We start from the raw sequence: 121,896 nt of genomic DNA, 5'->3' as shown, positions 1-121,896 counted from the left end.
TGCGCCACCACGCCCGGCTATTTTTTATTTTGAAATAGGGCCTCATTAAGTTGCTGAGGCTGGTATGACCTGTGATCCTCCTGTCTCAGCCCCCCAAGAACAGGGATTACAAATGTGCAGCACCATGCCAAAGTTTATTCTTTTTACAAACAAGATGTCCTTCCAACCCTCTTCCTGCTCAGTGGAGGGCAGCATGGGACCCATGAAGTGACCAAACAGCTGCCGGTCTCATTAATTTTGAATATTGCCCACAACCCTTAAACAGACCTTGTTAGAGTCCTCAACCCATCAACTCCTACAATGAGTTGTGACGCACATCATCTCAAGCTTCCCGAGGTCACTTCTACGAAGGTCACATAAACACACAGGACCCAAGTAATCCAAATGGTTTTCCTTCTATAATTTTTGATGAGTGACTTGAGCATGGCTCATTCCAAAGGGAACTGATGACTGCTGGAGGCGATCTGAGGGGAATTCCTGAGGGAAAAGAAAGGGAAGAGACACAGCTGGAGGACCCTCTGCCGTGAACTCTGCTACCGCGTACGGAAACCCCCGATCTGGAGGGCGCCTCCATAATTCTCGCCAATAATCCCAGCACGGCGGGAAGACTAAGATGGAGGGTAGTGCTTCTGGGCACCCGGAGTTGCCAGTGTCCTGGCCTTTCCCATAGTCAAGTCTGACGCCGATGTTCCTCGGCCGGGCTAGTGGGACCGCCCGGGAGTTAGCGGTCGCTGGTTCCCCCAGACTTGGGACAAGGTTCTAGCTTCGACAGCCCAGTATTCCTAGATACCGGAGGCCGAAGCCCGCCCTACTTCACAGCAGCATTGGCCATGGAAGCCAGCCCAGAGCCCGCCCGCTGGTGCTAACCCCGCTCTCTTTCTTTAGCCCCGCCCTTCACCTCTTAGCATTGGGTCTTCCCCGAGATGTCCCGCCCACCCCACACCATCATTGGATCATCCCCTGGAGGCTCCGCCCCTCCATGGCCCCGCCCCGCCCCATATCGGCGTTTGGTCCGCCTCCCCCAAGCCCCGCCCCACCTCTTGCCCTGCCTCGGCACGCCCCCTCCCGGCATTGGCTCCTTCCTTGACAGGCCCCGCCCCACCTTTGGTCCCGCCTCGGCCTGCGCCTTCCCGGCATTGGCTTCTTCTACGATAGACCCCGCCCCGCCTTTGGTCCCGCCTCGGCCTGCGCCCTCCCGGCGTCGGGCCGGCTCCCGTCAGGCCCCGCCCAGGCCCCGCCTCCAGGCCCCGCCCCGACCGGAAGAAGCGGCTGCGCCCGGCGCTTATAGGGCCGGGGATGGGGCTGCCGCCGCCGCCGCCTAGTCAGCTCTACGTCCGCCGAGGCTCGGCCGCCACCGCGCTGTCGTCGCGGCGCCCCAGCCCAGTCCTCCGCCCGCACCGCTCCCGGAGCCGGCCGGCCGGGCCCGCAGTCAGGGCCCAGTCCCCGCCATGCCGGCCCGGCCGCCGCCGCCGCCGCTGCTGCTGCTGCTGCTGGCGCTGCTTCTGCCGGGACCCGCGGTGAGTGACCCGAGCGCGGCGCGAGGGCAGCCCGCGGGGCTCTTCGTGGCCGGCGGAGGTCGCGGTCGCCGGGCTTTGGCCCGAGGCCGGGCGGGGAGGCGGCGCCGGCCGCGGCTGCCTTCCCGGCCTGCGGGCCACGCCGAGGCGTCCGCCCCCGGGCCCTCCGGGCCAGCGCGGCTGTCATCATCGGCAGCGGCCCCGCGGGCTCCGGAGAACTTGGCGGCGCCTCCGACAGGCCCGGGCCGCGGCCGGCTGCCCACCTGCCGGGCCCTCCCCACAGGTGGGCGCCGGCTCTGCCCCGCCGGCCGAAAGCGCCAGGGGCTGGCTTGAGTTTTCAGCCCTTGTTCGAACTTTAAGAAATGCGACTTTGGGAAGCGGATACAGCGGGGAATGGGTACGCATTTTTACCCAGGGGCTAGATTCTGCTTACCTGTCTTGATATTCCGAGGCAGGGGGCTTCCTTTTGTGCGCCAAGGTTTCCAAAAGCCAGTCAGGCTGCGGAATCGGGACTCTTAAGACACCCCTATGGGTCAGAGGTGAAGCCACTTCAAAACTTGGTATGAAAAACTGTCCTCTCACTCGAGAGCACTGTGAGTCCGTCAGAAAACGTCTATCTTTTTCTGCATAAGAATGGTAGAGCCCGGTTTACATTTATTTAACTATTCACGACTTTCACTGGGAATTTTGGCATAGTGGCTGGCGAGGACATTTTGCCTGCAGACTTGGCTGTCTCCTAGTTGGAAGAAGGGAGTGCTTTTTTAAAAAAAACGTAATGTTCAGGTTGTGGGCATAGCACATTTGTACAGGTTCTGTTTAATGACCTCTTTGAAGGTACCGTGTACCCTTTAATATGGCATATCAGGTACCAGGTGTCCAGGCGAAGAATTGACATGTGTGGACCTGCGGGCCAGCCCCTGTGAACTCTTCGAACTCTTATGCATTTTAAGTAAATAATTGTGTCCATGGAGTAACAAGAATTTGGAAACTGCCTAAGTAATAAATAAGGTCAACTTTTTCAAACTCAGGGTTTCTTTTTGTGTGTGTGTGTGGTACTGAGGGTGGAACCTAGGGGCTTTTCTACATCCAGGCTATACTCCCAGACCTATTTTTATACTTTATTTGGAAACTGTCTCACTAAGTTGCTGAGACCCCCGCCCGCTAAGTAGCTGAGGCCGGCTTCAAACCTGTGCCATCCTCCTGTCTCAGCCTCCCAAGCTGGGATGGGGTGGGTGGGGAAGTGGGGGGGGGGTTACAAGCACAAGCCACTACAACCGGCCAGGGTTTCTTTTTTAACAAGAAAATTTGTATATGTTAGCTTCATAATAGAACTTAGATAAGTTTTTCTTCTAATTAAAAACAAATCTACTTTCACAACTAGGCTCACGCTTTGAACTTGAACACTTCACCTTAGATTGGTTAACTGCTGCCTGGCATCTGTTTTCAAATAAGAGTATAAACAGGATGATCAAGTTTTTTTTTTTCTTGCAGTAATGGAGATCGAACCCAGGGACATTCTACCTCCGAGCTATACCCCCAGCCCTATTTTTTATTTTTTATTTTGTAAAAGGGTCTCACTGAGTTGTGGAGGGCCTCGCTAAGTAGCGGAGGCTGGCCAGGAACCTGCATCCTCCTGCCTCAGCCTCTTTCAAGTGTGAGCCACCACGCCTCGTGTGACCAAACATTTAACATGGAAATTGATCATTTCAAATGGTCAGGGCCTGGGTATAAATGGTTTCCTTTCCCACAGCTTTGCATTTGCTATTCTTTTACTGGATTCTAGTGTTTTAGTTATTGAGTAACTTAGGCGAAAGAGCCAAAAATAACTATTTAGCTTTAGTTGGGACTATAGTTTCAGTTCATGTAAATATTTCCTAATTGCATTTAGAAATCCAAACTTCTCAGAGTTCATGGTAGAAGAGTCCATGCCCTTATCAAAAGGTTAGGTTTCACTGTAAGTACTTAGGTGAAAGGTCAGAATTTACTCCCAGAATTTTATCCTGGTAGAAGTATTGACCCCCCCCCCCCGCCCAAACACAGTAAAAATTATTCTAAAATTCTAAGTGAAATTTATAGCACTTAAACCAGGTAGCAGCGCTCTAGACACAGCACGGCGGCTCTAAACACAGACTCGCCAGACTGTTCAAAACAGACAACCTGTGCTGGGGCACACCTGTAATCCCTGCGACTCTGGAGGCTGCAGGCGGGAGGATTGCAAGTTCAGGCCAGCCTGGGCAATTTAGTGAGACCCTATTTCAAGAGAAAACATAAAAAGAGCCGAGGGTATAGCTCAGTGTTAGAGCACCCTGGGTTCAGTCCTCAGTACTGGAAAAACAAAACTCAAAAATCCAGGCCGACCTGAGTTCTAACTGGGCACTTGCTAGCCGTACCCTCAGGCAAGTAATTTTATTTTTTTCGGGACTCTATTTCCTGACATGTGAAATAGGAACAGCCAACAAGTGTGAAGGAAGGTGCCTTGTACATTAAAGATTATAAATGTAAGTTCTCTTTACCTCCCCACCAAAGTGCCTTTTAAACTCGAAGCAACACTTTTTGATTGTTATACTATGCTTCTGCAGGGAATATTTTTTTTGATGCTATCTTTTTTTGTGTATGTGTGTGGGTCTGGGGATGGAACCCAAGGGCATTCGAGCTTCGAGCTACACCCCCTATTTTTTTATTTTTGAAACTGGGTCTTACTGAGTTGTAGAGGGCCTCACTAAGTAGTTGAGGCTGTGCATGGACCACGATCCTCCAGTCTCAGCCTCCTGAATGCTGGGATTACAAGCGTGCACCACCATGCCCAGCCGATGGTTTGATTAAAGAAATAATCAGGGCATTATACTATGCCTCTGCAGGGAATATTCTTTTGATGATCTTTCTTTTTTTTTTTCCTTTTTCTTTTTTTTTTTTCCCCGCGGGTCTGGAGATGGAACCCAGGGGCATTCAACCTCTGAGTTACACCCCCTGCCCTATTTTTATTCTTTATTTTTTGAAACAGGGTCTCCCTAAGTTACAGAGGGCCTCACTAAGTAGCTGAGGCTGTCTGCGAACCGCGATCCTTGTCTCGGCCTCCCAAGTGCTGGGATTACAAGCGTGCACCACCGCGCCCGGCTGATGATCTTTCTTTTTGATTAAAGAAGTGACTAGCATTGGAGGCAATACTGTGATTTTCTTCCAGCGTGTGTCTAATCAAGTAGGCATTGACTCACTGTTGGGTGAGACTCGAGGCTACCAAATCCAAAATGCAGTAATATCATCTTCTGCTATTTCCCTCAATTACCAAAAAGATCAGTAGCATGTAAGGCTGAATGCTTTTTTAGCTAAAATATACCAACTTTATTTAGCCAGTTTTTTTTTTTTTCTTGTTTTGTGGTATTGGGGATTGAACCCAGAAGCATACTACCACTGAGCTACACTCTTGGCCCTTTTTTTGTTTTTTATTTTGAAACAGGGTCTGAGTTAATGAGACTGACCTCAAACCTGCAGTCCTCCTGTCTCAGCCCCCCAAGTACTAGAATTACAGGTATATGCCACCTGCTCAGATGGTATTTTGGTTTGATGGAGGAGTAAAAAAAAAAAAAACCCACCGGGCGTGGTGGCGCACGCTTGTAATCCCCACTCTTGGGAGGCGGAGACAGGAAGATCGCGCAGGTTCGAAGCCAGCCGCGCTGGCTTAAGAGACCGCGTTTCCAAAAATAAAAATAGGTCTGGGAGTGTAGCCCGGAGGTAGAAGGGCTTCCAGGAACCCCAGTACCACACACACACAAAAAAAACCCACCAAGAACTGAAGGTCATGTGTGTACATATTGTACATCTAAGAGATGAATATTAATGAGGAATGTCCTTTCTTATCATTTGTTCTGATAATTATCACCAGCACAAATTATCCTAATAGGAGATGCTGACTTATTTATACTGTGGCCGTGAATAGACTGTTTCATTTAATTTATGTGATCAGGACTGTTGATCGTGAAATTGAACTGTAGTTGAGCATGTGTGTATGCTTCTGAGTTTTGCCTGCCCTGAGTTTCCTGCAGTGGTATATCTTTTCAGAGTACAAGAGAAAATGTGCATGAGAGTTATTCTGGAGAAAGTTCAGTGTTAAAACTTATTCCATAATATAAATCCAGTGAGCTGCATAATGATTTCTTCACGTCGTTTGCATAGAATAGTGCCACCTTCCCGGGCCTAGGGACTGTAGTTATTTGCTGGCCTTAGGTTTTTCAGTCCATCTTTTAGGTTGAAGAATCATTGGATAACTGTTTTCATGAGAAGCCTCTTTGGTTTCAAGATCCAAAATATGTCCAATATTCTGTGTGTTTGCTAATGATCAAACATTCTCCCTAAAGAAATGATACAGGGGAGAAAAGCCTGGCATGTCATTTTAATGGATTCAGTTTTTATTATTTTCAAATAACTCAGGGGCCTATAACCTAGCAGTATGATTAGAGTATGATGCTGGTTTAAAAAATAGGGCTGGTGAATCATGGTCTGTGAATAATAAACATGCCAGTTGGATATACTCTCCAGAAGTTGAGAACCGTTTCTTGTCTTTATCTTTACCCATATTTCTTGTTTGATTTCAGACTTCCCTGCTTTATTTAGAGTAACAGATTGCAGATACTCAAATGAGTACAACAGGCCAGATGCAGACTTGGAAAAGTAGATCTTAAAACAATAATAATCATAAAGTCCTCGATGTATTCCTTTAAAAATTTAAGTTGCTGGGGATGGTGGGGGCATGACTCTAATCCCAGTACTTGGGAGGCAGAGACAGGAGGATTGTAGGTTCGAGGCCAGTCTCAGCAACATAGTGAATCTCTCAGCAACCTTGCCAGACCCTGTTTTAAGACACACACACACACACACACACACACACAGCTGGGCGTGGTGGTGCATGCTTGTAATTCCAGCATTTGGGAGGCTGAGATGGGAGGATCGGGGTTTGGGACAGCCTCAGCTACTTAATGAGAACCTTTGCATCTCAGTGAGACCTTATTTCCACATAAAGAATAAAAAATAGGGCTGCTGGGGTATAGCTTGAAGGTAGACTGACCTTGGGTTCCACCCCCAGTACCACAAGAAAAAAAAAATAAGCTGTTTTAACACTGAATTTTAAATTGTGCAAAATGGAATGTTAATATTTGTTTATATAGATACATGTACATGCACATTTTTTATTTTTTGCAGTACTGGAGATTGTACCTGGGGTCTCAGTCATGATAAGCAAGCACTCTACCATGAAGCTACATATATAGCTCTTTTTTTTTTGGGGTGTGTGTGTGTGTGTGTGTGTGTGTGTGTGTGTGTGTGTTTTACTGAGGATGGAACCCAGGGGCTAACCTCTACACCCCCTTTTTTTTTGGTACTGGGATTGGAATCCAGGGATATTCTACCTTCAAGCTATACCCCCAGCCCTCTTTTTTATTCTTTATTTTGAAACAGGGTCTCACTGAGTTCACAAAGGGCCTCACTAAGTAGCTGAGGCTGTCGAGGAACAGCGATCCTCCTGTCTCAGCCTCCCGAATACTGGGATGACAAGCATGCGCCACACCTGGCTCCCAGCCCTATTTTGTTCTTTTATTTTGAAACAGGGTCTTACTAAGTTGCCCAGGTGCCACTATGTTCAGCTACAGCTCTTTCTTTTAAATTTTATTTTGAGACAGGGCCTTACTAAGCTGCCCAGCCTGGCCTCAAACTTGTGATCCTTCTGCCTTGACCTCCGCAGTAGCTAGGATTGCAGCCCTGGGCCATGGCACCCAGCTAGATTTTGTTAGTATTTTTTAAATGTAGAATCAGGTGTGGTGATGTATGCCTGTAATCCCAGTACTTGGAGGCCGAGACAGGAGTATCACAGGTTCGAGGCCAGCCTCAGCAACTTAGTGAGGCTCTTAGCAAATCAGGGAGACCTTGTTTCCAAATAAAAAATAGGGTTGAGGGCATAGCCTGGTGGTAGAATGCCCCTGGGTTCCATCCCCAGACCCACAAAAAAGAAAAGAAAGAGAGAAAGAGAGAAAGAAAGAAAGAAAGAAAGAAAGAAAGGAAGGAAGGTGGAAAATAGCCATAACAATTTAGTGAAGCTCTCAGCAACCTAGCAAGATCCTGTTTCCAAATAAGAAATAAAAATCAGGATGAGAGTATAGTTTGCAGGTAGAATGGTTCTGGGTTCAATCCCAGTACCTCCCCCTACAAAATAAATAAAATGAAGGCCCTCCTCAAATGAGCAGGGCTTTCTACCACTTAGAAGCTTCGAAAGAATATTATTTAAAGGGAGTCTCCAGAACATTCCAGAAATGTTGTGAGCCATAGTAGCATATGTGAATACATGTATAGCCTCCCGGGGCTGCTGGATGAGAGTATAGTGGGCTGCTGGTTGGGTCTGGACCATCTAGCCAGAGTCTCAGTTTTTCCCCACCCAGCTGCACAAAAGGAACACAACACGCATCCCTCAGTGCCCGTGCGGTGCGCGTTAGAGCCTTGGAGAGTGGAGTGTGGGGCGCGGCACTCCCTCTCGGCGTGACCCTCCCCTCTGAACAGCCAGAGCAAACAAGAGGCCAAGGCCAGAGGGGCCAGGGCCCTTCCCAGGTCACAGGTGAGCAGCAAGCACGAACTTTGAACTTAGTCCTCCTGTTCCCACAGTGCTTCAGTTCTGGTCATTTGTTGGAACAAGTCAGCACAGCCCCCCAGTCGTGGGGGAGCTGCCGTAGGCCAGGAGCCTGGAGGAGGACCGTCCCGCAGGCTCGCTCCGAAGCTCCCCAGAAGATGCACAGATGGAGCCTGGCCTCCTCTCACGCCGCGCCGGGTGCGCAGAGACCCACTCTGAGGAGGGAGCCTCCCCAGAGGATCCATCGCCCGCAAGGGCTGTTAGTGCTGTGGGCTGGCTCTGCGGAGAGTGCAGACTCAGGCTGCTAAACCCACTTCACGCTTTAAGCTCCTTGGTCTGTTTGAAGTCTAATAATATCCATGCAGGTTTTTTTTTTCTTTTTTTGGTGGTGGTACTGGGGATTGAACCCAGGAGTGTTCTGCCTCTGAGTTATTCTGCCACCCCTATTTTCTTTTGAAGCAGGGTCTTGCTGAGTTGCTGAGGCTGGCCTTGAACCTGTGATGCTCCTGTCTCAGCCTCCCGAGTACTGGACTTATAGTTGCGCACCCCCACGCCCACCTGCAGGTGCATATTTTCAGTAATGTCTTGTCTAGTAATATGTCTGAAATAGCAAAACTGAAAGTTCATGTCTTGAAGCCTTTCTCCAAAGTTGCTCTTTCGTAGTTTAGTCACAGACTTCACCAAGAAATCCTAAAAAGATAGAATTTCCAGCCAGGCATGGTGGCGCACACCTGTAATCTCAGTACTTGGAGGGAGGCTAAGATGAGAGGATTGTAGGTTCAAGGACAGCCTCAGCAACTGAGTGAGTCCCTGTTCCTGTATGTGAAGGGCTGGGGGATAGCTTGGAGATAGGATGTCCCTGGGTTCAAGAAAGAAAAAGAAAAACAGCAACCAGACAGAACTCTAATCATGAGGCTGGTTCTGGGTGTCTGGCTTTGCAGGGCCCCACCTCCCAGCAGTCCCTGCACCAGGGAGCAGCCCGTGATGACAGGAGAGCGAGGTGACCCCGGCCCTGGCCTGGCCCACAGTGCAGGGGCTCAGGCTGGCGTAGGTGGTGAGGGCAGTGCAGGAGGGAGGAGGGCCGGGAACGCGCCCGGGCGTGCACGCGCGCGCATCCCAAGGGCTTCGCTTATCTTTTCCTCCTCTGTGACATCTTGCATGTGTGCTGGCCAGGCCACTGCAGCGAGCACTTGGCAAATATTGATTGACTAACTCTTTAAGGCTCATTGAAGCCAATAAAACCTGAGGTGGTTTTATCATCAAGCAAGCAGGTTGTGGATTTTCAGGGCAGTATAAGGAGAGGAGCTCATTCAGCTGTCTGTTACACACGCACACACAAATATTTTATGGTACTGGGGATGGAACCCAGGGTGCTCTACCACTGAGCTACATCCCCAGCCCTTTTCACTTTATTTTGAGGCAGGATCTCACTAGATTGCCCGGGTTGGCTTCAAGCTCTGAGCCTCTTGCCTCTGCCCCTACTTGCGGGGATGACAGGTGTGTGCCACCCCGCTCAGCAGTACTGTGTATTCTTTAACAGGGTCTTACCAGTAATGTTTCTAGAGAATTAAAGAGACTTCCAGGGTACCTGCTTGGGCGGACACAACTCGAGAGTGTCCTCATGTCATAATGAGACTGATTTTTCTGTCGCCAAACCCTCTGAGATAAGTGATTTGTGATTATTCCACGCCTGTTTCACTTTTCATCCAGCATGATGTTTCTCTATTAAAGATGAACCTTGACCCAGGGTCATCCTCTTATGTATTAAACATGATTTCCTCAGTTAGTAGACTAATTTATAATTATAATTCAAACCATCTCACTCTCCAGTGGGTTATTTTCCCCTCCTTTATTTCAGACAAGGGAATAATTGTTTGTCTAGGCCTCGGGACTGTTTGTCATGGAAACCAAATTTTTTCATACATTTTCTGAACACATCGTGCTGTCGGATCCCTAGGACCTGACATTGTCGCTGACCTCTGGTTGAGTTGGAGGGGTTTGTTGACTAAGGTAAGTTAGAGCTCTTTTCTCTCAAAGCAAATGGCCCATGACTCCCAGGGGCCACAGGAGCGAGAGAAGCATCTGCCAGGACGGCCTCAGCTGCAGCGGGAGGCGGTGCTCGGGCAGTGTTCCCCAGCTTGACCAGCCACCCCGGGTCACCTGGGAGGCTCTGACTAACCCTGGGCCCGGCACGCCCGGCAAGCGAGGGGCGTCAGGACCACTGTGCATGGAGTCTGGCAGCGTTAGTTATTTATTATTATTATTTTGTGTGGTGCTGGGCATTGAGCCCAGGGATACTCTACCACTGAGCTACATCTCCAGCACTTTTTTTTTTTTTTGTGCGTCTGGGGATGGAGCCCAGGGGCATTCGACTTTCGAGCTACACCCCCTGCCCTATTTTTTTATTCTTTATTTTGAAACAGGGTCTCACTAAGTTGCAGAGGGCCTCACTAAGTAGCTGAGGCTGTCTAGGAACCGTGATCCTCCGATCCTCCGGTCTCAGCCTCCCACATGCTAGATTACAAGCATGTGCCTCCACGCCCGGGTTTCAGCACTTTTTATTTATTTTGAAACAGGGTCTCGCTAAGTTGCTGAGCTCATGGCCTCAAACCTGTGATCCTCCTGTCTCAGCCTCCCACATACTGGGATTGCAGGCACATGTCACCGTCCCCAGCCTGGCTAAGGCTTTGATTTATTTTACTTTAAGCCCCAGGTCTCGCTAGTGGATAGCCATGTTATACATTACAAGTAATTCCTGTACCTTAATTGTGGAAAGAGCAAGTGCATCTGTGTGTGCACGGATGTCGAGCACTGGCTGGCCAGGGCTGTTGTCGCTCTTTGGTAGAGAGGTTAGGGCTGGTGCCTTCTGCTACTCAGTGGCAGAACTGGAAATAGAGAACCTAGCTGGATGCAGGGCACACACCTGGAGTCACAGTGACACGGGAGGCTGAGGAATAGAATTGCAACTTTGAGTCCAGATTGGGCAGTTTAGTGAGACCCTCTCTCAAGATAAAATATAAAAAAGGGATATAATACACACACACACACACACACACACACACACACACACACACACATATACATATATATATATATATATTTCTTTTTCTTTTTGCAGTACTGAGGATGGAACCCAGGGGCATTCTACCTTTGAGCTACACCCCAGCCCTATTTTTTATTCTTTTTTTTTTTTTTTTTGCAGTACTGGGGATGGAACCAGGGACATTCTACCTCTAACCTATACCCCCAGACCTATTTTTTATTCTTTATTTTGAAACAGGGCCTCACTGAGTTGCAAAGGGCCTCACTAAGTAGCTGAGGCTGTCCACAAATCGCAGTCCTCCTATCTCAGCCTCCCATTTAATTAATTAATTAATTAATTAATTATTTATTTTTGCAGTACTGGGGATGGAACCCAGAGGATGGAACCTGCGAGCAACACCCCCAGCATATATTTTTAGTGTTTATATTTTTTGAAACATGCTCTCACTGAGTTGAAGAGGTCCTCGCTAAGTGGCTGAGGCTATCTGTGAACCCCAATCCTCTTGTTTCAGACTCCCAAATGCTGGGATTACAAGTGTGCACCACCACGCCCGGCTAATAATGAACTTTTGTCACTTATGATAATATGAATAGAACCGGAGGATGATATTATTATTATTATCATTATCATTATTATTATTATTATTTTGTGATACTGGGGATGGAACCCAGAGACATTCTACCTGTGAGCTACACTCCCAGCCCTATTTTTTATGCTTTATTTTGAAACATCTCACTGAGTTGCAGAGGACCTCACTAAGTAGCTGAGGCTGTCCATGAACCGCGATCCTCCATCTCAGCCTCCTGAATGCTGGGATTACAAGCATGCACCACCACGCCCGGCTCACCCCTCCCTTTTCATGTGAGACCTGGTGTCTGTGTGTTCATCAGCCAGGTGAGTGAAGGGGGACAGCCGCCCTGAAGGGTTTCCAGCAGGTGCAGAGTTGAAAGGCCTGACCGATGAATGTGGCAGACGTCCCATCTGTTGTCTTGGGGGCTGGACGGGCGTCAGTTGCCGCACAAAGAACCCTATTCGCTGGTTTAGCAACAAGAGGAAACTCATTTCTAAGTACCACATTGATCTGGATGGATCTAAATCTAAAGTTCTGCTGGAGCCAGGTTGGCAAAAACAGAATTTGAGGGCACTCTTTGAAGACATCCTTGGGACAGGCTCAGCCTCTGCCCTGGGGGAGCTGTGTAAACCCAGCTGTTCTGGTTGAACTTCATACTGCCGGGAAGGCCTAGCTGGCAGCTCTGGTTCTGCACTCCTTGTGTGGATGGATCGGCATGGATGATTGTTTTAGCCGTTTTTAAATGGAACTTGTAGGCACAGCCACTTGTTTGCATACGCAGTTCGGCCCACACGATGGTGGTATGTTTTTCCCATGACGAGGAGTCAGCGTGAAAGTCCTGTGCTAGCTGGCCATGTGACTTTGGGCAGATGAACCCCTTTTCCCATCTGTCAAGTAAGGCAGCAGCACTAGACAAATCTCCTTGGTGGGCCTATTTCCAAAAGTCTTCTCGAATCAGGAGCACCGTTTAGGTTAAAGCCAAGGGCCGGAGCCACCTGGCTTTCTGTGCAGTATCAAACTCTCACCTGGGGGTGGAGGGTGGGAGCACGGCCCTGCTCTAAGCCCTGGCTTCCAGGCTCATGACTGCAATGGACGCCATGTCGTCTCTTCATTCCTTCTGTTGTTGGCTAGTTCACTCACTGATTTCTTTGTGGGTTTTCTGAGTATCCCTGGATGGGCTCCAACTTACTCATTTTTAATACGTATATATATGTGTGTATTATATATTTTTAATACATATATATTTTAATACATATATATAATATATATATATATATATATATATATATATATATATATAAATATGCCAAGCATGGATACACATTAATGAACTAAACTGCCACTCCACCTCTCATGGAACTTCTGTGTGCTTGGTAGAAACAGTCAAGAAACAATAGAATGATGAATACAAAGAAAACATTGAAGCAGGGTGTGGTGGTGCACACCTGTAATCCCAGTACTTAGGAGGCTGAGACAGGAGGGTTGCAGCTCCAAGGTCAGCCTCAGAAACTTATCAAAACCCTGTTTCAGAAATAATAATAATAATACTAATAATAACAATAATAATAATAATAATAATGATTTTTTAAAAAACCTGAGTGTAGTGTGGTGGTAGAGTCCCCTGGGTTGAGTCCCCAGTACCTAAATAAGTAAATAACCCGAGTTCGCACGTCTCCCTCTCAGCTCTGCTCCTTTAACAAAGCAACAGAATAAGACCTTCACTTAGAGCATTTGAGTTTTTATTTTTCTCTTGTCTTTTTGTTGTATAAGCATAGAATGAATCTAATAAAGATCAGAGACGGAGTGGTGAGTTGCGCAGTGGGCGAGCTTTCACGGCTGTGCGGGCCTGCCCTGTGGGGCGGTGAGTGCGAGTGCGGCCTTCCCGGCCACTGCGCTCTCCTACACCGAGCGCTTCCTGCACTCCAGGCCCGCCGGCCACTTGGTGTCAGGGCGAACACACGGGTCTGTCCTCCAGTTTGCATCTCGTCTTTTGGAGGACTAGTGTTGACAGCTCTCGGGTGTGTCTGGAAGTCTTGAGCAAATGTGAGTCATTGAATGCGACTCTTGCTGCCTTTCAATGATAACTTGACAAGAAAAAGCTTAAAATTCTGTCAGGAAAACACCAGAAGCCCCTACCAGTCAGGGACGGAGCCAGCAATTCTTTGGTGTTTTGTTTTATTTTGTTTTGTTTTGTTAATGTTGTAATGGCTCTGCTCCCAAATGGCCATGTAGTGTATATTTTTTACATCAAACAAAATTAAATTGTTTTCTCCATTGTACAACTTTTTGTAACATCTCCAGGTAAATTGAAATACTGTAAGAAAGTTGTAAGACCAGATCTGGAGACTCTCTGACCTGGAAGGTACTACTTGCTCTGAATGGTCCAGTGATCTTATCCTCTCGTTCTGTTAGGGTTTGTTATCCACCTATCAGGGTCTGATCACACAAGAAAGAAAATGGCTTCCTTTATACATAGAGATGAATAAGTTTATCGGTAATTTTGGTACTCAACTGACAGGGGACCAAGCCACAGTTGCTTCTAAAACCAACCCCAAGTCATCCTGATCTGATAGTGGAGTACTTGGAAATCTCCGTGGTTGCTGAACTTGGCAAAATTCAGTTGTTTATCTGATCTGTGGTTTGGAGAGAAATAGGGATCTCCCTTTCAGTTTAGGACCCACAGGTTCCCAGAGTGGGTGATAGCCATCCCTAGGTTAGAGGTGGGGGGCATAAACAGAAAGGAATGCAAGTATGCCACTGTGCCCTTCTGTTTATTTGCTTACAGAGGTAGATTTCAGCACACACCTGTATTCCCAGTACCTGGAGGAGGACTGCAGGTTCAAGAACAACTTCAGCAACCTAGCAAGACCTTGTTTCAAAATAAAAAAGGGCTAAGCCGGGCGCGGTGGCGCACGCTTGTAATCCCCGCGCTTGGGAGGCTGAGGCAGGAGGATCGCGCAGGTTCGAAGCCAGCCTCAGCTACTTAGTGAGGCTCTCAGCAACTTAGTGAGACCCTGTTTCCAAAAATATATATAAAGTGGGTCTGGGAGTATAGCCTGGAGGTAGAAAGCTCTGGGTTCACCCCCAGTACCACAAAAAAAAAAAAATTAAAAAATAATAAAAAAGGGCTGAGGGTGTAGCTCAGAGATACAATGCATTTGGGTTCAATCCCTAGTATAAAAGAAGGAGAAGGAGGAAGAAAAAGAAGGAGGAAGAAGGAGAAGAAGGAAAAGAGGAGGAAGAAGGGGAGGAGGAGGAGGAGAAAAAGAAAGCAGATTTCCAGGTGGTGCTGAGTAATTTTTTTCCTGAAAAGGTGGCAGTAAACCCATAAGTTTGGAAACTTCTGGAACTTGAGGCTCTGTGGGTTTCAGAGTCTGCGCATGTCTGTGTGCTGGGCATCTGCCGTCTAGTAGTCCCACATAACAGTAGTTGCTTTCTGTGGTATTCTTCCCACCCTGAACCTTCAAGTGATTCAGATTATTACTAATATCTAATGTTGCAATGTTCTGAGATAAGCGGAAATACTGGGATGTTGTAAGATCAGGATTGGAAATGCCTGTGTTCAGAGGCAGCAGAACTTCTAAACTGGCTCAGATTCTTCTGTGGATCTTGGGCATGTTCTGATTGGTTGGGGCTAGAAGGATCTACTGTAGCCTGGGGGAGATGAAGGCCGGGTAAGATGCAGGGGAACTGACACTGGGAGGGGGGAGGGAGTGTGAGTGAGTGTGTGTGTGTGTGTGTGTGTGTGTGTGTGTGTGTCACTGGGGATTGAACCTGGGCTAGTCTACCTCTGAGTTATACCCCCCAGCCCTATTTTTTTTGTGTGTGTGATACTTCGGGATGGAAACAAGGGACATTCTACCTCTGAGATACACCCCTATTTATTTATTTATTTATTTATTTATTTATTTATTGGTGGTACTGGGATGGAACCCAGGGACCTTCTACCTCCGGGCTACACTCCCAGACCTATTTTATATTTTATTTGGAAATAGGGTCTCTTAAGCCAGGTGAGGCTGGCTTCAAACCTGCACGATCCTCCTGTCTCAGCCTCCCAAGTGTGGGGGTGGGTGGATTACAAGTGTGTGCCACCTGCTCCAGGTTTATTCTTTATTTTGAAACAGTGTCTCACTGAGTTGCAGAGGGCCTCACTAAGTAGCAGAGGCTGTGCAGCAAACTGATCCTCCTGTCTCAGCCTCCCAAATGCTGGGATTACAAGCATGTGCCACCATGCCCAGCTCCTATTTTTAAAATTTTCATTTTGAAATAGTCTCTCGAGGTTAATGAGAGTCTCACTACTTGCTGAGGCTGGCCTAGAACATGTGATCTCCTGTCTTAGCCTCTCAAGTACTGGGATTACAAGCGTGCGCCACCATGCCTGGCTTGAAAAATTTAACGACTAACCCACAGCCCAAGCCAGGGCACACAGGTCTCACCTTTTTTCACCTTCATTCCCCCAAAAAAAATCCAAAAAGCGTACACCAGGCTCATGGGGAGAGCCAAAAACTTTGGTTTTTTTGAGCTTGGAGTTTCAAGGGGATAATTAACAGGTTTGGGGTAGCACGGACCTGAGCTGGGTGGCGAAGCAGGGCCCTGGGGCTCAGAAGCCGGGTTGCTCTGGGCAGAGCCGGGGCTTGGGGAGGGTGTTTCCAGCTCAGCTGTCGAGATGCTCGGTGGGGAACTTGCTGTCCTTATTCTTGTCTTACGTGTTTCTTCTGCTGCATGGTCAACCCCTTGAGGGCAAAGGTTTTGTAGGCCTTGGGGCTCCAGGGCCTTGTGTATAATAGGACCCTTCTTGATATACTTAGGAGAAAAGGGAGAGTCCAGTCTGCGGCTGGAGTTGAAATAAGTGAATTATCAGGTAAGAATTAGAAACCGGAGAGTCAGCCACAGAAAGACACAAAACAGGGAGTGGCTGGGAGAGATTGATGAATCCTTCCGACTAGAGTAATTCCAGGCCATGATTCAGAGTCTTACCTGTCCTGTAAGATTAGCACCCCCAGCGTTTCTGCCTGCTGTAGTAAAAACAGCCCTGGAAGGACTGCGGTGTTGTGGAGACAGCACACCGGGGAGATTAGAGGGCCGAGGGCAGGTCTAACCCTCCGCCTTCAGAGGGAGCCTTGCCACCTCCCAGATGCTGGCCAGAGGACACCCTCAGACACGGAGCCTCAGGAAGCCCCAGGCCTCGGGTTGGGGGTTTGTCCTGAAAGCCACATTTAAACTTTCCCATGACGTTTTGGAGTGCCAGCCGTATATTCTGCTGCAAACCAGCTAAGCAACCTTAGGCTAGAGTTAGTGTTAAATTAAACTCAGCTGGGACAGGCACACAGCTCCTCTGTGGCTGGCGCATCCCGCGCCTCGCTGTAGTGGAGGGAGGAGGAAGGTGTCTGCCAGGTCTGCTTTATGACCTACGAACAGCGTGCCTTCCTGCTCTTGCTGTAGGCCGCACAGGTAACAAATCAGAAGAGAAGATCCTGGTTTGCGTGGAACACTCTGCATTAGTGTAGACCTGGGCGTCTGCCTCCTCCCCAGCCGTCCTTGTCCTCCCCTCCTCTGTGGTCTTTCTCCAGTCCCTGTGCTTCTTCAAATCCTTAAAACCAGTCAATTTGCTTCAAGCTCAGGGCGGTTGCAACAGTTATTCCTGTGCCTGCGAAATCACTCACTCTCTCTCTCTCTCTCACACACACACACACACACACACTATCTCTATCTATCTCTGAGCTGTACCCCAGCTCTTTTTTTTTTTTTTTTTTGGTGGTACTGGGGTTCCTAGAAGCCCTTCTACCTCCAGGCTACACTCCCAGACCTATTTTATACTTTTTTATTTTTGGAAACAGGGTCTCTTAAGCCAGTGGGGCTGGCTTCGAACCAGCGCGATCCGCCTGTCTCCACCTCCCAAGCGCACCAGGGATTACAAGCGTGCGCCACCACGCCCGGCAATTTTGATTTTTTAAAAATAATTGTGAAGCCAGGCATGGTGGCGCACTTGTAATCCCAGTACTTGGGAGGCTGAGACAGGAGGATTGCGCAGGTTCGCGGCCAGCCTCAGCTACTTAGTGAGGCCCTCCGCAACTTAGTGAGACCCTGTTTCAAGATAAATAATAAAAAATTGTGCTGGGAGTTGTAGCTCAGAGGTAGCATTCCCCTGGGTTCAATCCCCAGCACCACAAAATTTGTGTGTGTGTGTGTGTGTGTGGTACTAGGAATTAAACTCAGGGGCATTTTACCTTTGAGCTATACCCTCAGCCTTTTTTATTTTTTGTTTTCTAAGAAGGTCTCACTAGGTTGCTGTGAATCTCACTGCATTGCTGAGGCTGTCCTCGAACCTGTGATTTTCCTGTTTTAGCCTTTTAAGTATTAGGACTACCAGCATGCCCCACGATGCCTGGTCCCTTCCTATCCATCTTAATTCAAATATTACTTTTTATTTTTATTTTATTTTATTTGCAGTGCTGGGAATGGAACCCAGGGGCATTCTATCTGCAAGCTATACCTCAGCTCTCTTTTTTATTTTTTATTTTGAAATAGGGTCTCATTAAGTTGCAGTTGCAGAAGGCCTCACTAAGTAGCTGAGTCTGCCTCAAACCTGCAATCCTCTGAGCCTGGGATCCTCTGGTCTCAGCCTCCCAAGTCCTGGGATTATAAGTGTGTGCCACAATGCCTGGATTTTTTTTTCCCCCTGAGGTAATGGGATGGAACCCAGGGGCATTCTACCTCTGAGCTACACCCCCATCCCTATTTTTTAGTCTTTTTGAAATAGGGTCTCACTGAGTTGCAAAGGGCCTCACTAAGTAACTGAGGCTGTCCTTGAACCATACTGGGATTACAAATGTGAGCCAGCACACCTGGCTTTTTTTTTTTTTTTAAATGTGGTACCATGAACTAAACCCAGAGGCATTTCACCTCTCAGCTATACACCAGCCCTTTATATTTTTTACTTGGAAACAGGGTCTTGCTAAGTTGCTAAATGTCTCACTAAGTTGCAGAGGCTGGTCTCAAACCCTTGATCCTTCTGTCTCAGCCTCTCAAGTACTGAGATTACAAGTATATACACCACTCCTGGCTTATTACTTACTCGTTAACACAGTGATCCTCCAAACTCCCACATGTCACAGCACCCGATAGATAATCTGTTGTACGCTCTTGATTCCCAATATATGTCTCTTCCATAGCCCTGACAGCACCTGGCCATCCTTAGCGTGTGATGATTTGACTGCTGTGATTCCTGTTAGATTATTAGATGACTTGCTCTTTGAGGGCAGGAATCATATCTTTCATGATTAGATTGTGGGGTCTTACATAATTCTCTCTCTCTCTCTTTTTTTTTTTTTTTTTTTTCAGTACTGGGGGTTGAACTCAGGGGCATTCTACCTCCGAGCTACACCCTCAGCCCTTTTTTATTCTTTATTTTGAAACAGGGTCTCACTGAGTTGTGGAGGGCCCCACTAAGTAGCTGAGGCTGGCTGGGAACCTGTGATCCTCCTGTCTCAGCCTCCCAAGTACTGGGATTACAAGCGAGTGCCACCACGCCTGACTCTAAATAGATTTTATTGTTATTCCCCTCCCCTTTTTAAATTTTTTGTATCATACTGGGATTGAACCCTGGGGCCTTCTACCTCTGAGCTACACCCCCAGCCCTGTTTTATTTTTTATTTTGAAACAGGGCCTCACTTAAAATGCTGAGGCTGGCCATGAACTTGCAATATATACCCATGTCATGGGTGAGAAAACCAAGGCACAGTGGCTGCCAAGGTGACTTGGCTCAGGAGCTGTCCTTTTGTGTGTGTGTGCGGTACTGGGGGTGGAACCAGGGGCTTCCTACCTCTAGGCTACACTCCCAGACCTATTTCATATTTTATTTGGAGACAGGGGCTCATTAAGTTGCTGAGGCTGGCTTCGAACCTGTGCGATCCTCTTGTCTCAGCCTCCCAAGAACCAAGCACGGGTATTACAAGCTGCGCCACCACGCCTGGCTAGAAGCTGGATTTTTAACAACTGTATTAACCTCCCAGGCACTACATTGGACTTAATAAATATTTGTTGAATTGTTTAGCATCATCAGAAAATCATGTGCTACTATGTCAACTTCCAGATGATCAACATACAATCCCAGAAATTAAAATGTAGCAACATTTAGTGGAAGCCTTTTCAGCAGTTATATTCTCCTTCCTTCTTAAACACCACAAGGCAAAGGAGTATTTTCACCTTTTCTTAATCATCCCAGCTTTCCTGTTGTCTTTGTCGGGATCAGCTATTGTTAAGTGCCTGGTCAGGGACAGGGAACAACCGAGGCTTGAGACAGAGTGGATAATCAGGTTTTGGAGTTTTGTTTACTTTCAGATGATATCTTTGGCTCCCACCAATTCTTTTATTAAGTAATCTTCCTTACTATTTATATAACTCTTGATTTTGAAATTCTTAATATTTATTTTGCTTCCTTAGCATTTAGAGTGATGTTGCTTTTTTTTTTTTTTTTTTTTTGGTGGTACTGAAGGTAGAACCCAGAGGCTTTCTACCTCCGGACTATACTCCCAGACCTATTTTATATTTTATTTAGAAACAGGGTCTCACTAAGTTGCTGAGAGCCTCACTAAGTAGCTGAGGCTGGCTTTGAACCTGTGTGATCCTCCTGTCTCAGCCTCCCAAGCACAGGAATTACAAGCCTGCACCACCACGCCCTGCTTGTGATGTTGCTATTCCTCAGTTTTCAGAAGAAAAAAAAATTTGAAAGCTTAGCCACCTTGTCCCATGATCCAGATGCCCATGTAATCTACTACCTGGAACCAGATAAGTTGACAAAATTGAATGACCTTCAGAGTAGACAGAGTCTAACCAGGATGGTGGCATTAAGGAGAGGTTCTTGGGAAAGTTGAGCCTGTTGACAGCAGAGTAGTACATCCTCTAAAGTAGGTCCCCTCCCCCATCCTGCCCTAAACAGCCATTTTTCCTTTTTCAGGAGCAAGTCTGTGCCTTGATGTCTAGAAAGGCTCTTTCTTGAGCCTAAAGGTTTGCTATCTCCTCTTGGTAATTCTCTCCTGCTTCTGTTTCCTGCCAACCACTTGATAAGGGAGAGGGAAGTGGTGTTTGATCTTAGCCAGTTTCTCTTGCTTTGCTCCCGCTTCTCAGAGGCCACCATTTGCAAGCCCAGGCTCTGCATCTGGTCGTGCCAACGCAATCCTCCAAGTAGTTTGAGTTTGTTATGCTTTCCTATCTCTGTCCAAATATGTGAAAACTGCACAAACATTGCCTCTTAGATGAGCCCAGAAAGTAGAAACATATGCTGAAATTACGAAGCTCCAATAGGAAGAGATTGTTTTCACGTGGAAGAAAATCTTTTCTTGTGAGCATCTCATTCCTTCTGAGTGAGGCAGGCATAGCTTACTTTGTGCGGCCCGTCAGTTCACGGTTGGTCATTAAGCAGTCCTTGCTATTCAGTGGGTTTGTCCTATGCTAAACTATGTGTTTCCTTGGCACCGACATTAAAAACAAAAGACTGGCTTCATCATAGCAATTGCCAGTGGCTGCATCATCATCATCTTCTCCGTGGAAGAGCACCTTTTAGACCATTCAATCTGGGCTGTTGAGAAGAACTATTGTACCTGATGACTATAATCAATAAGAATGTATTTTATACTTGTAAATTTCTAAGAGTATAGATTTGTTTTGTTTTTGAGACTAGAGTTAAACCCCAGGAGCTTTTTGCCTCCAAGCTACACCCTCATCTCTTTTTATTTTTTGAAATAGGGTTTTACTTAGCCAAGTGTGGTGGCGCACGCTTGTAATCCCAGTCTTGGGAGGCTGAGACAGGAGGATTGCAGGCTCAAAGCTAGCCTTAGCAATTTAGTGAGCGTCTCAGCAATCTAGTGAGGCCCTGCTTCTAAATAAGAAATAAAATCAGGCTGGGGTATAGCTTGGAAGAATATGCCTCTGGGTTCAATCTCTAGTACCAAAAAGTGGGGAGGTCACCAAGTTGTGAGGCTATCCTTAAACCTGTGATCCTCCTGTCTCAGCCTCCCAAGTACTGGGGTTACAGTCCTGTGTCACCATGCCCGATGAGAGTAGATTTTAAATGTTCTCAACACACACACACACACACGCGCACACACACACACACACACACACACACACAACTGTAATGGGTTTGTTAGTTTGATTTAGCCACTCCACAATGTATAGGTGGTGCACAAGCCTGCACCACCATGCCCAGCTGTAATCTTTGTGTCAATCAAAAAACAGAAGGTCGGACATGGTGACGCACACTTGTAATCCCAGTACTTGGGAGGCTGAGACAGGAGAATTGCAGGTTCGCAGCCAGCCTCAGCTACTTAGTGAGGCCCTCTCCAACTTAGTGACACTCTGTTTCAAAATAAGGAATTAAAAACAGGCCTGGGGGTGTAACTTGGAGGTAGAATTCCCCTGGGTTCAATTCCTAGTACTGCCAAAAAAAAAAAAAAAAAAAAAAAAAGAATAAAGACAGGCAAGATGGTGCATGTCTGTAATCCCAGTACTTGGGAGGCTAAGACTGGAGGGTCTCAGGTTCGAAGACAGACTTAGCAACTTAGTGAGATTCTCAGTAACCTAGTAAGACACTGTTTCCAAATAAAAAATAAAATAGGGCTGGGTTTCTGAGAGAGAATGCCCCTGGGTTCAAATCCCAGGAACATATACATACATACATACATACATACATACATGGGGTTAGGGGTGTAGCTTGGAGGCAGAACGCCTTGGGGTTCAATCCATAACCCCAAAAGGTTAAAAACTAAAAAAGAAATGGACTGGATGAATATGTATTATAGGAATTTTTAATGGGGGATAAGGCCGCAGCCTTGAACTCTTTATGGTGTTATTCCAGTGGGATCTGAGGAGTTTTCATCCACAATAGATGATAGACCTCACCCTGTAGAATTTGCTGTTTGGTAGATTGGATGTCTTTAATGGATCTATCAATTACATTTCAGTCTCTTCCAAGAGATCCAACTCTCCTATCAGAGCAGAGTGCTCATCTTCATCTGCCCCAGCAGGACTCAAAGGCAAGCTCCAGGCCTAAGATAATTTAAGCTTATAGCTTCAGAGAACCATGATTTAAAGCCTGAAATAACAGTATGTGGTAATGGGCAAAGAACGGGAAGGCGGAGACAGAGACGGTGAGCCTGTCTACACTAGCTGTCTGTGGTGCATTGGCAGGTCGCTTCACCTCTCTGGGCCTGAGAGGAGAGGGTTGGGTAAAGGTCTCTTCAGCCCTTTTCCTATCAAGAGTTACCATCCTAGAAGAAGTAAACAGGCCTGCTGTTGGGTGTGCGCCGTGTGGAGCCACACGCACTTGGTGAGTAAGCAGCTCATTGGACCGAGGGAGGAGGCCTGGCCGCTTGGCTGGGAGAGAAGTGAGTAGCCCTCCTGCGTACTTGGAACAGTGAGGTTCTGCCTGGGGAGTCAGGCTGGCCAGGTGTCTCAACTGGAGGTATATTTCATGACACTTAACTTTTATCCTGAAGCTTGATAACATCTGGCAAGTGCAGGTGGCAATTATGTCATAAATACAGTTGTTTGTAGGTAATTTTAATTTAACTAGAGCACGTATCCACTTTCCACCCTGCCCCTCCCCTTCTCACCCTCCAAAGAAATCTCTAAGTGTAAAGAGCAAACGTGACCGTTTCAGATTAGTTGCTATTATCAGGACAGAAAATGTTGATATTTAATGAAAACTTATTTTTCCCTTGGGGTTTCCACATGAGGTCTTCTTCTAAATGTAATTTTGTATTAGGTGTGTGTGTGTGTGTGTGTGTGTGTGTGTGTGGTACTGGGGGTGGAACCCAGGGGCTTTCTACCTCCGGGCTATACTCCCAGACCTATTTTATGTTTTATTTGGAAACAGGGTCTCACTAGGTTGCTGAGAGCCTCACTAAGTAGCTGAGGCTGGCTTCGAACCTGTGCGATCCTCCTGTCTCAGCCTCCCAAGTACTGGGATTATTAAGATTTATTAATTGTACAAAATGACTTCATGGTGACATTTCCATATACACTCATTTTTATTGATCATGTCACATGAGAACATATTACTAATATAGGTGTAATTGAGCCTGATGTGGCAGCACATGCCTATAATTTTAGTACTTGGGAGGCTGAGACAGGAAGATTGCAGGTCCAAGGACAGCCTCAGCAAGACCCTGTTTCAAAATAAAAGGGTCTGGAATGTAGCTTAGCGGTAGAATGTCCCTGGGTTCAATCCCTAGTACCACAAAAATAAATAAATATATAAAATAGTATATGTGTAGTTATACACATGAGGATCCATACTTGGATGAATCAAGTTTGGCTTTTATTTATTTATTTTTCTTCAGTACTCAGGATAGAACCCAGGGGCATGCTACCTACAAGCTACACCCCAGCCCTTTTTATTTTGAAACAGGGTCTCAGTAAGTTGCAGGGGACCTCACTAAGTAGCTGGGGCTGGCCCTAAACTGCAATCCTCCTGTCTCAGCTTCCCAAGTACTGGGATTACTATGGTGGGCACCACACCTGGCTTTGAAATGCAGGATTTGGCCTAGTTCCCTAAGGATCCTGAGGAACCATAGGGATCTGACACCACCCTGTGAACAAGGGCTAATTTTCTTGCCCATGATGCCTAATATATGGTTATGGGGTTCCGGAGGCCTTCAGTGCCCAGGGGTGTTTCTTTCTTCCATGGTGGCAGAGAGATCATGAGGACAAACAGAACTGCAGCTGGTTGGACTTAGACACTTAGCCTAGGGCCCAAAACCAGGGTGGGGAAAACATACTCACGTCTAATGAAATTAGCTTCCTTTATGCTGAGGAAGAAAGTAGACTGGTGCATCAGTCCTACTAGAGAGAGGAGTAGCCTGAACGGAGATTATAACTGTCTCCAGTGGTGGTTAATTACACCACACCCCAGATTGCCACAAATACTAGTTTAGCTCTCTGAGCTGCTTAGTTTGGAAACCACATGGCACTGTTCAGTTAGGCCTTGCCCTTTTACTGCATCTCAGCTAGACATTTGACTCCCATCCAAAGCAAATGTCATGGTTACCTTTATTGACATAGTATCAGGAAGCAACAGCCTGCAGACTGGTGAGGAGGAACTGTATGGTTGATGGATTATTGCTGACCTGAACACAGCTATGTGAAGTATAACAGGACTTGGAACCTCTTAGAAGTAGTCTGAAATCCTTAAAACATAGACACAAGTAACTAGAAGAGTCTCTTACTGCCCCCAGAGTGCTAGTTCTTTTCTTAGATTCTATTCCAATTCCGTAGACTAGAGACTAAAGGCAGCAGATCCCTGTCACAGTGTGAAGGTGGCTTTAGAGAAGTCTCCATATTTGGAGATCAGTATTTTGCTGTTGGATCTAATGTATAAATGGTATGGGGTTGGGGATCAGAGTTTGATTAGAATAAAAACTTCTTTTTCCCTTCATCTGCCTAGTCAGGACTTTACTTGAGTACCTTTAAGCCAGGCACAGTGGTGTGTGCCTGTTGTCTCAGCACTTGGAGGCTAAGGCAGGAGGACCCCTTGAATCTAGGAGTTTGAAACTAGCCTGAGCATAACAAGACTCCATCTCAAAAAAAAAAAGCCTGGCGTGGTGGCACAGGCTTGTAATCCCCGCCCTTGGGAGGCGGAGACAGGAGGATGCGCTGGCTTAAGAGACCCTGTTTCCAAATTAAAAAATATAAAATAGGTCTGCCGGGCGTGGTGGCGCACGCTTGTAATCCCCGCGCTTGGGAGGCGGAGACAGGAGGATCGCGCAGGTTCGAAGCCAGCCGTGCTGGCGTAAGAGACCCTGTTTCAAAAATATAAAATAGGTCTGGGAGTGTAGCCCGGAGGAAGAAGGGCTTCAAAACAAAACAAAACAAAAATATATATAAAATAGGTCTGGGAGTGTAGCCCGGAGGTAGAAGGGCTCCAGGAACCCCAGTACCACCAAAAAAAGATAGCTTCAAGGATAGCCTTTTGCTTGCTGGGGGTTGAGCTCTCCTGGTTTGGTTATTTCTATTTATTTTTTTCTTTTGCAATATTGGGGATTGAACTGAGGGGCATTTCTTTTATTTTAGGTCTCCCTAAGTTGCCCGTGCTAGCCTTGGACTTGCTGTCTTCCTGCCTCAGCCTCCCAAGTGGCTGGGATTACAGACATGTGCCACTGTGCCTGGCTTTGGTGAATTCTTGGTGGTTTGGGCCCTCAGTGGGCAGAGTTTCCTCCCATGTGATCAAGTGGCAGAATGATAGCGCTCAGCTGGATACCTTTGTAAAGCAACCAGATTCGCCAGTAGCGAGGCTTTGTTTGAGTTTATAGTCTGAAATAGATAGTGTTGTTATAAATAGAATTGTAGACACAGGTGTCCTTTTTTTTTTTTTCTTTTAGTATTACTTAATGCCTGCCAAGGGTCTCTGTGATACAACACTGTTCTGAGCTGCTTCCTTTTCTTTCTTTCTTTCTTTCTTTCTTTCTTTCTTTCTTTCTTTCTTTCTTTCTTTCTTTCTTTCTTTCTTTGTGGTCTGGAGATTGATCCCAGGAACCGTATTCTACCTTGGAACTACACTCCTAGCCCTTTTTATATTTATTTATTTATTTATTTATTTATTTTTGTGGTGCTGGGGATGGAACCCAGGGGCTTTCTACTGCTGGGCTATACTCTCAGACCTATTTTAAAAAATATTTTGTTTGGAAATAGGGTCTCACTAGATTGCTGAAAGCCTCACTAAGTAGCTGAGGCTGGTTTCGAACCTGCACGATCCTCCTGTCTCAGCCTCCCAAGCACTGGGATTACAGGCATGTACTACCACACCAGCTCTGATATTTCTTAAAATCAGCTGATCCACTCTGGATTTCCACCAATTAGAGCCAGCAGGATAATCCAGTCTATTTGCCATTAACTGTACTGACCTCTGCTTCATTCCCTCAGACACCATCCCCTGCCACCACATCTCCACAGGTGCATGTGCTGCCCTACCTGTCTCCTAGGTCCTCTGGCACAGCTGTATCCTCTGTGGAGATAACCTTCCCATCTCCAAGCCTCATTACTATGGTTAATAATTATAAGCTCTGATTTTCTAGCATATTGTAATGGGCTTGAAACTTACTACGCTGTATTTGGTGACATGCACCTTTTATTCTTCCCAAGATTTCATGTATCCTAGGACTGGGTGGTAAAAGGAAGTGCCACGGGGCCAGGCATGGTGGCACACACCTATAATCCCATTACTGAGAGGTTGAGACAGGAGGATCCTAGGTTGGAAGTCGGCTTAAGCAACTTAGCAAGGCTCTCAGCGACTTAGTGAGACTGTATCCAAATAAAAAACAAAAAGGGCTGGGGGTATAGCTCAGAGGCAGAATGCCTCTAGGTTCAATCCTCAGTACCAAGAATAAAAAGAAAAAGAAAATACCTTTGGAATCTTTCTCGTCTAGTCCTTTCCTCCCTTGTTGCCTACCTGCTTCAAGTCTAACCTGCAATGCTGTAATGTGTATTCATTGGTCAAACAGAATGGGCCAGTCAGCCTCGCTTCACCTCTGGGGCCAGCCAGCCAGTGGGTTGGAGCCTTGGCAAGGAACCCCTTCACTGCAAAAGGCAGCCTCCTTGTTGACGGCAGGTCGGAGGTCTAGCACACACGATATTGTACTCTTTGGAAACACAAGCCAGAATCCTTGTCAACGTTAATACAAGAATTGTGTTTTTTATTATTATTATTATTATTATTATTATTATTAATTATTATTTGTGGTACTGGGGTGGAACCCAGGGGCTTTTCTACCTCCGGGCTATATTCCCAGATCAGTTTTCATACTTTATTTGGAAACAGGTCTCACTAAGTTGCTGAGAGCCTCATTAAGTGGCTGAGGCTGGCTTCGAACCTGTGCGATCCTCCTGTCTCAGCCTCCCAAGCGCGGGGATTACAAGCGTGCGCCACCATGGCCAATGTGTTTTTTATTTAAAGGACTGGTTTCCTTAACCTTAAATAAAATGAAAGTTAGGATTATGCAACTGAACATTTTCCAATGACCGTAAAGGAATATTAGTTAAAACAAGAATAACACAAACATACACATGAGAAAAAAATCCAGCTTCTGAACACATTCTAGAAGTCAATGTGATACTCTCAAGAGAAAAGCAAATTTTTATTAACCAGATTATTGTATTCTAATATACAGTAGTCTGTTGGGGTGGAAGTAGAGAGAGTCATAGAAAAGACTTATGTTAACTCCTATCCTACTAACCTAGCCTACAGCTTTCCGTGTGCATTTGACTTTTAGAGGCGTGCATTGGGCTTGGTGCGTGTGCATGCTGCCAGGCATGCATGTGGCTGTCTGTTCACAGTGGCGGGTCTCCTGCATGTATGTGTGCATGTCCTTCCTATGGGTGTTTTGTAAGTGGAACAGGGGCTCCAGCCCTGTTATTATGCTCCCGTTTTGTAAATGGGACATAGAGCACAGTCCTCACCACGCGTAGACGCCTTGGAAAACCGTGGGCAGGCGCTGCAGCAGTGCCAGTGCTGCTTCCCCTGCCTTAGCCATGAGAGCGCAGTGCCCTCCTTTACCTTGCTTCTGACCTTCGTTATTAGACAGTGATGAACCTGGAAGCTGCTTTGGAACTATGTGCCTGCAGCTCAGGAATTGTATTTCTTTGGAGAATGCGGCATTTGTGAACACCCCGGTAAGGAGCAGCCAGCCGTCCTGTGTTCTGATTCAGAGAAGCTCTCCAGTGGAGTGGAGGCAAGCCGCAATTTAGTGATAGACAGGCAGGACCCCAGGCAGGCTGGTTGCTCTTCGTCACAGGCAAGCCACCTCCTTGCCTGGCTGATCCCAAATATCGGCCTAGAAGTTGGTGAGATTTTGTTAAAGGTTGTTTTATTTATTTTTGTGCTATTTAAACACCTACCTGCTGCTTGAGTTCATAATTCTCTTTACTGAAGATGTTTCCTAAACAAAGTTATTTCGGAGGGCACTTTAGAACAAACGTTTTTCTTACCTGAAACATAAAGGACGTTAATTATTGCAAGAGCAGCTAATGACTAGCTGAGTTCAGGATGTTGAGAATAACCCGCTGTCAGTGACTTGCCTTGTACTCACTCGGCCTTAGCGGCTGGAGTTGCTTCCATGGTTCTGAAGTGCAGGGCTGGGGTGCTTCATGACATGGTGGAGCTGCTGGACTTTGAGAAACACGGCTTCACCATCAGGATGTTGGGTAGCAGGCCCAGCCTGGCTTGCATTTGTTTTCATGGGGGAGAGGAGGCCTGTTGACGTCCTCCCTGAGCAGCGCTGCAGGGAGGACTCTTCTGCCACCCATCCCATGAAGTGAAGCCTTTGGTTTTATTAGCAGCCACTGTCCCAACATCATCTGCCTCAGTAGCCAGGCTTCACGGTCCTCAGGCTGGCTGTTTCCAAAATGATCTGGTCACCCCCTATGGGAAGGCGTATGTGGACAGAGCCTGACATCTGTGGGGGCCCATTAGCCAATGGATGTCCAGTTTCAGGGTTGTCTAGAGGACCCCTCTACAGTGTTGTTGCTGATTACTTCCTAGCAGCCATTGTCAAGCCACTACTTTTATTTTTTTTTTTTATTTTTTTTTATTATTATTATTATTATTATTATTTTTGGTGGTACTGGGGTTCCTGGAAGCCCTTCTACCTTCGGGCTACACTCCCAGACCTATTTTTACATTTTTATTTGGAAACAGGGTCTCCTAAGCCAGCGCGCGCGGCTGGCTTCGAACCTGCGCGATCCTTCTGTCTCTGTCTCCCAAGCGCGGGGATTACAAGCGTGCGCCACCACGCCCGGCTTAAGCCACTACTTTTAAACCCAAGTCAGATTCCAGACAGTCAGTGTGAAGCAGATCTGTAGAACTGGCCTTTCTGTGTACAGGCTTCCTGGGAACTAGCGCGTGTGGCCTCAGGCCCTGTTACTATTTCCTCCACTGTAGAGAAGAGTAATACAAGTTGAAGAAGGCCTTCTGGGCGAGGGTGATGGCCGAGTTCACTGTCGTGATGCGTTGTTTGTGATGTTCAAGTACAAGTGGTTCTCAGCTGTGCTCAGTATCACAAAAGGCATCTAGAAGCATATTTAATCCATGTCACTATGGCACCTGTATTAGAAGGCAGGCATTTTCACATTTTAAAAAATGCTGGAGGTTCCAGGCTAACCTCAGCAATTTAGCGAGACCTTGTTTCAAAATAAAAAATAAAGTAGGACTGGAAGTACCTCAGAGGTAGACTGCTCCTGGGTTCAATCTCTAGTACTAAAAAACAAAAACAAAATGTTGGAGGTTCCAGGCCAGCCTCAGCAATTTAGTGAGACCTTGTTTCAAAATAAAAAATAAGCCGGGCGTGCTGGTGCATGCTTGTAATCCCCACTCTTGGGAGGCTGAGACAGGAGGGTCGTGCAGGTTTGAAGCCAGCCTCAGCTACTTAGTGAGGCTCTCAGCAACTTAGTGAGACCCTGTTTCCAAATAAAGTATAAAATAGGTCTGGGAGTATAGCCCGGAGGTAGAAAGCCTCTGGGTTCCACACCTAGTACCACAAAAATAAATAAATAAATAAATAAATAAATAAATAAATAAATAAATAAAGTAGGGCTGAAAGTACCTCAGAGGTAGACTGCTCCTGGGTTCAATCTCTAGTACTAAAAAAAAAAAAAATGTTGGGGGGGAAAGCTAGAAAATTTGTAATGCTTACTTGTCTTCTGAGAACATGAGATTATTCAGTGCAGTTCCCCAGCATCCTGCTTTGAAATAGTCAAGAACCTCAAAAGAGAAGCCCCCCCACACCAGTGTGAGGGCGCTGTGGACATTGTGATCAACTGTCAGAGCTCTCAGTTGCTAAATTCAGCTTCCTCCTAACCTTATGCTGTTGAGATTTTTGAAGACTACATTAGTTGTGTGATTAGTGTTTTATTTTGATTCACTAACCAACCATAGATAATTGCCCTTCCTGTGGTTTCTAGATGCACAGACAAGGCAGGTGGCTTCTGTCTCCACACTAGTAGAGAAGGAGCCTAGTATGAGTATTAATTTTGTGATAGGATATATTTGGAGGCATTTAGTTTGTTATTGTTACACTGCAAGTTTTAATAACAATATAAACCTTTTGTTCTTGGATGTACTTTATCTCATTGGGAGACCTCTGTGTTTTTAAATTTTACTCCCCCCTCCCTTTTTTTTTTTTTTTTCTTGTAATGGGGATTGAACCCAGAGGCATTCTATCCCAGCCCTTTTTTTTTTTTTCCCCCAGAACTGGGGATGGAACCCAAGGGCATTCTACCTCCAAGCTACACCCCCAGCCCTACTTTTTTATTCTTTATTTTGAAAGAGGGTCACACCAAGTTGCAAAGGGCCTCACTAAGTAGCTGAGGCTGCCGTGAACCATAATCCTCCTGTCTCAGCTTCCCAAATGCTGGGATTACAAATGTGCACCACCATGCCCAGCTCCCAGCCCTTTTTACTTTGAAACAAGGGTCTTGCTAAGTTGCTGAGGGTGGCCTTGAACCTGTGATCTCCTGTCTCAGACTCCCAAGTACTGGGATTACAGGTGTGTACCACCACACCCAGGCTTTTGTGCCTTTTTGGTGGGTATTCATGCTCGAAGGTAATCAGGTTGCCCAATACTGTGAGTGGGAAAGCGCTTCGCCTGGAACTCAGGTGCTTGTGGAAGCTCCTTCAGATTCCAGCTCCTCTTCCACCTACTAACTCTCTATGAAGATTCATTGAAAACTCAGAAAATAGAGGAGAAAAGACTATTATTGTAATTTTGTAATATTTTCTTCATCTTATCTGTATTTTTTAAAAGAGGAGCGTGGGAGGTAGACTATTTCCGTTGCAAATGACAGAAACCTAATTCTAATGAGTGTAAGCCAAGAGGGGTGTCTCTAGGCAGGGTGGGAGAGCTGGAGGAGGCTGGGGGCCTGAGCCGGGGCGCCCGGTCCCAGCATGAGCCCACCCCTCGCTCCTCACAGTTTCTGTGTTTATGTTTCTGACATCCAGCTTTTTCCACGCAGCAGAAAACATAGTCATAGAATCTTTCTTTCTCTTTCTTTCGTCTGTTCTTTCTTTACTTCCTTCTTTCCTTTCTTCTTCAGCCACTCAGAGTCCCACTCAGTTTTTATGTGGATTCTAACAATTATTATACAAAATGGTTATTCCTGCTAACTGTCTGGCACATGATCCTTTTCATTGACTCAGCCTCTGACTGCCCCACAGCCTGATCCAGCCACCCCACCGCAAGCAGCAGACCCATCCCCTTGTCAGTGGGAGCGGTCCTGCCCCAGCGACCCGTGCGGCTTCTTCATCCCCGGGGAGCAGGTCCAGATGTGGCAGGTCACCCTCTTAACGCCTGTGGGCTAAAGGAATTTTCACTCCCAAAACAGCAGGCATTACCCTTGAGGTTTCTGTTTTCCGAGCCTTTCCAACTCAGATCTGTTTCCCGAGATTCCTTCCACAGGTAGAATTAAAGCAGACTTCTTCCTCCAACTCTTTCCTTGCACAGAAAACAGAGCCCGCAGGCAGCAGTAGACTTGCTTCTGGCCTTTCAGGGAGTAGACGGGGCTCAGCCTCTCTCCCACCAGGCCTTGGCTGATCTAACTCCCCTCCCCCTTCTCCAGTGGGTCTCCCCCATGGAAAAGGAATGCCAAGACTGGAGTGTTGTCCCCACACCTCAGCTGCCCTGGAGAGACCCATGGGGCCTTCCCTTTGAAGGGATTAACTGGGCATCATCCTGGTTCTTAACAGACAGTGACCAGGTGTTCCGGGGTCAGACTCCCGCACACAGGTTCCACTCCAGAACTTTTGTGCTAGATGCTTAAAGCCAGCCATAGTCTTGTATTTTAAGAGTAGCATTTATGACAAAATTCGAACAGCTGTAGTATACAAGTTGCACTAGCCGTTTAACTCAAGACCCACACACGGAACCAGCCAATTTGCAGGACAGTACAGTGGAAGAGAAAATCTCATTACAAGGTGGCTGGCTGGGCCCATCTCAATAGGGAAAACTTACCTCGGAAGCCTTACCAGCAGTGTCAGGCCCTTCTCCTGCATGCGGGACTGCTTCAGGGGGACCGCGTGGTGTGGGAGCCCTTCCCAGCAGAGCCAGAAGAAAGGCAGACACAAACCTGGCCAGTACAGTTATAATCATGGTGGTATAATTACTTTGGATTCTATAATTTTCACTTGATAACATATAGCCATTTTTTCTGTATTTTAGATTTTTTTCTAAGTTCTGTTAATGCTGTGTAACATTTTATTGAGTGTGTTCATTATTTTAACTTATTATTGAAAATTTGATTCTCTCTGTTTCGTTATTGTTGATTTGTTTATAAATAGGATGTAATGAGTATCTTTGTGCCCAGAACCTTTCCCATATATGAAATTATTTCTTTAGAGCATAAAAGTAGAATTACAAGATCTTCCAGGCATGGTAGTACATACCTAAAATCTCAGTACTTGGGAGGCTGAGACAGGAAGATCACAGATTCAAGGCCAACCTCAGTAACTTAGTGAGACCCTGTTTCAAAATAAAAAATAAAAAAGGCTGAGGGTGTAGCTCAGATATAGGATGCCCCTAGACTGAATCCCCAGTAACACACACACACACACACACACACACACACACACACACACAGAGAATTGTAGGATCCGAAAGTATGAGTATTTTTATGCTGAAAGATTATAAGAGTATACTAATGTATAATTTTAAATATTACTATCAATATATAAAAAAGAAAATTTCACAGCATTTAGCTCTTTTTTGGACTAGGGATTGAACTCAGGGGTAATTTCTACCTTTGAGCTACACCCACAGCACTTTTTTGATTGTGAAATAGGGTCTAAGTAATTTGCTGAGGCTAGTCTCAAACCTGTACTCCTCCTATCCCAGCCTCCCAAGTACTGGCATTGCAGGTGTGTGCCACCATACCCAGCTTAATTTTTTATTTTGAGACAAGGTATCTCTTAAGTTTCCCAGGTTGTACTTAAACATTAGATCCACCTGCCTCAAGACTCCCAGTAGCTGGGATTACAGGCATGTGCTACCTTGCCTAGTTTATTAATTTCTTTTTGCAGCATGTTACTATTGGACTCTTGAGGTTTTATTATGTAAATTATTCATCTCATGAAACGTTCCCTATTTTTTTTTTCAGTACTAGGGATGGAACCCAGGGACATTCTACCTCTGAGCTATACCCCCACCACTTTATTTTATTTTTTATTTTGAAACAGGGTCTCACTGAGTTGCAAAGGGCCGCACTGAGTAGCTGAGGGAACCGCCATCCTCCTGTCTCAGCCTCCCAAATGCTGGGATTACAAGCGTGCACCACCACGCCCGGCTCCCTATTTTGTTTTAAACACTTTCCTTTAATTCTTTGCTATTTAAAAGTTCATGTGTGTATGTGTTGCTATTCTTTTTTTTTATCATGGGGGTCTTACGAGATGATCAGGTTTTTAAGGAGTAAAATAAATCTGAAAGAAGGATGTCAGAAGGTTGAGCACATGTTGGGTGTGGTGGTGCACACCTGTTATTCCAGCACTTGGGAGGCTAAGATAGGAGGGTCACAGGTTTGAGGAGAGCCTCCGCAAGTAGTGAGACTCATCAACTAGCAAGACCCTGTTACAAAATAAAAAACAAAGTAGGACTGGGGGTATAGTTCAGAGGTAGAATGCACCTGGATTCAATCCCAGTACCACGAAGGAGGAGGAGGAGGAGGGTGAGCACATGTCTCCCTCCTCCCCCCCCATGTCAGCGGAGGCTCTGCAGGGAGGGATCGGTTCCGAATTCCTGTCCTTGTTGTGTGAGGTCATTTCTTTCTCTTTGCAGGTAGGTTCGTAGGTAGAGCCAGGTGACCTGGTCTAGCCCCGACCAGAGTGTGGTCCTGACGTGTGTCTTTGATGGAATTGTGGGGCCATGGCTCACTTCCTTCACCAGTAAGATGTAGGAGCCTGTGAAAGATGGCTCTGGGGTGGGTCTGTGACGGCACGCCCACGGTGAAGAAGCACACTGAGATTCTTCCACGCCCTGTTGCAGGTGTTTGGAAGCACAAGCACAGTGACACTGCCCGAAACCTTGCTGTTTGTTTCAACCCTGGACGGAAGCTTGCATGCAGTCAGCAAGAGGACGGGCTCCATCAAATGGACATTGAAGGAAGGTAACCCGGATTTGGTGCTTGGGTGATGGGGACATTTGCTCCACTGCTTCCGGGTAAACATATTTCAGAGAAAGAAAACATAGTTACCTGCTACTTGGTAAAACAAGAAGGGCAAATGGGATAAAGAGAGGAAAAGGAATTCCATTCGAAGGGCATATTTGTAGCTCAGATTATTGTGATTCTCCACTGAGCACATCAGTGGAAGAAAGACAGCTTTTGCATTAATGAAGACATGCTGCATTAGGTACGTTAGGTTCTGAAGATTAGAATCTCGTTGTCATAATTACAAGAGGGCATCTTCTTAACTCTTCCAATTACTCATTTGTTTTTATAGAGCTTGAACTAGCCTCGAGCTGCAGGATTGGGCATCATCCAGGCTAACCACTTCATTGGGCTGCTGCGGGGAGGGGAGTGAGACCGGCTTGTTTCTCATTTAATTGCTCACGAGTCTTTCTCATGATCTTGTCTTCCTGGTGATAGTGGAGTGGGGCCATACAGTGGAGATATTAACTGTATTTATTTATGCATTTGAGGGTACTGGGGGTTGAACCCAGCCAGGAACATTCTGCCTCTGAGATATACTCCCAGCCCTTTTTATTTTTTATTTTGAAACAGGGCCTCACTAAGTTCCTGAGGCTGGCCTCGAATCTGCAATCCTCCTGTGTCAGCCTTCCAGGTACGGGGATTTGAGGTGTGTGCCGCCTTGCCTGGCCCTGTTCAGCAGGAGCTTGGGGTCGTATTCAAGGTAGAGGGCAGGGGGGCCTCGTGGGTTGACTAGGAGCTGAGAGTAATGGGTGTGCTTGAGTGAGTGAGCGACTCAGCCCTGCTCTGCTTGCAGATGAATCCAGCAGCAAGGGGTGTATGGATGCCTAGAGACGGGGGTGGCCTGGGGCAGGATGGGAAGGAGGAGAGGCGGGCCAGGGGTGAAAGCAGTAGAATCCAGACACTGATCATCAGGCAGGGGAGCGGGGAAGACAGTCACACTTAACAAATTAAAGCAGCCTGGTGCCGCTGTAATCCCAGCTACTTGGGAGGCTGAGGCAGAAAGACCGCAAATTTGAGGCCAGCCTGGGCAACTCTGTGAGACCCTATCTCGAAATAAAAAGGTCTGTGGATGAAGATCAGTGGTAGGACTTCTCTGGGCTCAACCCCAGTGCGACAAAAGAAAACCAAAGGATGAGAGAAGTCTAATTAAAGGCCTATGATTTCAAGCAGTGTCCATTAGGTTCTAGGTCTTACTGCTTTGCCAGGAGTAAACTGGCTTTCTAAAGTCAAGCCCAGCTCTTTATACCAGTATCCTCAGTTTACATTTCTATACACAGGCCGAAGAAAGATGGCACTGCATGGATACTCTGAGTTGGAGATTTAATTTTAATCTTGAGGTTTTTACTCAGGATTTCAAAATGGGAATTGCTAAACCAGTAATATGTAGATGGATTATGAAGGTATTCAGATACTGCTCCAGTCCCTGAGGATACAACAAGGATCAAAACAGGAGAGAGAGGGAGAGAGAGAAAGAGGAGGGGGAGGGAAGGAGAAGAGGAGGAAGAGGAGGAGGAGGAGGAGGAGGAGAGGAAGTGAGGGAGCGAGGAAGGAAACTTCCCTTGCCTACAAACCATTCATTTTAGTGGGAAAAAAGACAGGAAAGAAATGTGAAAGGGCTGTGGAGAAAAATGGAGTGGGAGCCGGGCGTGGTGGCGCACGCTTGTAATCCCAGCACTCGGGAGGCTGAGACCCGGAGGATGGCGGTTCGTGGCCAGCCTCAGCTACTTAGTGAGGCCCTCTGCAACTCAGTGAGACCTGGTTTCAAAATAAAGAATAAAAAATAGGGCAGGGGGTGTAGCTCGGAGGAGGTCAAATGCCCCTGGGTTCTATCCCCAGACCCTCAAAAAAAAAAAATATATATATATATATATATATATAAAGAAAAATGGAGCGGGGTAGTGGAGCAAGCAGTGCCAGGATGGGTGCTGCAGTTTTAAAGAGGGAGACCCCCCAAGATATCTTTTTTTTTGTTAGACCTCAGTGAAGCAGGGTGTGGTTTAGAGGGAGGCCTAGCGGGGCACAGTTGGGGTGTCCTCGGCTATTGGGCTAGGAAGTGGATGTGGCTGCATAGCAGGAGGTGAGGTGAGCTGAGCTGGGAGAGGTTACCGGCCAGTCAGAGAGGGCAGGAGGGACCCGGTGCTTACTTCACATAGTTTATTATAAAGGCACCCTTTATTGTCCTGAAACACAATTTATATCAGTGACCTGCAATAAACACAGTTTCACAAAGACATATATTGCCCAACTGGTAATCTAAAACTGAAACAATAAAAAAGTAATTTTCAATCATATATCTGGAATTTAACATGTAAACGCACAGGCGCACTGGCACTCCACCTGTCGGGAATGCTGAGTCTGTCCATGCAGATGGTCAGATGCAGGTGAAGGTACCACCACGCCTTGCAGAGCATCTCCCCAGGTGACTTTCTTGGTAATGTTCCATCTGAAAGAAGTGCAGTCTTACCATACCTATACAGCAGTTACAGCCTGAGAAAATCCAGAGTATAAAATCCTGCCCAAAGTGCTTTGGTACTTCTGTGTAAGCAGATTGCAAGCTTGGGTAATGAGAACAGAGTTTGGGCCCAGGTGAGCGTCTGGCCCAGGTGAGCGCCTGGCAGGGCATCGCAGAGGTGCACAGATGCAGCAGGCGCCCTGCTCGGGCCAGTATATCCCCCAGTCCCTGTGGCCATCAGGAAATGCCCTCATGGATTTCCCAATAACTCCCACTGAGCTGTGCCTTCCTCTAGAGACCACAAGCAGAGGGCCTGGTGGCCAGTGTAAGGACATTGGCCTTTTCCCAGCCATTGGAAAACCTGAGCAGAGTCCACTTTCTGGTGTCAGCAGGAACCGGGTGGACTGAACTGAGGGGCCAGCAAGAAGCTGGGAGACCAGGCAGGTCTCCATCCAGATGCGGGAGGACGCTGAGTCACAGCAGCAGAAGTGGGAGAAACTCACCAAATGGGGTTTCTCCAGGAGAGCTATCATGACTCCATTTTACGGTTTCCTAACTGGTGGCGTTTTTCAGGAGTCAACAAATTGTGAGTGGTTTTTGTGTTTTTCCCCCCTTTCCACAGTGGTTTTGGCAGGTGCTTTTGTTTTTCAACCAAACATGTGTTCCTGTTCCCAGAAAAGGAGATTTCTTGCCCCAGAGCAAATTCTACCTAGTTGAGAAAAAGAATCTTGTTTGTCCTCTTAAACTAAGGAGGTTTGTGGCATTGCACTTTAGGCGTGATTTTCCTCAGGCTGATTTTCCGTGCTTTTGTGATGTTAGCAACATCCCATCTATCTCTGAATTTCTCCATTGAGTAAGATTGAGTGGTACTGGGGGTGGAACCCAGGGCTTTTCTACCCCCGGGCTGTACTCCCAGACCTATTTTATACTTTATTTGGAAATGGTCTCACTAAGTTGCTGAGAGCCTCACCAAGTAGCTGAGGCTGGCTTCGAACCTGTGCGATCCTCCTGTCTCAGCCTCCCAAGAGCTGGGATTACAAGTGTGCGCCACCACACCCAGCTCATTTTGTTTTAAATTAACTTTACAGAGCTTGCTCTGGCCCATTGGACTGTCTTCAGTATTTCCAGGGTAGTCAAGGGCTTCTTGCAGTTATTATAAAATACTAGTTAGTAGCCGGGCGTGGTGGCACACGCTTGTAATCCCCACGCTTGGGAGGCTGAGACAGGAGGATCGCACGGGTTTGAAGCCAGCCTCAGCTACTTAGGCTCTCAGCAACTTAGTGAGACCCTGTTTCCAAATAAAATATAAAAAAGGTCTGGGAGTATAGCCTGGAGGTAGAAAGCCTCTGGGTTCCACCCCCAGTACCACCAAAAAAAAAAAAAAAAAAAAAATACAGTAAAGTACTAGTTAATGCTGGGCTTTGACCCTTAAATCTTTGTCCGATTGGCTATTCTCTAGTAATCCTTTTGCTTGTCCTTCTGTCCCCTTTCTAATAATGATGGGCACCAAGGACCAGATCTCATTTAGAACCATTCTTTACTAATCTAAAAATAAGCTAAGTACTAGTGTGGCTGCTTTCCAACCCAGACTCCTGAGGAGCCCTTGAGCGGTTAGTACTGGGGGTTTCTCAGGAAGGAAGGGTGAGAATAAAATTAGTTACTTGAGATTCAAAGACGGTCTCAGTCCCACGTGGGCTCCCTCTCTCTGCGTGTGCCTCCGGCCATGCTCCTCCCTGTGCCAGCAGAGCCACAGCCCTCCAGGCCTACTGCTCCCCAGCGTCCAGTTGGCCAACAAGTCCTGCCGTGTAGACTTAGGAAGTCCCTCCCTGACCAGACTCTTGCTCTGAGCCTGGCTCATGGCATCTGCCTCCAGATGAACACGGCAGCATCCCGCCTGCTCTTGCTGTTCCCTACCGTCCCTCCGCCTGCCACAGTCTCCCATCCGCCCAGCAGCCATCAGCACACCTCCACACAGACCAGCTGGACCGCACTGCACCTCCTCTCAGCTGCCCTGCAGCTACCTGGACATTCACCTCCTGGCCCCTCGCCACAGCTGGCCTGGGAAGCGCTGTCTGGGGGTCGAGTCTGGTCTCCTCTGGCAGCCCCTGTGGACACCCTGCTCAATCCCTGCCCTACCCTTCCAGCCTCTGACCTCTCCAGCTCGGCCTCTGCCTTGCTCATGGTGTTGGACAAAGAGCCCACCGAGCCCTTCCTCCCCAGGTCTGAAGGCTCGCCTTGGGCCTCCAGCTTGAACAGGCGTTCGCCTTCACCTGCCTTCCTGATGGGGCCTCGGGGCAGCCGGGCACACAGTGCTGACGTGGCTCCCAGGACCCTTCTGACGGCAGCTCTGGGGAGGCCTAGAGGCAGGCGGGACCTGCCTTGGCCTGGCGATGCATCGCCGTCGCTTGGACTGCGTGCTGGCAGCCTCCAGTCCCAGCTTCTGGCCTTGAGTTTCAGAGTTGGCCACAGACTTTGCAGCTGGGCTCTCGTTTCCTCAGCGTAGTGTGCATTTCCCCCTGGAAGAGCCGAGAGCCATCTTCAGAGGGGCGACATGGACGTGGTGATGTTTTGTTAATTCTAACCTGTTTTCCCTTAAGGAATTTTAGGGCTTAAGTTATACATCATCTGTTTTTCCACCTCACTGCTCAGACACAAGAAGGTGTTTGCGCCCTCCCTTCCTGGGGAGGGTTGACATTAAGTCTCGTGAGAGGTGATGTGACAGAAGCCTGATTTTGCTTTGAGTATCTTGAAATGTGTTGGGTTCTATCTCTCTCTCTGTTTTCCTTTTACATGGGTGGTTTTAAACATTTCCCAACGTAGAGATACATAGTGTATCTATGTACATACCTCTGTGCCCATCTTCAATTCCCGTCCAGTCTTACTCTTGTCCCCCCCATGGTGGGCTTGTGCCCCCAAGTGCTGCTGCCCACGTTTCGGGGGGTCTCTCGGCAGCGGGCCCTCATGCGGTAGCAGAGGTTCCGCCTTAATGGGTATTCTAACGGCACTGACTGCTGTGTATTGGAACATAGTTGAGATTGTGGAAGGACGTGGATAAAGTACCTTTTTGACTGTGGCTTAGTTACTCTGTCCTTTTACATACCCTTGGGTGTCTGGGTGGTTTTCTGTATTTCAGGACCCACTGTCTGAAAGTGAATCCTCTGAGGTTAAGGCACCCTGAGAGACACTTGGACATGTGTCTTTGTTTTCAATTCCTTCATTATTATGATTAGCAGTAGTAGTACTGGGGGTTGAACTTGGGGCATTCTATTCTGAGCTACACCCCCAGCCTTTATGTGTGCGTGCGTGTGTGTGTGTGTGTGTGTGTGTGTGTTTGTTTGTTTGTTTGTTTATTTATTTATTTATGTTTGCAGGTCTGGGGATAGAACCCAGGGACGTTCTACCTCTGAACTATACCCCCTGCCCTATTTTTTATTCTTTATTTTGAAACAGGATCTTGCTAAGTTGCGTGGAGCTCAAGTAGCTGAGGCTGTCTGCGAGCCGTGATCCTCTAGTCTCAGCCTCTCGAATGCTGGGATTACAAGTGTGCGCCACCAGTCCTGGTTTTCTTCATTATTGATTATATCATTTCATGTGCATTATTTTGGACCTGAGTTATTTCTGCCAAGGTGAAGCTGAGTAAAAAACATAGTAGAATTTGGTTGTTACAGGAATGGGCAGTTTTCCTCAGCACTTTGTTATTTCTAAATAATCACCTTTGTAAAACACAACATTGTATGAGTTATGGAGGTTACCCCTGAAGAAAATGTGCTTCCCCAGTTCTGATGAGATTGAAACTTTGAGGAGCTTTTGACTAGATGTCTGTTTAAAATGCTTTCCTGGTGAAAGCTGGACTTGAAGGAATGTTTGAGACTTTCTACCTTCAATTGGGACCTACCAGCCTTAATGGGATTTTAGACTTAGATTAACCAAGTACCTTTCCTCAGGAGAGAAGAAATAAGCTGCCACTGGGGAGAAATAGTCCCTAATTGGGCCATTTGAATGCATGAAACATATTTGGGAGACAACTTTTTAGTTAAAGAAAGGTGAATGACTTTATTTCTACCAATATATATATGAATATGGGAGAAAGATTTTTCCTAATGTACATGATATACATTCAGAAACATCAAAGTCAATCACTAACCCAAACATGAGGGGGGGGATAGGGTGGGACCAGGGAAGGGCTAAATGCGTGATGTGTGCATGTATGCCTCTGCCATCTTCTACTCCACTAAGATGTATGACTACAATGTACCAGTAACATTTTTTAAAAATTGAGAAAACAAAGCCGGGCGTGGTGGCGCATGCTTGTAATCCCAGCATTCGGGAGGCTGAGACCGGAGGATTGTGGTTCGTGGACAGCCTCAGCTACTTAGTGAGGCCCTCTGCAACTCAGTGAGACCCTGTTTCAAAATAAAGAATTACAAATAGGGCACGGAGTGTAGCTAGGAGGTCAAATGCCCCTGGGTTCCATCCCCAGACCCGCAAAAAAAAAAAAAAAAAAAATTGAGAAAACAGTACTAGATGATCTTGAGGAAATGGCCGCTGTTCACCTCGTTCAGACGGTCAGCCAGGATTGAGATCGCCTCCACCTTTCCTCCTTGCTTTCTTTCCCTTGTTGTCTGGCTCAGGCCCGCCCACCCTTCCTCCGCCTCTGTGATTCCTTCTTCCCCCTTTCTCCCTCACTCCTGCCCCATGGCTCCTGTCCAGCCCGCACTTGGCTGGCACTTGGCTGGCCGTATCACATTGCTCTTTTTCATAGAAGCCTCCTGTTGGGCCCTGGTGCCCCCAAACCCCATCACAAAGACGTTCAAACTTTCTCCTCGCCGGCCCTGCCTGCAGCCAGCTGTGTGCGCTGTGCCTCGGTGGGAACGCGCTGTCCAGGCCCGCGTCCTCGTCGTCCCCACGCCCTGGCAGCCACCCGTGCAGAGCTCTGTGCTGAGGATTCACCACCTGAGAGCTCCGCGGCGCACCCTGGGCTGCGGCAGTTCTGCGCTGCTTCCGTACGTCCATCTCATAAGCCAGCTGTGCTCCCTGCTTTGTCCCCCACCGCCCTGGAGAGCCGAGCTGATGACAGACGCCTGACTTTTGTTTTTGAGATGTGTGTGATAATCTCAACAGATAATTACTAGTAGTTGGCGGTCCTCCTCCTGAGAGAGAAAGGGAGGGAGGGCAAAGCAGCTGGGGCTTCCTCCTGGTCTCTTGGTCCTCTGAGAACTTCTAGAAAGGCCAACCCAGATCATTATTTTGCATCACTGCTGACAGGACAGAGACTTGTTCACTGCACTGTGATGTCTTGGTTGTTACAGGGAAATCTGGTCAGAGAGGCAGCTGGCTTTAAATGTCAGATGGGGGTCAGGAGGGGTTAGGAGGGCAGAACAGCCAGAGCTTATTAGGAGCGGCACGTTCCAGAACATCAGTGCACATCTAGGGAAGGAAGAGGACAATCTCGCAAGGTTCCCTCAACCATGGTCAAGGGAGCAACCTGTTCTCATGGCTTCTGTAGTCAAAGGCTTGCATTCCTTCCTCATGAAGGAAGTCTGTCTAAGCCGCCTCCAGAGATTGGCCATTTGTTCCGAGCTCTGGTTTGAACCAGTTCTTTAACTCCTGGCTGACTTCCTCCAGGGCATTTTGTTTAGCCCACTTGTCACCACACAGTCCCCCTGCGCTTGCGAACACCGGCTCTGGCTGGGCCGCCGGGCCAGATGGTGCAGAGGGGCCTCAGGCGTGTGGGCCTCCCTCCCAGCTGTGCACCTGGGAAGCCGGGCACAGGCTGGGGTGGCCCGTGGCCGGAGCAGACAGGCCTTTCTTCCCAGCGGTTGGAAAGGGTTACCAGAAATAGCTTCTTCTGTAAACTTCTGTCCTTTTTAACTTTTCATTTTAGAAACGCTCTTTACATACGCAAAACTAAAGAGAACAGCGTCACAAAAGCTTCATGCCCGGCTGCAGTAATGACCATCATATGACAGCCCCTCTGTTATTTTAGTGCAGATGCCACAGTACTTTATCCATAAATTTAATATTTAAATGTGAGTGAATAAATAGTACTATGCCTGGGCAGCTGTTTGTAGATTTAATTATGTCAGTTTCTATGTGGAGATGTCCTTTCATTAGGAAAAGTCTGAGTGGCTGCATCCCACATGCAGTGCTGACGTCTCAGGTGACTGATCTCCCTTCAGTCTGCAGTGTTCACTCTGCCCACGCCGTCGGAGGGCCAGGGCCTGGGCAGCAGCCTCCCTGGAGCTCATCCTGACTGCTGACGAAGCCGTGCAGTGAGCTTTCTGCACTTCCCTGTGTACATTTCACAATAAACAAAATAAGCCCTGCTCCCAGAGGGCATGACATTCAATGCGGCCTTCAGATATTTGAGAACCAGAGAAGCCACATGAAGTACCTCTCCCTCAAGAAAGTGGCGAGAGCCTCCTACGTACACAGCAAGGCCGTGAGCGGCGCATTTCTGGTTTCCTGGAGAACTTGGCGTTTGACTGGAGTCTGAAAGATGAGGACAGAGCAGGGAGGAGAGCTCAGAGGCCAGCACGAAAGCGCAGGGCGGGTCTGGGGAGGAGATGTTGCGGGAAGGTATCGTGGAAAAGAATTTGGCCCATGTTTTGGGGGGCCTTGAAGCTGAGGCCTGCGGTTTCTACACCATGTGCCTCGAGGTCCTGAGACGCCACAGGGAGCTCACTGGAGCACGGAAGCTTTTTTTTAATGTTTTGAGAGAAACGCAGCGATGCTTGACAGGCGTCAGATGTCATGCCCGAGAGTTCCTGGTGTCCACTTTAGATGGTGCCGCATTCCCTTCAGTGATGTTGCATCTTGTAAAGCTGAATTTTTGGTCTGGTTACAGTCTCACACACTTCACTTTGGAGACTGAGACAAGAGGATTGCAGGTTCGAGGGCAGTCTCAGCACTTAGCAAGAGCCTGTTTCAAAATTAAAAAAATAAAATAAAATGGACTAGGGGTATAGTTCTGAAGTAGAATTCCCCCGGGTTCAATCCCTAGTACCAAAAAAAAAAAAAAAAGTTGAATTTTTGGCAGTTCATATGCTATTTGAACTTGTCACAGGTGCTATCTGACAAGTTCAGATTGCACATGGAATTCTGTATGAACTAGTAATGAGGGTGGTAGTATCTAGACTCTCACAGGTTGGGAAGCTGTACAGCACCCAGCAGGTATACACATCCCATTAGTATGGTTAAGAATGAAATAAAACTTTTCTTTCAATTTTCATGTCTTTTTTCTCACATGGCTTTTCAGTTGCTAGACCCTAAATACTTACTTCTTAAGTTATTTGAACTGTTAGGCATTTCATTCATTTTGTGTGTGTGTGTGTGTGTGTGTGTGTGTTTTACTGGGGATCTAACCCAGGTTCTCCACATGCTAGACAAGTGCTCTACCACTGAGCTGCTACGTCCCCAGGTGACAGGTATTTCTTTTGGCCTAGGTCCTGGGAAGAAATTACTGAGACATAAGGGTGCATGCTGTGAACCAGAAAGTTTGGGAGCCTCTGACTTAAGTCATGGAAATAACAGGTATTGGTAGGCAAAGAGGAGCCAGGGTGGACAAAGATTTGCCTTTGTCAAGCCCGCCTGGGCAACAAGTGGAGAGTGCGGCGGCTGAGGCACACACCAGAGGGGCATGGCGACTCACAGAGCCACCCTGCACCTCCTACAGAAGAAGATGCATGCCTCTCCTGCGGCATCGGCATCCTGGGGAAGGACCCGGGAACCTGCATTTTAAACCTCCAGAGGCGGCTTTTAGACAGTGCTGACGGGATGTGAAATGGCACCAGCGTTTAGAGACTGTTTGGCATTTTCTTAACAGGTCAAATGTAAACAGTACGGCTCAGCTATTCTACTCCCTAGCCTGTTTTCCCAAGAGAAATGAAAATAGGTTCAAGTAAAGACTTGTACATAGTGCTTATAGTGGCTTCACAATAGCCAAGAGCGAAACCAGAGGTAACCCAAATGTTTAGCAATGGTAGAGCACTATACAGGCATGAAAAAGGAGGGAGCTATGATATACACAATGGGGAAGAGTCAAAAACCTTATGCAGACTGGGCGTGGTGGTGTGCACTTGTCATCCCAGCCTTTGGGAGGCTGAGACAGGAGGATCACGGTTTGCAGACAGCCTCAGCTACTTAGTGAGGCCCTCTGGAACTTAGTGTGACCCTGTTTCAAAATAAAGAATAAAAAATAGGGCTGGGGGTGTAGCTTGGAGGTTCCATCCCCAGTACTACAAAAAACAAAACAAATACGTTATGCAGACAGAAAGAAGCCAGACACAAAAGAATACCTACTGTGTGCTCTCCATTTGTGGAATTTTAGAATAAAAGAAAGCTCTAAGTTGTCTGGGCTGTGAGTACTGAAAGCATAGGGTTATGAGAAAATGTTTGGGTGATAGACATGTTAAGTATCTTAACATTGAGGGTAGTTACTTGTGTGTATATGTTTTGCAAGATTATTTGAAGCCAGACATGGTGGCAAACACTTGTGTTCCCGGTACGTGGGAGGCTGAGACAAGGGGGATCATGGATTCATAGGTTTGAGGACAGTTTTAGCAATATAACAAGACTCCTACAACTTTAAAAAGGCTGGGTGTAACTCAGGGGTAGAATGCCCCTGGGTTTAATCCCCAGTACCAAAAAATAAAAAAAACAGAAGGAAGGAAAGGAGAAAAAGATAATTTAAATTGTGCACTTAAAATTGATGCATTCAGAAGAGAAAGGAGATGTACGTGCAGAAAAAGGGTCGGGGAGATTTTATAGGCTGAGGGGAAGGAGCTGTTCAGCCCAAGAGAAGAGCTGGAGATTCTTGGAGACAGGAAATTCCCTAGGGGTTTCAGATGGGCGTATAAACTACCTGAGTGTGAAGTTAAAACATTGTCCTTTTATTGAGTGAAGGAACGAGTGGAATTGGACAAACCCAGAAGGTGGAGGGTGGGGAGTCCAGGGAGCTCGTGCGGGCCTCCTAGTTCCCCGTGAATCAGGAGGCAGTTATTTGTAGAGAGAAAAGGGCCTTGAAGCAAGAAATAAAGGTCTGAAAATGGGGAACAGAGGCCAACCAGGAAGTAGATAAGTAAATGTAGTGACCTGGGGCCCAGTCGGCCGTAGGTGTAGGTGTCATGGTATCTCCACAGGTGACTGCAGTGTTTCTTCAGCGCTGCGCAGAGCCTGGTGCGGGCAAGGGGAGTGCTAGGTAGAGCCTCGGCTGACAGTTGATAGGGCATCTGCCAGCCAGTTAGAAATGGTCAGTGATGGAAACAGGCTGCATAGGAAGTAGGAAGGAAATTAGCCATTAATTGCTCCATTCAGCATACGTGGGACACTTCCACCGTGCCAGGCACCGTTCTTGATGCTAGGAATATGCCAGACAACACAGGATAAACCAGCTTTTAAGGAGCTTCCTGGGGCTAGTGTGAGACGTTGACCAAGTCAGTGATAAAATGTAAAGAACTTTAGAGATGGTGAGTATCATGGGGAAAAGTTAGGTAGAGGCAGGATGGGAAATCCTGGAGGAGGAGGCGGTCCTGAAGACCTCTCTGAGGTAGTGACACTGGGCAGAGACAGGCAGCAGGACCAGCAAACTCAAAGGCCCTGAGCAGGGGCAGGCCTAGCAAGGTTTGGGGAATAGATGGAGGCCGGCATGGCTGAAGTGGAATAAGGAGGAAACAGAAGAAGGTTGTTGGAAGAAGACAGGGAAGCCGGGCGTGGCAGCGCACGCTTGTCAGCCCAGCATTTGGGAGGCTGAGACAGGAAGATTGTGGTTTGAGGACAGCCTCAGCTGCTTAGCTCATTGAAGCCTTTTGCAACTCAGTGAGACCCTGTTTCAAAATAAAAATAAGCCAGGCATGGTGGCACACACTTATAATCCCAGCATTTGGGAGGCTGAGACAGGAGGATCTTATTTTGCAGACAGTCTCAACTACTTAGTGAGGCCCTTTGCAACTCAGTGAGACCCTGGTTCAAAATTAAAAAAAGAATAAAAAGTAGGGCTGGGGGTGTAGCTCAGAGGTAGAATGCCCCTGGGATCCACCCCCAGTAAAAAAAAAAAAAAAAAAAAAAGAATAAAAAGTAGGGCTGGGATGTAGCTCGGAGGTAGAATGCCCAGTACCACACACACACACACACCAAAAAAAAAAAAAAAAAAAAAAAAAGGCAAGAGGGCGGGATGTGCGGGGTCTGCGGGCCGCTGTGTGGACACTGACCTCGTGAGTAGGGTGGGGGGAACAGAGGGTTTGCACGGTGGCAGAAGCGTAGTGTGGCTTAGGTCTTAGGAGAGTTCTTCTTCTCTTTGTCAGGGCACTGACTTAAAGTTTTAACAAACGTTTAAACCTTATTTAATTCACACATGATGCCCCATGAAATCGACGTTGTCCCCCCCACATTTATTTATTATTTATTATTAAATATTTTGGTACTGAGGATTGAACCCTGGGGCATTCTACCTCTGAGCTATACCCCTGGCTCTACTTTTATTTTTTTTATTTTGAAACAGGGTCTCATAGGTGGCTGAGAGTCTTGTTACTTGCAAACCTGTGATCCTCCCAGCTCAGCCTCCCAGGTACTGCGGTTGCAGGCATGTGTCAGCACACCCAATTTATTTTCCTCCCTTTATGATGAGAAAATTCAAGTCAAGGGAGATTGAATGACTTTGCCAGAGTCACTCAGATAGATGGTTATCGGGAGAGCCATGATTTAAGCCTATGTATGTCTGATTCCCAAGGCCACATACATTAGGAGGAAAGGGGGCTTGGAAGACAAAGGATTCTGGTGATGCTGAAGGGACACTAGGACAGGAAAGAAAATAATGGCCACTGTAGAGACAGCACAAAACTGGGCAACTGATGTGTAAGGAGAAATAGGTGTCAGGAGTGTGGGTAAGTCTTGCTTGTCCTCAGGTGAACGGTGGCTCTGCTAACAAAATATGGTGGTCAAGAGAAGAAGCCGGTCTGGGGTGAAAGGTGGAGGGAGGAGTGGACAGAGAGGCCGAGGTGCTGGTAGGAAATAGTGAAATGTCCAGGTAGTTGGTTCAGAGAGAAGTGAGGTGGGGATCTAGAACCCTCCTGTGATCAGGGTTAGAGAGGAGATATGTTTACAGAGAGAGGAAAGAGAAGCGGGAAGGCTTGGAAATGTCCCCCCAGATGGTGGAGTTGGGAGTGGAGACAAAAATTCACTTTTTGGAGATAGAAATGTCGAAATGTTCAGCCTCATGAGCACAGACAAAGGAATGATGTGAGCATCCATCCCGCTGTTTCCATCTCGGGACACAGGGAGGATTAAATTAGCACAGCACAGTCGCCGTCGATTCACCTGACCTCATTCGGAATGTTGGTTTCTATGAGCGGGGAGGTTGTGGCGGTTCAGGCCAAGCTGGACGCCAGGAGGAGGGAGCCGAGTCGGTGGCCGACCTCCTGGGCAGCGTGAGCAGGTGGGTTCCTCCCCAGGTAGTCCTGGGAGACCAAGCATTGAGGCATCTAGATTTTCCCATATCTTTGCCCGATAACTTCATCTTACCTGGAATAACACCCATTTTTACACATGTGAAGGAAGCTCCTCCCCTTCTATTTTCTGAAAGTACAAGAGTTTGGTGAGGTTGGCGCTTATCCTTATCAGGCGCCACAGAGACAGAGCGGCTTGTTTTGCAGCTGTATTTTTTTCAGCCTTACAATTTGCTCAGGACTTCTTTTCACATGGCTAAGAAAAAAATATTTTTTTAAAGCAAGACTCTTGCCTTATACCAGTTCTCATTACAAAATTAAAAGCCACCACTTTTTCTTGCTTATCTTTTATTGCAATCTTTTTACACAATTATTTTTGTAATATTTTCAAGCAAGAATTAGATCCAAAAGATTATGAAAGAAGAAAAATATCTATAGAACAGGTCATCGCTGCGCCTCGGAAGCAAGCAGCAGTTAGCTGGCGTCTGTCTGGGCAGCCTCAGGTGTTGGATTTTACCCGGCCCGTGTCTTCGCAGAAGCTTGTCTAGGTACCCAGTTTTATTGAGAAGATGGGGAATGCTAAGGTCGTCCTACTGAACTCCTCTCTTCCTAAAACTAGAAAACAAGCATGGTTCTTACACACCAATGTCGTTGTCCCACCCTGGAATCCTTCTGTTTCCACGGATGGAACATCTTGGGGCCCGAGGCCTCAGGGCCAGGTGACCCCTGGATAAGCTGTAGGAAATTAGAAAAATCTGCTTGTGGCGGCAAGTCCGTAAGGCCTAGCAAATGCTGTACAGCAAAGATGGGGCCTTGAGCAAGACGTCAAATCATGCCGGTCTCCATGTTTCTGGTGAATCGCTAGGCTTTGGCAGTGTCCTCCTTCTCTGCATTTATCTGTGATACCGTTAAGTGGCTGAAATGAACAAAGAGGAAGAAAGATGCCCTTTTACTTCTGCGCGCTTTCCTTGGAAAATGACATTCTTGCTTTCCTGGTTGCGTGGCTTTCGGGGCTGCGTTGGAGGACATGGGTTAATTGCACCTTGACTAGTTTGTTTCAGTTGGTGAGTCGTGTGCCTTTATTTCCTGTCTCTTGCATCAGTCTGTTTGTGAGAGTGTACAGAGAGGTGATTAATGGGAAAGATAAACATATGCTTACTGGCTGAAAGTTCATCCTGTTTCTAAAAGTGCTGGGGGTTTAGTGAATTGTTTGTTTGCTGCCCACAGACCATATCTGGTATATGTGCTTCTGTGGTTCTGAGCACCCTGTGTCTTTGTGTAAGAGCTAGGCTTTAAAGCAGAGTCCACTGTGATAAAGCCTGAAGAGTTTTCCTTCATTGAAAAATCCCAAGTGACAAGGAGAATTAGACAGCTGTCTGTCACCAGAAGCAGAGCCCCTGGATCTAGAACTCCGATGTCTGCCATCCTCACCCCCAGCTCTGAAGGTGCGTGCAGTGGGCTGTCGCCGGGGGTTGAGTGCGGGCAGCACCTCCTCGCTGTGTGGCCTGCGCCCAACCTCCCACCTCACCACTGTCCCACCAGCCAGGAGCTTCCTCTTGGTGTGTGCCTAGAGGATCTAGGGAGGGAGACGTGCAGCTCTGTTAACTCTTGAAAATATGAAACTGACTTAGAGAAAAGAACCTTTCCCCCAATCGAAAGGTAGTACCCACTCTCATAGAAATTTTGAGAAATATGGAAAAATGGGAAGAGTTGCTCATACTTCCAACAAAGATAACTTATAGTTAGCATTCGTGTGTATGTGTGGGGGTGGGGGGTGGGGTGTGGGTGTGTTACCAGAGATTAAACCTAGAGGCATTCTGCATCTGAACTATATCCTCAGCCTGATTTTTTTTTTTTTTTTGAAGCAGGGTCTCACTAGGTTGCTGAGAGGCTTGCTCAGTTGCTGAGGCTGGTCTCGAACATGTGATCCTCCTGTCTCAGTTTCCCAAGTACTGAGATTATGGGCATGTGCCACTATGCCCAGCTGAAAAAACTAGATTGAAAGACCAAAACTGGCCTGGAGTGTGCATTGAAGATTTCTCCCTCAGTTGAATTGATACTCTGTGTACAATGTCATCTTTTCTCCTGAACTTAATAGTATAAAGATTTGTACAGGTTTTAATAGGTTTTCTACCCCTTTAGAAGCCTTAATTTTCTGCCATATGGACACTCAATTTCTATTATTGTATAGTTAGGCCATTTGTAATGCTATTGTGAACATCTTTGTTATAAAAAACGTGTGTGTGTGGGGGGGTACTGGGGATTGAACCCAGGGGCATTCTACCTCTGAGCTATAACACCAGCCCAATTTTATTTTTTATTTTAAAACAGGCATGTGCCACCACACCTGTCTCTGTCTTATATTGTTTTAGAATTAGATTTTTTGTGTGTTGTGGTACTAGGAATTGAACCCGAGGCATTGTACCTCCAAGCTACACCCCCAGACCGGTTCTACTTCTTATTTGGAACAGGGTCTCACTAAGTTGCTGAAAGCCTCACTAAATTACTGAGGCTAAATTAGTGAGGCTATCCTCAAACCTTCAATCCTCCTGTCTGAGCCTTCCAAGTACTGGAATTACAAGTACTCTTGTTTTCTCTTGTTTTTTATATTGCCTTAGAATTAGATTTTATAGAAATAAAATTAATGCACCAAAGAGAGTCAACGCTAGAAGGCTCGGATCTCCCCAGGCTGCTCCATGGGGGTGTATCCACCTACCATCCAACCAAAGTCAGTTCTTAGGCCACAGCTGGACAGTTCCTAATGGGACTCTCTGGTACTGCTCCAGGTATCTGACAAGGTAAGGATTTGGATCGTAGAAGTCCTTGACACACAGACAGTGATGCTGCCGTCCCTTGTCCGCTGTGGGTTACGACCAGCTCTTCCTTCCGTGTCCATCCCCTAGTTGGTACGAGTTTCTGACGGGAGCTCCTCGCTGGTACCTGCCCTCTGCCCATTGGCATGGCAATCATAGTCTGCGTGTTTGTGCGAATGTTTCCTAAAGCGCCCTCACACACATCATTCTCTCACGTGGCACAGCTTGTGATGGGGTCCTGGGGCCTCTGGGGCTTGGCATTTTGAGTCTGTCTGATGACGCCTTTGTTGTTCTTTTGCACAGACCCAGTGCTGCAGGTTCCAACACACGTGGAAGAGTAAGTTTTCTGATTTGCTTAATGCCTCCCTTTAATTCATTGTCTCATCCAGCCAATCGACATTTACTTATGAGGCTAGCTGTTGGAGCACATACATGCACAAGCATAAGGTATAACAAGAACTTGCAAGGTGCCTAGGAGGGCCTGGTGCCATCACGGAAGCCCGGGTGCGGAGGGAGGTCAGTTGAGAGGCGCAGCAAGGGTTTGCGAGTGGCCCTATTGTGGTTCAGTCTCTAGCAGATCATCTGTATCGACCATCACTTCCCATCCGCTCACGGGAAGCTGGCGACAGAGGCCACGGCCCCTCTCCTTGGCAAGCTTTCTGATGACAGGCTTTCAGGGTCTGCTTTTATGGCCTCCATTTTAAAAATAAATATTTGTTGAAAACTAAAAGTAGATCTGTTCTACTTTTTTATATACTGTTGCATACTATTAATTATTGATGTTCTGTGAGTATTTTACAAATCCAGAGCACTTTGACCAAATGACTATCTACTCCTCTCTGGTTTCTTAGGATTTTTCTTTTTCTTTTCTTTCTTTCTTTCTTTCTTTCTTTCTTTCTTTCTTTCTTCCTTCCTTCCTTCCTTCCTTCCTTCCTTTATTATTTTTATTATTATTATTATTATTATTATTATTATTATTATTATTATTATTTATTTTTTTGTGTGTGTGTGTGTGGTACTGGGGATGGAACCCAGGGGCCTTCTACCTCCAGGCTACACTCCAAGACCTATTTTATATTTTATTTGGAAACAGGGTCTCTTAAGCCAGCGGAGACTGGCTTCAAACCCACGTGATCCTCTTGTCTCAGCCTCCCAAGCGCGGGGATTACAAGCATGTGCCACCACGCCCAGCTAGGATTTTTCTTTTGCAGGTTGTTTTTCTGCACTTAGGGTACACAGTACCATGGGGGTATTTTATCATTTGTGGCTGAAGTGAGAGAGAAGTGGGTAGAATTGTCTTAACACATACACACACACACACACACACACACACACACACACACACCCTCGCACCCCACTTCCCTTGCATCATGGCTTTCTTTGCATGACTTTGATATTTTGTTCTGTGCCCAGGGCAGTCATCTATCATTGATACTTACTATTTAATCTCTAGGCCTGCCTTCCTCCCAGACCCCAACGATGGCAGTCTGTACACGCTTGGGGGCAAGAATGATGAAGGTCTCACGGTGAGAACATTTAGCTTCTTTGTGTACTCTGGGAGTTCTTAGCCATGTCCTTGGCTGTGTCTGCATGCTGAGATCTCCTGGGAGCCTTAAAAGAACTTCTGGGGCCGAGCGTGGTGATGCACAGTTGTAATCACAGTACTTGGGAGGCTGAGACAGGAGGATTGCAGGTTCCAGCCTCAGCTACTTAGTGAGGCTCTCTTCAACTTAGTGAGAGCCTTTTTTAAAAAAGGGGGAGGGGACTGAGGGTATAGTTTGGAGCCCCTACGTTCAATCCCCAGGACTGTTTAAAAAAAAAAAAAAAAAGAATTTCTAGGGACTCTGCAGGTGTTCTGGAGTGGCAGGGCCCGGGAGGTCAGAGCTTCCTAAATGAACTTTTCAATGTGCAGCCAGAGTTCAGAAACAGATCTAGAGCGGCAGGTGCTGTTGGCTCAGCCAGCCACTGGGAGGCTAGACAACCCCTGTAGCAACAAGGTCTGCTCTACCTAGAGACCTGTAGCTTGGGAGAATGGGATGTGGTTTGAGGGAATGGCTCCATCTCTTCCTATCAGGCACCTTCTCAGGGCAGTGTGTGCTACTGTACCCGCATCTCCATGTGAGAATGTAGACCGTGTCTAGATTTGCTATGCATTGTAATAACCTGAGGAACTCTAAAAAATACCAAGCCTAGTTTTCTGTCCCAGAAGGTCCTGATAAGTCATCAGGATTTTTTTTACAAAGTTCCCCAGATAGAGAACGTTGAAGCTGGCTGTGGTGGCACATGCCCGAATCCCAGTACTTGGAGGGTTGAGATAGGAGGATCACAGGTTCCAGGCCAACATGTGGTCACTTCGTGAGATTCTATTTCAAAATAAAAAGGCTGGAGTGTAGCTCAGAGATAGAATGTCCCTGGCTCCAGTCTCTAGTACCACACATACCGGGGGTGGGGGGCGGGGAGCTTTTTAATACCTGGGACTGGGACTGAAGCAGAAGGGGGAAGGGCAGGCTGCACAGAGCCGCATGCACTCTCCTTCCATGTCTGTCTCTCTCCACGTTGCCGTAGCCTCCTTTTCTTTAGCACTTTCTTTGCCAGAAGTGGTGTTGAGCAATCTATATAAGTTATTTTGTCATGGGAGAAGAGTCGATTTTACGAAGAGAAGTTCCCACTGTGGGACAAAGGGGAAAGAATCTCAGCGGGGGCCTGTCAGAGGCAGACAGGATTATCTAGGACTGCAAGAAATACAGATTCAAGGGAGAATTCAGGCCCCTCCAGAGTGAGAGATGCACCTTGGGGGTTCACGGTTTTTCCTTGAAGGGGAGACTGGTGAAGGGTGACATCAGTCCTGTAATCACAAGATGATTTGGGTGTTAGGGTCATCTTCCCAGGCCTGGTGGGGCCTTCACTTCTAACCAATAGGCATCACCTCCGCCTATGCACAGGTAGGATGGTAACCATGTCTGAGAAAATGATAAGTGAAGGGGTTACCTGTTTTGATGGTCTTCATCTTTCTAGAGCTTTTGTATGGGCCCCAAACCTTCAGGATAATTAGCACAAGAGAGGGAGTAAAGATTTGCAAATTCCCCAGAAGTCTGGGACTGACAAGCCTGCCTTGGAGGCCACTGGCCTAGCTTGGGGGATTTTAGTATAGGCTTCCTTTCACATTAAAGTTATATTTCAGGCCAGGTATGGTAGCACAGGCTTGTAATCCCAGTATTGGGAGGCTGAGATAGAAGGATCATGGGTTCAAGGCCAGCCTCAGCTACTTAGAGAGGCCCTCTGCAACTTAGTAAGACTCCGTTTCAAAATAAAAAGAATAAAAAATAGGGCTGGGAGTGCAGCAAGGAAGTAGAATGGCCCTGGGTCCATCCCCAGTGCCACAGTAAGTAAATAGTTATATTTCCCCCACTCTTCCCTTTATGTCTCCTTTCTACCTTTTTTTTTTTTTTTCTATCCTACCTCACTCTCATTTGAGCTTCTCAGCAGCCCGGAGGTGTTAGCCCCATTTTAGAGAGGGGATAACACATCTAAATTAAGCCCAGAGATATCCAGGAAGGAGCCGTAGCTTAGGCCAGCGCCCTGTCTTCCGAGGGATGCTCTGAACCCCACCTGCATTCATTCCTTGTGTTGCAGCTTGGTGGCAGGAGACTGTGCATTTCCCGCTCTGGCCTCAAGCAGGAGGGCTTGGCTTAGCACAGGACTCTAGGCTGGAGGACCAGCAACTGCTTTCTGATTCCCAGAAACATCTGGAAAAAGCCTAGGCATTACCACTCAGTGGCATTTTTCCCTTTCTAGTGTGAATGTTGGATGACAGGAAAATTTAAATTTTTGATTAGTATTCTTTTTTTTTTTTTCTTTGAGGTCCTGGGGATGGAACCCAGGGGCATTCTACTTCCGAGTGACACCCCCAGCCCTATATTTTATTCTTTATTTTGAAACAAGGTCTCACTGAGTTGCAAAGGGCCTCACTAAGTAGCTGAGGCTGGCCACAAACCAAAATCCTCCTATCTCAGCCTCCCAAATGCTGAGATTATAAGTGTGTGCCACCATGTCTGGCTACAGTTCTTTTTATTAATGTTCGGGAGAAGTCTTTTCTTTCATGGAGAAAAAGGTGACAGTGTGTGGCCTGGAGTTTCTGTAAGAGCAGGTATCTCTAGAGCAGTTTCAGGAACACAAAACGTTCCAAAAATAAAGTACACTGAAACAAGCCTTGACCAAACGGACTCCTCAGATGTCAGCTGTAGACTCAGAAGAGACAGATTTATGATGAAACTCGCTGAAACATTTGTATTCCTTTGAGTTTCTTTTCCTGGTGCCTACCATAACTTCCTTTTTTAACCAAAAGGCTCAGTTTTCTTCTGTTTTTCAATAGAGAATTATTTACTAATGAGAACACCAAAAACTTTTTTCCCACCTCAAACTCTTGTGTTGTCCATGCCATGAAGCTTTCTCGTTCCCATGAAGCTTTGAGCTAGGTTCCAAGGCTACTTCTCTCCAGCGTTAGTGTCATCGCTCCCTCCCACTCCAAAAGGCATTATCAGGCTACCTACCCAGCGTGGCCATATCTGGGTCAGTGTTCCAGAACAGGAGAATCCTTTCTACCACCCAGAGTTTCCAAGATGGTTTAGCTCTCTGTAAACCTCTTCAGAAAAGATTTCTGTCATCCCTGGACAGGACCTCTGTGTCCTGTGTCAAGTAAAGAGTTAGTATCTACAGAGCTCAGGCATCTGGGAGCCCAGGCCACTCCCTTCTTTCTTGGGTTCCAGTTAGGAGAACTACCATGTACTAAGCGCTCTTCTTTTTTTTTTCTTTTTTAGAAAACTGGGTAAAATTGTCATAATTGCACAAGACTTGTTTAACTAATTTTTTTCTTTTTTTAAAGAAACTTCCCTTTACCATCCCAGAGTTGGTACAGGCATCCCCTTGCCGAAGTTCAGATGGAATCCTCTACATGGGTAAGAGTTCCTGTTTTCAACACTGAAACTCGGATCTCTGCGACAGTGAGTCCCAGAATTTGGGGAAGTGTTGGCCTAGAGAGAACTGCCGGCACCCCTTGCCAGTCCTTCTGGGAAAGGCCTTCCCTGACTAGATGGTGCTACTCATGCCAGGATCAGCTGACCAGTTAAGAAAGGGTTCCTTCCACCTGGGAGAAGAATTGACACCATCAATGTGGGTTACTCATTTAACAAGCTTTTAGCTGCTGGGCTGGCCTACTCCTGCGATTTCAAGATTGCAACACACCCCACTGCCATTGTATGGAATTTAAAGTGAATATAGTAGTCTGAGCCAAGGGAAGAAAACTAGGCTCTGCCTATTAATTATAGGGCTTTCTTAGTATTTCCTGCTATCAGAATATTTGGTAGAAACAGCACTTAACAGCTTGCGGAGATAAGCTGCCTTCATACCTGTGGGGTCACAGCTTTCAAAGCATCAACTCTCCTGCTTTTCTTTACCACTTTGCTGCCAAAATGTCAATAAAATGCATTTGTAACACAAAGGAGAGCTGTGTTTATCTTGAAATCCTAGTAGTAGTAATAGCCATGTTTATATAGCAGCTCTCTCTTTGAGGAACTGAAAGTGCTTATTGCCTATTCATGCCTCAGAGCGCTGTGTATTTTCTGGGTCTCAAATGCAGGCAGCTTTTAAGTTTCTGCTAGGGACGCTGGGGCTCTTGCTTTGTTCCACCCCTTCAGAACGAGGGGCTCACTGCGGAGGGATTCCTTAAGTGAGGGGTTCCAGGGATGCGTTCTCTCAGGGCCAGGCCGTGGCCCCTCTGACTCTCTCATTGCTTCCCGTTTGGCCCATCTACCTTTTGCCAGCAGTTTGTCACTTATGGCCTAAAGTTTCCGTCATCTTTGTGTGGTACCATCTTAAGTGATTTTATTAAGCACCTTTAAGAGTGTGGTAAGCTGGGTGTGGTGGTGCCTGCTTGTAATCCCAGTATTTGGGAGGCTGAGATAGGAAGATTGCAGGTTTGTGGCCAGCCTCAGCAACTTAGAACCTCCACAACTTAGTGATACCCTGTTTTAAAATAAAAAATAAAATAGGACGGGGATTGTAGCTCCGAAGTAGAACACCCCTTGGTTCAATTCCCAATATTGTTAAAAAAAAAAGAAAAGAAAAAAAAAAAGAGGCCGGGTGTGGTGGCGCATGCTTGGAGGCTGAGACAGGAGGATCTGCAGGTTGGAAGCCAGCCTCAGCTACTTAGTGAGGCTCTCAGATCATAGTGAGACACTGTTTCCAAATAAAGTCTAAAAATTAGGTCTGGGAGTATAGCCCTGAGGTAGAAAGCCCCTGGGTTCCACCCCCAGTATCGCCAAAAAAAAAAAAAAAAAAAAAAAAAAGAGTGTGGTAGTTGCTCAATTCATCTGTTAAACTAGCAGGCTACAATAGTCCTTGAGGTGACCAGATATATGTCCTTTCAGATGGAAGGACTCATGGTCACAACCGTTTGGTGACATTTTCATTTTGTCTTCAGATCTTTCAGATCTTTTTCATATTAATATCTGATTGTTGGGAACGGAGAGTTTTTGTCCATGGACAAGTTGTACACATGTGGAACCAGAATGTTTGTTACATCTGAACTATATGTAGCACTAGCAAATTCTGTGCTCATCACTATACCACCAACACGGACAGCACTAGCAAATTCTAATGCCCTGTAACCTTCATTAGTATCTCAGTGTTCTGCTTCCAAGAGTCCTTGGATGATGACACTTTTCTAATAAGTTAGAAGATAAAAATTATGAAAAGCAGCCGGGCGTGGTGGCGCACACTTGTAATCCCAGCATTCGGGAGGCTGAGACCTAAGGATCGCGGTTTGCAGACAGCCTCAGCTACTTAGTGAGGCCCTCTGCAACTTAGTGAGACCCTGTTTCAAAATAAAGAATAAAAAACGGGGCAGGGGGTGTAGCTCAGAGGTCAAATGCCCCTGGGCTCCATCCCCAGACTAGTGGAAGGAAGGAAGGAAGGAAGGAAGGGAGGGAGGAAGGAAGGAAGGAAGGAAGGAAGGAAGGAAGGAAGGAGGAAGGAAGGAAGGAGTGAGTGAGTTATGAAAAGCGATGGCTTCTGTGACTGAGTTGAACTGATCAGAGGCCCAATGCTGCCTCCAGGCCATTCCCAGGATGCCCTGGTATATAGACCATAGAAACAGAGGCTGTGGGCTTTCCTACTACTGTTGCTTGACTGTGCTGTCTACCTGTTCATATCTCCCCCCAACCCAACACCCGTGGTACTGGGGATTGAGTCCAAGGGCATCCTACCTTGGAATTATACCCCTGGCCCTTTTTTATTTATTCTTTTTTGTGTGTGTGTGGTACTGGGGGTGGAACCCAAAGGCTTTCTACCTTTGGGCTACACTCCCAGACCTATTTTTATATTTTATTTGGAAACAGGGTCTCACTACGTTGCTGAGAGCCTCACTAAGTAGCTGAGGCTGGCTTCAAATCTGTGTGATCCTCCTGTCTCAGCCTCCCAAGCGCAGGGATTACAAGCCTGAGCCACCACGCCCGACTTATTCATTTTGAAACAGGATCTCAGTAAGTTGGTGAGGATCTCCTTAAGTTGTTGAGGCTAGCCTTGAACCTGTGATCCTCCTGTCTCACCTTTCAATTACTGGTATTACAAGTGTGCACCACCAACCCCTGCTTGTTCATATCTTTTTTTGTGTGTGTATATATGTGACACTATGGATTGAAGGGGCCTTCTACCCCAAAGCCATACCCCTATCCCTATTTTATTTTAATATTTTATTTTATTTTATTTTATTGGTGGTACTGGGGTTTCCTGGAAGCCCTTCTACCTCCAGGCCACACTCCCAGACCTACTGTATATTTTTTATTTATTTGGAAACAGGATCTCTTAAGCCAGCGAGGCTGACTACGAACCTGCGGGATCCTCCTGTCTCCACCTCCCAAACGTGGGGATTACAAGCGTGCACCACCACGCCCGGCTTTTATATTTTGAAATAAGGTCTCACTAAGTTGTGGAGAGCCTCATTAACTTGCTTAGGCTGACTTAGAACCTGTGATCCTCATGTCTCAGCCTCCCAGTACTGGGATTATAGGTGTGCGCCACCACACTCGGCTTCTTCATATCTTCTTATCAGCTGACCAGAGCAGGGGTATAACTTGCTGGGAATAACTTGCTGACAGGGGACAGAGGCTGAGATAACTTTAGCCTCATTAGCATCAAATTACAACCAACTCTACTGACCAGTCACAGGTAGTATCTAATTACAGTAATGAACAGTAACTATAGATCATCTTCACATGTGGACTAATTAATAGGGATGTTGAGAAATGTGAATTGTGGTTACCAGGGAGATAAACCCCTAAGTACATTTCTACATTTATATTGCTTTTAGTCCGTGGGAAAAGGATTGCCTTTTACAGGCAAGATTTTCATATTAAGGCCACCAAAGCAATAAAGTCTAACTTGAAAGTTAGAACATTTTTAACTATAATTAGGTTATTAGGATTGGAGAAGTTTTATGCCATGATTAGGTTATTAAATTATTATAAGACTCGGTGGCCCAAGAAATTATTATCTCCACATTCCTCTTGACTTCGTTGTCTTCAGAGCATCCTAGAAATGTCTTCAATGTCCTAAGAATTCCAGGCTTTGCTCTTAGCACAGAGACAAACCTAGAACTGCTTCTTTGCCAGTGATGATTTTTTTCCATATAGACCAGTGTAAATTACAGAGTGCCTCATGCCCTCACAGGTAAAAAGCAGGACATCTGGTATGTCGTCGACCTGCTGACCGGCGAGAAGCAGCAGACTTTGTCATCAGCCTTTGCAGATAGCCTCTGCCCGTCCACTTCTCTTCTGTATCTGGGACGGACAGGTAAGAAATGAGCCTGTGTCATACACATTCTACCTGTTTCCAGAAAGGACCTGGCCAAGCATCCCCACCAGTCTCTGCTCCCAGCTGTGTTCTCTAGAAGGTGGCCAGGGCTGCCCTCTCCAAATAGCCCACCAGTCCCCTTCCTAAGACCCTCTGGTGACATTCGCCCAAGGGACGTCTGTACTACACCGGGACCCACAGAGTCCTGCAGGGCAGCGGCCACCTCTCTCACCTCATCCCTCCCTGCTGCAGTTCCCTCATTTAAACATTTTCCACCTGGGATGGATAGCCTGCAGTTTTCAGAAGAGCAGTGCTGTGTGTGTGTGTGTGTGTGTGTGTGTGTGTGTGTGTGTGTGTGTGTGTGTTACACACATTGGAGATTAAACCCAGAGGTATTTTATTTTTTAACTTTTGAAACAAGGTCTCACTGATGTGCTAAGAATCTTGCTAAGTTGCTGACGCTGGCCTCAAACCGGTGATCCTCCTGGCTCAGTCTCCCAAGTACTGGGATTGCAGGTGTGCACCAATACGCCTGGCTTAGAAGTACTATTTTTAAGGACTCATAATGGGGGTGTCCCTTTCTATCAGGTATGCGTGGTTCTGACTGGCAAATGTCTTCCTCCTTCCACAGCTCTGCTCAGAAGTGCCTTTCTCTGCGAGGCCTGTTCCCAAGCTTCAGTGCTCCTGCCCAGCACAGGGACATTGCACTCAGCTGTCCTGTTCTAGGGACATGCACAGCACTGACAAAGCCCATGAGCCATTCATCAACTATCACTTTATAGTCATGAATAGCACCCCCTTCACCACACCATTTTCTATTTCCTCTCTTTTCAGCCACCTTCTTAACACTTGTCAGTGCTTATTTATAAATTTCATGTGCCTGCTTTCTGCCTCCCCCAGTGGAATATCAGTTCTCCTAGGGCAGGACTTTATCTTGTTCACCAGCTATATCTCCACGCTAGACATAGTTCCTCAAGCATACAGTAGGTGCTCAGAAATGTGAGCAAGCAAATGGGTGAGCCCCATCACTGCAACACCTCGCATGTATCAGGGCCACCATAAAGATTGTTGAACAAAGATTAAAGCCAAAAGAAGAAAACATTTAGAAGGAAAAAATTATACCCCAAACCTACAATCCCATTCCATGTATACATACATACATTCCTACATACATATGTAATCTGCATTCTCACTATATATGTATATATACATACAAATAATGTAATATTTATATAAATCAATCAAATATTTAAAAATGTATAAAGCAGGTCATTAAATTTTTTAAAAACTAGGATGAATTCATTTACAATTGACCACTAAATTTAGGTCTAAATATTCAGATAGACAAAGCTTTGACGAAAGAGACAGAACCTCTTTCATATGCTCTAGGAAAAGGTGCCTTTCTACCCATGAGCGTAACTGATCCTGGGCACTGGAGAGGCTGGCTGGCCTCTGCTGTTATGGGAGTAACCGTTTGTACTGTAGGAGTCTACACCCTCTTCCTCTGAAAGCCGGATCTTTAACTTCCAGCTGTTATGTCTGCTTAGGAATTGTTTACCTTTTTCAACAAGGAGAACCTTACAGTGGTTCCAGCTCCAGCTGTTTGGTTCTCAGGTAGAATTGGGGCATTTGGGGAGTTGTTCCATGCTCTGGTCTCAGGTGGAATGCGTGTGCACAGGGTTATAGAGCTGTTGTTCCCAACATGCAGCAGTAGCAACCCACCTAACTTAATGCCTTAAACAATAGCCATTGTGTTGCTGATGCTGTGGGAAGGAACTCAGGAAGCTGGACAAGCACAGGTCATCCCTGTTCCACACGCTGGGCTCACTCATGTCTGGGACCTTGGTGCATCTCCATGGGACCTTTCTCCACACAGATCACTAGACTTTTTGATCTGGCAGCTGGGTTCACTCTTGTGTAAAAGTGCAGTTAGAATGCATCATAAGGTCTGAGCTCAGAACTCAGAAGCTTACTTCTGCAGTCCGTTGGTCAAAGCAAGTCACGGGGCCAGCCCTGAGCCAAGGGTGGGGAATCGGACTCTGCCTCTTGGTGGAAAGAGTGACTTGTGTGATTCTGGGAAGAATGTTGGTGGTGATCTCAGACATTCTATCAGAGCCCTCCTTCAGGCCACAGTAGTTTACAGCCTTCCCACTCACAGAAGGTACGCACTCTTTCCAAGATCCCAGAGGCCTGTCACAGCATTATCTCAAAATCCAGCATCCTGGGATCTGTGTCAGGTGTGGAGGCTGGATACCTGTGTGGTAGAGATGAGTTCTCTCTCCCCCACCTGGCATACAGTGATGATACAGGTTAGCTGTCTTAAACATCCCAGTTTGGAAAGGGAAGGAAAAAGAAGATGGGTCTTGCCAGGTGTGGTGACACACACTTGTAGTCCCAGTATTTGGGAGGCTGAGACAGGAAAATTGCAGGTTTAAGGCCAGCCTCAGCAACTTTGTGAGACCCTGTTTCCAAATAAAAAATAGTGCTGGGGAGTGTAGCTCAGAGGTAAAGTTGCCCTGGGTTCATTCCCCAGTACCCACCCCACACACACAACGCAGGGTGTGGTGGCGCATACTTGTAACCCCAGTACTTGGGAGGCTGAGGCAGGAGGATCTCATGTTCACGGCCAGCCTCATCTACTTAGTAAGGCCCTCCGCATCTTAATGAGGTCCTTTTTCAAAATAAAGAATAAAAAATAAGGCTGGGGGTGCAGCTCGGAAGTAGAATGCCCCTCGGTTCCATCCCCAGTACCGCACGCGCACATACACACACACACACACACACACACACACACGCACGCACGCAAAGAGAAGGAAGATGAGGATGATGATGATGACACTGGCCCTCAGTAATTCTGAAGTCCAGCCAGGCGCGTTTTCAGGCCTCCCTAACTTGGGCGCAGGGAATATTCCTTGTTGAGGGACAATCTCTGCCCTCTGGAATTGGTTCCCTAATATACTACCCTCAGTGGCTCTTGCGTCTGTCCTCTGAGAAATCCTTTCTATTCCATAAGATATGGCTAGCTTTGTAGCTTTCTCTATCTGTTCCTTGTTCATTTAAAGCAGGGTGTCTAGAAGCTCTGCTGCCCGTTATTTTGACTATCTCTGATCACTGTAGTCTGCAGTGATGTGACTCCTTTAAAAACTTGTGGGTTTCCCATGTGTCGAATTATAGTCTGTACCATTACATAAAAGCTTTCCCATTAACCCCTACTTTGCCATGTGAGAGTGCTATGGGACTACATACACTCTTATGGTCTCTAGAACCCTTCGTACCCAGCGGGCTATAAACAACTGTTAGCGTTGCTTGTGATTCTGTGAGCTGTGAGTCCCAGGACTTGGTGAGGATGCCTGGTCTCTGTCCCACACGCTCTCGGCCAGGTTCGTGTGCCTGGCCTGTTGTTCTCCTCCACAGGCCTTTCTTGTTCTACATGGATAGTCTGGACTTTTTAACATGCAATTAGGAAGAATTTGTCACAACTAGATAAGGTCAACACCTCCACAGTAATGGGCTGGTCTCTTCCTCAGAATACACCATCACCATGTATGACACCAAAACCAGAGAGCTCCGCTGGAACGCCACCTACTTCGACTACGCGGCCTCGCTGCCCGAGGATGACGTGGACTACAGTAAGCGCGCCCTGCGGGCTGCGGGAGGGTCTGACACCTTCCATGATGGGAAACGATTGCTCCAGAAGCAGGGTTTTCTTTTAAGACCTTTGTCCCCAGGTTCCAGACTTGCCATGGGCTTGTAATGAGTACATTCCACAGTCTCTGTGGCAGGGGCTTGGGTGCAAAGGCCAGGGGGAGCCAATGCAAAATGGCAGTGGACTGAGCCAGGGAGGAAGGAGGGCATACCTCGTCGAGTCCCTCTGTGTCACAGAAGGAATTTATGACAAGCCTATGGACAGTATAATCAGCATGAGACATTAACAACCCATCAAGAAGGCCACTCTAAAGTGACTCATTCCCCCAACTCAATTAATAACCAAGAAAGCCAGTTTTGCCATCTTACACTGGTATCTGAAAGCCTAACTCTGCCTTCTCTGGTCTAGAACCTGGATATTTTGTGTCTCTGAGTGTTTCTTTGTGAATCAGATGCTTCTGCCTTTCAGCGTGATCTGTGGAATTTATTTATTTATTTATTTATTTATTTATTTATTTATTTATTTTGTAGCGCTGGGATTTGAACCCAGGGGCATTCTATCTCCGATGTATACTCCCAGCCTATTTTTATTCTTTATTTTGAAACAGGGTCTCACTAAATTGCAAAGGGCCTTACTAAAGTAGTTGAGGCTGGTTCCAAACCTGTAACCATCCTGTCTCAGCCTCCCAAGTACTGGGATTATAAATTACACCACACCTGGCTCAGTCCATGAGTTTTAAATGATTGCATAAAATGCCAGATTAGTGAAGTGTGGTGACACATGCCTATAATTCCAGTATTTGGAAGGCTGAGACAAGAGGGTCATGGGTTTGAGGTCAGCCTTGGCTTCTTAGTGAGACCTTCAGCAACTTAGCAAGTTTCAAAATAAAAAATAAAAAGGACCGAGGGTGTAGCTCAGGAATGCCCCTGGGTTCAATTCCCACAAACCCCCTCCAACCTCCCCCACCCCACAAACAAAAGCCAGATTAATAAACTCACTTGTCTCCTTCCTGCTGAGTATTTGCTCTCGCTTGTTGAACAGACAGGCAAAGAACCATTGCCATGGGGATTGCCTTTGGAGAGTGAGCCCCGTGTTTATACAGACGGTTCTCAGTGTCTCGACACTGGGGAGCCTCGCAGGCTCATTGAGAACCAGTGAGATTGTTCTGAGGAGATCCGAGCGTATTCTAGAAGCCTCATTTCCTCTAGCCGAGGGACTGCAGCTAGCCAGGCGGGAGAGGATGTGGTTGCAGGACGGAGGCGACTTGATGTGCTTTGCTGTTTGATCTTCACAGAGATGTCCCACTTTGTGTCCAATGGTGACGGGCTGGTGGTGACTGTGGACAGTGAATCTGGGGATGTCCTGTGGATCCAGAACTACGCCTCCCCGGTGGTGGCCTTCTACGTCTGGCAGCGGGAGGGTCTGAGGAAGGTGATGCACATCAACGTCGCCGTGGAGACCCTGCGCTACCTGACCTTCATGTCTGGGGAGGTGGGGCGCATCACCAAGTGGAAGTACCCGTTCCCCAAAGAGACGGAAGCTAAGAGCAAGCTGACGTGAGTGGGGACTCGGGCGGAAGGGTGGCTGCGGCCTTGGCGTTCCGATACTGAAGGAGGCTGGGGTGGACAGATGTCTGAGTCCATTAGGAACACCAAGAGCCAAGACTGGCTCACTCAGAAACCCTAGGATGTAAGAACTACCCCTGCCTGGCACTTCAGAACTCTTAAATATTAAATAAAATTATGCCTGCCTGTGATTCCAGGGCATGGGAGGCTGAGACAGGAGGAGCGCAGGTTCGAAGCCAGTGCATGGTAACTTAGTGCGACCTGTTTCAAAATAAACAGGACTGGAGATGTAGCTCAGTGGTAGAACATGCCTGGGTTCAATTCCCAGTACCACAAAAAAAAAAAAAAAAAAAAAAATTAGGGGTGGGGATAGGAAGACTTAATCTGCAATACAGTTTGGATATATCTCTTGTAGAAACACAGGAGACTTATTTCTGTAGCTCTATGTATTTTTCTAAGCATTTATTATAAGTTATATTCATTTTAAGTGTCCAGGACACAGCAGTCTTGCATTCTCCATCCCCACCTGTTAATAGCCTGCCACTGAGTTATTTAACCATGTCAGAGTTATAGGGAAGATTCTTTATGATAATGTGCCTGGAAGTTTTGTCTAAACTGAAAACACCACTCAAATGGAAGGGGTTTGTTGAGAGAAGTTTGGGTAATTTAGGAGACTACTGACCCTCGAGGGCCATTGATGGTAGTAACCAGAAAGGCCTAGAGGTGCAGCTCCCGCAAATTCGGCTGATACCACAATCAGCCACGATTCTCAGGCCTCCACGGCGGCGCCCAGACAGGGACAGACCTCCCGCTGGCGGACTGGAAGTCTCATGGTTTAGAGTTTCTTACACGTCCCTTTGCACTCGGCATCTGTGGAGAGTAGTTCAGTGCTTCTCAGGGCCTGCAGAGCCCCCGGAGCCCTTGGGAGCACAAGACAGTGTGGTGTAGTCCTGGAGAAGTGGCTCAGGTCACTGAGAGGCGCTGGCAGTGAGTGCCAAGCGTCCACCTCTTGCTGGTCATTGGACATTGTCCTTCCTGCAGGCTGTCCCGGCCATAGTGAAGTGGGGTCCCAGCCATAGTGGAGCAGGGCATGGCCGTAGTGGAGTCAGGTCCTGACATTTTACAGATGAGGAAACCGAGGCTTGCCATTAGGCAGCTTGTCTGCATTCAGCCGGCTGCGAGGGAAGCCGGAGCCTGAAGTCCCGCTGTCCGTTCCCCGGCAGCGCCTCTGCCTCCAAATCCTAGAGCTCTCCTCCGTGTCCCGGCTAATGAGGTGGTTCCCAGTGGTCTTATTTGTGCTGTGATTCTGCTTTCCCAAACCTTCTTGTGTGCATGCCGGACATGAAATGACTTCAGAACACACGTCTGTTTCCTCCCAGGCCCACCCTGTATGTGGGGAAGTACTCCACCAGCCTCTACGCCTCTCCCTCCATGGTGCACGAGGGTGTTGCCGTCGTGGTGAGTCCACCGCGGGGCTCCCAGATGCAGCCTTCTGGTCCCTTCTGAAGAATGGCCTTGAGTTAGATGGACATCCTCTGGTTACGGATGTGAAACAGCTGGAAGCCCCAAGCCAAGCTCTGCACCTACTGTTTTGCTTTGCTAGCTAGATGCATGGCAGTGCAGCTCCCAAAGCCAGGAAGCCCTGCTCGCTCCCCGTTGCTCTGGTGTTCAATCTCAGCTCCTAGGCGGCGTCTAGGCCCTCCCCAGGCCAGTCCCTGCAGGCCCTCCCACTCTGAGCCCAGTGAGGGCAGTTTTCTGTGGGAGTTACACAGGCCAGCCAAGTGCAGCTTCTCCCAGACTCCCTGCCCATCTTTCGTCTGAGCCATTGTTGGGGCTGGCCTCATACTTCAAAGCCCTTCCTTCTTCTCTTTTCCTACTTAAACCCCTTCCATCCTCTGTGACCTCTCCTCCCTGCCTGCCATGAGCTCTCTTGCCTCTGAATGTCTGAGGCGTTATGATCGCGGCCGCTCATCCTGACCTGACCCTTGTCTAGGCTGTATGTCGTCTTCCCAGTGGCCTGACCCTTGTCTAGGCTGTATGTCGTCTTCCCCGTGAGTTGGTTGCCTGCTCCTGCCAGAGCCAGCACTGGGCACGTGGCCCAGGTTTTTCCACTCTGTTCATGCATCGGTTGTGACTCTCCTCTCTCATGTTGTAATAGCTTCCCAGACCTCTGTGCACACGCTTCCTGGCCCACAGTGCCCAGATATGAGGACTGAAAGTGTCCAGAGCACAGCGGTGTCCGAGGGAGGAGCTCCCTGCCCTGCGGCCTGCTTAAGCCCCTTCCATCCTCTTACTCTGAGCAAGCCCGCAGAGGAGCCACTCAGCAGGAGGCATGACGGTCCCTCTGTTCCTCTGGGGCTCAGGACAGTGGCTGCGGGGGTGCTGTCGGACCTGGGCACCTGCTGTCCAGCCAGTGCTCCGGCTCACCTTGCTGTCCTCCACAGCCCCGTGGGAGCACCCTTCCTTTGTTGGAAGGCCCCCAGACGGATGGCGTCACCATAGGGGACAAAGGAGAATGCGTGATCACGCCCAGCACAGACCTCAAGTTTGATCCTGGACTCAAAGGGAAGAACAAGCTCAACTACTTGAGGAACTACTGGCTCCTGATAGGTAGGAGCTGTGCTCTGGTGCAGCAGGGTGGTGCGTGCTGCCCCCTGGTGGGGAAGGCCAGCATTGCCATCATGTTCACGCACTCCCTGTTCCTTGTCCCTCTCAAGGTGGTCCTTTAGACCTTGCAACAGCTTTACTCCCAAGGTGATTAAATGGCTAGCCAGGTGACCGAGTCAGTTCTCAAATATCATTATTGTTCTAAAATTTGGGTATGAAATAACATAAGCATCGTGTAATTATCTGGCCCAAGAATGTTTGTTCCTAAGCTGGGCATGATGACACATGCTTGTAATCTCAGCATTTGGGAGGCTGAGACAGGAGGATCGTGGTTTGAGGCCAGCCTCAGCTACTTAGTGAGGCCCTTTGCAACTCAGTGAGACCCTGTTTCTAAATAAAGAATAAAAAATAGGGCTGGGGTGTAGCTTGGAGATGGGATGCCCCTGGGTTCCATCCCCAGACCGGCAAAAAGAAAAAAAAGAAAGTTTGTTCCTTATTCCTTACAGTGACCTTGAGTCCATTAGGTGCCCTTGATATTTTCATTTTATTACCAAGAAAACTGAGGCTATTTCTGTGGGAAAATTGGCCTGGCGTCAGTGTGGGTGAGGCTGGGGGCTGAAGACCCAGGGGACGCGGGAGGCATGGCGAGCAGAGGGCGGCCTGTGGTCAGGCAGGGTAGTCCCAGCTGTGCGTGGTGTGTGGGGCCTCGCCTCTCCTCTCCTGCCCCTTCTCTCTCTCTGGTCTGAGGAGGAAATCAGGGCTCTGCACGCACGCTCTACCTGAACCACCCCAGCTCCTTTCCCCTTCATTTTCCCCTTGCTGCTGCTGTCACTAACTGCCCGGGGGCGAAGTGGAGGCCCAGTCAGAGATTAGAGGTTGAGATGACACCTGGAGGCCGTGAGGGTGGCAAGCAGGTCAGAGGTCAGAGGCCAGGTGTCTCTGGCTGGCATTCCAAGCCCTGAGAGCAGGATGGAGTTTCCTTGACTCCATCTGCCTTCGTGTGGCCCCCCGAGCTCGAGAGGTGGGCTGAGTCTCAGTGGGCTGGTGCCTGAGCAGCAGGAGGCTGGTGAGGTCTTTTCTCCCCGTCCTCTTCTTCTTGATGCCTGCAGAAAGATGCCGGCCGGTCTCTGGCCCTGGGATGGGGACCTCGGGGAGCGTGTGAGCCGGGAAGCGGCAGGGCCAGCCAGCAGTGGGTCCAGACGGGGCCTGTGTGCCCAGGAGCTGCAGCGGGAGCCAGAGCCCAAGCGGTCGGTTCCTTCACAGGTGTCCACGTCCTGCTCTTTGCTCCTCCTGATTCCTTGTAGCTATTTTTATCTTGATTATTATTTTTACCAAATTATTTTGAGTTGAACACAGGGTCATTCTACCTCTGAACTATACCCCCCAGCCCTTTTTATTTTTTAGTTTGAAACAAGTTCTCACGAAGTTGCTGAGGCTGGCCTTGATCCTGTGGTCCCCCTGTCTCAGCTTCCCAAGTACTGGGGTTACAGGCATGTGCCACCAAACTGGATTCTTTTTGTTTTGTTTTGTTTTTCTTTTAACAGAAGTAGTTTGGAAAACATGGCCAAATGGGCCCATGGTAAGAAAAAAATATATCTAATTACATATAAAATTAGATAAGATTGCAGGCCTTTCAGTTTTATGTACAGTTAAGGGGTATATAAGCTACCTGCCAGTTAGTAAGAAATGACACCAAAAAAATGTGCATGAAAATAGAAGAAATGTGGAGAAACGTCTCCATGGCTAAACTGTAAAATGAGATGCCTTTAAAATAGACGGTTGAGCCAGATGTGGTGGCATAACTGTAATCCCAGTGCATGGGAGGCTGAGACGGAGGATTGCAGGCGCTCAGTGGGCACTCAGCAACTTAGTGAGACCCTATTTTCAAATAAAAATAAAATAGGGCTAGGGTATAGCTCATAGGTAGAATGCCCCTGAGTTCAATCTCAGTACCACACACACAAATATATATATGAGAAAGAGAGAGAGAGAGAGCTGTGACACCCTACCCCTCACGGCTGTTTCCTCTTGTTCTCTCATAAGCAGTTCACCGTCCCTGTGGGGAAGCCCACTGTTCACGGAGGGCTCGCGCCCGCATGGGCGATTGGAGCACGAGGAGGGAGTTTGGCAGCCTTTGTAGAGTGATGTCCTGTGTAAAGCGTTGGAAGGAGGTCTCCTTGGTCTTTGATGAAGCTTCATAATGCTTCACCTGAGAATTAGGCACATGTACCCACACATCCCAAACGGACACTTCTTTGTTCTCATAATGAGACTCAGAATATGATATTCTGCCATCGAGCGGTACCATTTCTGGGTTTTGTGTTATTGGGGTGTGTGTGTTTGTTACTGGGGATTAAACCCAGAAGCATTCTACCTCTGAGCTATACCCCTCCCAGCGCCCCCTCTTTTTTTAGTCTTTTGTTTTAAAACAGGCTCTGACTAGGTTGCTGAGAGCCTCACTACTTGCCGAGGCTGATCCTCCTGTCTCAGCCTCCCAGGTACTGAGATTATAGGCATGTAACCACTCTGCCCGGCTACTATTTTCTGGGATTTTTTTTGGGGGGGGGTAATTGCTTCACTTTGTAGATGTGAGTTTGCCTTGTGGACCCCTCAGTGGGTAGCAACTGTTGCCCAACTTTAGTGATGAGTGCTACCACAGCTTGGGAAACTATTTTTATGAAAGGTTTATTTCCTCTCCCAGGACACCATGAAACGCCGCTGTCTGCATCTACCAAGATGCTGGAGAGATTTCCCAACAACCTGCCCAAACATCGGGAAAATGTCATTCCTGCTGATTCGGAAAAAAAGAGCTTCGAAGATGTGAGTGTGGCGGCAGCAGCAACTTTTCCAGTCAGGTGTTTGGAGACAGGGCCCTGGACTTTGCCCTTGCCTTAGGGAAGACAGCCCCAGAACCAGAACAAACAAGATAAGCTCCTCAGGGCTGATAAGGAGGGGCAGGAAAGGTCCTGGAATGGCAGCAGGACCTAGCTAGGCCTGGATTTGGCCTGGGGTGGGAACAGGAAGTCACTGAGGGAAGAGAACTGCGGAGGAGGGGCCAGGGCTGTGAGCAAGGCTGGCGTGCCCAGCACTGGGTCTGAGGCTGTCAGGGAGGGAGCAGGAAGCGAGCCCACCTGAGCAAGTGTGAACACGGTCCCAAGCCTCAGATGAGCCTGACAAGGAGGAAGAGGTGATAAAGAAGAGGGGAGGCCTGAAGTTTTAGGAAGCCCAGAATGGCTTATGAAAGGTGGCCTTGTGATTTGGCAGAGGCCAGATCTGGAGAGTCCAGTGCACCTGGAGAACGGAGCCTGAGGCAGTGGGGGGCTGCCGGGCAGCTGCCTTGAGGTTCTGATGTGGCCTGTGGGGACAGGCCTGCTAGGCAGGTCTCAGCTCAGGCAGATGCCCCAGCCATGCCGGGTGATTGAGGGAGCTTGTTAGCGGGATGGTTCACCCAGATGTAGACGGTGCCATGGGTCCTCACAGCATTGGCCCGAAGCCAGAGTTACCAGCCTTGTTATCCTTCCTGTGTCTTATCTGCTGATGTGGGCTTCACTCAGTCAGAAACCAGAGGCCCAGGAGACTGCTGCTCCGGCTCACACAGCTCAGCCTAAGACTTTTACATTTAACCACCTGATCGTTAGCAAAAGGTCTTTCAAAAATTTATCACAATATCCTGAGGTGCATCTGTATGATAAGTCTGTCATTTATTTATTTATTTATGCAGTACTGGGGATGTAACCCAGGGGCATTGTACCTCCAAGCTACACTTCCAGCCCTATTTTTAATTCTTTATTTTGAAACAGAGTCTCACTGAGTTGCAAAGGGCCTCACTAAGTAGCTGAGACTCTCCACAAACAGCAATCCTCCAGTCTCAGCCTCCCAAGTACTGGGATTACAAGTGTGCACCACCACACCCAGCTGGAGTCTTGTCTTTTTTTTTTTTTTTTTTTGGTGGTATTGGGGGTGGAACCCAGAGGCTTTCTACCTCCGGGCTATACTCCCAGACCTATTTTATATTTTATTTGGAAACAGGGTCTCACTTAAGTTGCTGAGAGCCTCCCTAAGTAGCTGAGGCTGGCTCAGAACCTGTTGCAATCCTCCTGTCTCAGCCTCCCAAGCACTGGGATTACAAGCGTGTGCCACCACCCCTGGCTGGAGTCTGTCTTACACAAGCACTGTGGAACAGATACATCCAAATGAGTGTTGTCTTTGGTCACGTGTTCAGCAAGCACTCCTCAGTTGCCCACTGCACACCAGACAGACCACGCCTCCTGTACCCTGGGAGACTCTGGGGTAGGCCTGGAGGGCACAGGGGAGGGAATGGGCGGAGGCCACACCTGGGATGCTGGAGATGACCATGCTCCTGCGTTCTGGGCCTGGAGGCTGTGTGCTGATTTCATTGGGCAAACAAGTAAGGAAATACCTGGAACTCTTGGTGTTTGAGAAAAGATTAATGCATTTTTCAAAACTCATACATGAATTCTCAGAGGGTCTGAGGAACTTGGAGGGAACCTACATTTCTAAAATGTAATTTGGGGACTCTAAATAAAAATCTCTTTAACAAAGACTTCTGATACTTTTTAAAAAATGTTAAAAATAGTGAAATTTTTGAATAAATTATTTGTACTGGAAATTTTAAAAGCAACATAAGAAAAATGGTGTCACCGCCAGCACTACAAAAAATAAGAAAGAGTGAAGTTTCTTTATTTCATAGGCATGAGCCTGTACACCTGACTCTCCTTTACAATGTGGAACTTTGATGATGTGTATTATCAAATAGACTACCAGCTTTTCACCAGACATTATTACAGACCATTTCAGAGTTGTTCCAAATATCAAGTCTACTATCAAAGGAGAACTTTTTTCCCTTCATTGAAGAATCTCAGGGTCTGGCCAGGTTTTGTGATGGCTCATGTCTGTAATCCCAGCTACTCAGAAGGCGGAGGCAGGAGGACTGCAAGTTCAAGTCCAGCCTGGGTAACTTAGCAAGTCCTTATCTCAACATGAAATCGAAGCCAGGTGTGAAACCACACACCTGTAATTAATCCCATTACCTGGGAGGCTGAGACAGGAGGATCATAGATTCAAAGCCAGCCTCAGAAACTTAGTGAGACCTTGTTTCCAAATAAAATAGGGCTGGGAGTATAGCCCAGAGGTAGAATGCTTCTGGGTTCAATCCCCAGCCCCACAAACAAACAAATAAAATTGAAGAGGGGGAGGGTAAATGGCTGGAAGTGTGGCCAGTGGTAGAGAACTTGCCTAGCACGCACAAGGCTTTGGTTTCAATCTCCAGTCCTGTGTGAATGCAGCTGTGCGTGTGTGTGCTCACGCACACACATAGAATACCAGAGTCTGAAGGCATTTCCAGAAGACTTGCTCTAGAATGCTTTTGAGCACTGGTAGCATCACCGCAGAAGTATGTGATCTCTCAGATTGGTTGCCTAGAAAGAGGCAATGTGACCTTTGATGGGCTCAAAAACAATCCAGCTCCTCACAGCATAGCCCTATGTTGTAAATAGATATGGTTTATCTCAATCTCTCAGCTTATTTGTATCTGGCTAGAAATTTTGCAATGATGTAGGAACTCTCTCATCAAGGTTATCAACCTGGTTGACGAGACTTCGGAAAACACGCCGACCACCATGTCTCAGGATGTGGAAGAGAAGTTGACTCGGTCCCCCGCCAAGCCCGAGGCCCCCATGGACTCCATGCTCAAGGACATGGCCACCATCATCCTGAGCACCTTCCTGCTGGTTGGCTGGGTGGCCTTCATCATCACCTACCCGCTGGTAAAGCTCAGCCCTCCCCCCCTCCCGGTACTCCTGAACTTCTCTGCCTGTCACCTCATGTCAGTAATGTCCAGACAAAAACAGTCCACATGTTTTTTCACATTTAAAAGCAGCAGTGGCAAGCCAGGCGTGGTGGTGCACGCTTGTAATCCCCACGCTTGGGAGGCGGAGACAGGAAGATCGCACAGGTTCGAACCCAGCCTCAGCTACTTAGTGAGGCTTTCAGCAACTTAGTGAGACCCCGTTTCCAAAAAAATATTTAAAAAAAGGTCTGGGAGTATAGCCCGGAGGTAGAAAGCCTCTGGGTTCCACCCCCAGTACCACCAAAAAAAAAAAAAAAAAAAAAAAAAAAAAAAATATATATATATATATATATATATATATATATATATATGAGAGAGAGAGGGGGGGGGAGGGGATAGGTCTGGGAGTATAGCCCGAGGTAGAAGGGCTTCCAGGAACCCCAGTACCACACACACAAAAAAAGCAGCGGCAAACTGGGTGTGGTGGCCCACACCTGTAATCCCAGTACTCGGGAGGCTGAGGCAGGAGGATCACAGGTTCAATACCAGCCTCAGCAACTTGCGAGGCACTCTGCAACTGAGTGAGACCCTATTTCAAAAGAAAAGATAAAATAGGGCTGGGAGTGTAGCTCAGGGGTAGAATGCCCCTGGGTTCAATCCCCAGCACCATACACACACACACACACACACACACACAGCAGTGGCAAGACCTGTAATCCCAGCTCCTCCGGAGGCTGAGGCAGGAAGATAAAGTTCACATGCAGCCTGAGCAACTTACCAAGACCTGTCTCAAAATAAAAATAAAGGTGCATGCTTGTAATCCTAGTACGTGGCAGGCTGAGACAGGAGGATCACAGGTTCATGGCCAGCCTCAGCTACTTAGGCTCTACGCAACTTAATGAGACCCTGTTTCAAAACAAAAAAAGAAATAGGGCTAACGGTGTAGCTCAGAGGTAGAACACTCCTGGGTTCATTCCCTGGTACCACAAAAAAAGGAGGTCAATATTTATTTTCAAAAGCATTAGTAATTAAGGAGATACTAGGTTCTCAGAAAATGATAATTTTGTAGCTAAATCTTAGTTTTTTTCCAAAACTGGCCTACAAAAGCTGATCTATATAAGCCCACCCACAAATCATTTGGAGTAGCTAATTTTATCTCTTTTTTTAAGAACAGAAAAAAAATAGATGAAATTTTTCCCTCCCTTAAAAGCTGTCTGTTAGATCATGGAGAACTTAGAAGGCGGTGTGTTGATTGCTCTGGTGTCCCATTTGGGTATAACAGAGCACGAGCCTCTGGCTGAGTGGACATGGATGGCCCCGGACACCAGTCCCTTCAGCACGTTGCCAAGCATGGCGGCGTTGCCTCCCACACCAGCACCCAGGCAGCTCAAGCCCCCTAGGAGGAGGGGAGGCAGCCACTCTCTTGTGCTTTGCTTTCTATGAATGGAGTCTGTTCACCTGGTTATTATTTATCCCCTGTCTACTACAGAAGAAACCAGGCTGAGAAGCTAAGGACCTTTCCAGGGCATTCACCTAGTACATACGTTTCCAGGCCTTCCGCCCTAGGTCAAGAGGGGGGGGGAGCTGGACAACTCCTGGTGGGTCGGCACTACATCCCGATCCCTTTGGTCGCCCTCCCACTCCAGGGTAGGAGCGGTCACAGATTCTCGTCCCTTCTAGTGGTGAAGTGAGCCTCTTGGTATCAGGGAGGAGTGAGGGTTCCGGGAGGTGGCGTGGTAGATGCAGGCCCAGCCTGCACCGCCTTATCCTGGCCATGTGGCAGCAGGTTGGGGGTGGCGAAGTTCTGAGCCTTGGCTTCGTAGCTGCCTTCTGGACTGCAAGACCACCTGGGCGGGCGCCACGCTCCATCAAGGGCTTGGCCATGATGGGCATGAACCAGGCTTCCCCATCCACCACACCCCTCCCACCCTTCCTCATTGGGTTTAACTTTTGCGGCAACTCCAGATTTTCCTAGAAGTCACTCAATTCTAGGATTAAGTAGAGCCCCCTGGGCATGGTAGAACATATCTGTAATCCCAGTTAGGAAACTGAGACAGTTTGCAGGTTCAAGGCCAGCCTCAGCAACTTAGTGAGATCCTGTTTCAAAATAAAAAATAAAAAGGGCTGGGAGTATAGCTTTGCTATAAGTATAAGTATGGCTCCTCTGGCTTCAATCCCCATCAAAACACACACACACACACACACACACACACACACACACACACACACAGAAATATAAATAAATAAATAATCGAGCCCCCTCCCTCTGGGCCAGCCCTCCGGGGCAGAGCCTCCTGTGGTGCTCCTGCCTGGTGGCCACTGGTCTCAGCCAGGCTCCTCCAGGGTTGGGTCGGGGCTGACTGGCAGAAAGGCCATCACTGAATCGATCCTGCCTCCCTGTGGCTTCCCTTGATCTCGGCCCGGGGTCCCTGCCGCCAGGGATGCTGCACTTGTCTGCATGTGGCTTTCTCTCCCCAGAGCATGCACCAGCAGCATCAGCTCCAGCACCAGCAGTTCCAAAAGGAACTGGAGAAGATCCAGCTCCTGCAGCAGCAGCAGCTGCCCTTCCACCCGCCTGGAGAGCTGCCCCCGGACGGCGAGCTCCTGGACATGTCATCGGGGCTCTACTCGGAGAGCTCAGGCACCAGCAGCCCCAGCCCGTCCCCCAGGGCCTCCAACCACTCACTTCACTCCGGCAGCTCCGCCTCCAAGGCTGGCACCAGCTCCTGCCTAGAGCCTGATGATGAGGGTAAAGCCGGTTGCCATTTGTCTGTGAACACCACCTGAGAACCATAGAGGGCCATGTCCTCCCGTGGAGTCCCCATGAGACCATGCAGGGCCGATCCCGAGGGCCCGCCACGTTCCCCGACTTCCTCCCACTGTGGATCCCCGAGGGAGGGGCTTTTACTCCAACCCGTGGCACCTCCCTCGGAGGCTCTTTCAGGGGCCACCTCAGCCCACCCTCCTCCTTCCTCATAGGGCTGGGAATCACTACTGACCAGAAGGCACAGCCTATTGGGCCTGAGAGAATTCCCATGGCCAGCCTGTGGCCAAGCACAAAAGTGCAGCCGTGACCCACTCTTCTCTTGGGGAGTTGGCTCAAGCCAGTTGTCAGGACCCATATTCTGGGGGGACTGACAGATTGTGCAGGGACCTCAGATCCCCAAGTCCAGTGGTCTCATCATTTTTCATATCCACTGCCCCCCTGGAATGTTCAGGTATAGGTCTTTGAGGTAGATTTTTAATTTTTGTTAACCATTACATAGTTCTAATAGTATAAAGCCGGGTGTGGTGGTATACGCTTGCAATCCCAGCCTGCATTTGGGAGGCTGAGACAGGAGGATCACAGTTCGTGATCCTTTGCAACTGAGTGAGATCCCTTTTCAAAAAGTAGAAAATAAAAAATAGGGCTGAGATAGCTCAGAGATAGAATGCCCCTGGGTTCTATCACCAGACCAGCAATGCAAAAAAAAAAAAAATAGTTCTAATAATATATAAATATGTATGAGACTATGGAGAGTCCCTGTCTTCAAAAAGCTTTTTAAGACATCCACTTTCATGGTAAAGTGAAGGCAGAAACAATGCAGGGTAGGAGCCAGTGGGCCTGGGCATGAATGTCAGTAAGGAGTCTGGGGTTACTGCCTCTTTAATCCCAGCTCCTAATCAGAAGTCAGGAAGCTGGTAGCCTTATTAGTCTTGAAGCTCTTTAGGTGATATCTGCTTAAAACAGTCTTTTTTCCCCATGTTTTACTCCAGATGAGGAAACCAGCATGGTGATGGTTGGGAAAATTTCGTTCTGTCCCAGGGATGTCCTGGGCCATGGAGCTGAGGGCACAATTGTATACCGGTGAGTGGAGCTGCCAGTCTCACCCTGTGCACCACCCAAAGCAGGTGTGGTGTGTCTGTCATTTGTAGGCTGTGTGTCGGGCTCCAGGGGTGTAACTCAGGAAGTGCTGACCCAGGTGTAGCACACACGCCTATAATCCCAGTACTTGGGAGGCTAAGAAGGAGGATCACAGATTCCAGGGCAGCCTGGTCAGCTTAGCAAGGACCTCAGCAACTTAGTGAAACACCCTTTCAAAAATAAAAAGGGGTACCGGGCGTGGTGGCGCACGCTTGTAATCCCCACGCTTGGGAGGCAGAGACAGGAGGATTGTGCAGGTTCGAAGCCAGCCTCTCTGGCTTAAGAGACCCTGTTGCCAAAATAGGTCTGGGAGTGTAGCCCAGAGGTAGAAGGGTTTCCAGGAACCTCAGTACCACAAACAAAAATAAATAAATAAATAAATAAATAAATAAATAAATAAATGGCGGGGAGGGGTGTAGCTTGGAGGTAGACTGTCCCCAGGTTCAATGCCCAGTACCCCTCCAGGCTAAGTGGCTGTGAAGGCAGGCAAGCCACATGACCAGGTAGCTCGGGCACTAAGAGGAGGTGGTCAGTCAGGGCTCTGGCTGAGGTGCTGGTGAGGTGGCCCTGTGTCCCGGGGGCACTGCATTCCCTGAGCCTCATCTCATTTCCACAGCCTGACAGGCTCTAACCAAACACAACTGCTGCTCCTTGTGCCACAGGGGCATGTTTGACAACCGTGACGTGGCCGTGAAGAGGATCCTCCCCGAGTGTTTTAGCTTCGCAGATCGTGAGGTCCAGCTGCTGCGGGAATCCGATGAGCACCCGAACGTGATCCGTTACTTCTGTACGGAGAGGGACCGGCAGTTCCAGTACATTGCCATCGAGCTGTGCGCGGCCACCCTGCAAGAGGTGAGTCTGGCTGGCCTTCAGGCGCCCGGCCACGGGCAGCTCTGCCATGGCCACCGCAGCTCTCTGCCCCACCAGCCGGGGTGTCATTTAGGGACTGCCAGTTTATTATTTTATTTTGTTTTATTAATTACTGAAATTACAGTACAATGAAATGAGTTTATTTTAAATGTAGAACTTGATGCGTTTGAACAGTGTGTGTGTGTGTGTGTGTGTGTGTGTGTGTGTGTGTCTCCATTTAACCACAAACATCAAAGGTAGAACTTTTTTTGCAGTACTGGAGATTGAATCCAGTGATGTTCTACCTCTGAGCTATACTCACACTCTATTTTATTCTTTATTTTGAAAAAGGGTCTCACTAGCTGGGCGTGGTGGCGCACGCTTGTAATCCCCGCTTGGGAGGCTGAGACAGGAGGATCGTACGGGTTCGAAGCCAGCCTCAGCTACTTAGTGAGGCTTTCAGCAACTTAGTGAGACCCTGTTTCCAAATAAAATATTTTTTAAAAGGTCTGGGAGTATAGACCGGAAGTAGAAAGCCTCTGGGTTCCACCCCCAGTACCACCAAAAAAAAAAAAGAAAGAAAAAGAAAAAGGGTCTCACTGAGTTGCAGAGAGCCTCACTAAGCTGCTGAGACTGGCCTTGAACATGTGATCCTTCTGTCTCAGCCTCCCAAGTACTGGGATTACAGACGTGCGTTGCCACGCCCAGCAGTAGAGCATTTTGTCAGCCCAGTTTTAATGGATGGTCTGCTCAGCATGCCTGGACAGCCCTGGGTCACGTTGGCACACACCTCCTTTGCATCCAGGGTCGGTTATCGTGCCCAGCTCTGTCATGGCTGGTGTGGGCATGGAGGTTGCCCGTTGATGAGCCCAGGCTGTAAGACCATCCAGCAAACCTGTTTTGCTTGGTGTCCAGGCTTACCAGGAAGTATTCCTGTATGGGTTTGGATTCCCCATAGGTTTACCAGTATGAGGCAGTGAGCTCCAATGCCTTTCCTTCTTATCTTTCTCATTGAAAATTAGTAAATTGGAGCCTTATTTATTTGTTTAAGTCAGTCTGTGATTTTAGGAGGTCTGTTGGAAAATATGGATTTGGACAGAGAATGTCAGCAGTAAAACGGGATCGAAAAGGAGTTCTGGGGCCAAGAAGTCCCGAGGGCTGTGTGCAGTGACCGTGCCTTTGTCTGTTGCAGTACGTGGAGCAGAAGGACTTTGCCCACCTTGGCCTGGAGCCCATCACCTTGCTGCAGCAGACCACCTCGGGCCTGGCGCACCTGCACTCCCTCAACATTGGTGAGCGCTCCCCGCTGCAGGCCCAGGACCAGGGCAGGGGATCCAACTGCACAGGCGGCCTTGCCACTGTAGCGCTTGGCTCTGCCATTGATGTGTGGGGGTGGGGTGGGAGCTTCAGTCCCTGGACAAGTCGCATAAGAATTTGAGGAGGAATCCTATGTACTTGAAAGCCTTTAGAGAGGACGGCAAGTGTAAAGGGTCTGCCGAGGACACTGCCATGTAGGGAGTGGCTTGTGGTGAGCCCTGGATGCATCTGGAGTTCTCTCAGTTCACAGAGACCTGAAGCCCCACAACATTCTCCTCTCCATGCCCAACGCTCACGGCAGGATCAAAGCCATGATCTCTGACTTTGGCCTCTGTAAGAAGCTGGCGGTGGGCAGACATAGCTTCAGCCGCCGTTCTGGGGTGCCTGGCACCGAAGGCTGGATCGCCCCGGAGATGCTGAGCGAAGACTGTAAGGAGAACCCTGTGAGTAATGGACACAGCCCTGAAAAGCACAGAACCAGCCCACTGGACCTCGCAGTAGGACCCTCAAGTTCAAAGTTGGGGGGCTGGCGCACTTGCCTGGAGATTGACACTGCTTTAACAGAGCTGCCGAGCAGCCTTCCCTTCCTGTGTACACAAGGTGCACGGAGGGGCTGATGTGAGCAGTGGTTTTTTGTTTTTGTTTTGTTTGTGGTATTAGGGATTGAACCCCGGGCAATCTAGCTCCAAGTTACATTCCCAGGACTAGTTTTTTTTCTGAAGCAGGGTCTTGCTAAGTTGCTGAGAGATTCACGGAGTTACTGAAGCTGGTTGTGAACCTATGATCCTCCTGTCTCAGCCTCTAAAGCACTGAAATTACCGGCAGGTCCCACCATATCTGGCAATTGTACCCGTTTTTTTATCCTACTCTCCCAATTACCTTTTAACCCCTTTTTTATTTGGGGTAACCGGGAAATCAGGTCTCGCATAAAATGAGCAAACCTCCTGTTTTCAATTTTTTTGTTTGTACAGCTTTTAATTTGAGAATTTTTAGACACATAGAAAATTGAAATGTTATCTTGAACTGTATACCACCCCCTGGATTCAATGTGGGTTAATGTTTTTGCTACATTTGCTTTATCTCTCCTATGTGTCTATTGTTGAACCATTGAGTTTAAGCAATTGGTACCCTAGCCCTTCCCTCCTAAATATTGCAACATGTCTACTAAGAACAAGTCCCTTCTTCCTCCTGACCCACACCATTATCACCTCTGAACGGTTAGTACTGTTTCGTCCTATTGCCTCATGTTCAAGCCATATTCGTTTCCCGTTAGTCCAACAGCCTTTTGTAGAGCTCTTTTGTCCATCAGGACCCCACCAACTGTACTGCATTGACAGGCCTCTGTAGACTTCCACAGTCACCCACCTGCTTTGCTTCTGATGCGGGCGTTTGAAGAGTCCAGGAAGGTCCTGGAACATTTCTCTCTATTCTCTGTATTTCCTGCATACTGGAAGTTAGGTCTAAAGGGCTCGATTAGACTTAACAGAAATGTTTGGGCTAGAACAGATCATAGATCATTACGTCGGAGGCACATGATGGCACCATTAGCATTGTGCCCCTGAGTGAGGCTGGCTTGAGTCACCGTGCCAGCTGCCCTCTCCACGTGAAGGGCACTTTTCCCTGCTGTTAGAAGTGATGCGCGGCGGGTCAGGGCACACTGTGGCTGTCATTGCCCAGTGGCTTTCATCTTTGGCCATCTTCACCTAAAGCACTCAGTACCATGAAATTCTTCTACACTTATTAGCTGCCATTTTTTCCCTTTTCTTTTTTACATGTTTTTAACCCAGAGGCATTCTACCTCTGAGCTACAGCACTGACCCTGTTTTATTTTATTTTGTTTTACGTTTTGGAACAGAGTCTTGCTAACATATCATGTGCTAGCCTCAAACCTGCAATCCTGTTTCAGCCTCCCAAGTACTAGAATTATAAGCATGTGCCCCCATGCCTGGCCCTCTTTTTCTTTCTTAGTCACTATATCTCAATGATCTTTAGTGTTGAAATAAACTATAGCTCTTATTCATACACAGACACACACACGCACACACACGTTTCCTTAAAAAGCAGCTCACCTGTAGACACTGAGTGGTTTCCTGGAATAAGTGAGAGGCGTTATCAAATAAGGTCAAAAATGACCTCACTGGAAACGTCACATAAATTTCTTTCTAGGATTATTTTTGAACTAAAAACTGTTTCCTTCACTTAGCTAATAAAGTTTACGTGCCTGCTGTGCACAGACACCCTTCTACACCCTGGGGGTGCGACAGAGAAGAAAACACAGATCCCACCATGGGGACTTTGCTGTCAGTTGGGTAACGAATATCCAGGGTCTAGGAGAGCCTGCTGCGGCCACCCACGTGGTCATACACTAATGCGTCTGCGCTTCACAATCCCAGGAAGAACAAGCCATCATGGCTTACATGTGAAGAAGCCGAGGCGCAGAGGGGCCAGGGTGCCAGCTGGCACGGGGCAGAGGCAGATCCCAGGCCTTTGACTCCCACACCTGTCCTCCGCCGTGACTACAACACAGGGTAGCACTGCAGGCCACGCTGGCTGCTTGGGCAGTTCACACCATCTGCTGACGCTCCCAGGACACCTTCTGGGGGCTGATGGGCACAGTGCTCCTGCTTCCCTGGCTCCCGGGACACTCACGTCCTGTGTTTCTTTGCAGACCTACACGGTGGACATCTTCTCTGCAGGATGCGTCTTTTACTATGTCATCTCTGAGGGCAGCCACCCTTTTGGCAAGTCCCTGCAGCGGCAGGCCAACATCCTCCTGGGAGCCTACAACCTCGACTGCTTCCACCCAGAGAAGCACGGTGAGTGCAGGCCAGGCTCGTGCTGCTCGCCCTGGGCCCCGGAGCTGCCAGAGCCGGGGGTACAGCTGTCCTCCAGCACCCGCCACCGGGCCAGGGCTCCCTCTGGGGACCTCCCTAGTCCAGCGTGTGAGGGGAGGGTTGAATAATCTGAGGTCCCTCCTTGGGCTGGCATTTGGGAGCATAAGTTGTGCACACTTTGTAAACTGGGCTCCGTGAGGCCAGGGCCAGTGGACACAGCCTGCACTGGACGGGGACAGACAGGCCGCCCTCACTCTCCTGGCTCAGGTGTGCAAGTCCCTCTCCCTGGTTTTGGGGTTTGTGGGTTCTAGTGGACCATGATACTCTGGCACTACCTTTTGAAAAAAGTAAAGCTAAATTATTGTGGGGAGGGGTTTGGTTTATTTTGTTTTGAGGTACTGGGGAATGAACCCAGGGGCATTCTACCTCCAAGCTACATGTACCCCACCCCTATTTTTTATTTTTATTTTGAAACAGGGTCTCACTAAGTTGATGAGAGTCTCACTACTTATTGAAGCTCTCCTTGAACCTGTGATTCTCTTGTCTCAGCCTCTCAAGTACTGGGATTACAAGTATGCATCACCACACCCTGCTTAAAGTATTGTTTGATTTATGGTTTAATTTTTATTTTCATTATAAAAAATTAGTGTAAAGGCCATAATTCCATTATACAGGGATCAATGACTACTATTAATTGCTATTAGTGCTTTGGTACTTATTATTCATTTATCGAGACATATGTGCATTCTTTTATAAAAATAGTCTTAAATCACATGTACTACTTTTTGGCAGGCTTTTCTTTTTTTATGATTAGTTTACGATCCTGTTTTATTTTTTATTCTTTTAATTTTTTTTTATTGGTGCATTATATTCATACAACTTATTGGGGTAAAAAACTTGTGTGTACAAACATGTACTCATCGCTGATTTAACCCCTACCCAAATCCCACCCCATTCCCTCCCCGTCCCTCCCTCCCTTGCTTGGCTTAGTGATTGACTTTGATATGTTTAAGTACATTGTGAGCTTTAGAGATTTTCCTCTTCCCCCCTCATTTCTCCTCCTTTAGGTTGACTTGTTTGCTCCTCTTTTCTCCCTAACTCTCACATATTAGGGAAAGCATCTGATTTCTTATTTTTTGTGCCTGACTAATCTCACTTAGCATAATGTCCTCCAGTTCCATCCATTTCCCTGAAAATGATGTAATTGAGTTTTTTTTGATGGCTGAGTAAAATTCCATTGTGTACATATCCCACGGTTTTGTAATCCATTCATCTGTTGATGGACATCTTGGCTGGTTCCATAGTTTGGCTATGGTGAATTGTGCAGCTATGAACATAGATACACATGCATTAGTTTGGTAGTTTGGTTTCTTTTCTTTTGGGTAGATACCCAACAGTGGTATTGCTGGATCAAATGGTAGATTTGTTCCCATTCTTCTGAGGATCCTCCATACTGTTTTCCAAAGTGGTTGCACTAATTTGCAATCCCACCAACAATGTCTTAGAGTTCCCACTTCTCCACATCCTCACCAGCATCTGTTGTTGTTTGTGTTTTGAATGATGGCCATTCTAGTTGGAGTTAGGTGAAATCTCAGGGTAGTTTTGATTTGCATCTCTCTGATTGCCAGTGATGTTGAGCATTTTTTCATGCATTTATTGGCCATTTGAATTTCTTCTTTTGTGAAGTGTCTATTTAGTTCATTTGCCCATTTTGTTATTGGATGCTTTGTTTTCTTAGTGTTGAGTTTCTTGAGTTCTCTGTATATTCTAGATATTAGTCCTCTATCAGTGGTGTAGGTGGCAAAAATCTTCTCCCATTCTGTTGGCTCTCGATTGAGATTCTTGACAGTTTCCTTTGCTGAACAGAAGCTCTTCAGTTTCATGCAATCCCAAGTATTGATTCTCCTTTTAATTTGTTGTGCCTTTGGGGTCTTGTTGAGGAAATGTTTGTCTGTGCCTATGTGTTGTAGTGTTGGACCTATGCCCTCTTCAAGGAGCTTCAAGGTCTCTGGTTTGATTTCCAAATCTTTGATCCATCTTGAATTGACTTTTGTACAGGGTGAGAAAGTGGAATTAATTTCCAATTTTCTGCATATGGTTAACCAGTTTTGCCAACACCATTTGTTGGAGAGGCTATCTTTTTTCCAGTGTATGTTTTTGGCCCCTTTGTCAAAAATCAATTGGCTGAAAGTGTGTGGACTTGTTTCTGGGTCTTCTATTCTGCTCCATTGGTCTATGTATCTGTTTTTTGCCAGTACCACGCTGTTTTTATTACAATGGCTTTATAGTATAGTTTAAAGTAAGGTATTGTGATTCCTCCTGCATAGTTTTTGTTGCTGCGAACTGCGAACTACCTTGGCTATTCTGGGCTTTTTGTTATTCCAGATAAATTTAAGGACTGATTTTTCTATGTCTGTGAGGAATGATCTTGGTAGTTTAATGGGCATTGCATTAAATCTGTAGATCACTTTTGGGAGGATGGCCATTTTAATGATATTTATTCTGCCAATCCATGAACATGGAAGGTCTTTCCATCTTCTAAGATCTTCTTCGATTTCTTTTTTCAGTGTTTTATAATTTTCTTTGTAGAGATCTTTTACCTCCTTGGTCAAGTTTATTCCTAGGTATTTTATTTTTTTGTGGGAGATCCTGAGTGGAAGTGTTTTCTGAATTTCTTTTTCAGTGGATTTATGGTTGGTGTACAGGAAAGCTTCTGATTTTTTAAGATTGATTTTGTATCCAGATACCTTGCTGAATTTGTTGATCAGTTCTATAAGCCTTTTGGTTGAGTTTGTTGGGTTTTCTAAATATAGTATCATGTCATCTGCAAATAGTGAAAGCTTAAGTTCTTCTTTTCCTATTTGTACTCCTTTGATTTCCTTTTCTTGCCTTATTGCTCTGGCTAGAGTCTCTAGTACTATATTGAAGAGAAGTGGTGATAGTGGACATCCTTGTCTCGTTCCAGTTTTTAGGGGAAATTCTTGAAGTTTTTCCCCATTTAATATGATGTTGGCAGTGGGCTTATTGTAGATTGCCTTAATAATGTTGAGATATGTTCCTTCTATTCCAATTCTCTGCAGTGTTTTTATCATAAATGGATGTTGAATTTTATCAAATGCTTTTTCAGCATCTATTGAGATGATCATGTGGTTTTTGTCTTTGATTCTGTTTATATGATGAATTACATGGATTGATTTTCGTATATTGAACCAGCCTTGCATCCCTGGGATGAACCCTACCTGGTCATGGTGAATGATTTTCTTGATGTGGTTTTGAATGCGTGTTGCTAGTATTTTGTTTAATAGTTTTGCATCCAAGTTCATCAGAGATATAGGCCTGTAGTTTTCCTTCCTTGAACTGTCTTTATTCGGTTTGGGTATTAGTGTGATGTTGGCTTCATAGAATGTATTTGGGAGAGTCCCGGTTTTTTCTATTTCCCGAAATAGTTTGAGTAGTATTGGGATTAGTTCTCCTATAAAGGTTTTATAGAATTCACTTGGGAAACCATCTGGTCCTGGGCTTTTCTTTGATGGTAAGCTCTTTATTGCTATTTCAATCTCTTTGATTGTTATTGGTTGGTTTAAGTGTTCTATATCTTCTTGACTCAGTTTAGGAAGGTTGTATTTATCTAGGAAGTTGTCAATTTCCTCCAGATTTTCCATTTTGTTGGAGTATAGTTTTTCAAAGTAGTTTCTGATAATCCTCTGGATTTCTACACTGTCAGTAGTAATGTCTCCTTTTTCATCCCTTATCTTCATAATTTGGGTTGATTCTCTCTTTTTTTTAGTTAGGTTGGCTAGTTTATCAATCTTGTTAATTTTTTCAAGAAACCAGCTTTTGGTTTTGTTGATTTTCTGTATTGTTTTTTTATTCTCTATTTCGTTAATTTCTGCTCTAATTTTAATAATTTCCCGTCTTCTTCTGGCTTTGGGGTTCAATTGTTCCTGCTTTTCAAGGGCTTTGAGGTGTGTCATAAGGCTATTTATTTGAAGATTTTCTGTTTTTCTTATGTGAGCACTCAGTGCTATAAATTTTCCTCTTAATACTGCCTTCAAAGTGTCCCAGAGGTTTTGATATGTTGTTTCTTTATTTTCATTTGTTTCTAGAAATTTCTTGATTTCACCTCTTACATCTTCTATGACCCATTCTTCATTCAGAAGTGTGGTGTTCAGTCTCCACATGTTTATGTTGTTTCTCTGGGTCTTCTTATAGTTGATTTCTAGTTTCATTCCATTATGGTCTGAAATGACACAGGGAAGTATGTAACATTTTTTAAATTTGCTAGTGCTCATTTTGTGTCCCAGGATGTGATCTATTTTGGAGAAGGTTCCATGAGCAGCTGAGAAAAATGTAAACTCTGCTGTAGTTGGGTGAAATATTCTATATGTGTCCAACAGGTCCATTTGGTTAATGGTGTTCTTTAGTTCTGAGACATCTTTACTGACCCTTTGTCTGGAAGATCGGTCTAGTATTGTGAGAGGTGTGTTGAAGTCTCCCAGTATTATTGTGTTGGGATTTATGTGTGACTTCATATCACAAAGAGTTTGATTTATGAAAGTAGCTGCCCCTATGTTTGGGGCATAGATGTTGATTATTGTTATTTCCTTTTGCTGGATTTGGCAGGCTTTTCAACCTGAACTTGAATGTCAGTCCATATTTAGCCATGTGTCTTTTTATTTTTTGTAGTACTGGGGATGGAACCCAGGGGCATTCTACCTCTAAGCTACTCCCCCAGCCCTATTTTTTATTCTTTATTTTGAAGCAGGGTCTCACTGAGTTGCAAAGGGCCTCACTGAGTAGCTGAGGCTGTCCTTGATCTGTAATCCTCAGGTCTCAGACTCCCAACTGCTGGGATCACGAGCCTGTGCCACCATGCCTGGCGTCATCTGTCATTTTAATGGCCCATCCTCCCATGCTTAGAGGCACAGCAATGCTTCCCAAGTCTCTGTTAACTGGATATTGTCAATCACGCCTTCTCACAAAACACACAGTGAGGACTCTCCTTATTAGCTCAAGTTTGGTGTGCATTGCAATTAATTTCTTTAAATGGACTCCTGTGTCAAGAGATAAATGGATCTTTAAGGGTTTTGGTATTTCACTTCGGTTGGAGATAACAGGTTCCTTGTTTACGTTTCTCCTTTATAGAAGACGTGGTTGCTCGTGAGTTAATAGAGAAGATGATTGCGATGGACCCCCAGCAGCGGCCCTCGGCGAAGCACGTGCTGAAGCACCCCTTCTTTTGGAGCCTGGAGAAGCAGCTCCAGTTCTTTCAGGTACTCATGTCCGTTTCTCCAACCAACGTCTCCTTTCAGTGTCTCCCAGATCCTGAAAATGTAGAAAGAGTTAAAGATGAGTACACATGACCCGTAATCCTAGAACCAAAACAATCTGGTTAACATCTAAATATATTCTTTCAGAGCCGGGCATGGTAGCACGCACTTGTAATCTCCGCGCTTGGGAGGCGGAGACAGGAGGATCGCGCAGGTTCAAAGCCAGCCTCACTGGCTTCAGAGACCCTGTTTCCAAATAAAAATATAAAAAATAGGTGTCTGGGAGTGTAGCTCGGAGGTAGAAAGGTAGAAGGGTTTCCAGGAACCCCAGTACCACCAAATATATATATATATATATATATATATATATATATATATATATACACATATATATACACCTTCTTTCATATATACAGTCTGTATCCTGATTTATTTTTTTTCTTTACATAATACTTTTTAAGAATTTTTTCATGGTAAATTTCTGAAATTTTAATGATTACAGTATTCTATCTTATGGATGTGCCCTGATTTTTAAACTTCATGTTATAGAATTTCCACATATACCCAGAAGCAGACCAAATGCTAGAAAGAGCTTCTCTTTGTCCACTCCCCAGTTCTCCAAGGGTTAACCTTCACCCTCCCCGCCCCTGATTATTTTGAAGTAAATTTCAGGCATCGTGTAATTTCATTCGAGGCTCGTAAATCTAAACATTCCCCTGTATTGGATTTTCCTGATGTCTTCACTCATTCTTCGCCCAGCTTTCATCTTGCTTAGGATAGATCGCACAGAGTCATGTTATTGGAGTGCGACCGTGAGCCCTGTGGTGGTCGGACCGTCACCTTGTGCCCTTGCCAGGCGGCTCGTGGAGACTGGCTTTGTTTCAGAGGCTGACACAGTGCGAGTTGAACGGAACCCACCCTGGCACATAGAGCAGAGCTTGGCGAGCACCACAGTTCAGGAGTGACCCTCACACTGTCCTGGAGCCCGGCGGGGCCCTGGCTCTAGTGAAGCCCCCAGGGCAGAGTAAGCTCCTTGAGGTCAGCGGTGACCGCGTGCTTCCTTCACCGCCTGGCCCACAGCGGCGCTCAAGAACCATGCAGGTGGAGGACGGGCTCTTCCAGGGCAGCAGTGGGATGACCGCTGTCCCACACCATGCAACAGGGAGATCCACAAGTCCAGGTCACTTTACGATATAGAAAAACAAAATGTGCACAAAAGGACCTCACCCTTCGTGGGTTAGGGTTAGGATCCCCAAGTCAAGTGTCTTACAAATAGCTGGCTTCCATTTGTGTCAACTAACTGTGATAGCTTTGCAGCTCAGAATCATGTGCCCACGGTGACAAGCTAATCTGTCCAAGGCTTTGCTCTAAAATTGCAAATTAGGAATTCAGCTAGAATAGCTTCATCTTTGTCAAAAAGGAAAAGACAGTGGCTCTCCTAAGGCTGCTCATTGTTAACATTTGTGGGTCTCATGACTCCCCGTTCCCTCCCTGAGAGGCCTGTCTTATTGGCAGGGGCCTTGAGAACCAGTACTTGGGGTACCTCCTGATGGCCTCTCTCCTTGCCAGAATCAAATGTAGAGCAGGGCTTGACTCCCCTCAGGCCTCCAGATCCCAGGCTCCTGCCACCAAGCTTCGTCTATGGAAAGAAGCTCAGCTGGGGATTGGATCTGGGGATGTTCTACTGCTGGGGCTGGGCTATACCTCCAGCCCTTTTTGTTATTTTGAGACGGGGTTTTGCTTGCCTGGCCTCAAATTTATGATCCTCCTGCCTCAAACGTCCAAGCAGCCAAGATTACAGGTGTGCACGTCCTGCCTCAGTGGGTAGATGAAGCACAGGATACGAATGAATATGACCTTTTTATTTTCCTTTTTCTGCTTTGGTTTACTGGCAAATGTAGCTTGCACATCTGGCACTGTGTTGGTGTGGTACATGGTGGGAGTGTGAAGTTCCAGAGATGCCTCTTTGAGACCTCTCTGTTGTGGAGATGGTCTCTGCAGGCCTGTCCCTCTGAGCCACAGACACAGCCAACGGGAGAGATATCAGTGGATTAGGGCACAGGGTGCAGGGCGCCTGCTGCCAGCTCTGAGGCAGCCTGAGCCCAAGAGGAGCCTCCTGTTCCCTTGCGAGAGGCCTGTCTTGGCATCAGGGGCCTGGAGCCAACACTCAGCGCCTCCAGCACTGACCAGCGTTTTGCCTTGTTTCTTTCGCAGGACGTGAGTGACCGAATAGAAAAGGAATCCCTGGATGGCCCAATAGTGAGGCAGTTAGAGAGAGGCGGGAGAGCCGTGGTGAAGATGGACTGGCGGGAGAATATCACCGTCCCCCTCCAGACAGGTGACACACAGAGGCCCCGGGAGGGCTCCGCAGGCAGCAGCCATGCCTAAGAAGTTAGCAGGCTGAGGCAGCTCCAGGCAGCTCTTCCTGGGTGCGAGATGTGTCCCTTGTGGCCTTTGGGGTGTGGCTACGCTGCTGTGTGTTTGATGTTTGATCTTAGAGTGACAGGTGAGGACGGTGTTGGGCTCTAGGGGGCCATTTTGACCTGGGTGCGACCTGGAGGTGGACCTCAGGCTAACGCCACCCGCAGGCCCCATGATAAACATTTCAGTCCAGTTGCTTCATCCCCAGAGCCCCAAGGATTGTTCTCTTTTAAATTTTGTTTATTCATTACTCATTTAGCCTTAATATTTCTTAATGCTTTTCTAGATCTGCGTAAATTCAGAACCTACAAAGGTGGCTCCGTCAGAGATCTCCTCAGAGCCATGAGAAATAAGGTAAAGGGTTGGTGGGATGGGGACGGGAGGGGCAGACACGGAGACGCCGGCCTCCTTTCATCTGTCCCTATGCATCCTGGACTCCACCTCTCAGGGACTGGGCGGCCTCAGCTGGACTCGATGGATTACAGGAAAGCTACATGGGTTTCCTGTCTGGGATGTTGAGGTGCAGCACTGGGCTCTGGGGAGCAGCCTCTTGGAGACGTGTCTGTCATGGTCTTTCTGCTGACTCAAACACACTGTAACCGGGACCCTCTGGAGACCCTCCGTGTTCTCTGGGGCCTAAGGGTGCTCTTGGCCAGTACTGTCAAACCACCCACCAAAGACATCGGAGCAGCTGCCGAGCCCATTGGGGATGGCGCGTGGGATGCATAAACGTGGCTTCCTTTTCTTTAAGAGGAGCAGCGGCTAGCGCTCTGTCTTCTCACTGCCTGACCTCTGTCTCTGCCCGTTTGCAGAAGCACCACTACCGCGAGCTCCCCACGGAGGTGCAGGACACGCTGGGCTCCCTCCCTGACGACTTCGTGCGCTACTTCACCTCCCGCTTCCCCCACCTGCTCGCACACACCTACCGGGCCATGGAGCTGTGCAGCCACGAGAGGCTCTTCCAGCCCTACTACTACTTCCATGAGCCCACGGAGCCCCAGTCCCCAGTGACTCCAGACGCCCTCTGACTCGGCGGCCCTCCATTCTGGTGCCCAGCCCTGACTGCAGGCCTGGTCTCTGCAGTCCAGAGCTTGATGCCTCCCAGCTTAGCAGGGAGACCAGGCTTCCCAAACCAAGTGCCTTGAGCTGCTCCACAGCCGGCGGAGGATCACGCTGACCCCAGGAAGCGGGAGAGGTGGCCCTCGTGTCCCACAGGGAGCTGGGAGGATGGCGGCTGGAAAGCTTTACAGTCCAAGGACGTCTGCCAAGGAGGGGCCATCCCAGAGGCTGTGAGAGGAGCTCACAGGCCCTCTGCTGGATGAGCTGACTGCGCCTAGGTTTTTTTTTAATTCCTGTTTGATGCCTTCTGAGAAGGAAGCAGAGGAGTCCTGTTTTGCCTGCATGCTGGGACAGCTGGGCGGGGATGTGGGTATATGGCCTCTGCTAGAAGTGGGCTGGAGAGGGAAGGGCACTGAGGGGTCATCCTGAGCACAGAGGTGCCCCCAGCCCCCCAGTGTCTCCTCAGTGGCCTGAGTGTGGGCGTGAAGTTGGGGCTGGGTGGCGGGCAGGCGGCCGGGGTGTCTGCAGGCCTCTGCGAGCAGAAGAGGACTCTGTTCTGGACGCAGCACTGGCCCAGCACGTGGTGGCCTGAATAGCTGTCTGTGGTGGACTGGGTCTTGGGCCATTTGGGGCCAGAGGTAAACAGTTCCCTGGCCATCAAGGAAGGCAGCTAAGGCCAGACAGGGACACCTTCAGGACTAGCGGGGAGAGGCCACCCAGAGAAGGCCTGAGGCAGCTCATGGCCGACAAGGCCCCTCTGTCTCTGAGGCGTGCAGGTCAGGACACACGTGGTGAGTCAGGGCGCTGGGGGTGGGGGCCTGGGCCGGTGTCTGCAGGCTTCATGAGCCAGCATTCATGTTCCCCCTGGCAAAGCGGAGTGACTGTATTTTGGTCATCCTCTAGAATGCTACGTTAGCAGAAGGAAGTGCCACTTCACTTGTGAGGAAGAAAGACAGGTACCTTCTGTTCTGTGTGGTACCAGAAATCACCATCCCCTCAAAAAAGAGTATTCCCATTTGGAATTCTCTAATGCAGAAGAGCAAAACATTCTAGCAACACATGGAAATGTGTTAATGTCAAAGCAGAGTCCCCTAAATTATGTCAGTACCTTACTTTTTTTCCCTAAAATTAATATTTTTAACTGTAGCTTCAGTCAAAAGCTCACCTATCTTTTCCCGCCCAAGGGCCTTAGTGGTTATTAAGATGGAATATGAGTCCGTGGCAGGAAATGTTCCGTGTGAAGGTCCTCCCACTGGTGACGGCCCGCTGCAGCCCTTCCTGGCGCGCCGAGAGTCAGTGCCGTCTGTGTCAGAGTGCGCCACCGCTGCTGCGCCACTGCCGCTTCCCACAAGGGGCGTTTCTGGTTGTGTTTGCATCAGGGCCTCTCCCCCTTCAGCACTGAGTTCCCTGCTTTCATCATGGCCAGCGTGGCCCTTTTTCTTACATCCTGGAGCTCTACATCCTCGAGCCTCGCGTGACCCCACTTAGACCTTGTGGCCTCAGCCCCTGCGTGGCTCCCTGGGCATCTCTGCCACACGCTCCATCTTCCTGGAACATGACAGTATTTTCTCTGGCTCTGACCACCGGGCTGAGCCTGCCTTTGCCAGCACTGCCTGTCGCTTCTCTCTGCAGGTCACCTTGCTGCGGCCGAGAGGTGATGGCCGAGGCAGAGCGGGTGCCACATGTGACCCAGCAGAGCTGCCATCGGCTGCCACTTGCCTTCTTTTCTTGGCCGGGTTTCCCTTACAGGAAGTGCCCAGGCGACTTCTAGCGGCCCAGTGTGGTGTCCTCTCCGTTCAGCCCAGCTTGCCGAGAGATGGTGTTTCCGGATGCCTTTCCAACTCATCAGAAAGATGTGTTTCTAACCGCCCAAATCCCTCAAGGTCCTGTATCCAGCGCATTTTATTTGAGCACTTACTGTACTGAGTAGGCAGGACACAGGGTGCTAGGAAAACAAATGAACCAGGCAGGCAGAACCCCTGCCTTTGTAAAGCGTCTCCCAGGAGCCAGCAACAGAAAAGTGTCAGTGCTGAAGAGAGCCCAGGCAGTGGGGAGGGTGTGCTTTGGGGTTTGCATGTCTTCTGCCTTAAAATTGTCCTGTCGCAGGCACTTGGTGGTCCTTGGATTTGTCTGAAGAGGTATTATTTTGGAAATTTTGGGAATTCCCATTTCCCATCATGCTCAGCAAGAGGGGGGGCATCTTTCAGAGGCCTTTATAGCTCTGCAGCATGGTGCATTTTTGTTCAACTGACAAGGCTTCTACAGTCCTGGAAGGCTGCCTAGCTTTTAAAATGTATGCCATCTCCATCTTTAAGACAGAATTGAGTCACATCTGTTAGAAATCAAAGAGCCCTATAATTTATTTAAACCTTGTCTTGAACCACGGGTTGAACCTCTCCCGCCCACATGCAGAATTTGTCTCGTTGCTTCTGGAGCCTGTAATTTAGGTCTTGGGTGAGCAGCGGGTGTTATCAGGCACCAAGGCACTTGCACTCTGAGACACGGGCTTCGCTGTCGAGCCGGTGGGTGCCGGTGGGCGCAGAGGCCCCGGTGCACTGCAGCCACGGTGGCAGGTTTTCTGGTAGATCTGCAGGACAGTGGTTCAGCAAGGCGCCACCTCCCAGCTCCAGAAGCTCGGTCCTTGTCGGGGCTGACCTGACCGTGCAGAGAGATTTTGTGCGAACATGACTCGTCCTTATTGGCCATTCTTTCTTGCCCTGTAAGAGCGAGCAGTTGGTTGCCTACTGGCACGCCCTCGGGGCAGGCGCCTGGGCCTGCTGTCCTGCCTGGGTTCCCCTCCTCCGTTCACCTGGTCCTTGTCGCCTGTGCCTGTCTGTCGTCTTTAGTTGTCCTGGGTCGGGGAGACGGAAGGCAAGGAGGGCAGCCAGCGAAAGCCCCAGCTCCTCACCACCCTCCTCTCCGCTCCTGGAGTTTCTGAAGCCATGTTTCTTGTTTCCCAGAGTTTCTCTCGCTCGCTCGTCCCTTCCCACCACAGTGGTGGCGGGGGTTGATGGTGTCCCCGTGGCTTTTCCTGGAAGGTCATCAGGCGCGTACACAGGGAGCTCGGAGCCCTTTCTGAGTCATCATTCTCTTCTAAGCCAAAGCGGCTTCTCTTCCTGGTCTTTGTTTTCTTTATGAAAGTAATTTCCCATGAGTGACTCTGGTTCCCCTCATTGTTTTGGCACTTAAGTTCTTTTCGTGTTCATTGGAAAGCCACGAAGGACAGGTCTGGGGCTGGGGTGCGGCTCAGTAGCAAAGCACCTGCCTCACCTGTGCGAGGCCTGGGTTCAGTCCCAGAACCATAAAGTAAAATAAACAAAGGGGCCAGGCGTGGTGGCACATGCTTGTAATCCTCACACTTGGGAGGCTGAGACAGGAGGATCGCACAGGTTCAAAGCCAGCCTCAACTACTTAGTGAGGCTCTCAGCAACTTAGTGAGACCTTGTTTCCAAATAAAATTAAAATAAGTCTGGGAGTATAGCCCAGAGGTAGAAAAGCCCCTGGATTCCACCCCCAGTACCACAAAAAATAATAAACAAAGGCCCCGTGCCTTGAGCCACCCCCAGAGCAGCCTTAACCCACGCTGGCCCGCCACCTGGCCACCCCATGAGCCGTGTGTTTCGTGGGACAGTATTCCTTCCCAGCATCCCTCACTGTGACGGGGGAGCCCCACTCACCTCAGCATGAGTGTCAGCTGCGCAGCGTTCTCACGTACAAACCTACGTAGTGTTCATTTTGCAATTACCTATTTATTGAACCTATTTATATTTATTTAATTTTTACTCTGAAGTATATCTAGTTATAATTGCACTTGCTTAAAGCACATCAAATCTGTTTTGGAAAACACCCCTGACCATTTTAAAACTGGAAAAGGAAGAGTTATACTATATCCTTCTGCCAGATGGATGCCTTAGTCTTATCATTAAAGGGTGAATAACTTGGTCGGGGTAAAATGTTAATTTTTAGGTGATTCTTTTTTTTTTTTCTAATCCTGTGCCACCATGTCTTCTCTGTGGATGGTTTAATGTTTAATTGTGTTAATTGTGTGGTACAATCCTCTTTGTGGAACCTAAAATCCTCTTTTTAGCTTTATATTTTATAAAATGCCAGATTGTACAACTTTTATGTGTATTTTTAAAGCTTGATGATATGAGGCTTACTATCTAAGTTAAACAGCCTATTTTTGTACCTCCTGTACAGTTTTATAATTCTGCTGATTGATGGCATCTTATGTTGAGCCAATCACAAATAAAGGTAGTTTTAGATATGGGAGTCGGTGTATCACCACACGCAGGCAAGGGTCTGTCTCCTCGGAGCAGTCTTCGAGGCCTGAGCAGCTGGTTGGGCCCTGGGGAGGGCAGGGCAGTGACGGGTACACAGCACAGTCCAGGGGCTGGAGCATCCCCCTCGGGCTCTTTGGGAAAAGCTTGCTGGAAACATGCAGGAAGCTCCTGAAATAATTACCTGGGCCGAGTTCCAGGAAGGTGGCCCACTGGAACTGACACGTCTCAAGGTAAGAATTGGGCTCCGAAGCAGAGTCTGGCATGTGTGCAGTCAGGAGGATTCTGGGCCAAGAAACCCAGGAGAGGAGCAGAACCCTGAGGTGACTCGGGCAGCAGGCGTGGGGAAAGCCTCACCTGGGGCCTGGTGTCCATGCGTGCCGCACTGAGCTCAAAGGCAGCTGCATGCATGGAATCCTTATGCAGGCAGCTCCTCTCCGGCTCCCTCCTGGCAGCTGAGGCTCCGTGCGCTCACACCAGGTGGGCTGCTCACACAGGGATGCTGGTCAGGGGCTGCATGGAGACTGGCCATTCCCCCAGCGACACTAGGACCTGTGAACATGCCCTCCGAGGTCCTAGGTCTTGGCCACAGCCGTGTCCCTGGGAGAAAGAGGGCTGTTCTGCAGGCTAAGGCCCAGCCTGGGCATGGCCAGGTGGGCAGCTGGTGCAGCTCCGTGGGGCAGGCTGGTGGGCAGAGCAGACTCTTCTCTCCTGTCCTGACCCACACTGGGTGAACGACAGACTCGACTTGCTGCGTAACGCCTATATCAGGCTATGAAAAGGATGGGTTTTTTCTGCATGTTCAGTATATTTCATTAAATGTTCATGTCCAAATATACATGCAAAATATGCATCCAACTTCTGCCAGCACCTGCTCCACCATGTTATCTTCTATCGGTACCGTCTGCATCACTGCTTGTGGTGCCGTGGCTGCTGTAGCTGCCTGTCTGTTAACCTGAAGGCACTTGACATCCTTCACTCCAGCGAGAGACTGGCCAGGCCCTCTGCCCAGGTCACAGCCCAGCTCAGGAGCTGTCCTGAACCAGAAATGGCAACCCCGGGAGGCCAGGCCGAGAGCCGCTGGGGCTGGAGGGACAGGAGAGTCGCTGAGTAGCGGGGCCTCTGAGAGAGCCCAGGAGTTAGTGACTCTGGCGGGCCTCCCTAGTCTACCTAAGTCTTCCCAGCCCATCCCATGATCTAGAAGTGTTAGGGTTTGATGGCCCAAGATGCAGAGCTGAAAAGAGTAATCAGCGCTTTGGCCATGACCCAGTCAAGACCAGATGACAGGAAGCCCAGCCTCACAGGCATGATGGGCCCTGCCTTGAATTAAAGAGGAAGGCTGGGGAGCCGGGGAGGGAGCCCTCCACCCCAACCGCCCCACGCCCTGTGCTGGGCCTCCTCCTCCTGAATGATGGGGATGAGGGGAGGGCTGAGAAAGGCCTGGAAACCATCACAGACGTTTGAAGAAACGAGGAGCTTGGCCCAGAGAGTCACCAGAGCTGGCACATCCTTAGTATCTGTCACACAGTGGAACTATTTGCCATTGTGCCCCAGAGGATTGAAGCTAGACCAGCAGGGAGCAGGGCGAGGGAGCACGGCCAGAGACAGGAGGCTCCAGAGGTAGCACGTTCCGGGCTCCGAAGTATCCTGCAGCTTTGGGCCCCAAAACGTTCTTCATTGGGTGTGAGAGATCAGACTCTGATCCCTTCCAAGTAAGAGTCTGAGGTCAACTACTCCTGTGGTAAGTTCTAGAACAGGGCTGCCTGAACAGAGCCAAGTTACGGGAGGAGGAAAGGAGGCCCCAAGAAAGCAGCCAGTCAAGTGGCCTGGGGTGATGGCTTCCAAGAACCAGTCAGGGGTGAGGGGTCCCCGACACAGCACTGGTGGGACTGCGGCAGGTGGGAGCCGGCCCACTGAAGCCGAGCCTTCTTTTCTCTCTCTCTCTCTCTCGCTCTCTCTCGCTCTCGCTCTCTCTCGCTCTCTCTCGCTCTCTCGCTCTTGCTCTCTCTCGCTCTCGCTCTCTCGCGCTCTCGCTCTCTCGCGCTCTCGCTCTCTCTCTCTCTCGCTCTCTCTCGCTCTCTCGCTCTCTCTCGCTCGCTCTCGCTCTCTCTCGCTCTCTCTCTCGCTCTCTCTCGCTCTCTCTCGCTCTCTCTCGCTCTCTCGCTCTCTCTCGCTCGCTCTCGCTCTCTCTCGCTCTCTCTTTCGCTCTCTCGCTCTCTCTCGCTCTCGCTCTCTCGCTCTCTCTCGCTCTCACTCTCGCTCTCTCTCGCTCTCTCTCGCTCTCTCGCTCTCTCTCGCTCTCACTCTCGCTCTCTCTCGCTCTCTCTCGCTCTCACTCTCGCTCTCTCTCGCTCTCGCTCTCTCTCGCTCTCTCTCACTCTCTCTCGCTCTCTCTCGCTCTCTCTCGCTCTCTCTCGCTCTCTCTCGCTCTCGCTCTCTCTCGCTCTCTCTCGCTCTCTCTCGCTCTCTCGCTCTCTCTCGCTCTCTCTCGCTCTCACTCTCGCTCTCTCTCGCTCTCGCTCTCTCTCGCTCTCTCTCACTCTCTCTCGCTCTCGCTCTCTCTCGCTCTCTCTCGCTCTCTCTCGCTCTCTCTCGCTCTCTCGCTCTCTCTCGCTCTCACTCTCGCTCGCTCTCGCTCTCTCTCGCTCTCTCTCACTCTCTCTCCCCTTCTTCCTCCGTCCTCTCCCCTCCCTCCCTCCTTCCTTTTTTCATAACCTCCTCCCTTTGCCTCAGGACTTGAGAAACAAAACCAAAGGGCCCTCCCATCAGAAGGGGAGGTTTGCTGGACTTGGACGTAAAAGACCAGCTCTTGCCCTGCGTAGCCTTCACAGTGGTCCTGGGAAGCCGCCACCTCTTCAGCAGTTTTCCCTCAAATGCTCAGAACCGCAGTGCAGGCTGGGCTCACTCAGCCATCCCCCTACACTCAGGCCTGTGCCAGCCGGGGCCCTGCAGCCAGGCCTGCCAGCCATGGAGCAGCTTTGAAGGAGTGCATTCACTTCCAGGTAAAAGCAGAGAGGGGAGGTGCATGGGGGCTGCAGAGAGCCTGAGAGCACTGCGGATGGAACCCCAGGGGCATTCGACCTCCGAGCTACACCCCCTGCCCTATTTTTTATTCTTTATTTTGAAACAGGGTCTCACTAAGTTGCAGAGGGCCTCACTAAGTAGCTGAGGCTGTCCTCAAACCACGATCCTCCTGTCTCAGCCTCCCAAGTTCTGAGATGCGGGCCAAGAGCAAGCTCTTCTCAAGCACAGTGTGGAGCGCTGACCCTGGGCCGCTGGGCAGAGCAGCTGGACCCTCCCCGGGAGCCCAGGCAACGCTACAGCCGCCCTCATGTACTCCATAGAGTGGCTGACAGCGGACACCAGACTCCAGAGGAAACCCAGTTACAGTATCATTGAGCAGAGGGTGTCACATCCGCGTGCTGGAAAAACAAATTAGGAACCTCAGAAGTGAGAAGATAAAACAGCTAAAAATAAAGTGGGCAGGGAGTGGATGGCCACGCGGGGGGGGGGGGGGAGAGCACAGGAGGCTGCAAGTTCAGGTGGAAGATTCCTCAAGGCCCGAGGCTGGCTGCTGTTTGTTTGGGTACCAGGGATGGAGCCAGGGGCAGTCTGCCTCTGAGCTATATTCCTAGACCTTTTTATTTTTTATTTTGAGACAGAACAGGTTTACTGAGAAGTCCCTAAGTTGCCAAGGCTGGCCTGAAACCTGCATTCCTCCTGTGTCAGCCTACCAAATACTGAAATTACAGGTGTGCGTCACTGCTCCCAGCTGCCTGGGCTGGGTTTTTTGTTTTTTTGTTTTGTTTTGTTTTTGGTGGTACTGGGGGTAGAACCCAGGAGCTTTTCTATCTCTGGGCTATACTCCCAGACCTATTTTATACTTTATTTGGAAACAGGGTCTCACTAAGTTGCTGAGGGCCTCACTAAGTAGCTGAGGCTGGCTTCGAACCTGTGTGATCCTCCTGTCTCAGCCTCCCAAGGGCTGGGATTACAAGCGTGCGCCACCACGCCCAGATCTATCTGGGTTATTTTAAAACACTGCATCATGATGCTGTATTGTGGCAGCCACGGAAACTAGCACAGCTGTGTAGAAATCCCAGCATCCATCTAAATTTCAGTTTCCAAGCAATTTAAGTGTGGTGGCGCACACTTGTAAACCTAGTGCTGGGAGGCTGAACAGGAGGATCACAGGTTCACGGCCAGCCTCAGATACGTAGTGAGGACCTCTGCAAATTAGTGAGACCCTATTTCAAAAATAAAGAATAAAGCCAGGCGTGGTGGCGCACGCTTGTAATCCCCACACTTGGGAGGCGGAGACAGGAGGATCGCGTGGGTTTGAAGCCAGCCACGCTGGCTTAAGAGACCCTGTTTCCAAATAAAAATATAGGTCTGGGAGTGTAGCCCAGCGGTAGAAGGGTTCCATCCCCAGTACCATAAATATATATATATATATATATATATATATATATATATATATATATATATATAAAATAAAGAATAAAATATAGGGCTGGGGGTATAGCTAGGAGGTAGAATGTCCCTGGGTTCAATCCTCTACTGAAAAAAATATATAGTTTCCAAAGGAAATATGGAGCCAGTATTTAAAGAAAAAAATTATGATTTCTCAGAACTGAAAAATAATATTCCTCAGGTTTAAAAGGCTGGCAGACAGCATTCGGGAGACTTAGACCAGAGAATCATGGTTTGGGGTCAGCCTCAGCAACTTACGAGGTGCTTCGCAACTCAGTGAGACCCTGTTTCAAAAATAAAAAGACTAAAAATAGGGCTGGGGGTGTAGCTTGGAGGTACAATGCCTTTGGGTTCCACCCCAGTACTGAAAAAAAAAAAAAAAAAAAAAGGCTGGCAGAGCCAGATATGGTGATGCATGCCTGCAATCCCAGGGCTTGGGAGGCTGAGACAGGAGAATTACAGGTTTGAGAACAGCTTCAGCAATTTACTGAGACTCAGCAACTCAGCAAGACCCTGTTTAAAAATTCAAAAAAGGATGCTGGGCGTGGGTGGCACACACTTAAAATCTCCGCACTTGGGAGGTGGAGATAGGATCACGTGGGTTCGAAGCCAGCCTCGCTGGCTTAGGAGACCCTGTTTCCAAATAAAAAAGTATAAAAATAGGTCTGGGAGTGTAGCCCGGAGGTAGAAGGGCTTCCAGGAACCCCAGTACCACCAAAAAAATTAAAAAGGAGCCAGGCGTGGTGGCACACACTTGTAATTCCTGCACTTGGGAGGCTGAGACAGGAGGATCACACAGGTTCGAAGCCAGCCTCAGTTACTTAGTGAGGCTCTCAGCAACTTAATGAGACCCTGTTTCCAAATAAAGTATAAAATAGGTCCGGCAGTATAGCCTGGAGGTAGAAAACTCCCTGGGTTCCACCCAGAGTACCACAAAAAAATAATAAATAAAATAAAATAAAAAAAGGATCCAAGCATGGTGGCACACACTTGTAATCCCAGCGTTTGGGAGGCTGAGACAGGACAATCATGGTTCATGGCCAGCCTCAGCTACTTAGGCCCTTTGCAATTCAGTGAGACCCTGTTTCAAAATAAAGAATAAATTTAAAAAAAAAAAAAAGCCAGGCGTGGTGGCGCACGCTTGTAATCTCCGAACTTGGGAGGTGGAGACAGGAGGATCGCGCAGGTTTGAAGCCAGCTGTGCTGGCTCAAGAGACCCTGTTTCCAAATAAAAATATAAAAAATAGGTCTGGGAGTGTAGCCCAGAGGTAGAAGGGTTTCCAGAAACCCCAGTACCACCAAAAACAAAAACAAAACAAAACAAAAGAGCTGGGAATGTAGCTCTGAAGTGATGAATTTGTTACATCCAGGATGAGACAACCCTAAAACCAAGGGAAGGTGGTGCAGGAAGCAGATCTACAAAGGAATGATGAGACACGCCATGCTTGGCCAGTGACAGGGCCATCGCAAACCTCAGACTGCAGTGGGAAGGATCGGAGCCTACAGTCCAAATCTCGCTTCACCGCCTTTAGAGGGTGAGGACAAAAGGAAGGCATCTTAAAATATAAAAGAAGTCCAAAAGCTTGCCACCCACAACTAAGGAATGAACCTTCTCCCTTCCAAATTGGCGTCTAAACCCCCAAATATTTGTAAGGAGGGGAGCTGGGGAGGGGCCTATAGATCATGATCGATTCTAGACCTGAAGAATGAGCTTAAGAGGGTGGTTAATTATGGGGTGACCGCTGGGGAGATGGAGCTTCCCAGTGACTGGGGCCAGGTGGGGAAAGGCACAGAACTCAGCCGGGCCTGGTGGTGCACGCCTGCAAAACCAGTACTTGGGAGGCTGAGACAGGAGGATCGCAGGTTCAAGGACAGCCTCAGCAAGTAGTGAGACTCTCATCAACCTAGTGAGACCCTGTTTCAAAATAAAAATACAATAGGGTTGGGGGTATAGGGGTAAAAGGCCCCTGGGTTCCACCCCCAGGGCAAAAAATATATTTTTTTTTCTCAACCCAACTGCTGTGTTAGTCCGCTTTGCACTACTGTAACAAAATGCTTGAGGTAATCAACTTAATAAGGGGAAAGGCCTATTTGGGCTCATGGCTTCAGAGATTCCAGTCCACAGATACTTGGCCCTTTGCTTTGAGCCTGTGGCGGCGCAGCATATCATGAAGGGAACGTGTGGTGGAGGAGACCTGTTAAAGAAACAGGAAGAAGATGATCTGGGGTCCCTGTGTCCTCTGCAAGGGCACTTCCCCAGCGGCCGCCTTTTCTCCCTTGACCCACCTCCTTAAGGTTCCACCACTTTCCAGTAACACGCGGGCTGGGGACAAAGGTGTGTTTTTGTTTTGTTTTGTTTTTTGATTTTCGGTACTGGGGATGGAACCCAGGGGCATTCTACTTCTGTGCAACACCCCAGCCCTAATTTTTTTATTCTTTATTTTTTGAAACAGGGTTGTAGCTGGGCGTGGTGGCGCACGCTTGTAATCCCCGCGCTTGGGAGGCAGAGACAGGAGGATTGCGCAGGTTCGAAGCCAGCCGCGCGCGCTGGTTTAGGAGACCCTGTTTCCAAATAAAAATGTAAATATAGGTCTGGGAGTGTAGCCCGGAGGTAGAAGGGCTTCCAGGAACCCCAGTACCACCAAAAAAAAAAAAAAAAAAAAGAAACAGGGTTGCACTGAGTTGCAAGGAGCCTCACTAGCTGAGGCTGAGAACCGCGATCCTCCGGTCTCTGCCTCCTAAATGCTGGGATTACAAGTGTGCACCACCACGCCCAGCTGGACCAAACATTTAACACACGGGCCTTTGAGGGACCTTCATCAAAACAACAGCTACAACTACATGCAAGAGGGGGAACTTGGTAAACAAGAAAAAGAGCACATTAGAATACAGGGAAAGCTCAAACGACAGAGGTAAGGGCATAAGTTTACCTGTTAAAATGCCGAAGTTGGCCAAATGTGGAGGGACGTGCCTGTAATCCCAGCTACTCAGGTGGCTGAGGCAGGAGGATCACAAGTTCAAACCATGCCTGGGCAACTTAGACACTGTTCCAAAGGTTTTTTTAAAGGAGCCAGGGGTGGTGTTGCATGTTTATAACCCCAGTGCTTCGGAGGCTGGGACAGGAGGATCGCAGGTTCGAGGACAGCCTCAGCAAGTAGTGAGACTCTCGTCAACCTAGTGAGACTCTCGTCAACCTAGTGAGACCCTGTTTCAAAATAAAATAGGGCTCGGGGTATAGCTTGGAGATAGAACACCCCTTGGTTCAATCCCCAGCACCACACACATGCACACACACACACGTACACACACGCACCCATGCACTCACACATCTCTTGGAGTTTTTCTTTGTTCTCTGTAACGAGCCGTACGGCTGCCTTTAGCCTTCTCCTTAGGAAATAGCCCATTTCTCTGAGTCCCTAATAGAGCATCTTGATTTGATGCTCTCCCTTGAAGCAAAGGTTAAAGGAATCGTGCCAGATGTGGTGCCTCACACCTAGAACCCAGTGCTGGGAGGCTGAGACAGGATCACAGATTCGATGCTAGCCTCAGAAACTTAGGAAGGCCCTCAGCAACACTATTTCAAAATAAAATAGGGCTGGAGATATAGCTTAGACGTATAATTCCCCTGGGTTCAAGGAGGAAGGAAGGAAGAAAAAGAAGAAGGAAGGGAGGGAGGGAGGAAGCCTCTGGTTACCCTGAGACTTTCCCAGCCTCTCCCTCAATTCTTTGGCTGGTGGGTGTTTGTGGGTAAATTTGTGTTTCTATGTAGGTCACCCTCCTTGCAAACAGTCTCTTTCCAAACCTTCTTGTGATTGTAAAGAAATGTCATCTGCCATGGCCATGCTGCCAGGAAATGGAATTAAGCCTTTTAGTGAGGGGCCTGCTCACTTCGGCCACCAGATGGCGCCCACGTGCCGCCCCGTTGCTGAGGCGCCCGCATTCTGCATCCTCCCTGCTCTGGGCGTCGGCTTCCTAAACTCAATTCCTTCACTAGCTGGTTTTCAAAGTAATGCATAGACACAAACTTTTCTCATTCAAGGACTAACACTGAACATGGACAGTCCCTCCCTTTTACTCTGGCGTGGTGTGTGTGTGTGTGTGTGTGTGTGTGTGTGTGTGTCCCAGAGCCTCACACTTGCTAGGCGAGTGCTCTACCGCTGAACCTTGCCTCCGGCCCCCTGCTTAAGATGTGACCACTCCCTAGAAACATTCTGCTTCCATTGCTGTTCATTAGAGGCCAAATCAATGCCCTCCATCTTGGACTTCAAATCTCTGAAACTGGAAACTCAATAAACCTTTTCTCTTTATAAATTTTGTCAATTCAGGTATTTCATCATAGTATCATTAAGCTGACCAATACAGACATCTTTCCTTACTGTGTCTACAACAGATGCCACCAAAACATGAAAGTCACAGATGCCAAAGTCAAAGCCCTCTGACCGGAGGCTTCCCTCTCACCCACATCCGTCTATATTTGGCTCGCTATTGCCAGTATGCCAGGAGATCACACACACACACGCACACACACATGACAAAGAAACTGAGGCACAAAAGCACCAAGAGAAATTGTTCCAGAGCGGCAGACCCTCAGCATCATGGCCTTCACTGTTCTCTGGGTCCCCACCATAATCGGATTGCAAAGTTGTTGTGGTTTTGGTTTTTGTGGTACTGGAATTGAACTCAGGGGCATTCTACCTCTGAGCTATAACCCCAGCTCTATTTTATTTTAATTTTGAAACAGAGTCTTGCTAGGTTGATGAGAGTCTCACGACTCACAGAGGCTGTCCTAAAACCTTCTATCCTTCTGTCTCAGCCTCCCAAGCGCTGGGATTCCATCTTGATCTGCAAAGTTTATGCGGTGTGCGCTGTGCAGAGGGCTGGCTGTGGGGCAAGCTCCAGTGCTGAGCTGAGCTGAGCAGACTGCCCAGCACCCAACTTTTACGTGCTTCCTACCTGCTTGTACAAAATCCTCTGCTGGAGTAATTGTTAAATTGCTGGGCGAGGTGACAGCTATGAAGAGATCTGAGGCGATGGCTCTTAGTCACTAATAGAAGGTTTTTGTGGACTAGCAGGACAGAGTCAGGAGCAAGGATCAGAGCTGCTCTGTGATTGACTGGATGGATGGAGGGAGCAATGGGTGGCTCGTCCTGGGCTGCCCAGCCCATCGAAAGCCCCAGTGAGGGCAGGAACTACTGTCAAAAGACGGGAGTTGAAGTGGGGCATGGTGGTGTGGTGCATGTCTATAATCCCAGTATGTGTGTGTGTGGGGGGGGTACTGGGAATTGAACCCAAGGGCATTCTACCTCTGAGCTACACCCCCTGCCCTATTTTTTATTCTTTATTTTGAAACGGTCTCACTGAGTTGCGAAGGGCCTCACTAAGTAGCTGAGGCTGTCCTTCAACTGTGATCCTCCTGTCTCAGCCTCCCAAGTACTGAGATTACAAGTGTGCGCCACCATGCCCAGCTTCAAAATAAAAAAAAATTTAAAAGACGCCAGGCGTGGTGGCGCACACTTGTAATCTCAGTGCTTGGGAGGCTGAGACAGGAGGATCGCACAGGTTCAAAGCCAACCTCAGCTACTTAGTGAGGCTCTCAGCAACTGAGACCCTGTTTCCAAATAAAGTATAAAATAGGAGACTTCTGGGAAGATGGCGACAGAGAAAAGAGGGTCTTACGAGCCCCGCTAACAACCAATCTCTATTACCACAAAATCAACGCCTTTCATAGCCAGAAAACACCATCAGCAGAGAAACAAAAAATGTAATTACAAGGGACAGAGAAAAAGAGGGCTGGAAAAACGAGACACCAGAAGGAAACCAGACCGCAGTGCTGCAGCTGGAGCCGTGGCACGAAGCAGTGTGGGTGCCATCTTCCCTTGCAGCACCAGGCTCCAGAGAGGAGGGGAACTCAGAACGGAGCTCAGAGCCACAGAGGAGATACACCGGCCTCACGGCCGAGGACGCGGCAGCAGCGCCTTACTGCACACAGCAGCGGCGAGCTCACTGGACGGCACCAGACCAACGCACTCAATAGCCCACCAGGCTCCAGAGAGGAATGGCGGACAGCGAGCCGAGGTGAGCCGCTGCGGATCAGCCAGTCGGGGTTCAGCAGATTTTTTGGTGCAGGGAGCATCTAAAGCTCCCAGAGGCTGGGCTCAGCACACCCTGCAGGGAATCAGAGCGGAGCTCAAAAACAGAAAAGAAATATGCCAGCCTCACGGCCGAGGGCGGGGCATCAGTGCCATATTGCCACCGGTGGCAGCAGCAGCAAATTCACCGAGTCCACTACAGCTACATCTGTGCACTCAACAACAGTGAGTCAAATTGCGGCCCCTAGAGGAGAAATCCCAGTACTGTACTCCCAGGGACTTGACCCAGTGGGGGAGTGGCGGTGGCAGAGATATCACACCATAGGAGAACGCCTAACCTGGCACCCCCCATGGTCTAAAGCAGCCTCGATTGACTCCCTGGGTCTGAGACTCTGCGATACAACCCAGTAAAGGAGTAGTGGGGACTGAGATACCACAGACTCGAGATCCACAGCACCTTAAGTGAAGTCGTAGTGACCCAGGGAAGAACCCAGAGAAGGCACAAACTTCCGAAATCATAGGAAAGAGGAATAACACTGGAGCAATGAATGCCCACAACCCCACAACATCAGAACCCGATAAAACAGAAATTCAGAGATTTCTAGAAGATCAAATCAGGAATATAATTGTAGGAAATAATAGAGGTGTTTCGAAAAGAATTCAGAGAGAGCCAAAAAGAGATAAAGGATGCAATTAATGAAGTAAAGGCCTCAATTCAAAGTACAAACAACTGATTAGACCACATGGAGAATAGAATCTCGCTCTTAGAAGATGATCACTCCAAAAATGAGCGCATAGTTTCTAACTTAGAAAAAAAATCTGACAGCAGGAATCTGACATTGAAGAAATATGGGCCCATTTTGAGAGAGTTAACCTAAGAATAATTGGAATAGAGGAGGGAAAAGAAAGTGAAACCAAAGGGATCAACAATCTCTTCAAGGAAGTAATAGCAGAAAATTTTCCAAACATAGAGCAAGAGGTCGATACACAGGTCCAGGAAACTTATAGAACTCCCTTTAGATAGGATCGGAGAAGAGGATCCCCACGCCACATAATTGTCAAAATGACCAATGTGGAAGCCAAGCAGAGAATCTTAAAGGCAACAAAAACAAAGGGCCACGTGACATTCAGAGGCAAACCAATTAGAATCACTCCAGACTTCCCAAACCAAGTCATGAGAGCCAGAAGGGCTTGGAGTAACATATTCCAAACTCTGAAAGAAAACAACTTCCAGCCAAAACTTTCCTACCCAGGAAAACTTTCTATCAAATTAGATGGGGAAATAAGAAACTTCCACAACAAACAGAAACTGAAGGAATTTATGTCTTCAAAACCAGCACTACAGAAAATACTCAAAGAGATTAACTACAAAGAAGAAATAGGTAACACTCACCAGAACCAGAGAAACAAGAGTTTCCATCCAACAGACAACTAAGATTGGTTATCTGTGGAGATTCATTATTTATGTTAGTCTTTTACCTATCTCTAAATTGTATTGTTTGCTTTTATTGTTGCTAATTTTTAGGATTTCTAGTTGGAATATTAATATACCTTCAGATATAGCATTTGGAAATTTTTTATCCTATTCTATCAGTAACTTTTAACTCTGTTTACATTGTCTTTGGATATACAATATTTGTTTTACTTTTTAGGGAGTTTGTTTACCCTTCTGTTGCCTGTGCCACTGAAATCATATCCAAGAAATCACTGCCAATTTCAATGTTGTGAGGTTTTATGACCCAGATTTTCTTCTAAAATTTTATAGTCTTAAGATTTATATTTAGGTCTTTTATCTATTTTGAGTTAATATTTGTATATGGTGTTAGGTAAGGGTCCAATTTTATTCTTTTCCATGTAATTATTATTTTTCAACAATATTTAGTTAAAAGATTAGTATTTCCTCCACCAAATGTTTGTGGAAACCTTGTCAAAAATAACTTGACAATATATGGAAGAATGTATCTCTAGGCTTTTATTTAACTCCAATGGTTTATATATCTGCCTTTAGAACAGTACTACACTGTTTCAATTATTGTAGCTTTATGTGGTTTGAAATCAGAAAATATACATCTTCTAGCTTTGTTCTTCTTCAAGATTGTTTTGGGTATCTAGAGTCCATATTCCATATCAGGATATTTTTTTTTCTGAAAAATAAATAAATGTATGATAGTTTCACCTAAAAAAAAAGAAAAAATATTCTCTGGTAAGAAAGAAAGCAAAAAGAAATATTGAAATGTTATCATTAAGTCATCAAAAGCTTGGTATCAGACAAATGAAACTGTTATGTGAGATTATCATCGTTAATATTGGATAAATTGCTATAATACTAGATGTCAACCACTAAGCCAAGCATGGGAAGGAGGGATGGGGAGGGAATGGGGTGGGGATCGGGTAGGGGCTAACTGGGTGATGTGTGCATGTATGTCTACAAAAGTATTATCTTTATACCATTATGATGTATGAATACAGTGCACCAATAAAATAAATATAAAAAAATAAAGTATAAAATAGGTCAGGGAGTATAGCCCAGAGGTAGAAAAGCCCCTGGGTTTCACCTCCAGTACCACACACAAAAAAAAATTTTTTTTAAAGAGCTGGGCATGGTGGCACACGCTTGTAATCCCAGCATTTGGGAGGCTGAGACAGGAGTATCACAGTTCGCAGACAGCCTCAGCTACTTGGGCCCTTCGCAACTCAGTGAAACCCTATTTCAAAATAAAGAATAAAAAATAGGTCTGGGGGTGTATCTTGGAGATAAAATGCCCCTGGGTTCCATCTCCAGTACTGAAAAAACAAACAAAAAACAAACATGCTTATGAGCTGAACATGATGGCGCACACCTGTCAGCTCAGTACGTGGGAAGCTGACATAGGAGGATCATGGGTTCAAGACCAGCTTCAGCAGCTTAGCAAGATTCTCAGCAATCTAGCAAAATCCTGTTACAAAATCAAAAATAAAAAAGCCGAGCGTGGTGGCGCACGCTTGTAATCCCAGCATCTGGGAGGCTGAGACAGGAGGATCGTGGTTCATGGACAGCCTCAGCTACTTTGAGACTCTCTGCAACTTTGTGAAACTCTGATTCAAAATAAAGAATAAAAAATAGGGCTGGGTGTGTAGCTCAGAGGTAGAATGTTCCTAGGTCCCATCCCTAGTACTGCAAAAATAAATAAATAAATAAATAAATAAATAAATAAATAAATAAATAGAATAAATAAATAGAATAAATAAATAGAATAAAAAGAGGGCTAGGGATAGCTCAGAGGTAGAATGCCCCCTAGGTTCCATCCCCAGTACTGCAAAATAAATAAATAAAAATAAAAATGGCTGGGGGTATAACTTGCAAGTAAAATGCCCCTAGGTTCAGTTTTCTGTACACACACACACACACACACACACACACACACACACACACAAGAAAAAACGAGTTATCTGTGTGTTTTTAGACCCAAGCTGCCAAGTTTTTAATCTCTCCAGTCAGTAAACTGATAAGATCATGTTATTCAAACAGGGAACAAAAAGGACGTAAAGCCAGGAGGAAGGAAAATGTCATGCTTCAAACGTGCCATCTGTTAGCTCCAGGGATGGAAGCTCTGAAATAGGTCCCACTACAGAAAAAACGGTTAAAACTTGCTATGTATATTTTACTACAATGAAGAAGAAGAAAAAAGACAAAGCCGGGCATGGTGGCGCACGCTTGTAATCCTAGTACGTGGGAGGCTGAGACCAGAGGATTGTGATTTGTGGTCAGCCTCAGCTATTTAGTGAGGCCCTTTGCAACTCAGTGAGATCCTGTTTCAAAATAAAGAATAAAAAATAGGACTGGGTAGCCAGGCATGGTGGCGCACACTTGTAATCCCAGCATTCAGGAGGCTGAGACCAAGGATCATGGTTCGCGAACAGCCTCAGCTACTTAGTGAGGCCCTTTGCAACTCAGTGAGACCCTGTTTCAAAATAAAGAATAAAAAATAGGGCTGGGGGGGGGTAGCTTGAAGGTAGAATGCCTCTGAATTCCATCCCCAGTTTAAAAAAAAAAAAAAGTCGGGCTGGGAATGTAGCTCGGAGATAGAATGCCCCTGGGTTCCATCCCCAGTACCACAAAAAGAAAGAAAAAGAAAGAAAGAAAGAAAGAAAGAAAGAAAGAAAGAAAGAAAGAAAGAAAGAAAGGAAGAAGGAAGGAAGAGAGAGAAAGAGAGAAAGAGAAGAAAGAAAGAAAGAAAGAAAGAAAGAAAGAAAGAAAGAAAGAAAGAAAGGGAAGAAAAGAAAGACTAGCAACCTAAGCCCGGGAGCCTGGCACAGGAAGCAGGTGGCAGGAGCTGCGGGGACACCTGTGCACACGCGCCTCGCCGCTCTCCCACCTCGGCCGCCTCCAGCCACCGCGGCGAGTCGCGGCCCCTCGCTGTCCACCCACCGGCCATCGAGAGAGTGGGGGACACTGTGGAGGCCTGAGTTCCAGCTTCTTCCCCTCTCTGCGCCTCGTTCCCCTGGTAAGCACCGGGGTGGGATCCCCGCGTTCCCGGGCTCGGTGTCACGGGCTCCCCACGGCCTGGTGGCGTTTCCTGTTTTTGACTTTCCTCTGCCAGCCTCTGCTGCTCTGGCATCTGGGTGGCGGATTTAGACCCGTGGAGCCGCCTTCCTGTCCACCTGGGGTCTGACCCGCCATGTCTGAGCTGATGTGCAGGGGAGGGGACAGTCCCTCTCCTCCCCAGCAGGCATTGTGGGGTTGTGACAAATCTCACCCGGGAACACTGTTGCCTCTTTGGGTGAGAGGGAGATTTTCCTAGCCCGAGCCTCACAATTCCACGGAGCCTCCTCTTCTCTTATTGCGGTGCTGGGACTTGAACCCAGGGGCGGTCTACCAATACGAGCTACGCCCCCAGCCCTGGAGTGTGTGTGTGTGTGTGTGTGTGTGTGTGTGTGTGTGTGTGTGTTGCTAGGGACTGAACCCAGGGACATTCTGCCTTTGAACTATATACCCAGCCCTTTTTTTTTTTTTTTAAACAGGGTCTCACTATGTTGCCAAGTCCCTTGCTAATTACGGAGGCTGGTCTTAAACCTGTGATCCTCCAGTCTCAGCCTCCCAAGTACTAGGATTACAGGCCTGTGCCACCACACCCAGCTCATATGAGTCATAAAGTCATCATTGCTTATTGTATGATAGGTAATTTGGAGGTCTGGCTACAATAACATACAAAATACATACATATATATATATATATATATATATATATATATATATATATATATATATATATATATATATCTTTGGCAGTACTGGGGATGGGACTCAGGGGCATTCTGCCTCCAAGCTCAGCCTTATTTTTTATTCTTTATTTATTTTGAAACAAGGCCTCACTAAGTTGCAGAGGGCCTCACTAAGTAGCTGAGGCCGTCCCAGAACCGTGATCCTCCTGTCTTAGCCTCCCAAGTACTGGGACTATAGGCATGTGCCACCATGCCCAGCTAGTCTCATATTTTCTTATAAACTATTTGAAGCTATTTTTAAATATAAGTGCTTAATCTAGTGGGATTGATCTCTACATTTGATGTAGGTAGGGATATGTTTTTCTTTTTTCCCTCTCTCTATATGGTTAATAAATTGATCCAGCATCATTTAATAGACTGCTTTTGTTTTGGTTTTGTTTTGGTTTTGGTGGTGCTGGGGGTAGAACCCAGAGGCTTTCTACCTCCAGGCTATACTCCCAGACCTATTTTATATTTTATTGGGAAACAGGGTCTAAGTTGCTGAGAGCCTCACTAAGTAACTGAGGCTGGCTTCGAACCAGCACGATCCTCCTGTCTCCGCCTCCCAAGCACAGGTATTATAAGTGTGTGCCACCACGCCCGGCCCATTAGCCCGTTTTTTTTTTTTTTTAACTTAATCATCTATAACGTTATCTTTGTCATGTATCAAAGTTTCATACATGCACAGGTCTCTTTCTGGGCTTTTATCCCGTCTGTTAATTTGCCTAGGTCTACGCTAATGGCATATCTTACAGTAAGTCTTACATCTAGTGAGCAAATCTCTTAAGTGGTATCTTGGTCCTTTCATTCTTTCATGTAAACTTTATAATCAGCTTTCAATTTCCACGAACAGACGTATTGGGCTTAACTGTAATTGCATTGACTCTGTAGATCAGATAGGAAAAAACAATCTTTATAACAATGAATCTCCTAGCCATGACATGGATTATCCATTTGTGTGCTGTCTTTAATGTCCTTCAGTAAAGTTTTATAATTTTCTTACTACATGGTTTTTTGTTTTTTTCCCACTAGATCCGATAGAAGCTTGAGGTGAGAGCAGCACAGGTGCGTCTCTGCTGGCACGAGACCCTGTGCACAGCAGGAAACAGAGGGCGGCCGGGCGGCCACCGCACATCTGTGTCCCAACATGACAAACACCTGCAGCCTTTTTCTATTGTTATGAACTCACCGCAGATATGATGTCATAGATATTTTATACACTGCGCCAGATTAGTTTTGCTAAGATTTTCTTTTCTCTTTGTTTCTTTTTTTTTTTTTTTTTCTTTGTAAGGGGAATGAACCCAGTGGTGTTCTATCTCTGATCTATACCCTGACGCTTTTTATTTTTTGTTTTGAAGCAGGATCTCACTAGGTTGTTGAGAGTCTTGCTATTTGCTGAGGCTGCCCTTGAACTTGGGATCCTCCTGTCTCAGCCTCCCGAGTACTGGGATTACAGGCATGCACCACCATGCCCGGCTAATATTTTCCTTATAACTCTTGCATTTATTTTCATAAATGAGAATGGCCTTTAATTTTCCTTTCTTGTACTTGTCTGTTTGGAAACACCAGACACACAGAGTATTTTTGTTTTTTCCATTCTCAGAAAGATTAGATTTACCTCTACTTGAACTTCTGCAAAATTATCTAGATCTGGTACTTTCTTTTTGTGCGTGTATGTGTGTGTGACCCAAGCTCTTATGCAAGCACTCCACCACTGAGCTACACCCCATGCCCTTTTTTTCTTTTGTGGTTCTGGGGATGGAACCCCGGGTCTCTACCTCCTGACCTATTTCTATTTTATTTTGAAACAGAGTCTCATTAAACCTCACTAAGTAGCTGAGGCCGGCTTCAAACCCGTGATCCTCCTGTCTCAGCCTCCCAAGCGCGGGGATTACAAGCGTGAGCCACCACGCCCGGCATCTTTGTGGGAAGATTTTAAATTACTGATTTGCTGTCTTTAATAGTTATAGAACCATTCAGGATTTTTATTTCCCCTTAAAGTAAGTCCGATAAGCTATATTTTTCTGAGATTTGGTCTACTTTTTTTCATTTGGTCTACTTTGTTTTGGGTCTACATTGTCACAATTTTAGTCTTTTTTATTTTTATTTTTTATTATGATAAAAGCCACATAACATAAAATGTACCATTTATTTATCTTACAACATACAGTTCAGTGCCTAGCATGATGGTGCATGCCTATAATCCCAGTACTAGGGAGACTGAGACAGGAGGATCCTTGGTTCAAGGAGACAGACGCAGCACCTCGTCAAGACCCTGTTTCAAATTTACATGTAATAAAAGAGCAGGGTGTTGTTTAAAGGTAGAATGGCTGGGTCCAGTCCCGAGCACACACACAGACTCACAAAGTTCAGGAGTGTTAGGTACGTTCACATTGTTTTGCAACCATTCTCAGGGACGTCTTTTTTCTTTTTTTTTTTTTTTTTGGTGGTACTGGGGTTCCTGGAAACCCTTCTACCTCCGGGCTACACTCCCAGACCTATTTTATATTTTATTGGAAACAGGGTCTCTTGAGCCAGCGCTGCTGGCTTTGAACTTGCACAATCCTCCTTGTCTCAGCCTCCCAAACGTGGGGATTACAAGCGTGCGCCACCACACCCAGCGATACTGTCTTCTTTTGACTCTTGCATTTACACTCCCACTTGTGTTCCTGGAGATGTTTATTTAGTTTAATTTTATTTTGTGGTACTGGGGCTAGAACAACCCAGGGGCATTCTACCTCTGAACTAGACCCCCAGCCCTTTTTTTTTTTTTTTTTGGTGGTACTGGGGGTGGAACCCAGGGGCTTTTTCTACCTACGGGATATACTCCCAGACCTATTTTATATTTTATTTGGAAACAGGGTCTCACTAAGTAGCTGAGGCTGGCTTCGAACCTGTGCGATCCTTCTGTCTCAGCCTCCCAAGTACTGGACTACAGGCATATGCAACCATAGCATATGTCTAGCCTCATCTATTGTATTATTATTACTATTTGGACCTGTGGAGGCCGCAGAGTCCCTGCTGCAATTCACCTTCAGCCCCTACCCTGCTGACTGAGCCCCTGGGGTCGCCCCTCAGACACCCGCCTAGCACTCTGCCAGCCTCATGAGGTATTAGATCCCTCCTGGCTTCTTCTCTCTGCCAGCCTCGCCCCACCCCTTCCTCCAGGGTCATTGCAAAGCCCAGAAGCTGGTCCAGAGACTTCCTGGATCCATAGCTACAGGGGAGACTATGCATGCTGCAGTCACGGGCCTCAGCCACCAGGGAAGGGAAGGGCAGGACCCTGGGCGCTCCCGGTTCAGGAGCGAGCTGGGCCTCTGTCCCCCAAACCCTGAGGCTTCCCTTTGGAAAGCCCCAACTGGGGTTCCCCTGAGACGGTGAGGGAGGAGGCCGGCTATTCTGCAGCCTGGTCCCCTAGGACCTGAGGCAGCGCCCGGAGAGTGAAGGTTGTGTCACAGGAAAACACCACAGTGACAGTTCTGTGGAGCGTCCTGAGGAGTTCCCAGGTCTGGGGATGGAAAACTTGCCTAAGACCTCCAGGGTCCTTGGCTTCCCTGTCAAATTCTTTTCCATGTCTAAAAGAATTTCAGCATGTGCCAGTCAGAGATAAAGACAGAGGTCTTATTTAGGAAAAGCGGGAATACACGTTCAAGGGAGAAAGCAGGCCACCTCCAGAGTGTGAGAGGCCCTTGCATCCTTTTCTTTTGGGGACCCAGAGAGGGGGTAGCTGGGGGCACATGGCAGGGTGAGACTTCCTTTGGGATTTTTTGTTTGTTTGCTAAGTATCTCGGGAATTCAGGTGTGAAGACAGGCCATTAGGACTAAAAAAGTGTAGGCCTGTCTCCTTGAAGACTTTGCCTAAGAAAAGGACAGGCCAGATGGGCTATTATAATTACACGCGTGCCTATTAAGGGCTTTGGCTAAGAAAGAACAGACCCTGTAAGGTGAAGTTACGGATTATGAAGTTTCCAGATTTTATTTTATTTTATTTATTTATTTTTTGCGGGTCTGGGGATGGAACCCAGAGGCATTTGACCTCCAAGCTACACCCCCTGCCCAATTGTTTTATTCTTTATTTTGAAACCGGGTCTCACTGAGTTGCAGAGGGCCTCACTAAGTAGCTGAGGCTGTCTGCGAACCGTGATCCTCCAGTCTCAGCCTCCCAAATGCTGGGATTACAAGTGTGCGCCACCACGCCCAGCAAGTTTCTAGATTTTAAAACTTTATTTTCCCTTTCCTTCTCAGTTTGTCCCCTTTTTACCTAATCTTGTATTTCTTTTCTCCTTCCTCAGTTGGATGTGTGGAGCAGGGCCTACCTGGGAAGGCCCTGTCGAGGCCCTGCCTCACCTGGGCTGTTTCTGGGGATCCCTCAACAGAGGAGGAAGCCTCCCTAGAAATGGGCTGGGACCCCTCCACTCCAGCCAGTCTCTCCTGGACCCCGGCCCCTGCCCGAGGGAGGGAGGAGGGAGAGGGAGCAGGCCAGCCAGCGGGCAGGGCCCACAGTGAAGGCTGAGGCCAGGCAGACCTCCTCTCCTGGGCCTGGGCCTCTGGGGACTCCTGTGGGCCCTGAATTGGCTGAGTACCTGGTGTGAGGGGTGACCCAGGCCCATGGACTACTAGGGAGAGGGGTGAAAACAAGAGGAAGGTCAGGGTCTATGCAGTCACCTGCTGGCACTAGCAGGAGAACCTCAAATCCCTGCCTGGGTTTCCATTAAAAGCCCTGCTTGCTACAGTGACCAACTTTGGAGGATTCCACATGCATCGCTGCCCCTGGTGGAGAGTGGCCAGAGGGCTGGGCCACACGCCTGCTTATCAGCTTCCGCCTGGCTTCCTCTGCCTTGGAGGCTGGGAGGTCCTGCTGGCCTGTCCACGTGGCTTCCCGACCTCAGATAATGAGAGGAAATGTGGTCATCGTCTCACAGGAGGCTTGAGATTTCAGGCCGTGGCTCCGGCCACCCCTCCCTGACCTGCGCCATCCATCTCTCTCCAGGTAGCCCTAGGCCGGGCCCTGGGTGCCCGCGGGTGAGATGTCTTCTTTCAGTTGCTGGGGCCTGCCCGCGGCCCTTCTCGCTCTGCTCTGCTGCCCAGGTGAGCTGGGGGCCGAGGGTTCTGTATATGCGGCGACCCAGGGTCGGGTGTTGCGTGTTCCCTGGGATTCAGCAGGGGATGAAACAAGGTCCACTTCACCACGTGTGCAGGAACTGTGCTAGCCTGGCTTTAGGCCCACCCTGCCGGGGCAGCAGGTCAGGGGGAGGCTCCTGGCCTTCCAGACACCAGGTGAACGTGCCCCGGAGCTACAGGGCGTGTGGGCGTGGCGGCCATGGATGCTGGGGTGCAAGGGAAAAGGAGGCCTTGGGAGCCTAGCTTCAGAAGGGGCCTTGGGGACAGCAAGGGCAGCAGAGGATGCAGATGAATCCCCTCCCAGTGAGTCCAGGGGACAGTGAAGGAAAGGGCCACTGTGTACCGAGCGCCCTGCGTCCTGGACCGGCTGCCCGGTTCCTTCCAGCGCGCGCTCACTCAACATGCGTGACCATCGCGAGGGAGGGGACACTAGCCCATGTCACAGAGGAAGAACTGAGGTTTGGCGAGGCATGGAGCCTGAGGCCCCCGCCAGAACGTGGCCGGCTGTAGATTCAGATCCGGTGCTCATTTCATGGCCCTGGCTGAAGGCCACGTTCAGCGGGCAGGTGTGTTGGGAGCAGGGCGCAGGCTGGGCCTCCTGGTCAAGGACTTGGTCCTCAGGCACCGGATACTTCCTGGATGTCTGGTCCCCTGCTCTTTCCCCGGCCAGGCCTGAGGCCGCAGTTAGGTCCTGGGCCTGAGCCTCCGTGCTCCTGGCTCCGACCCCAGCCTCCGTGCTCCTGGCTCCGACCCCAGCCTCCGTGCTCCTGGCTCCGACCCCAGCCTCCGTGCTCCTGGCTCCGACCCCAGCCTCCGTGCTCCTGGCTCCGACCCCAGCCTCCGTGCTCCTGGCTCCGACCCCAGCCTCCGTGCTCCTGGCTCTGACCCCAGCCTCCGTGCTCCTGGCTCTGACCCCAGCCTCCATGCTCCTGGCTCTGACCCTCTGCACGTCAGCTCCTGATTAGTCTTCTCAGCTCCTCATTCACGTTCCTCAGGGTCCAGCTGAATGTCTCCTCTTCTGGGAATCTGGGAACGGCGTGAGCTGTCCTGACCGTCAGAGCGCTGTGGGGAAACCCAGGCCCTGCCTGCCTGAAGCTCCCGAGCCCAAGGCAGCGCCAACCTGAGGGCGTGGGCACCACAGGTCGCTTTCCAGGTGGTCTCTCACCTTTCTAGCCTCGTCTCCCTGCCCTCCTCCTCACCTAGCTCCCACCACTCACCACCCCCAAGCACGCTTGCACCCGATGGCACTCACGCTGGCTGCACCCTTGGCCTGGAGCCCCCTGACCCCCATATCTACAGGATTCACCGTCTTTATCTTCACTTGAATGCCACATCTCAGTGAGGCCTGGGCTGGCCCGCACCCTCCTTTCCCTGGGACTCTTGCTCTCTGCCAGCACGGGGCTGGGTCTGCTCTGGTCACTGCCTCCCCCAAAGCCTGGCACAGGCCCTGACACACAGTCCGTGCTTGAACAGCATTTACAGAAGGGAAGGGCTAAACCCAGGACCACGGACCGGAGCTCACCTCCATTCCCGGATTCACGGGGAGGAAACTCGGCTGGACCTTGACGGAGATGGATGAGGAGCTGGGGATGACTAAGTTGGACCGTGGGAGCCAGGCGTGCCTGGAGGCAGGGCAAGGCTGGAGGCCTCTGGGTCGAAGCGTGAGGCTTCAGCCCTGATGTGGGGAAAGGAGCATGTCCCTTCCTCTTGGACCCCTGGCCCTTGATCCCGGCATCGGCAACAAACACCTCCCCGGCCGGGCGGCAGGGACAGCCCTCAGCCCATCCTTCCGTCCCTCCAGGGTCTGGCGAGACAGCGTTTGAGGTGCACGCATGGCCGGAGAGGCTGGTGGTCGAGACCAAAGGGTCTGGGAAAGTGAACTGCAGCACCAGCTGCGCCCAGCCTGAAAAGGGGGGCCTGGAGACCACCCTGTCTAAGACCCTGCTGGACCAGCAGCCCCAGTGGCAGTGGTACCTGGTCTCAAACATCTCCGAGGACATGGGCCTCTTGTGTTACTTCATCTGCGCCGGGAAGCAGCGGTCCAAGCTTCTCAACATCAGCGTGTACCGTGAGTGGCTGTGAGCAGGGCCTCTCCCCGTGTCTCCCGCATGGACCCAACGTTAGCTCTGTTACTGCCCCTGGCCCTTTCGTCCCAGCCCCACCTCCCTGGGCTCAGGGCTGACCAGAGAAGCACAGGCCAGCACGCGCAGATCTGCCCACACACTTGGCTGGACACCTTGAGCCCACAGACTTCGCAGAAGCTGTCCACCAGGGCGTGGGGTTTGCCCCGAGGAGGACATCCTACCCAGGCTGACAGACCCACAAGTCATTCCTCAATGCAGTGTCCCTAGGCTGCCCCCGGCTTGGCCGCCTGAGCACCCACATCGGTGACAGGCGGCCGGGGGGACCTCAGGAAAAGCTAGCGTGCCCTCCCGTGGCCCCTCACCTCAGAAGGACAAGGCTGAGTGCCACTTGGTATTCTGTGTGGGGAACTGAGGATTGAACTCAGGGACATTCTACCTTTGAGCTACACCTCCTGCCCTATTTTTTTTTTTCTTTTGGTGGTAAGGGGGATGGAACCCTTCTACTTCTGGGCTACACTTCCAGACCTGTTTTACATTTTATTTAGAAACAGGGTCTCTCTCTCTCTCTCTCTCTCTCTCTCTCTCTCTCTCTCTCTCTCTCTCTTTGGTGGTGGTACTGGGGTTCCTGGAAACCCATCTACCTCCAGGCTACACTCCCAGACCTATTTTTTTAATTTTTGGAAACAGGGTCTCTTATGCCAGCGAGGCTGGCTTCGAACCTGCGTGATCCTCCTGTCTCCGCCTCCCAAGCGCGGGGATTACAGGTGTGCGCCACCACGCCTGGCCTATTTTTATTTTGAGACAGGGTCTTAGTAGGTTGCTGAGATCTCACTACTTGCTGAGGCTGGCCATGAACCTGTGATCCTCCTGTCTCAGTCTCCTGAGTACTGGGATTATAGGCTTGTGCCACCATGCCTGGCTTTTGGTGTTCTTATCTTACCCTGAGGGCCCATGGCCAATGTGTGACCCTCACATACACACACACACACACACACACACACACACACACACACACCCAGGAGCCATGAAAATTGTCTAGGTGGGCCAGGATTCCCTCTTGGCTCTAAGGGTGTCTCCTCATCATCAATATCAGTGAACCAAAATAGAAAGATGTTCTAAAGCCAACACCGTCGCCGTCATCTTCTTTTTGTGGTACTGGACATTGAACCCAGGGGCATTCTACCTCTGGTTTATACGCCCAGCCTTATTTTATGTATTACTGTTGTTGTTATTAGTATTGTTGTTGTTGTTGTTATTACCCAGGATACCCACAGCCTAAATCCAACATTTAGTCCCAGGTAGGGGTGGGAGTGAGTGGAGACCGAGTTTTCTAATTTAAAAGAGAATGCAGAGTTGGGCATGGTGACGCATGCTTGTAATCCCTGTACTTGGGAGGCTGAGAAGAGGATCGCAGTTTACGGACTGCCTCAGTTACTTAGTGAGGCCCTTTGCAACTCAGTGAGACCCTGCTTCAAAATAAAGACTAAAAAATAGAGCTGGGGGTATAGCTTGGAGATAGAATGCCCCTGGGTTCCATCCCTAGTACCCCCCTCCAAAAAAAATTCCAGGCTACCACCTCTATAGGCCCTGTTCAGCACCTACAGAATCATGACGCTCGTAAAGCAGCTCCTAGAGAAGCAGGCAGGTCCCACTCTGGCCCCCACCTATCCTATTTTATTTTGGTACTGGGAATTGAACCCAGGGATGTTCTACCTCTAAGCTATACCTCCTAGTCTTTGTCCTTTTCTTTTCTTTTCTTTTCTTTTCTTTTCTTTTCTTTTCTTTTCTTTTCTTTTCTTTTCTTTGCAGTTTGAAGCAGGGTTTCACTAAGTTGCTGTGAGCCCAGATTGCTGAGGTTGGCTTTAAACCTGTAATCCTCCTGTTTGCCTCCCAAGTACTGGGATTACAGGTGTGCGCCACCACACCTGGCCCAGCCCTACCTCTTTTTTTGGGGGGGGGGGGATTGAATCCAGGGGCCTTCTACCTCTGAGCTACAATCCCAGACTTATTTTTATATTTTTGTTTGGAAAAAGGGTCTAAGTTGCTGAGAGCCTCACTAAGTAGCTGAGGCTGGCTTCGCACCTACGCAATCCTCCTGTCCTAGCCTCCCAAATACTGGGATTGCATGTGTGCCCGGCCCAGCCCCACCTCTTAAAAAACCTCTCAGTTCAATTCCTTAAGTGCCCGATTCCAGTGAGTTCTCCCTCTGAATCTCACTCAACATAATTATCCAACTATTAAAGTGTCGGAATTTGTTTTAATATCTGGAAGAGAGGGAGATTGACACAAACTTTTGTCTTTCCAGTTGGGTATATAATTTTTGGACCTTTACTTTGTAGACCCCTGACCACCTCCATTTTGTTTCTTTTCCAAATCATGCCCATAAAACTACCACCCAGTACATCCTTCCACTGAACAGCGTCTTCCTTCTCACACTAGAGCCAGCTGGGCCCCTTCCTCCCCCACAGTCCCAACTAGGGTCCTGGAACACCAGCAACAGGAGATGGCCCCGGCCGGGTGGGGCCGGCGGGAATCCATCCCACCCTCACCAGACCTCCCCTTCCCCCCGCAGAGCCGCCTAGGCAGGTGGTGCTGAAGCTGCAGCCCATGTGGGTGACCGCGGGCAAACCTTTCACCATCGAGTGCAGAGTGCCCACCGTGGAGCCCCTCGAGAGCCTCACCCTCACGCTGCTCCGTGGCCGGGAGGTCCTGCACAGCCAGAGCTTCGATGGAGGGGCACCTGCCCCCCAGGAGGCTAGAGTCATGCTCAACAGCACGGCAGACAGGAAGGATGGCCACCTCAACTTCTCCTGCCTGGCCGAGCTGGACCTGCGGCCTCGCGGCGGGGACGTCTT

General features: G+C 48.1%; 2 protein-coding genes across 2 annotated transcripts in view; both read left to right on the top strand.

The window, feature by feature from the left end:
* Window positions 1-1,448: 1,448 nt before the first annotated feature.
* Window positions 1,449-91,722, top strand: ERN1 (endoplasmic reticulum to nucleus signaling 1; the record flags this gene model as incomplete). Its single annotated transcript, XM_080712445.1, has 22 exons — window positions 1,449-1,517; window positions 34,754-34,874; window positions 51,929-51,962; window positions 53,079-53,151; window positions 56,508-56,580; window positions 60,350-60,472; window positions 64,000-64,101; window positions 65,413-65,674; window positions 67,063-67,141; window positions 68,128-68,293; window positions 70,992-71,110; window positions 73,885-74,076; window positions 76,578-76,848; window positions 77,856-77,946; window positions 78,666-78,855; window positions 80,045-80,144; window positions 80,413-80,612; window positions 82,838-82,985; window positions 88,149-88,276; window positions 90,488-90,611; window positions 90,981-91,048; window positions 91,507-91,722. The coding sequence occupies 22 exons, from the start codon at window positions 1,449-1,451 to the stop codon at window positions 91,720-91,722; spliced, it is 2,949 nt and encodes a 982-aa protein (XP_080568571.1).
* A 25,141-nt stretch (window positions 91,723-116,863) lies between these two features.
* ICAM2 (intercellular adhesion molecule 2) overlaps window positions 116,864-121,896 on the top strand; it is a gene marked incomplete at both ends in the record, with an annotated part of 5,746 nt that continues 713 nt past the window's right edge. Inside the window, 3 exons of the mRNA XM_080712450.1 lie at window positions 116,864-116,924; window positions 118,759-119,025; window positions 121,614-121,896. The exon at window positions 121,614-121,896 is cut by the window's right edge and continues 38 nt beyond it. Coding sequence (XP_080568576.1) covers window positions 116,864-116,924; window positions 118,759-119,025; window positions 121,614-121,896 — 611 coding nt within the window. The remainder of the gene's footprint in view (window positions 116,925-118,758; window positions 119,026-121,613) is intronic.

Source organism: Muscardinus avellanarius (assembly GCF_963383645.1).
Source record: "Muscardinus avellanarius genome assembly, chromosome: 16".
NCBI classification, from domain to species: domain Eukaryota; kingdom Metazoa; phylum Chordata; class Mammalia; order Rodentia; family Gliridae; genus Muscardinus; species Muscardinus avellanarius.
The sequence above is the reverse complement of the archived record's forward strand: the minus strand, read 5'-3'. Positions and strand labels throughout refer to the sequence as shown.